Genomic DNA, 142,753 nt, shown 5'->3' with positions numbered 1-142,753 from the left:
ATTTGAGGTGGGGCAAATGCCCCTCTTAAGTGCTTAATAGATCAGTCACACAGTTCTAATGGATTCAGTTAGGGTGAGATGTGGAACGATCGCACGAGCCATAATACAATTGTCTCTACACGAGCCATCCGACAATTCGCTACTGGGCAAACGGCCGACATCTTCGACGAGTATTTGCATATCGGTGAGTCCACTAGAATCCTTAGTCTAAAGAATTTTTGCGAGGGCGTTCGTTCAGCTTTCGGGGATGAATTCCTTCGGGCACCCAGCACCGATGATTGCCAACGGTTGCTTCATCTTCACGAATCAGTCCATGGCTTCCCCGGAATGCTTGGCAGCATTGACTGCATGCATTGGAGGTGGAAGAATTGCCCGAATGCTTGGAGGGGGCAACACTTAAGCGGTCACAAAGGCGGCGGCCCAACACTTATCCTTGAGGCGGTCGCCGACTACCGCCTATGGATTTGGCATGCATATTTTCGCGTTGCCGGAGCCAACAACGACTTGAACGTGCTCTATTCTTCATCACTCTTCAATGATGTGATGAATGGTGTAGCACCGGCGATCGACTTTATCATCAACGGAAATACATACCACATGGGTTACTATCTCGCCGATGGTATCTACCCAAGGTGGTCGACGTTCGTGAAGACGCTCCACAACTAGCACGACCCGAGACGGGTTCCTTTTGCGCAGCGTCAAGAGTCTGCGCGGAAAGACGTCGAAAGAGCCTTCGGGGTCCTTCAAGCCCGATTCAACATAGTGAAGGCCCCGGCTCGGCTGTGGTATGTGAATAATATCGCCGACATCATGTTCACGTGTATTATCTTACACAACATGATTATAGCCGACGAAGGGCCGAGGGCGGCTAGCTTCTACGACGAGGATGAAGCCGGAAGCTCAACAGCGAGGTCTCCCCCACACCGAGGTGAGCATACGACGGTTGGCCAAAGGATCGAGACAAGGCACACAATGCGCGATACCCGAACCCACATTCAGTTACAAGAAGACCTAATCAACCACATGTGGGCGAAATTCGGCAACGAGTAGTGTTTTTTTAATTTTTAGTATTTTAATTGTGTATTTTTTAATTTTTAGGATTTTAATTATGTCGTTTTTATTTTATTTGTCATTTGTAATTTTATTTAGGTTTTTTTAATGAATTTTATTATTATGGAAATGTTATTGTTTAATTGAATTTTAAATTAATTGTGCTCGTCCTTGCGGAAGAGCACAGCTGTGGGTGTTGTGCTCTTACCAGAGAGCAGGCAGAAAAAATGGGGCCGGGCCCACAACCGTGCCAGGCAAGAGCACGGTTGTGGATGCTCAAATTCGCTGATATATCTATTTCATCGAATCAAAAAGCTAATGATTTAGGTCTTTTTATAAGAACACGTGTGCATTGTAACTCGATAGCAAAAGTGGCCTAGCACAGTCTATGACTATAGGCTAAGATACAGAAACTATCACTCATGAACACGTTATATTATGGAACCCCATTAAAAGAAAATCACCAAATCATCTTGGTAACATTCACCTTTGAAAATGTAGCTTACTTTTGTTTCCTTATGTTAGATTTCTTTTCGTTTTCTTTTAAACTTTTAACTTATTGTTTTATATTTTGTTATTTAATTATTTAATATATATTACTACTTTTAAATCAGAATATGTATACATATATCTTTAGAGCATCCACAGCGGTTGGAATCCGCCTTCCGTGCCAGTGGCCCGGCAACCGTTGCTCGTCGCTGCGCTCTTCATAACACTAAAATATTTTATATATTAATTTTATATATTTTAATTATTATGTTATTAATTGAATTTTAAATCTCTTCATAACACTAAAATATTTTAGTAGTGCTATTTTCTTCAACAATCTATGATAGTACAGTATAAAATAAGTTGGTAATATGGAGTACTACAACATGAACTGTGAAATTGATAAACCGTTGAAGAAGAAAATCAATGTTACTTGCGATGAAAATAATATTATTATTATTATTATTATTATTTTATTTTTAAGTGTTTTCCCACAAATATATGCACTTTCTAATTTTGAAAAGTCTTTTCTCTCTAATGAGGCGAGACTCATTTTCCACTAACAATATTTTAATTAATTTTTTCTGTCTATCTCTCACTTACTTCACCAATTTTGTACTCCCTCCGTCCCGGACTACTTGCACTTATTTCCTTTCTGGGCGTCCCAAGTTATTTGCACTCTTTCCATTTTTAGTAAAAATTATCACCTACAGCCGCAATTGTTGACTTTGTTATACACTCATTCCTTAATCTCCGTGCCGAAAAGGAAATGTGCGAGTAGTCCGGGACGGAGGGAGTATTAAAATTCGCGCTGAATCCAAAGTGCATATTTCTTGGGAATAGAGTGAGTATTTCCATATATAAACCATTTAATTTGATATTCACTTTCAAATTTAATAAAAAGGTAATTAAGTAAAGGAATAATAGTTCATAAAAATCAATTTAAAATTTAAGGATATTTTGTCAATATATCTTTACATCCCACTCCAAAAACAAAACAAAACAAGAAGGGCCTAATCTAGCAAGTTCTCGTACTACACTAATAATTAGTAATATTCGATTATCAGATTATCAGTGGTTATCATGGCTTTAAGTTAAGGATCCGATAATAATTAGTTTTGGGAAATAGAGTTGTAATTATTATAGAGAGATTGTTATAATGACTTTAAGTTAAGTATCCAATAATAATTGGTTTTCTCCAAAGTTGATAGGAAAAGGGCAATTATGTAAAAGTATTTGAGCACTATCTACAAATATTATTTTATTATATTATTGTGTACAACTATTTACAAAAACGCCTCTGTATGGCCAGCCATATTATGGCCGCATAGCATTATCCTTAAAAGAAACTTAATAATTAATGGACAATTAAATATTCCATTTTATTGATATTTGACCTCTTTATGCAAAAATTGTACATCTTGAAGGTGGTAACCAAAATAAGGAGTATAACCTAAAGAGGACAAATTTTATAAATTGGTAAATTGGTCAATGACCGGAGCAGTTGGTTTATGAGGTGAACATAGAATTGTCCCTATTTGTATATATGATCTTAATAATAACTACCATCATTGTCACAATTATCTAAATTAACATAGTGAACTGGGATCCATCTAATTTATTGCTAAATTTCCAACTTCTAACTAAACTTCAATTTTATTAAATGCATCGGCGTCCCATTCTCCTTATAGTTTCCACATTTAATTTATTAATCTTTTAAATAAACTATGCTACGCCGTTCTGTCCCCACCAGACCCTAGGTTTCAAAGGTTAGTTTTTCTGGGATTTATTTTCTTCAAATTAAAGCATTTCCATCTCAAAATAATTAACCGACAATATTAATAATACAAATTTAAAATTATTAGGAAAAAAGATTCACATAAATGGAGTTTATAAAACTTTTATTTTTTAACATGGAAACTTGTCTTCGATAAAAATATTCTTGAATAACTTAAAATTCAGTTATTTTACTTATATACGTTTATCACCTCATAATAAAACACATCGGTATGTTTAAAGTATTCAAATCCGAGAAGCCATTGATTTGAAGTTTTGATCCTTTGCCTGGGCAATGCCACATAGCAATAAACAATATTAATTATGACAGAATCATATCAACAAAACTAAATTAAAAGTATTGACATTCAATTTATTTCTGCAAAATGGTTGAACGATAGCGCTTATTTTAGAGCATCAGCAGTGCAGCGGAATTCCCAGCGACGGAATTCCCAAAAACACCTCATGCCACGTCATACGGATTTCCCACTGCACTGCCACGTCATAAGGAATTCTCACTGCACAGTGGCGGACATCCCGAAGGACTCCCCACAATTAAAAAAAATTCACAAATTAAACAATTTCCGGAAGTAAGAAATTACGGAATTAAATAGTCGACACGAATACGGAGAAAATGCAACCACTTTATTTAACAAAAAACATACTTCATTATAAAAAAAATACATAATTACTAAAAAACATACATCACATTATTTTAAAAAAACATTTAATGCAATAAACGGGAATTCCGCGCGGACATCCGTGGGAGTCAACGCAATAGCGGACGTCCGCGCAGCGTCGCGATGGAATTCCGCGCGGACATCCGTGGGAGTCAGCGCAATGGCGGACGTCCGCGCAGCGTCGCGATGGAATTCCGCGTAAACGCCGCGTAACTGCGGTGTCCTCGGCGGAATTCCGTATCCGTGCCTACCATGCACAATGTCAGACGTCCAGCGCAGAATTCCGGCACGCCGGTTGAAATTTCACCGGGACGGGCGCCATTGCTGATCTTAGCAGCTTTGGTCAATAGTGGGCAAAACATACGTCTCATTTTTTTTTTTTTTTTTTTTTTTTTTTTTTTTTTTTTTAACATACGTCTCATTTTGACATTACTGCGTTTCAGAAAATTGCAACTCTTTATTAACCAATCGTTCACACACATCTATACACACCCACATAAAGAACAAGAAAACGTATGTACATAATCTAATAATAGAGTGATTAATATCAAATACTAACAGTCGCAGATTTAATTTGAGTCTATTGTGACATAACCTTTAAATTTTACTCATATGTTGTAAGGGTTAAATTGTTATATACCGAAATTAACAATAAAACATATATAATGCGGAAAAAATCATGGGGCGGCTGTTAGCTTTTAGTACTACATTTTTCCTGTGTCGGCTTTTATTTTATTCCACTTTGAATCCTAGTTAAACATTTTTCCTGTGTCGGCTGAATATATTCAAAAACCATCTAAACACGATTTTTATTTCAACATGAGCTGGGCAATTTCTACCTTTTCAACCCATGCATTCAATATTTTCTGAACGCTAGCTGTCGTATTTTAATTCCCACCTTTTTTCTAATTAGGGCATCTGCAGTGGGACGCCCTAAGGCGTGCCCAAAAGCCCGCCCTATGCACCGCCACGTCAGCATTTTATCCTCCTATCATTTCACCTGCAGTGGGGCACCTTATAGATTTTACTATTGTTTTGTTAATTAGTTTAAATATTTTCAAATATATAAATACAAGCTAATTAAAAAACACAACGATTAACTAAAAAACGGTAAATACTACATTGATTAAAAAAATTACACGAGTTAGAAATAAAAAAAAGTTGACTACTCTACAAAAGCCCCAACTTCCAGCGCAACTCATCGATCAACCCTGGAGGTATTCGGCTCTGGCCAGGTTCGTACACTTCATGAGGGCGTTATGCGTGTCCAACAACGTCCGCGCCATTGAGGCGTTACCAACTCCGCGTAGGCAAGTACCGACGGGGTCAGGATCGGCAATGGGGGGCGGCCGCGGCTTGCGAGGAGGATGCCGCCTTCGTCTTCGCCTTCCCCTTGTTCTTCGCAGCCTTGACGCCTACGGGACGCCGGGAGGACATCGGTGTGCCGGAACTCTCATCCTCTGTGTACGTCCGGATGAGGTCCACCGGATATGCGCCGCTTTCGCTCCTCGTGTAACCACCAGTGTCGGTGGTCTTCGTCCTCTTTGTCGCACCGGTGTGCAGAATCTCGCCTTGGAACTTCTGTTTGTCCTTCAAGAGCGCCCAGACATTGAAATGCTTGAAGTTGCCGTACATGGACTGGTACGACAACAGCGCTCTATCGCGCACATCGCTCGGGCTCTCGCCGCTTCTCTGCTCCCTCGAGCACTTCTCGTACTCCGCCGCGAACAGGTTGACTTGCTTCTTAACCTGATCCCAGTGCTTACGGAGCTGCTCCCTATGACGCTTGTACGCGCTCGGCGGCTTCGCCTCATTGTAGCGCTCGGCGATGCGCTCCCAGTACGCAAGCTGCTTTTGGTTGTTCGCGAATACCGGGTCCTCCGAGATATCCACCCAACACCTAGCCAAGACGAGGGTTTCATCCGGTTGGTAGTTCATCCTCCCGGGGGCGTACTCTTCATTCATTGTCGGAGGTGGGAACTTGTACGCCCGGTACTTGATCCGCTTCTTTCTGGCGGCAGCGGCAGAGGGGGCGGCGGGGCGAGTTGGAGACGGCTCCATGTCAGACAGACCGTACGAATCCGTACTGAATTTGGGATCGTATTGCGTGTCGGGGTCGAACGACCGATATTCGTCAGGTTGTGTACCCGGCCAACGTGCACCACCTCCAAACATCGGACTATTGGGACTTGAGTAATCACTGGAATCTATTTTCTAGTGTAAATTGAGAGTGAAAATGTGAATGAAAATGCTACAAATGAAGGTGGGGTAGGGGGTATTTATATAAATGAATTTTTCGAATTAAAAAAAATAAAAATAAAAACGCGTTGCATCGTCCGCGCCATCGTCCGCGTCGCCCACAGTGGGCGGACGATGGCGCGGACGATGGCCTATCTTCCGCGCTTCCTCCGCGGACTATCTGTCGGGCGAGGACGACGCATCGTCCATCGTCCGCACACCCATAGTGGCGGAGGATAGCGCGCCCGAGGCATCGGGCGGCCTATCGTCCGCCCCACTGTGGGTGCCATTAGTGAACTTATATTTTTGACTAACTAAAATTCTAACTAGTATTACTGTTAGAAGATGTTGAATGTGGAACTAATGCCCTCCATGAAATGAATATATTCTTAAGTGATCAATAAAAAGAATTTGATTTAATAAGTGAAAAGGAGAATGTAATGGTTGTTCCGGATCAAAGATAGGCTACAGCGATTGACCCCCTTTTTCACTACAAAAGCAACTCTTACCTTTTCGTCTTTTCTCCCCATCTTCTTGCTTACACACACATATTGTTTTGTTATTTTTGAATAAATATATAATCCATAGGAAGGGCAAGCAAGAAAGTCGTGGAAAGAGTCCCACGATATCCGAATCTCGGGGAAAGTTTTATAAAGGGTCATCTTTTGAGTAGATTCAATCCTCATACTTTACAAATTAAATCAATGTCTTCAAAGGCTGTAATGCACCAGTACTATTTTGTTAGAGTTATCTGCCAGCAATTTTTAATGTTATCACTCAAATATATATGGACTAAAAATATTAAATTTTAATTATTAATTAGTGCAGATAAAAAGAAGACGAGCTCATTCATGGGTGATATGACTTGTGGAGCTATTAATATTTATGGTAAATAAAAAGAATCATGGTGTTCAGAACTTGAAAATGTGAAAACAAAATACCCCATAAATTTCTTAGATTTTTGCTGTAAATAAAAGGAATCAGATGTTCAGAACTTAAAAATTATCCATCGTATTAACTGTGGTCTATGGAGTAGGGGCGGACACACGTGAGAAGAGGGTGGGGCTTAAGCCCTTACCCAATAGTTTTTTTTTTTTTTTCTGTTTTTAGTTTGTAATTTTTTTGAAATTTTTGAAATTCATCTACTTAGCCCTTACAAAACCAATATGTTTGAAGACTAAATCATTGGAAATTGATTGATGAGCGGGACTGAATTTGAAATTCTGAAATAGTTAAAGAAGAACAACAATGGTGGTAATGGTTTGAGGAAGAAGAAGACAATTAAATAGTAGTATTAAATAATATACTATAAATAAAAGATACGGACTTGATTCGTGCCTCTTTTAATGTGCATTTGCTGTTTCAAATATTCAGAATTTATTGTGAAATGCCTTCAACAGATATTGCATAGGTGTAGGAGAATTAGCTTTTAAATATTACTATAAAAAATGATTTACTAGAGCTATAATCCAGACGAATTCTTCTTTAATTTAAATTTTTCCTACACTAGAATTATGCAAATACTCCAGAATTGGTTATTCTGGCTTATTTTGCTTGGTAAGTTTAGTTTTTTTCTTGTTTATATTTTAAATTTAATTATAAATAAGTTTGTATTTCTAAAACTATTACTAATATTCACATAAGTTTGTATTTCTAAAACTATCGATACCTAACAAATTCAAAGTGTGTAGTTGTTGTAATTCAACAGATGGAATATTTTTTTAGGTTGCGAACTTTGCCAAACTATCATATCATTTTTGTCTGTAAACTTTGAAAATATCTTTTAAAGTCCGACAACTTTGATTTAATATTATTTAAGCTACTTTTTCACTATTTCAAATATTTTTAACGAAAAAAACACGCTCAACACCATGAAGAACAGAGTGGGTATCGTTTACAAGTTAGCCCCTACTAAACAAAATTTTTGCGTCCGCCCCTGCTGTGGAGTATACAACTAGTTGTGGATTTATCACATGATTTAATTAATTGGTTTTAAAATATCACCCAACAAATATATTCTTTTTGTTAGAATATTAACTAAACAACATACAAATTCAATTGCAACTCTAGATCCTATTCTTGTACTACTACATTTTCAATATTTTGTCGGTCCTCTAAGAGCATCCGCAACGGTGGCGACGGTCGCCACCGCCGTCCGCGCCGCTGGCAAGGCGAAGCACCGCCGCCGCTGCGCTCGCGCCGCTGGCGCGGCGCTGCTCGATCCGCAACGGTGGCGACGGTCGCCACCGCCGTCCGCGCCGCTGGCAAGGCGAAGCACCGCCGCCGCGCCAGCGAGCAGCTGACGTGGCCCCACGGGATTGGGCAACGGCATAGCCGTTGCCTTCAAAATTTTTATTTTATTTTTATTTAAAATCGGTTTTTAATTAAAAAAATCGATAAAAAAAAATTCACTTCCCAAAAAAATTATAACCGTTTATTACCGTTTTTACACTTTTTTTTATTTTTTCCCCCCAAAAATACACACTTTTATCTATAAATACCCCCACTTTCACACCCAAAAATTCACATCAAACTACACAATTCTCATCTTCATTCTCCAATATCCATTCTCATCTTCATTCTCCCATATCCATTTTCATCTTCATTCTCCCATACCCTAACAATGTCCGGCAAACCGGCCGCCGGGAACGATCGAGCGCAACGAGAGTATGGTGCGCAACTGCATCGGCCGATCACTTTTAGGAGTTTAATTATGTAATTTTTAATTTTTAGGATTTTAATTATGTAATTTTTAATTTTTAGAATTTTAATTATGTCTTTTTTATTTTATTTGTAATTTGTAATATTTATTGTGGTTTTTTAATGAATTTTAGTATTATGGAAATGTTTTTGTGTAATTGAATTTTAAATTAATTGTGCTCGTCCTTGCGGAAGAGCACAGCTGTGGGTGTTGTGCTCTTGCCAGAGAGCAGGCATAAAAAGTGGGGTCGGGCCCACAACCGTGCCGCTGGAAAAAGCACGGTTGTGGATGCTCTAATGTTGATCAAATGGAACCAATAAATTCACAGTTTCAACCATCACAATTGGAATAAAAATAATGACACGTTTATACCAATTTGATAAATCGGTATATCATATTACTATTCTTCATTCCAATTTAGTTGAATCATCTATTTTGGACTATTCTAAGTTAGCTTAGTCATTTCTGTAATTAAAGTATTACTTTAATTTCTTATATTTCACTCTCTGTTTTTTCTCCTATTTTTTTTCTCTCTCAATACATATTTTATATTCATTTAATCCATTAAAATACAATCTTCTTAATCTTTGTGTTAAAAGGAAACGATCTAACTTAGATACTAATTAAGAAGGATGTAGTTTTATTTGTAAGTACTCCCTTTGCTCTAACCTTTTCTTATGGGCACGAAAAATTAAGAATTGTATAAAATAGGAGAAAAATAAAATAAAAGAGATAAAAGAGAGTAAGTAGGAGATGAAATAAAGTAAGAGTGCTTAGATCTTTTGTTTTTTATGAAAAATGAAATGATCCAATTTAGTTAGGAGACGCAAAAATGAATACTCAATTTGTCTCTTATTAGGTGATTCGTACCCCTTTATGGGACATCCTAACGTAAATGTGTCATTTCTTTTTTTGACACTCTATTTTGATTTTTTATTTTACTTTATTTTCTCTTCACACTAACAAAAAAATTTATTAGTCAGAAAAAATGATTTTCATAACAAAGAAAGAAGAAAATACAGCTTAAATTAGTTGAGACTAAATTACTCCATCTGTCCATAAAAGATGTCCTACTTCCTTTTTTTTACTTGATTCCACTAAAGATGTCATATTTTTATTTTTAGAAAAAGTTTCCTCTTATAATAATATAAATATTATATTTTCTTTTTAAACATAGATAAAATAAAACTTATTAAAACATCATATCATCCCACATGTGTGATATCTTTTATAGGACTGGGGATTAGTAAAATGTCTCGTTTAGCCACTATTGTAATGAGAAAAGTTGGAATAATATATTGGTTGTTATTGTATATAGGGATCTGTATTCTGTAACAACAAATGAAAATGAAAATGTCAGCAAAACGGCGGTAATGTCAAATCAAAATAAAGAATGAACTAACTTTAACGAAATCTCTTGTTGAGAGTTGACTGAGATTTTGGTTTGACCATAACCAACCCCACGTGGCTTACCAATGACGTAGAAAATTTTGGCATGGGTTAGGTAGAATTGGACTACTAGTCTATTAACTCCCATTTTAACCGGCGTCATCACCGCCACGCCGATTTTTCGCCCACGCCGGTTTGACGCCGAACCATTGGAACCGGCGTGGGCGAAATCGGCGTCAAAATCGGCGTCGCCATGCCGATTCCCGCGCTGACGCCGGTTCCGACGCCGATCCTCACGGGCGCCATTGTGCGTCCCGGATCGGCGCCAAACCGGCGTCGGATTAAAATTTTTTTTTTCGAACACACTATATATACGCGCGTTGAACCTAATTTTCATTCGCACCACTTGTTTTAACGAGTACTCTCTCTCTACCTTACTTTCTGTACAAGATCAATAACGAGCAATGGAGAACAACTACGAAGGTACTCCAGTTAATCCCGGAGGATGGTCTCAGACTCCCCCGCCTCCCGGTGTAGGGTCTCAGACGCCCCCGACTCCCGGGGCAGGGTCCCATACTTCCCCGGCTCCTGGGGGAGGTGGTTGGCCTCCGATGAGCGGGTACTACAACATGTACCCGTGGCAGCATATGATTCCGGGGTGGGCACCCGGCATGCAGCACCCTATGCAGATGATGCCGGGGTGGGCACCCGGCATGCAGACACCGGCGCAGCAGATGATGCCACCGGCGCAACAGATTATTCCCCCGGCGCAGGGGACGCACGAGGGGGACAACGCCTGTCGGCCGACTTTTGATTTTTCCACCGGTTCTTCGCACACATCGACCCCAACGGATGCACAGTATACGGAGACCTTCTCCTTAGCGGACTTGGGTTTTGATATTAACGAGGTTTCGGAAACTCTCATTGAAAGCCAGGGAGTAGGGCGGGGTAAGAAGAAGGGCAAGGCGAAGAAGGTCGGCGAGTCGTCGCAGCCCCAAGCCGAAATCCGGGGCCGGAGGAAGTGGACAGACGCGGAGAACGTTGCGGTTGCCAAGGCGTGGGTGAGTGTCTGCGACGATCCTCTGGTTTCGAACAACCAGAGGATCGTCAACTTGTGGGCCAAGATAGCCGCAGCCTACAGGGCATTTTGCCCTGAAGGGCGACCGTGCACCGGGGAGGAGGTCCGGAAGTGCTGGGACCGAATCAGGGCTGGCGTCTCTCGATTTTCGGGTTTGTACGCCAACGCCCTCCGCATGCAGACCAGTGGCCAAACAGAGGAAGACTGCAGGAGGATTGCGGAGAGAGCCTACCCCGATCCGGATAAGAAGTACTATGAGTTCACCTACTGGAACTGCTACGTTGTGCTCAACGAGTCGGAGAAATTCCGGGCAGGCGTCGACGCTGGCTGGCCGAAGAGGCAGAGACTGAACTATACCGGAGATTATAGCGGCAGCAGCGGTGGTTCGTCAGACCTCCCTGAGACGGCCCAGGAGGTCCTGACTCCTCGGTCGTTCGGTCGCCGACCTCGCCCGGTTGGGCAAAGGCGGGCGCAGCAGGTTGCGAGGGGGGGCACCCCGAGTTCCCAGGACGTCCATTCGGCATCCCCCCTCGGCAGGTCTACCGAGGAGCTCAAATTCTTCGCGCGCCAACAAACGCGCGCTCAAATGGTGAAGACCTTAGCCGACTTCCAAGCGGCGGTGGACCCCGAGGTGAAGGATTTTCTTCGTGTATTGCTCCAGAGCCAGCGTGAAGAATTGGAGGCGATGAGGAGGGACACCGGCGGGAATAGCCGCGGCGTAGGTGGTGACGGCGGCGGCGGCGACGACGGTGAAGAAGCGCTGGGCGACGACGGAGACGAGGACGGCGGCGATGAGTGATTTTGTTTTACTTTTTTAAATTAATGTACTTTTTAATTTTTGTACTTTTTTTTATATTATTGTACTTTTTTTTATAATTAATGTACTTTTTAAATTTTAATATTATTATTCGAATTTTCCGTATTTGTCTCGTAAATTAAATTCCGTATGTTGATACAAGTGTAAATTAAATTATATAAATTGTTATTAGTGATGTGGAAAGGTAGTGTGAAGGCTATGTGAGGGCTATTTGATGTCCAGTTGATGTGGCAAGCTGATATGGCAGGAGAATTGTAGTGCTGATGATGTGGTAGTGTGAAGGCTATTTGATGGCTATTTGACGTCCAGTGCTATTGGAGATGCTCTTATTAGGAGCCCGAACACATTGAAATTTATGAATCTAAACATAAGGCATCCATAATAAGAATCAAATAATTAGTCCAATTAAAAATATAAAAATAAAAACAATTAGTCCAATTAAAAATATAAAAATAAAAACAATTAGTCCATTTAAGTCACAATTAAGCTCTATTTATCAGCTGCTACATACAAGCAATTCTAATTTCAATCATAATACTACCACATCACCAATTTTATTTCCGTTGTACTTTCTCCATCCATAAAATATAGTCTTATTTATAGACGAAATGAGTTTTTAATTAAATTTTAATTTGTTTAATAATTTATTAAAATAATAATTATTTTTGTATTTGTCTATATTACAATATTTGTAAAATCAATTTTTAAAAATTTTAAAATTAAAAGGTACGTACTTAGTTAAAATTCAAAAAAATAAACTAATTAAAATTAAAAATCAAACGTATTTTTTTTTATTTAAAATCAAACGTATTTAATTGACAATCGTCACACTTAATTCAACCGTCCAAATTAAAATCCCTATGTGGATTTCAGTTACAATAAAATGGTGTTGCCGGAATAGTTATCAATTACTACAATAATAATACTCAGGATATACTCCATTTGTCCATAAAAAATAGATCTATTTATGGACTACTTAAATTTTAATACGTAGTATTACCTAATATGTACAGTAGAGGAGAAAGAATGAAAAACAGTGAACAGAATTAGCAAATTGTAAGAGAAAAGTGATAGACAAAGTTTTCATAATTAAACTAACTAATATTAATAAAAATAGACTATTTTTCATGGATGGACAAAGCGTGAAAAATAAATAAAAAAGCTGCTTACTATCATCAATGATCATACTTAAAAATGTCTTGATTCGGCGCAGGAATAAAAGCATTGAAGAACTTCATTGATCTAGTTGTGGGTTATAGTTTTTTCTGCTGGCATTTGAGAAAGCACTGAAAAACATGGTAAACGTATTTTATAAAAGGAAATTTTCAGAAAATGCACTTTTATGGATACAACTTTTATAAAAAATTTGATATATTGTGGATACTCTAAGTATTTACTAGTATCATGTCTCCGAGTTTATAGGCATAATTGAATTTAAACAAATCGGCATATATTGCAACTTTCAAAAAAATTAAGTGAACGTATATAATACCAAACCAATTAACAAAAAATAAAACAATACTATAAAACAATTGGTCGGGGTTATTTTTTTCAATATGCTATTTTATCCGAAAACGAATACTAATGTTAAGTATTCTTTCATTACAGATTCACTTTTAAATTTTCAAAGACAAATTAAGACCACCACAAAGTACGTAAACATATTTTCAAACCTCATGATTATAATATATAGTGCTAGTATTATACAAATTTAAAACCTAGTGATTATAATATAACATATTTTCAAAATCTGTGGTTTTGAGCTGAAAAAAGCAGAATCACTAGAAATTTTACTACTATTAGCTTCTTTTTGCAAACATCACATTATATTATAACTTCATAAGGTTGCGTACCGTCAAAAAAGCTTGGCAATATAATATAATTAAATAGTAGTAATTACTTGTAATTTTAAGTCAAGACAATTAAAGGGCATTGAATAATGATTATGCTATGTTTGGAGTCGTTCAGGAAGAGATATATACTAATTTCTTCAATAAAATAACGTGGATGGTCCCTCAGCCATAACATATTATCGTTTTGTCAAATAATATACGCTGTGACTTTGCCTAATAATTCTACAAACATTTCTACCTATTTCAAATCCATCCAAGACCCTAGATCGATTTCGTTGATTTTAACTTTTCTTTGAGGAGAGGATATATTGATTCAACATTTGATTGGCCCATGCAATTTGGAAGTACGTGGAAAGAAATACAAAATGTTCTATCAATCATTTTCATTTTCAACCTATTTTATTACTCCATGATGCATGGTCATGGTATGTTATATGTAAGTCGTTGTTGGCGTTTAATTGTGATTTTTGACAATGTATATATAATTGAATTAATAAATTGATTGTACAAGTGTAAATTTTATCTAGTAAATTGGGGATTTCCCGACTCACGCGATCAAAGTATTAAATTATTAATTAATACTAGCATGCATCTCAGTTTGCGATCAAATTATATATTGAGTCTTGATTGGATTTGCCCTGCAAGTGTTCACCATAAATGGTTCAATGAAATAGTACACAATTACGTAAATAAATCATCATTATAGTATCATCAATTATCCGTATTGTTTAATTATTGAAATATAAAATGTCTTGGCGTTATCATTATATGAAGACATTGCCACTAATATACATATGGTTGCATTACAGCTAGACTATCTCTTTAATATAAATATCAAATAGGAGTATGATTTATTAGATTAGAATGTATAGATTACACACGGTGGTCATCATTATATTAGTATATTAGTCATGGTTACATTAATTAGGCAGAAATTTCAATCAAACGATTTTGTTATGGGAAACCGCAATTTAGGGAGAACATGCTAATCAGATTTGTACTTTGCTATGTAACCATTGCCAAATAATAAAAGAGAACATATTAGATTTAATAGTTTAGTGGTTAAGTTGTTAGTTAATTATTTTGTGTGTATGTGCAGTGACCTAGTAATAATGTGGTTAAATTATGAGGTTAAAGGTCCTGGTTCGACTTCATCGTAACACACTTTTTAAATATATACTCATTTAACAATAAAAAAAATGTCTACCAGATTTTTAGTTAATTTTCTATATCCCAATTTTTATTCTCAATTTTGTTATCTACATAGTACTCCATATATAAATACCTGATGGATATTTAGTATTATTAGTCTAATTTCAATAATAGAATGATGGGACTTTTTTTATGCTTTGATAAGGCTAATTTCATGCATAGGTCTAGGGCTTTAATTCGTGAAATTTCTGGGTCTAACGCATTTTTTAAGCTAGGTGTGTGAAGATTTTTCGCCAGGTCCAGGAAAGGAGAAGGACAGTTGCGTGGACCTAGGAAATAGGTGCATGAGTGGACATTATGCGGAAAATTACTTGACGGAGGAAACCTCGGAGTTGAAGGGTAGAATAGAGATTTCTACGAAGACTCTAGAAGGCTATGTCTGCATCTATAAAAGGGAGAAGCATGCACGTTGGAGGGACCTTCTCGGTTGGAGGCCTCGCTAACAACCTGTAGCTTAGTTCACTTTTCACACACTTGGGTTCTTTTCGTGGGGAGATTCAGGGTTCGCACCGGGGTTCATGTTTAGTTTTCTTTGAAGCTATTGTGGGTTGTAAACACCGTCCTTCTGTGGGCGAAGAAATAATTTAATTTCTGTGTTCATACTTTCCTGATTTCGCCGAGCTTCGCTGTTCGAAGCTCGGAGCTCTATTTGTTTGTTTTACCAAATATTCTCTAATTTCAATGCAAGTTTGATTTTCTATTACGTTGATTTTCGGAATTTTGGAGTTGGATGCGTTTCGCAGTTATTTTCTGAATTTATGCAGGTTTGCAGTTGGATCTGGGTGATCGGAGTCTGTTTGTGGATAAATCGGAGGGTTGAGTTCGCTGGAGTTGTGGAGTTGTTTGTGGTTGTTTGAATTCGGAGTTGATCGGAGCAGATCTGTGAAAACCGGAGTTATGGAGTCGGTTGTGTCTGTTGTTGGGTTCGGATCGCTTAGATCCGGAGTGGATTAAGCATCCGACGAGAATCTGAGCAAGATTGATTTAATTTCATGCCTAGTTTACGTGTTTTCATTTCATTTCGCCTAGTTTACGTAGATCTGATGTATTTCCGGTTCATAGCAAGTTTCCGGCATCCAAATCTTTATATTCTGTTCGAATCTAGATATATGCTCTGTTTTCTCTATTTGCGTATTTGAATCGGTAAGGAAATTGCATGTCGTTGTTAGTTGGAGCATGAGTTTGTTATTTGCAGCTTTAGCCGTACTTGCTATAATTAGAGGCATGGTCCCCGCTGTTTTATTCTTCATGTCTAGTCTTAATTAGTTAGTCGTCTACTCCATCCAGGAAGCAAAATGTGTCTCTCAGTATTGAAGTCTGATTCTATTACATGTTCTGTGTCCTAGGTCTAGCATTTACATTTCGTGTCTAGGTCTAGAAGTAGTTAAAATTCTCAACCCTTTTGCGTGGCAGCAGCTGCTTGTTTCCAGAGTCTCTAAGCACTTCTTCACGAATCCATCTTCGTGGGATTGACCCCGCTTTCCTATACTAATTTATAGTATTCGGGTTGAGGGATTTAATATTTTGTTGAAGGGGAGTCGAGTGTGTCCAACGACAAAAATACTCCGTGTTCTCTTGAGTTCCTGGACCTGGAGATCCAGTCGATTTAAGGAGCGTGGTGTCTTGACCAAGCACTTGCATTAGTTTTCTCTGTGCACACTTGCTTACTCCGTAATACACAAACACACAACGTGTTATGTGCACCTTCATGCTTATAAATAGAATGGTGAAATGATAGTACAATGTATATGGTGGCATTGGGCGTGTTATATTGCTAACTTTTTAAGTTGCTAACTCTGCTAATTCATCAACGCAATGCATTAAAAATGTCAACATAATGACATTTAAATGTCAACGCATAATGTCAACACAATATATTTAAATATTAACAAAATTATCTATTGACGTATTAATGTCATCGTGTTGATATTTTTAATACACTACGTTGATGAATTAACAGAGTTAATAACTTCATAAAATTAGCGATTAATCGCACCCCTGGTCGCATTGTAAAATTGTTTTTAATATATAACCAAAACATATTACCCCTATTAATCATAGTATTGGAAATTGATTAAATGTTAATAATATCATCGATCATATCAAATATCGAAAATCATCACATGGGCAATATTATCAAAGCCGAATAAAATTAGGCGGTTAATTATGCAGCAAATTTAGCTAATCACTTTCTCTCTTCTAAATATATCTCAAAAATTTTAATTTTAACAAAACTTTCTCGATTTAAATTATTTTTTCTCTAAACATATATATCAAATTCACTAAAAATAAGATGATTTTATGAATAATCTAATAATATACTAATTACATATCTTTTTTTTTTATTTTAAAAATTTTAAAATTCACTAAAAATAAGATGATTTTATGAATAATCTAATAATATACTAATCTAATAATATACTAATTACATATCTTTACATAAAGAAACTTTAAAAATTTATTAATTACAACAGCTATACAATGTCATCACACAATAAGAGCATCCACACCGGAGAGTACACCGCAGTCCGTCCGTCCGTGCCAGCGGCACGGCACCGCTGTCCGCCGCTGCGCTCTTACCGCTGGCACGGCGCTGCTCTTAGATAAGAGCACGTCCGTGCCAGCGAGCAGGGCGACGTGGCGCGTTTCTATTGGCCGTTGACATTTTCTTTTTTTAAAAAAAATTGGATTCCCAAAAATATACAGACTTTATTACCATTTTTTTGAAATTTTTTTAAAAAAAATTAATCTAAAAATCATCTATAAATACACACATTCATCATCCATTTGGGCGAAATTCGGCGACGAGTAGTGGGTTTTTTTAATTTTATGAATTTAATTATGTAATTTTTAATTTTTAGGATGTAAATTATGTAATTTTTAATTTTTAAGACTTTAATGAAGAAAATTTTAAGTTTTAGGATTTTAATTATGTAAATTTTAATTTTTTTGTAATTTGTAATATTATTCCGGTTATTTTTAATGCATTTTAATATTGTGGAAATGTTGTTATTTAAATTGAATAATAGAATGGTGGGATCCCTTGAGCATGTCCTTGCGGAAGAGCACGGATGTGGGTGTTGTGCTTTTGCCTAAGAGCAGGGAGTAAAAGTGGGTCCGTGCCCACATCCGTGCTCGTTGGCAAGAGCACGGATGTGGATGATCTAAGTTATCGGTTATACAATATCGATCATCACCCCATTTATTTATATTCATTTAAAGTATATTTAATGGTATAATCTAGTGTTTGATATGTTGTTAAAATTTTCTATGTGGCCCATTCAATGGGCAAGGGCCCGTTGAATTAAGGCTAAAAATGGTGTTTTATTATCATGGAAAATTGAGTGATAATAATATGTGCAACACTATATCAATCTTAAATTACGTGTAATTTACTAATATATGCCTCAGCCTTGGAAATATAGAAAAAGACAGAGGATAGTTGATAAGTCGTATTCTAGACCTTGGTTACTGGTCAGTATGATGAGATTAACATGCATTATCTGCAAGAAAGTTGCCTAGGTGTGAAGGAAAAAGGGTACAAGCCAGTAGGAGAAAGATCAGACAGTTCAAGTGGAAAGGGTATCAGAAGGGCAATAGTGGCCAGGATGCATGCCAAAAAGGCTAGAGATGGAGAAGGAAGGATTGCTAGGAATGACCAACTACACGTGGGGGGCAAAAGAGACATTTCATGAGGAAAGTCAACCCTAAAAGTAAGAGCAAGCCACTCTATAAATAGAAGGTCACTTGGACAGAGAAGGAGACCATCATCTCACTACACACTAGTTCGAAAAGCTCTTTCTTGGATATCCTTAGTTCCAGCAGCAGTCTAGCTCCTGCACTTCTCATTCCTCGCCACAGCCATGGTCACCTGAAGATTCCGGCCACCGCCGGAGAAAGTTCACAGCCGTTCCATCTAGTCAGCATCGTAGCAGCAACACCGTTTCATTGACCATGGGGCAAAACAATCTTTAATCGTTTTTCTTAGCTTAACTTTAGTTGTTTCATCTTTCGAATATTTCATAATTTGAGGCAGAGGAAAGCAAGAAGGAAGGAGAATCGATTGCGAAGACTTCTGCGAGGAATGAGGCGGAAGAGAGTGCTACCAAGATGGCTGAAGGTCCGAACCTCGCATCTGAGGCAGTAAGAAGTGAAAGCCAAACGGAACCAGCGAAGCTACCAGAAGAAGCACCTCCCGAGCCAATGGGTGAGACAGAACCGCAATTTCCAACTGCCCAATCTGTGGCTAAAGCTTCACCCGTGATGAGACCAGAACCGGTGAAGAGGAAATTAGTATTAAAGGATGAACCGAAGGAAACAAGGAAGCCAAAGCGTGTGTCGCAAAGGTGCCTTAGGCGGGGGATGACCAAGCAAAAAGGGGCAGCCACTGCATCTGAGGCAATAGAGATTTCAAGTTACGAGGATATGGACAATCCTACAAAACCTGGGGAGAATCCTGAATCGACCATTACCAAAATGGAAAGCCACCCGATAAATGAACCAGAGACACCTGCCCCTACTGGCCAGGAGGAAGGGATTCCCACAAGACCTGGGGAGAACCCAACAACAACTCCATCTAACCTAGAGGATGAGGTGATCGTTGAAACCCATGAGAGTCAGCCTACTGCCCAGAAAGGACCTTCAGCACCCAAAAGCCTGAAAGAAGAGTTAGAAGAAGAGAGGTATGAGTTAGGACGGAAAAGGAAGGAAAAGCATAAGTGCAGAAGAAACAGAGCAGCAAGAAGGCCCGCACAACCACCACTGGGGTCGTAATCCGGGAACCAGAACAGAGGAGCCGTACAGCCAATGAGGAAGACAGTGATGAGGAGTATTGCTCAAGTGAGGAGCCCGATTCCGAGGACGATGTCTCTTTGGAAGACGAAGACTACCATGAACGACAGCTGGCAGGAGATCACCGCGAACTCATCCACCCTCCTCTGGAAAGAATGGAGTACTGGCGTTGGCAAGTGGAGCTCGATGATGAACTAATGGAAGACATGAAACACTATAATACGAAGAAGCTCCAAGACGCCTTTGACGATAAGGAAGATAGCAGCAAGCAGATTAAGTGCGGCAAGGTACTCCATCTCCCTTCTCTGGATGAATTAGCTGTTTGTGAGTCGCTTCTGTCGTATGTGAGAGAATTGGGTTTTGAATGGTTGTTGGAGAATAGAGACACAGATATACTTGTTAGGTTAGCAATGGAATTCTTTACCACATTCAGGTTCCAGGTCACAACGAACCTGGATGAGGTTTCAATTTCCTTTAGAGTGTTCGGGAGGAAGTTGTCGATGAGTTTGATCGAGTGGACCGTGAGGCTAGGGATATGTAGCCTGTAAGAGGCCATAGGGCCTGAATGGAGAAGTAGGGAAAGAGGGATACCCAGATGGCATGTGGGATTCAAACTCCAAGCGGCTTGGGAAGAATTGACACACCCAACCGTGGTCAGTTCGCCTCAACGCTATCCAGGTCGATACATTTCAACAATCCCACCCTCCTACTTGTCCAGCTGTATTTGGATTATAACCTACTGGGCCAGACTAATTCAGCCGTGAGAACGTCGATGACAGAACTATACCTGTATTTGGATTATAACCTACTGGGCCAGACAGGAACTTTTCACTCTGCCACATCTTGGGATCATTCGTGCGCAACAACATCGCAAAGGTCGAAACAAGGAACCTATCCCCGATGTTCATGGTAGATCCCCCTAGTTTGTTCGACGTCCCGTTCTTCACTCGCACCAACACAGTCTATATCAGGGAAGGAGCTCCCCACTTCTATGATATGGGTGAAGCTGCTCTTCCTGCTGGCAGAGCACAAATAGGCCAGACAGAACAGGACGGACAAGCACATGAGAGGAGGCACGTTGAGCTGGAGCAGGCGGTAGCGAACTTGGCAGCAGAGAATAGAGAGACCATGGCCGAGTCGACAAGGATGGCGGATATGCTTGAGGAAATGTTTAAAGTGTTCGGGAAGAAGAAGCAAGGAGATGAAGCTGGAACGAGCGGCCATGGAGGCCAGGGCAGTGAACCACAAGTACTGGAGGAAGAAGCTGACGAACCACAGGAGTCCGAGGAGGACGTGTCTGAATCACCTGAGGATGTACCCAAAGAATCACCTGCACCGAGCCCTGCACCAAGAAGGAGTAGGAGGAACATATGACCACCCAACCGACCAGTTAGTTTTCTTTTTAGTTTTTAGTTTTTCTTTTATTTTATTTCTGTCTCGTTGTAGGTAGAATTAATTGTGTTTCAGTTTCTGTGTATACAAACCCCCATTCACATCACTCAGCCTATTCAATAGTCTAAGTGTGAGAAGTAAAGAGTTTGCAACTTTGACGCATATGTGCATGATTTCTGTGTTTTTGTCGTATCCATGTTATTCTCCCACTTAGCCTATTGCATACGCTAAGTGTGAGAAGTTTTAGTTATATAGTATATGTTTTGTTATGTGTTTTCTTGTATTTCGTCTAATACTCTCCCACTTAGCCTATTGTATAGTCTAAGTGTGAGAAGTTTTTAGACGTAGCATGTTTTGTCCATATTTTGTTGTTTTTTGTCTGTGTGTCTGTCATACTAGCCATTCCATTTTTCCACTTCACAGCCCCGTACCTGAGGGCAGGCACTAGTGAAGTGGGAGGGGGAGATAATGGCCAGTACGACTTGTATATATGTGTTAGTTTGTTTTTAGGTTTTTTGTTCTAGGTACTTTTAGGATAGTTTTTTTAGGATATGTATTTAATGAGCGGGCTTAAAACTCAACTGTTTCAAACCAACGGCTAGGGGAATTGATGGAAATAAAGCATGCTAAACAATGGAAACCACCTCTCCCAATAGATCCTAGTCAGTATAGATGATGCAAGTATGGGAGAAAAGCCTAACCTAAGAGCCATACACAAAAGCCCTCTTAAATGGTAAGTTAAAGGCCTAAAGTGGAACCACTTTCCACTAAACATATAAAAAAAGAAGAGTGGCTGCCACATGATGTCTAGGGTGAAGTGACTGTGTGTAGCAAGATCCTAAGGGCATTAGGAAACCCCACACACAAAAAAAAACCTTCCCTTAGAACCCCTTTTCTAGCCCCTTTTTAACCCCTATATAACCCACTAGCCACTGGGACTGTGTGTATGGAAGGCATGAGGTAGGGAGGCAACTGACCAAGAAGGCGGAATTAAAGAGCCAACTGGAGAAGAAAGGCAAGAAGAAAGAAAAGAGAAAATAGACCAAGTGAAACACTTGGTTCCCAAAAAAAAAGAGAAAGATGAAAGAAGAAAAAGGCCAGAAAGACATCCGGCCCCAAAAAGAAGAAGGAAGAAGAAAACCAAATAAGTGGCAAAGCCACCAAGAGGCCTACTGACTAGTTGAAGAAATCCAATCGAAGAAGATCAAGCCAAAGAAGGTCACCCAGCCAAGCGCCCAAGTACACACAACTCCCCTACATCAGAATAAAGTAGTTTAGTTTTGAACCTTAGAGCCTTAGGAACATCCACCCCAAACGTTACAAGCCCAACGCCCTGTTACAAACCTCTAAAGACTCTTAGGAGCTACTCGTGATAGAAGCAGTTCTAACATCCCTGGTGAGGAATGAGTGACTGAGTGAATCTAGTGTTTGGCCGAGAGTTTGGGTAATCTTGACGAGCGGATATACTGGCTAGGAAGGAACCGGGGGCGGCAGAAGTTCAAGGCTGCTTAAAGCCGGATTGCACTCGACCCTAAGGGGAGGGATGGTTGAAAATATAGCATGTTCAATGTGTTTTTACGTGTTTTACTTTTTGTGTTTTTCTTTCTACGTGTGTCCGTTTATTTTCTATGTTTGTTTTCTTTGCGCCAAATTTTTAGAGTGCTTGTTTTCTTTGCGCCAAATTTTTAGAGTGTTTGTGTGTCTTATTTTAGTTAGGGTCGGTCAGGGGAGTAACCAGGCTAGAGTTCGACTTATTTCTTTTTATTTGTTCCTTCTCGCTTGAGGACACGCATGTGTTAAGTGTGAGCTATTTGACAAGTCGTATTCTAGGCCTTGGTTACTGGTTGGTATGATGAGATTAACATGCATTATCTGCAAGAAAGTTGTCTAAGTGTACAGGAAAAAGGGTACAAGCCAGTAGGAGAAAGATTAGACAGTTCAAGTGGAAAGGGTGCCAGAAGGGTGCAATACTGGCTAGGATGCATACCAAAAAGGCTCGAGATGGAGAAGGATTGCTAGGAATGACCAACTACACGCGGGGAAAAAGAGACATTTCACGAGGAAAGTCAACCCTAAAAGTGAGGGCAATCCACTCAATAAATAGAAGGTCACTTGGAGAGAGAGGGAGATCATCATCTCACTACACACTTAACACTAGTTCGAAAAACTCTTTCTCGGATATCCTTAGTTCCAGCAGTAGTCTAGCTCCTGCACTTCTCATTCCTCGCCACAACCATGGTCACATGAAGATTCCGGCCACCGCCGGAGAAAGTTCACAATCGTTCCATCTAGTCAGCATCGTAGCAGAAACACCGTTTCATCGCCCGTGGGGCAAAACAATCTTTAATCGCTTTTCTTAGCTTAACTTTAGTTGTTTCATCTTTCGAATATTTCCTAATTTCAGTTGTCTTTTGGATCCTGAAGCATTCTAATCTGGATCTATCTTTAATGAAGTTTGATTCACTTTTTGTTTATCTTATGGGTCACAATGCGTTCATTCTGGCTTGCTTAGATAGATCTGGAAGTTTAGTGTAGAAACTGTATGTCTAAGTAAGATTTTCTTGTGATTAAGTTAGATTTGGTTTCTGTGTGATTTTCATAATTGTTGATCGGTTAAATCTGAAGTAAAATCCATGAAGTCGTAGTCATAACTTTTCTGTCGTCTTGCATGACGCGTTAGTCAGCGTAAGTAAGGATTAGCCGCTTAATCGTCTGATTTAGGATTTAATTTCAGTTTAAATTGTTGAATAATTTATGTGAATCGTTAATGGAGTTGATGAAGTTGCTGAGTTTCTGTGTTACTTGGTAGTGAAGACAACGCCATTTTCTGCTTTTTGGACCACCTCTTACTTTTAGTTGCGTTTTGCTTTTTGTCTTTACTTTTTTATAGATCCTGCAGACCTGACAGTGGCAGCCCTTAACCCACCAAATATCTTCTGTTATTCTGTTTAGCCACTTATAGTAATCTTCCACTTTTCACATGCCCCAGAACTACTTTGTTTTACATATTCACGTACACAATCACATGTCGATGATTCTCTTGCCCACTAGTCAGTAGAGTAGAGGTCTTAAATTCCCTGCCTAGATAAAAACTCAACCCAAGAGTGGTAGCTAACCAACCCCTTCCAGATTATCACCACAATCACAAGAAGCAAACATACATCTCTGTTGTATTCGACCCTTACATCCCCTATACTAGCCATTAGAAGTGGGTTGAGGAATTTTTGTTGATACCAGGGTTAGGCTATCGTGACAATGACTCAGCTAGGTTGGGATTTCCTCCTGATCAGTTGACCACACCACTACCTAAAATACATGCTCTTTCAATAGTTTTGAAATTTCCTACTATATTGTGGTTTTATATAACAATCCAGACATGTGATATTAATGATTATAGATAACATACCATCAATTCAAACACCACAAATAAAAATGGAAAACCAAGAAAAACATTTCTACAAAATAATTTTATTCTTATCTAAATGAAAGATAAACTTTAATTTAAACACACCCTTAGTCATTATCTAAAATGGTAATCTCATAAAACTACAATCACATAAGGAGCCCTTATGTGAGCACTACTCTCGTTTGAAACACGTTCAGTGTTGTTCGTTCCGATTTATCTATTTAGTTTGATTCTAATACATTAAAATATGTTATTGCAATTTTTAATTTCACAAAATTCATAAAAATCAAAGCTTGATTTATTATTTTATTCATTTATTTGAAATTATAGAGAAAACGAGCAAATCGATCTTTGATTTTTATGAATTTTATGAAATTTAAAATTTTAATAACCTTTTTTAATATATTAGAGTCAAACTAAATAGAGAAATCGAAACGAACAACGCTAAACGTGTGTCAAACAAGAGTGATGCTTAGGGCTGGCAATTTTCGACACGACACGATAATCTGACACGAATCCGCATGAAATTATTGGGTTGGGGTCAAGTCTTATTGGATCTGTGTCCTTATCGGGTTGACCCATTAAGAATCCGATAATTTCGGGTTGGGTTCGGGTCGGATGCGGGTCGGATACGGGTAACCCATTAAGAAATAATATTATTATTTTTGTTATTATTTAAAAAAATATATATTACTTTAATTTTTAAATTCTTATAAATTAAGTTTAAATAGTATAAAACGAATTTTAATTGTGTAAATTAGGTTAAAAATTAAGGTTTAATCGTGTAATATCAGGTTCGGGTTGTTATCGTGTCGTGTCAACCCATATTATATCGTGTCGATAACGAGTTCGTGTCGGGTGCGGGTCGTGTTCGGATTTGAAGGTAGCAGGTCGGGTTCGTGTTCGGATTTACAGTTTCCTTAACAGGTCGGGTTCAGGTTAGACCTTATTGGGTTGGGTCATTATCAGGTTGACCCGATAACGACCCAATCTGCACGATTTGTCAGCCCTAGTGATGCTCACATAAGGAGTCCACATAAAGTATGTAGCATATTATTCCTCTACGTATATAATATAAGCTCGGGCTAGCGAAAAATATCATGTAATCTCTATATGCATACTGTCCTATTCAACATCGAAGGTTAAATAATGAAAATGATGGTTATTGAACTCGAAACTATATTCTTGCTGAAGTTAATTTTTATATATTGAATTAGTAACTTAATTCCAATCAGGTTACTATCACTATTGACAACGCAACCCACGAAAATTTATATACTCCCCCTCCCGGAAAATTTGTCATGTATTTCTATTTTCGTCCATCCCTAAAATTTATCACCCTTCATTTTTACCATTTTTTTTATAGTGGATTTTACATTCCACTAACTCATTCACACTCACATTTTATTATAAAACCATTATATAAAAGTAGGACCCACTTACCACCAACTTTTTCAACCCACTTTCTATTACATTTCTTAAAACCCGTGTTAAATCAAACTGCGACGAATTATTAGGACGGAGGGAGTATTACATTTGACTCCAAGAAAATTTATATATTACGGTACGTTGTCATGGTATTCAAGTTTATAAAGTTCAACTATACATTATACTATCATTTCACCAATACTAAACGTCGTATGATATCTTGAATAATAGCGTACCCATTCATTACCTTATAACAATCACAAATTTAATGGTGTCGAAGTGTAGTTCTCGTATATATATGCCCCTATCGGGTACTGATAAAATGTAAATTACATCTTTTCTACAAACTCCAAACTATAATCTGCACTGTTAGATTTCAAGATTTGATGTCAACAGACGACAAATAACGTCAAAAGAAAATGAAAATGTCAATACAACGTCAACATTGTCAATTGATTGATGTTGTGTTGACATTTTCTATTAACGTTATTTGTCATCTGTTGACATCAAATATTGAAATTTAACAGTCCAGATTGTAGTATATAATATAGAATTTGCATTTATTACATTCCTCCCCTATGTATATATGCATTTATTTCCAATTAAATATCACATTTTACATTTTATAGGAAATTTCTTAGGAGAAGAAAGTCACAGGTTTGGGAGTAGTCAAACTAAACAATTTTCAACTTGGCCCGTCTTCTTCTCAACACATGAAATATAGAGCACGTACTACTTTTAAGCATAAAATACTAGTTGTACGTCAAAAAAGTTGTGAAAAAAGGGAAGAATAATCTACAATTTTATTAATCTGCTTTCGCTACCAGTGAAGTATAATTTTTTCTTTGTTTCCATCTTAATGACTATTACTATATTACTAATAATAGTAGTATATATTTGGAAGATGCCTATATAAGTCAAATTATTTGACAATATTATTATGTAGAGCAGTAGAGCTATAATTCAAACATTACTTCCTCCATCTAACTCAAGAGATCCATATTTTTGAGTGACATGAAATTTTAGAAGAAGTTGCCTGTAGGTAAGTAGATAAAAAATGTATTTAAATATTTTAATGATAAGAGAGAAAAGAGAGGCAAATTTATTTTTCAAATATAAAAAGTGAACATCTTGAGTAGATGAATTGAAAAGGAAAGGTGAACATCTTGAATGAGATGAAGGGAATATATTCTGAGTAGATAAACTGAAAAGGAAAATAAACATCTTGGATAAGATGTTAGGAATATATGATTATATTTATTGATAGAAGGGAAGAAAGTTACAAATACGTGGTGCCGTTGTGGTCGTTTTGTTCTAACTTGATAATTTTGGTAGTCCACTTGATATGTGAATACAATTTTGGTAGTCCATTTCATAATAAATGAAATAGAGAAAATTGGTGGAGGTTTATTTTATTTTATTTTTTAAAGAAAATTGGTGGAGGTTTGTTGCACATACTTTGTGGATAGAGATTAGAGAGTGTACAAGGTACAGCCACTTATATCAAAATACATCAAGCTTCAAATAGTAAGAAAAGGCCCAATAATAAATTTAGAAATATGGCCCACAGCTATATGGGCTTCGACAAACTGTCGGAATCAAGGGAGCATTTAATTATTGGTGTTAGTGGCTGAGTTCCATTACTTTTCTAAAATAATATACTACTATAGCATAAACCCAATAATGAAAGAACCACCCCCACGAATGAAATCTTGACATTCTGATTCCACAACTCACAACTTACAAGCGTATAAAACAAAAAAGTTATATTATTATTTGGTTGAATATATTATATCCTAGATAATTTTAGTAATATGTTTAATTGATAATATTAAAAATAAGAGTACTAAGAATTTAAGCTTATAAATTAATTTTAATTAATTAACTAACTGACTAACTAAATAGTTAACTATAATCAAATAAAAAATAAGACAGCCATCGAAAATAATTGGCCAACACCCCTTTTAAGCAATACACATCCATAATTCCATTAACCCCCATTAATCCGAAATAATTGATTAATATCAATCGAACAACACTTTCCCATTAAACATAACTAGTATCACGCCGGTGCAATGCACAGATTAATAGTATATGTTTAAAACATTAATTTTCAATTTTAAAATAATTAAATAAAATTAGAATCAATATTAACAATAAACAATATGAGTAACAGTTTTAGTTATATGAGAATAAAAAATCTATACAAATCAACATTGAAGTATAATAAATTTGAAACAAATCACATAATGTAATTAAGAAAATGTTAAGAAAAGAAAAATATAATTCATAAAATGAAAAGGAACGAAAACATAATTAAAAAGAACAAAACTAGCCAACCAAAGAAATTGAGGAAGTCTCGAGCTCACTAAGCATGGTGTGGAATGGTTCCATGGGGTCAAGCTTTCCTCCTATGGTAAGAGCAAAAATGATATGCTTGAGTTTTATAAGGTAAGTAGGTATGTGTGGATATCCAGCCTTTAAGAGCATCTCCAATGGTGGAGGACATCCAATAACCCTCACATAGCCTTCCCACTGCCACATCATCAGCACTAAAATCCTCCTGCCACATCATCTGGACATGCAACTGGACATCCAATAGCCCTCACATAGCCTTCCCATAGCCTATCCACATTACTAATAACAATTATATAATTTAATTTACAATCGTAGCAACATACGGAATTTAATTTACGAGACAAATACGGGAAAATTGAATAATACTATTAAAATTTTAAAAAGTACAATAATTTTAAAAAAAGTATATTAATTTAAAGAAAAAAGTACAAAAATTAAAAAGTACCATAAAAAAATTAAGATAGAGAGAGTAATCGTTAAAACAAGCGGTGCGAATGAAAATGACGTCCAAAGCGCGTATATATAGTGTTTCGGAAAATTTAAAAAAAAAATTAAAAATCTGACGCCGGTCTGATGCCGATCCGGGGCCTACAATGGCGCCGTGAGGATCGGCGTTAGCCCAAGAATCGGCGTGGGTACGCCGATTTTGATGCAGATTTCGACGACGCCGCTCGCAATGGTTCGGTGTCAGCACCGGCGTCCGCGAAAAATCGGCGTGCCGGTGCCGACGCCGCCATTGGAGATGCTCTAAATGACATATTTATAGACTAAAATATTATTCACGTAACCCTTGTAAAACCCCCCACTCACTTCACTTAATTTAGAGGTATTTTTGTATAAAAATAAAGTTATGGAGATTCTCTATATTTTTACTTGGAATTCTAATCAAACGTTTAAATAGCATAGTAATTATACACTTTGAATTTAATATAATTAATCTTGCTTAATTTCTCCAAATTTAAATGGCATAGTAAAACCCCCACTCACTTAATCACACATTTTAGGCCTTTAATTATATATTTTTAATTTAATATAATTTTTAAACTAAAATACCATTAAAAGTTTTAACCTCCCACTCACTCCACTTAATCACACGTTTTTAAGCCTTTAATTATACATTTTAAATTTAATATAATTTTTAAAATTAAATAACAATCTTATAAATTTCTCCAAAACTCCCCTTTTATAGATGTATAGATAATAATAATAATAATAATAATAATAATAATAATAATAATAATAATAATAATAATAATAATAATAATAATAATAATAATAATAATAATAATAATAATAATAATAATAATAATTTTATAAGATGGACGGCTCAAGCACGAGCAATCCGAGTGATTAATGTAATCCGTATAGGGAAATCACAACCAAATCCAATAATTAGTCACTAAAATAATGAAATATCTTAATTAATCACGCGTTTGCAGGAAGAGGAAAACACGTCAATATTATAGCACCGGAAATCGCGGACACAAACCTAATTAGATTGCCACCTCATAATAATATCTAATAACCAAAAGAAAATACCTACCTTCTTTATTAATTGCATGAAACAGAATAAAATCAGCTTGAAAATTGAATCTCATCGTATCATGAAAATGTATTTGCTCGAGATACATTGTGTATAACTGTATAGGTATAAATAAGATCGAGAAACGAATCAAACATTATTTGCAAGGGTGTATCATGACATAACAGCCTTAAATAAGAATAGTTGGCATATAATATCCCTAATTTGGTCGGCATAATTTTGATTCAATTTTCATATTTCTACTCTTGAAACTTGAAAGAGTGACTTATCAAATTGCTACTCATATATTAACCTAAATACCATCAACCATCAATGGAATTGAAAATATGCCTAAGTAGATTTGATTATAAAAGGTCAGAGTGTACGATAATAGAAAATTAAATCGCATACTACGAAAAAGAAGTGGTACGCAACTTGGTTTTATTTTCCTTTTAGCCAAAAATATTATACACCCTTTCGTCAACGAAAAATAGTTTCATTTTTCTGTAAATGCAATTACTATTTTGTAAGTTCTATCCCGTAAGTATAATTTAAGCGTTTACCATTCTATAACCATCTGAATTATTTCCAAAACTCTAATGAATGTATGATTGATTATGGCTCGAAAATACAAACGAAGTCACAATTTTCAATTTGGGATGTCAGCCTACTTTTACATCCGGCCGGAGGCGTTTCTATGATTTTGTAGAGTGAAATAGATAAAAGAATTCGATTCCAACAAAACTATTCAAACTTCTCATGTTTATATTTTAGGTTTCAATCCATCACATGAAAAAGAATATTCCGATATTTTATGAAGTAGTTAAGTTTCCAACAACTCTAAATTTTAAATTTCAAAACTAACCTAAATTTTTAATCAGACACGAATGACCAAAATATAGAAATTGTTCATTCAGTGAACATTTAAGCATCCACTATAGGCGAGGCGGGCGGAGGACTCGGAGGGGGCGACGACGGGGCGGACTAGAGTGGGAGGGTCGTCCGCCACGGGGCGGACGAAAAAATGGGGGCGAGGACGGGGTGGACGCACCTTCGGCGACTAGGGGGCGAGGACGGGGCGATGCGGGGCGGCGGACCGGCGGTCGATTTTTTTCGGCGATCGGAGCTGAGTTGAGTTCCGGGAGGATTCCGGCGAGCTTGTTGAATTGGAGCGACAATTGCTGGATGAGGGGAATGCGGAGGCGGAGAGCAGCCACGAGGCGGCGGAGTCGCCGGAGATGTTGTTGTGGGAGAGATCGAGGGTTTTGAGGGAGGAAAACGCGGCGGCGCGTGGGGGAGAGTGGGGGGATTGGTTGATTGTGTTGGCGGAGAGGTTGAGGAGGGAGAGGGAGGAACAGGCGGCGAGGCTGGCCAGGTCGGAGAGCTCGCCGGAGATGGAGTTTTGAGAGAGATCTAACGAAATCAGGGAGGCGGAGCAGGGGGATTCGGCGGAAATGGAGCCGGATATGTTTGAGTTTTGTAAATTGAGGGATTATGTACATGTATTTTGTTTTAAAATTAAAATAAAAATTGGTTATAAAATTGTGGGACTATTGGAAGTGTCCGCCTATAATGACGGAAACAAAAATTTGGAGTTGTGGACAAAAAATTTGAAGCTATAGACAAAAAAACGGGGCGGGCTATTTGGACGTCCGCCTATAGTGGATTCTCAATTAAACCAATTTTAAAGATGACGTCACATTTCTAACTATTCTCAAATATCACGAACTCTTTATTTTGGAAATGACGTCATTCCATTTATTGGGATGTATGACGTCAAACTCGAACTGTTGGCAGGGAAAATAAAAATCATACAAACCGTAAATCAATGTGTCATTATCACATCAAATTTGCAATAGTACTGATGTGAATCAAATTTACATTGTTATTTCCATAACTTTACATGATTTATATAGTTTGATGCTTGCAAAAGTGTGTTTTATGGTGTAGGAAGAGGAGTAAATGGTGAAACAAAGAAGGAAACTCGGAGGGTGAAAAGCTGTGCAGAAAGCTCTCAAAAGTGGCCACCCGGCCGGGTTAATTTTATGCCCAAAAATACCACCCGGCCGGGTGATTTAATTATAACTGCAAATGCAGTTTCTTTCGGCAGTTTGAGAGAGAGGAGAGAGGAGTTTTTGGCGAGAAAGGGGGAGAAAAGAAAGAAAAAGGTGTCAGGGAAAAGAAAGGGAGGACGTGAAGGAGTGGATGTGACATTTTTGGAAAAGGAAAAAGAAGAGGTTGACGTTGGGCAGAGGGCAATTAATTTTTGAACAAAAATTGAGGAAAAGTGGTTGACTAGGATTGTGACGAATTCAGAGAAGTTTCGACCATTATTCCGACGATCCGTCTCCATATCCCAATTCCACTCAACGAGAGCATGCTTCCTACGGTTTTTGTTGCATATTTCACCATGTTTTTAGGCTAAGCTCTCTATGTTGCTCCAAGTTGTAATCTAGGCTTGTATGAATGTTTTCGCACCATCGAATCATGTGTTTTGATACCAACAATGTTTGCTTTGATTAAACTCTACGTTTTCTTGCTAAAGATGTAGTGTTGTTAATTCCTTAACTATTGTCTCTTTAACATAGTTTAGGATTGATTGATTGTTGGTGTGCTATCGAATTAGAACTGTTCAGGGGATAAATTGATAGTGGATTAGGTAAGTAATTATAGTAGACGACGTTTGTTCCCGCGCATCCGCAGGAATTAAATGTCGTTGAAAGTTGGTTCATGGAACAAGTGTTCAGCTGACTGTGAACTATACGTCGTAGACATGTTCAGTGCACACGATTAGGTTGATAATTATAATCCCGTCGTATGTTTCGTTGTAAATGGTGTAAAACAACGCAAGCTTAGAGAGCAAATTGGAGTGACTTCTTTTTCTCGTGTTAAAAATCTCATTTTAGTAGCTTAAGTTAGTTAACCATCTCAAAATCAAAACAAAATCTTTATATGCTTTGTGTAGTCATATTAAGTGTAAGCAATCTCGCCTCCCTGTGGATCGACACTTGAAATACTACTACGATACTGTATTCTTGCAGTAGTGTAGTATTATTAGAGTTAAAATAATTGAACTTGATAATCTTTATACATTGATTAAGAACTCTAAAATATCACATCAAGTTTTGGCGCCGCTGCCGGGGAGGCAATAGCTTGTTTATGCTTAATTGTTTTAGTTTATATTTTATTTTGTTTGATTTTTCTTTTTGAGTTTTATAGGTACTTTGTTCGTGTTCTACGGTGTGATAGCCATCTACCACGTCCGGACTTGAAGACGAAGGAGTGTTTTGTGTTAGGTAATATTTAGCTAACTCTTAGTTTAGTTTTTAGGTAGTTTTGTTTGCACACTAGCACACACGATTTATAGGACTTACCCCGAAGTTGTCGAGAGGTCTCGCTTTCGGTAGTCTTGGGATATATGTTGTGTTGTGTTGGTTTCTTTGCTGTTGTGTAGGTTAAAATTAAAAAAAAAAAAAAGTCGTGAATGCACACGAGATCTCAGGGTACACCACCTTTCGGATTACTCTGTTATCAAAGAAGGAAAGGGTCAGGAAGTTCAACCGGGTTTGAAATTCAACAGGATTCGCCGAGTCCAATCAGAGATAACCCATTATTTGAGAGTAGTGACAGTGATCTAGAAGCTGAATCAATGGCTGAGAACAATGAGATTCCACCACCCGCGGTGAGGTTTGGTGACACTCTCAGGTCGGGAGTCGACTTTCTAGGAGAATTCGCCTACGCGAATGACAACGTGAACATTCCACCTCACTATATTAGTTTGGTGAATGGGGGGAATCTTTTCCATGGACGGGATGATGAGGACCCGGTGAGCCACCTCAATGTCTTCTACGAGTTGACGAACTCTCACAGACCCCCGAATGTGGAACACAATCTGATCAAGAGGGTCTTATTCCCATTCTCTCTGGGGGGATAAAGCACGGGCATGGTATGATTCTATTCCGGGATACAACATAGCCACATTCCAAGAGTTGAAGATGTTGTTCCTCCTGGAATATAACTCTCCGATGAAGATTGAGAAGTTGAGAGAGGAGATCACTACCTTCCGACAGAAATATGATGAGTCTTTTGCGGAAGCGTGGAAGAGGTTCACTGAATTGCTTAGGAAATGCCCGAGCCATGGTCTTGCTCCAGGGCATGAGCTACTCAAGTTCTACAAGGGACTCAATAATGAAGGCACGGGCTTGGTGACTGCAGGCTCTAATGGGAACTTGGACGACTTAACTCACGAGGAAGTGAGAGCCCTGTTCCAAAGGTTGGCGAACAACCAAAGGAATTGGCATAATCCGAGAAGAGCGACCGATAAGATGGGAGATACATTTGGTGCTACAAAGGATGCGGAAAGAGTGACTGCAATTGAGGCTCAACTGGCGGACATTAGCACCCAGATGTTGTCGATGACGAAGGCAGTTAAATCCCTTCAACTGACTCCTCAACCCCAAGCTGTGACGGTGATGAGATGTGGGTTGTGCCAAGGTGGGCACCATACTGATCAGTGCCCAAGTCTTCAAGGACCACCTGCGGAAGATGTGAACTATATTGGCAACAATCGCCAAGGGTTCAATCAAGGCAACCAATACAACAATCAGCAAAATTGGAGGCCTCAACAAACGGGATGGAATCAGGCTGGTCCTAGCAACAACTCGGGAAATCAATGGAGGAACAACACTCAACCGCCGGGTTATGAGAAGAAGCCAACCGTCGAGGATCAGTTGGGGCAGATTCTCTCTTTCATGACTAAGAGTCAAAAGGAGAACGAAAATTTCAAGAAAAGGACGGTGGAAAAGTTTGGGCAGATGGATGCGACAATGAGGAATCTTGAGACGCAGATAGGGCAGCTTGCCACGGCATCACACACGAGGATTCCTAACACCATCCCGAGCAATACCGTACCTAATCCGAGAGGCAATGAACAGTGTAAGGCAGTGGTCTTGAGAAGTGGTCGTGAGTTGGATTCGACACCATCAATGGACGGCCAAGGTACTTCCGGCATCTCACACGCAGGGGCGGATGAGATGTTAGGCTTGCATTCCTCGCACGCAGGGGCGGACGAGGCATGTAAGGGAAGTCCCGCGTTGGTGCAGGGTGCCCAACATGGTCAAGGACAGGCTGCATCCGGCAGCAAGGAAAATGGTGTAGAATCCGAGTTAAGCGAGAAGTTTTTGGCAGAAAAGAAGGGAAAGCAGAAAGTAGAGATGGGATCAAATGGACAGCTGATGACAAGTCCGGCATTAGACCCGAAAAGCAAGTTCAACTTCCCTGATCACATTCCTCCTCCACCATATCCACCGAAGAGGAAGAAGAGAGCTCCAAAGGAGAAAAGCTTCGAGTGGATGATGAACGTGATTCGAAAAGTGAATGTGGATGTATCGTTGGTGGACCTCTTCACTAATTTCCCCAAGTTCTCCAAGTTCTTTAAGGACATGATGGCAAACAAGGAGAAACTTCAAGACGAGGGAATAGTGGCATTGAGCATGAATTGCTCACAATTGATTTCGGGAATGATGCCCATGAAGAAGAGGGATCCGGGAAGTTGTGTGATTCCTTGTGAGATAGGCAACACAATTTTCACCAAATGTCTATTGGATCAAGGATCGGGGATCTCACTGATGGCATTGAAAACAGCACGTGCCATTGGACTGGAGAACAGAATGGAGCCCATCGACATTGCTCTACAACTGGCTGATCATTCCATTGTGAAGCCCACTGGAATAGTAGAGGATGTCTTGGTCAAGGTAGACAAGTTCGTCATCCCCGTTGATTTCATAGTATTGGATATGCCCGAGGACAAAGAGGTGCCAATTCTGTTTGGCAGACCGTTTCTTGCCACAGGGGACGTGTTGCTAGGAGCAAAGGATAACTCGGTCACGTTTAGAATTAATGGTGAGCAAGTGACCATTAATGTGGAGAAAGCGATGAAGCATCCTAGTGATGCAAAAGCGTGCTTTAGAGTTGATGTCCTCGACAAGTGTATCTTTGACAAGATGCGTTGCTCGGCAAGTATAGAAGGAAGCGTTTATGATAAGGGGAGCTTGGAAAGAGACTTTGGTTCGACAATTAAAGTTGATTTTGATTTTGATGAAAGTGAGGATGCTCAAATTGATCAACCAAGTCTAGAGAATGAATGTGTGGTGGATACTTTCGTGGCGGATGTGCAGCCCTCAATTGAAGTACCACCAAAGCTAGAATTGAAGCCACTCCCGACAAATCTGAAATACGCATTCCTTGGTGAGGATGAATCTTTACCGGTTGTGATATCGGCGATGTTGAATGATGAAGAGGAATTGAAGTTGATAGAGCTACTGAAGTCACATAAGAAAGCTCTAGGTTGGTCCATTGCCGACATCAAAGGAATTAGCCCCGCAATATGCATGCATAAAATCTTGATGGAAGATGGAGCTAAGCCGGTAAGAGAGAGACAAAGGAGGTTGAACCCACTTATGCAGGAAGTGGTTGAAAAAGAAGTGAAGAAATTGCTGAAATATGGGATGATCTATCCCATTTCCGATAGTGAGTGGGTTAGCCCGGTACAATGTGTACCAAAGAAAGGGGGAATAACCGTGACCGTCAATGAGAAGAATGAGGTTTTGGCAACTCGATTGGTGAACTCATGGAGAGTGTGCATGGATTATAGAAAGTTGAATACGGCGACGAGAAAAGATCACTTCCCGTTGCCATTTCTGGATCAGTTGCTCGATAGGATTGCGGGTTATTCCCATTATTGCTTTCTAGATGGATATTCGGGGTACAATCAGATTGCAATTGCCCCGGAAGATCAAGAAAAGACGACATTCACATGTCCTATTGGAACTTATGCCTTCCGCCGGATGCCTTTTGGTTTGTGTAATGCACCGGCTACATTCCAACGTTGCATGATGGCAATTTTTTCCGATATGAATGAAGACATCATGGAGATCTTCATGGATGATTTCTCCGTCTTTGGATCCTCATTTGACTTTTGCTTAGAAAACTTGAGACGGGTCCTACAAAGATGTGAAGAATCAAATCTTGTGCTCAATTGGGAAAAGTGTCAGTTCATGGTCAAGGAAGGCATAGTGTTGGGACACAAGGTGTCAGAGTTGGGGTTGGAGATGGATAAGGCGAAGATTGATGTGATCTCAAAGTTACCTCCCCCAACGAATGTGAAGGGCATCCGTAGTTTCCTTGGACATGCGGGATTCTACCGACGTTTTATAAAGGATTTTTCAAAGATTGCAAAGCCACTTTGCAACTTGCTTGAAAAGGATGCCAAGTTCGTCTTTGATGGGAAATGCCTTGAGGCATTTGAATTGCTGAAGAAGAAGCTAGTCGAAGCTCCTATTATTATCACACCCGACTGGTCAAAGCCGTTTGAGCTGATGTGTGATGCTTCGGACTATGCTGTGGGGGCCGTTCTAGGCCAAAGGAGAGACAAGGTTCTACACGCTGTCTACTATGCTAGCAAAGTACTCAACGAAGCTCAACTGAATTACACCACGACAGAGAAGGAAATGCTAGCAGTAGTGTATGCTTTCGAGAAGTTTCGTGCTTACTTACTTGGCACGAAGGTGGTAGTGTTTACGGATCATTCGGCTATCAAGTACTTGATGAACAAGAAAGATGCAAAGCCTCGGTTGGTGAGGTGGATCCTTTTACTACAAGAGTTTGATGTGGAAATCAAAGACAAAAATGGGACCGAGAATTTGGTAGCCGATCATCTGTCTAGATTAGAGGGATTGGAAGAGACGGAAGATGAAAGAAAGAAAAGGATAAATGAGAAATTTCCCGACGAGCAAGTGTTGCAAGTAGAGGCTCGGGAAACATATGTGCCGTGGTTTGCCAATTTGGCAAACTACCTTGTCACGGGCATTATACCAGAAGGGTTGTCATCTAACCAAAAGAAGAAGTTTTTGAGTGACACCCGCACATATGTTTGGGAAGATCCGTTTCTCTTCCGGATTTGTAGTGATGGAGTGATTCGAAGGTGCGTTGGAGAGCATGAGCACCTTCAGATTTTGTCTGCATGCCATGATTCGTTGTATGGCGGCCACTTTGGAGCACGACGAACTGCTTTTAAAGTGCTTCAGTCCGGATTCTTTTGGCCATCGATCTTCAAGGATGCAAAAGCCTATGTAGAACGATGTGACAGTTGCCAAAGAGCCGGTAATATCTCGTGGAGGAATGAAATGCCGATGAATAATATTCACGAGGTAGAACTTTTCGATGTTTGGGGAATAGACTTCATGGGACCGTTTCCCAAGTCTAATGGGCAGCAATACATTCTCGTTGCTGTCGACTACGTATCTAAGTGGGTAGAGGCTGTGGCCTCGGCAACCAATGATGCCAAAGTGGTGTTGAAATTTATCAAGAATCACATCTTTAACCGCTTTGGGACACCACGAGCCATTATCAGTGATGGAGGAACTCATTTTTGCAACAAGTTGTTTGAAAACCTCCTAGGAAAGTATGGTGTCCAACACAAGGTTGCTACCCCTTATCATCCCCAAACGAGTGGTCAAGTTGAAGTCTACAATCGTGAGATAAAGCGGGTGCTTGAGAAAGTTGTAAGGCCGTCTCGGAAGGATTGGGCTCAAAAGCTAGATGATGCTTTGTGGGCCTATCGAACGACGTATAAGACCCCGATTGGAACTTCACCATACAAATTGGTATTTGGGAAGGCTTGCCATTTGCCGGTAGAGCTTGAGCATAAAGCTTTTTGGGCTTTGCAAAAGCTTAATTTGGATTATGATGCTGCAGCCGAGAAGAGGATGTGCGATATGAATGAGATGGATGAGTTTAGGCTTCATGCATATGAGAGCGTTGATCTCTACAAAGAGCGTGCTAAGAGGGTACATGATGCAGCCATTAAGCCTCGTCAATTCCATGAGGGACAACTGGTCCTTTTGTACAACTCTCGGCTTAGACTGTTTCCGGGCAAGCTCAAGTCAAGATGGTGGGGTCCCTATGTGGTGCACAAGGTATACCCCTATGGTGCTGTGGATGTTCGGGATCAGAAGAATGGTAGCATTTGGAAGGTGAATGGCCAACGCTTGAAGGCCTATGTTGGAGTTGAAAGTGGCACGGAGACAGAAGAGGTGGTCACACTAGAGAATCCGAAAGTGTAGACCAAGGATGAAGAAGGTCGAGCCAACGACTATAAACAAAGGCGCTGATTGGGAGGCAACCCAAGTTTTTATCTTTCTTTTATCTTTTGGTTTCATATGTTGGAGGTTTTGTTTGCTCAATTCTTTCCTCCAACATTTATTTTGAATTGAGTGTTCTTTTTGTGTGTTTTGTTTTTGTTTGTTGTTTGTGTAGGAGCAACATGGAGAAAGGGCTTACATTGGAGCTTATGAGAGAGTACACCTACAATTGGAGATACACCCGCCCTCCCACCCGAATGCACTATGGACATCATGCCAAGTTTTGGGGAGTATTTTATCCCTTTACTTTTAATGTTCTTCTTTGCATGCATTGAGGACAATGATGCATTCAAGTTTGGGGGGGTTGATTTATGCATGATGCATGTTTTTGGGTGTATTCTTTGCTAAAGTGTGTGAATCAAGTAATTGACGGGTGCATGCTAGATCTTCGGCTTTCTGGTTGGGAATTTTGCTTGATTTACTTGATCTTTGAAGCCTAGGATGAATGGAATTCGTGCATGAATTTATTTGAAAGAGCATGTTGTGATTACAATCGATTTCTTGAGTTGAGGAGAGTATGAAAATCGCTTGTCTTGTGGAAATTATTTTGGATTGATTTGTTTTATCGAGTTGCGTGCTTGTATTCATTTGTGTCAACGATTTGGGAGGATAAGGCACTAGGATGAACTCCATGGCCAAATGATCACATGCCTAGTCCTACACATGATCCCCTAGAAGCCACTTTGAGCTTAATTTCCTATTATTTGTGTAAACACTTAGCCTATCACTTAGCCAATTAAATAAGCCTCATTTTAGTCTCATCGAAAGACCTTGCTACTATTTGGGTGCTAAATACTAGTTTGAGCTTGGTGGTTGAATGTTGAGTGTTGGGTGGTGTATTGGAAAAGTGTAGACATTTTTAGACTTGATGTAATGTATAAGTGAAAAGAATGAAGTTCTTAGAGAAGAGAAGAAAAAAAAAACAAAAAGAAAGAAAAAGACGACCTCCAAATTTGCAAGAGTCGGGGTCTTGTTTAGAAAAAAAAAAGAGAGAGAGAAGTGAAATAAAGTAGAGCTTCTATTTGTGTAATATGTAATCTTGTCTAGATTTGATCTCAAGTTTGGGGGAGTGAGAATATGGTTGTAATATTTTGTTGTTTGATATTTGGAAGGAAGTTGTAGGAGGGAAGAATTTGGCACTCAAATGTGTAGCCTTTGAGCTCACTATCCATATTTATCCTACCTCATCCCTAGCCCCATTACAACCTTGAATTAAGACCTTGGACCTTATCGTTGATGCGTGTGGATGTTTTGTAAACACCTTGGTAGAGTTAAAGAAGTTTGATTTGAAATCCGCGAGTCTATGTGATAAGTAATGCTTGACGAGTCAATGATGACGGTTTGAGTTGTATGATCACATGTTTGGACTTACTTTGAAATGCACCTTGACTTGAAGTTCTAAGTTGATAAGTGATGGTTCATGAGAGTGGGAAATCTTGATTGAAATTGTTGGGGGTTTAGACTTTGTCATTCATGTCTCTACGTGATTCATTCTTTTGAAAACTTTTGAAAAAACTTTTGTGAGTTGAGCTTCAAAGTGTTGTGTTTTATATGATTTTGCCCGAGGACGAGCAAGTAAATAAGTTGGGGGGTATTTGATGTGAATCAAATTTACATTGTTATTTCCATAACTTTACATGATTTATATAGTTTGATGCTTGCAAAAGTGTGTTTTATGGTGTAGGAAGAGGAGTAAATGGTGAAACAAAGAAGGAAACTCGGAGGGTGAAAAGCTGTGCAGAAAGCTCTCAAAAGTGGCCACCCGGCCGGGTTAATTTTATGCCCAAAAATACCACCCGGCCGGGTGATTTAATTATAACTGCAAATGCAGTTTCTTTCGGCAGTTTGAGAGAGAGGAGAGAGGAGTTTTTGGCGAGAAAGGGGGAGAAAAGAAAGAAAAAGGTGTCAGGGAAAAGAAAGGGAGGACGTGAAGGAGTGGATGTGACATTTTTGGAAAAGGAAAAAGAAGAGGTTGACGTTGGGCAGAGGGCAATTAATTTTTGAACAAAAATTGAGGAAAAGTGGTTGACTAGGATTGTGACGAATTCAGAGAAGTTTCGACCATTATTCCGACGATCCGTCTCCATATCCCAATTCCACTCAACGAGAGCATGCTTCCTACGGTTTTTGTTGCATATTTCACCATGTTTTTAGGCTAAGCTCTCTATGTTGCTCCAAGTTGTAATCTAGGCTTGTATGGATGTTTTCGCACCATCGAATCATGTGTTTTGATACCAACAATGTTTGCTTTGATTAAACTCTACGTTTTCTTGCTAAAGATGTAGTGTTGTTAATTCCTTAACTATTGTCTCTTTAACATAGTTTAGGATTGATTGATTGTTGGTGTGCTATCGAATTAGAACTGTTCAGGGGATAAATTGATAGTGGATTAGGTAAGTAATTATAGTAGACGACGTTTGTTCCCGCGCATCCGCAGGAATTAAATGTCGTTGAAAGTTGGTTCATGGAACAAGTGTTCAGCTGACTGTGAACTATACGTCGTAGACATGTTCAGTGCACACGATTAGGTTGATAATTATAATCCCGTCGTATGTTTCGTTGTAAATGGTGTAAAACAACGCAAGCTTAGAGAGCAAATTGGAGTGACTTCTTTTTCTCGTGTTAAAAATCTCATTTTAGTAGCTTAAGTTAGTTAACCATCTCAAAATCAAAACAAAATCTTTATATGCTTTGTGTAGTCATATTAAGTGTAAGCAATCTCGCCTCCCTGTGGATCGACACTTGAAATACTACTACGATATTGTATTCTTGCAGTAGTGTAGTATTATTAGAGTTAAAATAATTGAACTTGATAATCTTTATACATTGATTAAGAACTCTAAAATATCACATCAAGTACGTACTCAAAGAGTAGCAATTTAAAACAAGAGGAACGTATAATTACAATTCTCCTATCTCCTTGTTATCTATAATTTGCATATTTGACCATAATACTCTCACCGATTCTCCATTCTCTGTTTTATTACTATTTGACCATACCGCACATAAACTCACACAACCAATGCCATACCATTTCCTATTCTGTTGTTGAATTGCCTATTCTCTGTGTACTCAATATTTGAACATTAGGCACACTCCAGTGCATCCAACCTAATTAAATTTTATTGAGGATGGAAAAAAGTAGATGTCAACAACCATAATATTAATAACTTATCTCACCATTTTTCTTTTTTAAAGTTTTACATGGATAATGTTTATGATATAAACTTGTTTTACCCATTTACATTAATCAAATTAAATGTTGGGATTAAATTCAATAGACTGGTGGGAGCAAATAAAGAAAGAACCGGATCATGTATAATTTTTCTGATTAATTCATCAATTTGACTGTTATTAAGTGACTACATCAAGTCCCACATAAATCTTATTTTGACATAAATGGCTAGGTACAAAACGAATCAAATAGTGAATCAATTAGCATAGCTGCATAATCCGAAGGTGCATTTGGTCCCTTGATCGCACTTGTTGCCGCAGCCTCCACAGTGCTTCTTGTGCGTGAAAGGGTTGACGCATTTCCCCTTGCAACATATCTCTGAAAACTTACACTTATGCCCGCATCTCCCACAGTTCACTCTATCCGTGCCAACATTCACGCATCTTTTCTTGCAGCAGTCCGGCCCAGAGCTGCCCCTGGCTCGGCATATTTTGGGGTACTTGTTGCACTTGATGCTCCTTTCTGCCAGGAAACGGCTCACTCCACCGAGCGACGCTGCCTCCGCCTCTGCTGCTTCCACTTCCGCCAACATGAGAATTATCATTGCCAACAACATTATCAACTTAAGCCACCTCATTTCTAACACTTAATTTGTGCAAGATAAAAGAATTAATTATGACTTGTGTTACAGAGAGGCGCTTTATATAGGGGTCTGGTTTGGTGTATGGTTTTAACTCTTACTATTAGTGGAGTGGTCTTTAATCAACAGCCGCATATGGTCTTTAATCTAATGTCAAATATTGATACTAGCTACTAGATTTATTTTTTATATGCTTCACATTTTTTAAGCAATTTTTGGATTTCCTTGTTTCTGTACTTGCTTGTGTAATTTTTTTGTACGGGACCTTTTGTCCTTTTTGCACTTTCCTTTGATGTTGATACTCTTGTTCTGGATTTTCAACCATTGTAGAAGCCTATTATATGTATAGATATTGAGTTGAAATTTATGGTTTGGACCACATTTACATTTGAGTTTCTTCCTCTGCTGCTCCTGTCCCTTCACTTATTTTTCATGTCTTTATTAGAACGTTGTAATTCATGCTGCTATTGAGGATGACAACTCTGGTTACAACATTAGAATTATACATTGAATTTAGTTTCTAATTGTGGTAGTACTAGTACTAGTTTATCCTCTGTATTATTTCAAAAATTCCAAAAGAACTTTCTTTGCTACAAAATTGGTTAAAATTTAGTCTTCATAAAAAAAAATCCAACTTTCATTTAAAGAATAAATGAAGAATGACAAAGAGAAACTCTGGACGAACCAACAATCATTTTCAGAATACAAATAATAATTAAATAAATTAATTATAAGAAGAATAAATTAATGATACAAAGAATATGTAATAATTTAAACATTCTGTAAAATACCATAACAAAAATTCACTAGTTTACAAATAAGCGTTGACGAAAGTTGTCTAGTTACGTGTGTAATGGAGAATTCGAATTTGGAAAGTGGAGTTGACATTAATCGCAAAGATTTGGTATAAATCCACATACAGTGTTCGATCGAAAGGTCAAACTTTGACAAATCTATAAAGCCAATCCTAATTAATTATCTTATAGATTAATTCGAATCAGTTCCAAATGTGTTAGTCTTCACAGTTGACCATAACTAATTTTAGGGATATGAACGAAAATATTAGTGGATACTCGATATATATGAAGGTGATGTTCGGTTACCATGACTAATATCATGAGACTATTTATCTAGGATTAAGTTGTGAGATTATTTTAGTTGGAGGGGGAGGCTATGACTAATTATCATGAGACTATCCATCTAGGATTAAGTTGAAGGGTTCAATCTTATGAACCAAACATGATACATATTTAATCATGAGATTTAATCTTGCCAACCGAACACCCCCGAAGTATATAAATTGCATGTTTGGTAGGTATGTTAAATTAGCACAAGATAATTAATTAAGATGGGCTTTAAGATAAGGATATATTATCTCATTCTTTTGGGCTGTTAAATAATCCATCATTTTAAACTAATTTGATCCGGGCCTCAACGGGCCGAGATGGGCTAACATGGACCTTATTTATCTGCCAAATAACTCATATAATTCATATATATTGGTCTTATTTAGGCTACCAAACAAGCACTAAGTTAATTTATATCACCAAATTAAATTTATACCAATTTATTCCAAAGAGGATGGAATAATAAAACTTCTTTTATCATCCATACTAAATTAAAACTTTTTATAAATAATACTATAAATTAAAGATAAAATATTTTGTATGAGTATAAACACTTAGCTTGAACAAATTGGCGTCATTTACCCAAAATTTTATGTATTATTATGGGATAAGGTCGTATTAAGATAACAACTAGCTTAATGTTATGACTTTGATAACTAATCAATACATTATATCAATAACATGAGTATGTCGACATAAATTTAGATTAACAATATTTTATGTTGACCCACTCATATTAGTATACTGATATTTTTAATATAGTGTGGTAGATTAATTAGCAAAATTATTATGTTAAAGTTAGTTATCATTTGAATTAAGGATGTCAATTGGGCTAACCCGCCCAGGTTTAGGCCAACTCACTCGGGTTTTCGGGTTATATATGGGTGCGGGTTATTCGGGCTGTGAATTTTTCGGGTTATAAATTTTCGACCCTAATCCTAAATTTTCGGGTTTCGAGCTAACCCACGGGCTATTCGGGTCAAAAGTGATCTTACGTGTTACTTTCTAACCAATCCAATATTTTAACTTATAAAAAAACAGATTGTCACAAATAGTAAAGTATTACCAAATGTTGGGGTTCCGATTTTCAGGCCCTAACCTTATAATTTTACTAGGTTATTCGGATCGACCCGCGGTAGATTGACATCCCTAATTTGAATATAGCTCTTATTCGATTTATGCTGAAATAAATAATCTAGAAGCTGTGTTAAAATTGTTAAACCGACTTATTTTACATAAGTACCAACCATTTGGAAAATTGATTGACTGATATTTCAAGAAAAATAACCTTAAATAGTTGGTATCACACAAAGTTCCATCGCATGATTATTAACTCGTTTCGGCCTAATTAATCGTTATACAATGGTATTGGGAACCTGATACTGAAGATTGTTCTTCCTCAACATGATCAATAAATTAGCTTCCAAACTCCTGAAAGAAAATTTTAATTTCTGATAACAAAAATGTTGTCTATCAGTCTCTGAGATAAGAGAAGATTCATGCATGTGCTATAGAAAACTGCAGTTGGAGAATATAAAAACTTGATGCATTAACCAACTCAACAACCTTCATGACCCATGTTTTGCTCCTCAAAAAAGGCAGCAACATTTCTGCACATTTAAAAAAAACACAAGAAAAACCAATATTCATACATAGTGTCACAAAGATGAACTTGATTCCTTATTTTCTTGATCTTTCTTTTTTTTTTCTTTTTGGGTGTTGATGCAAAGAAAAGCATACCTTTGTGGTCTCCTTTTCGCGGCTAGGCTGATAATTGTTGGTAATATGTAGTGGAACAGGAGGAAACTTAGCTGCAGCTATGTGTTTTTCCTCCTTCACTTTGTTGAAAATTACAGTAAATCCTTCCCCTGATCTCGGATCATTTTCATCCCATTGCCCGAATTTTGGAACCGACACTGATCTGTGCGACTGCAGTGGTTATATCAACACTTACCAGTATTAAACAGATAGTTCATTTCTGTTAATTTATGCTACCAAACTGGGATTATCTATGTTCCTTCTATTAAATGTGTATGACTATATTGAATAAACAAAGAAATATGTGCAATAGTACTTACAAAGTCATCAGCATAGTTACTGTCTGATTTTTTGTGGTGATGGTTGGGCTTAAGGACTGGATTGGCAGAACTACCATTACTGCTTGATCCCGAGGACATTGTGGTGCGGCTACCATCCTGCTGTTCGTAAGTGGTTCTGTGTCTACCAAACCTTGGCAAAACCGGTGATGGCTCATTATCCGGGCTTATACTGAGAGAGGGTGCAACTGGAAGGAAGGCCTCCGGGTTCTGCTGTGGATCGTTTGGATTGATTCTTATCCCGCTTGCTTTTTCTTTGCGCGCATTCTCAAAGAAGGCGGTGTAGGGCACGTTGTCACCATCCCAGTTTCCGAACTTAGGCACATGAAGATGCGATTGCTGCTGCATTACCATTAAATATACATGCTTTAATTTCTACACATTTCTACTGTATGAAGAGATTGTATTGTACTCCTATACGTGCAATAGAATGATGCATCTGCTTATTATTATGATTGATACAGATCACTTAAACACTAAATTGTAGAAAGAAAAAAAATACTTACAGCCATGAATCCTTTAAAAAATGTCCTCTTGTTTCTGAGTTTGGAGAGTCTTGTGACAACTCTAATGAGTATCAAATCCCCCAAGATAAAGAGAAAAGAATAATAAATAAAAAAGAGTGGAGTTTGCGCGTGGGTCCATTCCATTACTCAGACTCAGGTGAGACGCTTTCGGAGATCACAATGGATTGCAGACGTTGGTTCGATGTTTTCAAGGTAACAATACCAGTCATGCAAGAATGTTCTCTCCTCTACTCTGCATGCGTTAATCGATAGGTTAAATTAGAGAAACTGTCATTTTCGTGAGGTTGAAATCAAATCAATACCAATCCAAGTCGAACGACACACACATATGTACGATGTATACGACGCAGATTATTAAAGAAACCAGGTTTTTGTATATACAATTAAAAAATACTCCATTCATTTTACATTACCGTAAGTAACCGGCTAATTTCGTATTTATTGAGTAGACAATAAGTAAAGAAGAAATCAAAATCCTGCACAAATATGCAATTAATTCACTCAAAGATAATTGATGATGTGTGTATGTAATAACTGTAAAAGAGTAATTAATCAAGTACTGAATATCATACTCTCTCGGTCCACGAAAAATAGACCACATTTGTCATTTTTTTCCACAAAAAATAGACCAAGTTTGAAAAAAGACCCCACATTTGCTACCTGACACAATTAAACACTACTAATAATATGGACCCCACATTTCACTAACACTACTTTTACTTTTTTTTCTCTTATCTCTTACTTTACCAATTCCACGTTAAAATCCGTGTCATTCACAATGTGGTCTATTTTTCGTTGACGGAGGGAGTATGAGATATATGACCTATATATTAATATTACTATTTCCTATCACGAGCCAAACTAACTGTTGTGTTTTTCACTCCGAGCTCCTCTATCTAACCCATTTTTTGATGTCTCTAACTTGTCTCCCACCATTAATATTTTATTATTATTGTGTTTTAGTTTTATATATAATCTCTTTGTCTACTATTAGGAGTCTCGATTATCATTTTAGTCTGTCTATGATTAGAAGTCACAATTCATTTTTACTATAAATAATAAATAAACCTCACATTCCACTAAATCAATTCTCACACATTTTATTACTCCATGTAGTATTATACAAAAATGCATATTTTTTCTACCCATTTTCCTTTATAAGTATTTGCTTAATTAAATTCATGTTTAGGAGTTTTTCAGTCTATAGCTTTTCCGTGGGTTCGACTAGTATTTTGTGGAGTATGTTTTCTCTTTACAGTAATTTAGAATTGTTTATAGCAGACATGCATCAAATTTATACTCTAAAAACATCTGTTTTCGTTTTTGTTTTGTACGTATACTACTTCACAGAATTTCTTGAAATGTATATTTTCAAATTGCAGCATCGATCAGAGAACAAAATCAGTTTTCTTATCTCTATCGCTTTCATATTATCAATTATTTTCCTCATTATTTGGGAAGATAAGATATGCATCTGAGATCATCGATCTCTCGTCTCCCACCTCACCAAATTTGACCGACTCAAGATGGCTAAATTTTTGCTATTTTAGCTCAATTAATAAATAAATAAAATTGAAAACCTTAATTCCCAGACTCACGCCTTAATTCACTTCAATTTGCATGATTTATAAGATTGTTAAAATATTATAGTAGTATTAATTTTTTCGATTCCAGCATACTCAACTTTTTTTCGAATTAATTAGTACCCTCCCCAAAATTTTCGGCAAAATATTTCGGATACGTCACACAATAATGACCACATTTAGCCTTACTACTGAAACGTTGAACCGTTCTTCCGATACCAAATATATATTAATATGATATTGTAATTTTAATATCTCAAAAGTGATAAATTATCTTTTCATTCTCAAATCAATTGATTAATGTGTTATATAACAAAACCCAAATTTTCTAAAGGCTTTTTGTTCGTAATTCACATATCACGGCATTTGGGCTATGAGTTATTCGCCGCACATAATATGGTCTAAAAGCCCACAAAGTCCTCGGATATTTTCACAACTAAACTATTTCTTTGTCCTATTCGAATCAAAAGATTAAACATAAAACTTCATGCAATAATATTTGGTGTGCCAAGTAAAAGAAGAATAAAAGGATATAAAATAACATAAAATAATTAATATTTAATGTGGCAAGTCAATAGAAAATTAGAGTAACATATTTTCAAAAATATGGCACTTTAAGAGACATATTTCAAAAAGAAATATAAATCATTTTGGGACTGCACAAAACTTTGGATTAAGTTGTTGCTTGCCAATATTTAATTTTAAGTTGTATTTCTTTTTTTGAAAAATTTATGACAATTTTGTTTATATTTCTTTAAAAAGTTATTCCCTCCATAATATTTAGTCTCGTTTTGACTTGATGTAACTTTGTAAGTTTTCAAAAATATGAAGAAAAGTAAGTAAAAGAATAAATTAATAAAATATGCATCTTATATTTATATAGTATTGAAATTTTATAATAAAAAGTATACTAATATAGTGGAATATGGGTCAATTTACCTGAAATAGAAGACTGTAAATTAGGCTTTTAATTACGAATCAGTAATATACTAATTTCGCAAAAACCGTAATTACACATCAATTCCCACCCGCCAAATTCAGACCAAAATCCGCTCCAATTACAAAAATCAAATCGAATTGAAATCACAATCCACAATCAATGCTTCAATCGCATTTACAACCTTCCAATAATAGAAAATAGAACTCAATACTCAAGCACCAACTTTACGGTATAAATAAACAGCATACACCACACCAAAACACAGAGTCAAAAAACATCCCAAGTTAAACATAGGTAAAGTTATGGCAACGTTGGTAACATTGTTGGTTGCATTAGCGGTGACGGCGAATTCTGCGGCGGCGGTGGACTACATAAGTGCGGCTTCCACCATACTCCAATGCGCAGACTTCCTGCGCAATCCTAATCCGACGGCGCCCGGAGGCAAATGCTGCACTGCAGCCAAACAGCTGCTTGCTTTAGGCGACGCCAAGACTTTGTGCGACGCTCTTAAACCCCTCACCTCCACCTTTCTCCCTACCAAGGCCAAACTGCTTCCCGACATCTGCAATCTCCCCGTCTTCTCCCCCCTCGTCACTTGCCTGTATGTTAAAATTATCAACACAAAGATATTAATATATCAATACACGACTGTTATACTTATGTCCTTGTGTTGATATTCAAATTTATATGTTGTATTGATAAAGTTATGTCTTTGTGTTGATAATATTAATACACTATACTGATGTTCGTAGTTCTGGATTGAGAATTAGTTAGCATTTGATCATAGCTCTATGTGTGTGTGTGATGTCTGTTTTGTTGGAATGCAGTGCTCCGTCGTCGAGTGCCAAGGCTGACTCTCTTCTGCCGCCGCTGGGTCCTCTACCGCATCTGCCTCTGCCTCTGCCTCTGCCGCCCATTTTTCAATTGCCTCCGTTGGGTCCTCTGCCTCATCTGCCACCGCTGGGTCCTCTTCCTCCCATTTTTCAATTGCCACCGATTATTTCTCTTCCTCCGTTCCTTCCAACTCCTCCTTCGACGGCGTAGATCCTCTGCGGCGGCGCGTGTAGGAGTAGGCGTGTCTCTGGATTTTGTTTCTTTTAGTAGTAATAATTTTGTGGTGTTGTGCTAAGAATTGAATTTTGTATTACTGGCAGTTACTGGAAATTTCCAATGCACAACTTTTACATTTAATTGTGTCGATTTTACTTATTCAGTGCATAGAGGATCAAGAGATGTTATACTAAAAAATTACTAGTGCTGCTTTCAGTTTCGGATGTTTCGATTTAAATGGAGTGTTAATTGGATATACTTTTGTTAATGGTTATTGCATATCTTTTGCAATCTCCGCTTTAATCCAGCTGATTATATGGTTAACTGGGCCTTGTCAAAATGTAATCTGGAAAGTTGTTTGTGTAACAGAGGGAGCATGATAGGTTAGGTGATGAAACTCAAAAAAGTTCGATCACTAATTCAGAAAAATCTTTGCGTGTGTGAGTTAGAACTCAATTTTTAATCAGTAATTCCGTAAATTAGGCCATTCAACAGCTAATAAACAAGAATCAAGATCCATCCCTAATAAAGAGGATGATAGGTTTCATTTAATACAGAATCAAAGGTAATCAAGTAGACAAAGTGGAAAAGGTAATCTATTATACCTAAAAAGGCGAAATTTACATTGATATTAGGAGCAATTTAATTATGTAACGTACTTCACTACAAACAAAATCCCAAGCATAATGTATCTCAAAACATCTACTACTACCAACCCTAAACAAGTTATTGATTAGGTAATTGTTACAGAAATCAGTAAAATCACCAAAACTGAACCTCACCAATAACCATTTATGTAAATACCAAAATTAGGAAATCCCAATAGTCTTGTTCAAGATCCAGAGTGTGAGTGAAAGTTGTATGGCAAATATAGTGTGCAGCCAAGTTCTGTCCAGCATAAATCCATACACCGTGATCCCAGCTCTGTTGTGCTCAAAATATGTCACTGCATCAAAACACACTTATTTTCTATATATGTAGTAGAATTAAATTTTAAAAATTGGCATTTTTCCACCACGGAAACTGACCTAGAGCTTGCCTCTTCTGGTAAGAAACAGTATTGGCATAAATAGGAACTAAGTTGGTGTTATCCAACTCATCATCTCCATCTCCTTCTTCATTATCCGTATCCCAATCCACAACAGCCGCCGCTGCTGAAGCAACCTGAGCCGGAGGAGTCACGTCGTCTAATTCATCGAACGAGCTAATCGTGGCACAGGCATGCCACTTAGCAGCTAAGCACGTAACTGCTTGCGCCTTGTGCGTGATCTTCGCAGCACTTCGCAAGCAGATAAACAGCCCTGTCACCAATGTCATGGAACATAGCTGCAATAACCAAATCCTCTATTAGATCCATATTTTACTCACATACATATAAAAAAACGATCACAGATTTTTTTAATTACCGCGAGTTCGCCTGCGGTGGCTATGTTAACGTTTGATCTAGGCTCGGTGGTGACGAGCAAGGAAGCGAATTGGCTTATGGTGACTAGGATCAGAGTAGACAAGATGAAGAGCCTAAACCGGTGGCTAATGACACGGAGATTTCTTCTGATGCTGAGATGGTCTACCAAGATGGTGGCCACCTCAGATTCTCTTTCGAAGACCTTAGCAAACTCGTCTAGTCTGAGGAGCTGGAGGTAGCAGGTGAGGCGGAAGAGGACGCAGACGAGGAAGCAGATTGATACGCGGTAGAGCCACGAGCACATGAGGAGGATGCAGACGATGGATTTGCTCAAGTAGATGTTGTATACATATGGAATCTGGTCTCCTCCTGTGCTAAACCACCATATTTTGTACACGCTGTCTGCTAAGAAACAGGGGAGCACGAACGCCCACAGCAGCTTCATCGATCTCTGCATACATACATACTGCCAATTTAGCATAGAAGATGATACAGACCAAACAGGAGAACTCAGTCCAAAAAACTAGTCCGTTAGGAGAAAGAGCTCATTAAGTCTATATACCCCACATTAGAAGAGAAGAAACTTACATGAAGCTGGTGAGTGTAGCCTTGCTGAACCTTTTCAGTTTCTTCAGACAGCCTATTGAGGAAGAGAAACCTGCGGAGGCCGTATTTCTGTGCGAAGGAAGAGATGCTGAGGAAGGAGATGGCGGCGAAGAGGGAGAGGGAGAGCTGAGTGATTGCATCGAAGGGCCTCTGGTGGCTGGGGTCGCAGTCGGAGCAAGAGAATACGAAGTGGGAGACGAGGGGAACGCCGATGTTCAGCACAAAGAATACGGACCACGAGAGCCCAGCTCTCCAGAGACTAGAATAATCTAGAAACACCCATTTCAGACCTGATCCGTAGCTCTTCACCTCTAGATTCGCTTCGTTCCAAGAATCTCGCCGCGATAGATTCGGTTTGTTCTTCGGCAACAGAATCTCTACCACTTCCGCCTCCATCTGATCTCCCCAGTTATGGAAATTGCCTGAATTTGAAACCGATCAAAAACACTTTTTTTTCTGGAAATAAATAGTACTAAACGCGATGACTTGTGGATTAGTGGTTGGCCATTTCCCACGCCACGATCTGTGTATTTATGCGAATCATATCATATTTAAGTAATAGTATTACCTAAAACAAGGCGAAGAATGAATTTCTTCAAGCTGTAGTTTGATCGTCAAATGATGGAGTAAAGAGAAATCCAGGTGGCAAATTGATATTTTATGGCGAATAGTCAAATATTGATAGAACTATAAAGATTAATTTATTGATATATGTTGGGAGGGGGTGGGGTTTATGTTTATCTAGATCACTCTTTTGCTGGTTTGAAAAGCCAATTTTTATTAAAAAAGATGCAATGAAAATGATGTTCCGTTTGTCTGAAACCAAGATGAAAAAGGATGCAAAAGTTCACAGATTGCAGCTGCAGGGTGGGAGGATCGTGAAGATAGGTGATAAAAGTGAGAGTGAAAAGGAGGTGACACGTGCTCAAATATTTGAGGTTTAGATTACTGACATTGTTGACTTAACAAGTGTAGTGCCTCCGTACCTATCAAATATGAGCAACGGGTATGTGTATATGTCAGGTACTTACGTATCAAAATGTACCTACTATTGGATCTAAGCATAAGTTTCACATATCAATTCAAGATGATTGGAGCTTGGAAGTAATTATTAGAGCATCTGTCCGTGCTCTTGCAAACGAGCACGGATGTGGGTCCGGACCCACTTTTACTCTGTTGGAAGGAAATCACACAAATTAGGAAATTGATATATTCCTTGATTTTGTATATTTACTGATTCCATGTTTAGGGAAAATCTTGCCATCTATAGGGATTCCGTAGCCTATTTAAAGGCATGTATATTGTGTCAAAATAATCAAGTTGCATGAATACAATACTGATTTTCAACATAGTACCAGAGCAAAGGCTCAGAAAAATATCATCATAGTCTAGAAACCTTTCCCGGCCAAGAAGGGAAACCTGCAATCTTTACCAAAAATGTCAGACAGCGAGGAGGAACGAAAACCAGACAACATTGAGGATGGACGATTAAAGATGAGCAAGAATGTTACTCTAGCCGTTAAACTTAACGGGACGAATTACTCCCTGTGGAAACGGTTGATGAGAGTAGCAATTGTAGGGAGGCGGGCAAACCGATATATCACCGGTACACCGCCTCCACCGGAACCAGGAATGCGAGGCTACTCAAGTTGGGAGGAAGCCGATATGATCGTATTCTCATGGATCATTGACAACGTTGAGGCCGAAATTGTTTTCGATTTCGCACACCACCAGACTGCACAGGCTCTATGGCAGAGCCTACAAACCATTTTTGAAAGCACGGCAGATTCATATTTGCTGTATGATTTGGAGGAGAAGGCAGGCAAGGTCGTCCAAGGAGAACAGGGGCTCAAGACATACTGGCGACAACTTCACGGAGTATGGATCGAGATCGACCGGTGTCAATATCAACCGGTCGACTGCTGCGACAAGGGAATCAGCCAACTCCGAACATATGTAGAAACCAGACGCCTATTCAAATTTCTGACAGGACTCAACCCGGTATACGACGGAATCCGGAGGGACATTCTCAAGAGATCCCATTGCCCTCTGCCGAGACCGCGTACGGGATGGTGAAAAGAAAAGCCGCCCGGCGCAAGATGATGCCGAAAACAGACCCTGACCACCAGACCGACGCAATCAACGGCGACTCATCATCGGGCCAAATTGGACTCGGGTTCGCTGTCCGAAACCAACCTCAACAAAGGCCAAACCAGCCACCACTGCGAGCAGCCGCACAACCACCCAACCGCCGAGGATTCAAACCCGATAAATCAAAGATGTGGTGCTCACACTGTGGAAAGAACAAACATACCAGAGAAACATGTTTTCTCCTCGTCGGATTCCCGGAGTGGTGGGATGAGAATCAAAAGGTAAAGGCACGGTTGGCAATCGGGATGGAGGATGGAGGCGATGGACTATTTCCGCAAGGGGCGGGCAACCGGGATGTCACCGTCGCCCGTGGGAAAGCAGGGTACACCGGCCAGCAGCAGGGCGGAGGCGGCAGAGCCGGTGAGGCAGCCGGAATTGGGGAGGCGCCTTTTGCCGAGAGAAAAGGAGGCGGCTCAATTGGAGGTATGGGATTAGGGTTGACAAATCCTAATCCCCAATTTAATTTGCTATTTAGTCCTTCAAGTTCGATTGATGCTAAAAAAACACCCCACTGCATGAGTCATTTTTATTCTAGCCCCTATAGTTCTAAGAGTATTCAATTTGAGCCCTGAAAATTGCATATGAGATCCCAGAATAATGAAGTTCGAGATAAAACCCCTAAAAAGCTGAAAATACTTTCCTTAGCCCGAATCGTTTTGCACCTTTGGAGAATATCCCGATTGCCTGTATTGCCCAAAGTAGAACCGATTCTAAGGAAAGTGGATGGATTTTTTATTGTGGGGCGACTGATACTATGTCCTATGATAGAAATGATTTTCTGAATTTGATGGAGCGAAAAATAGCCATATACAAACTGCTGATGGGGAATTAACTGTTGTGAATGGGAGTGGAACCATCGAAATTTCTCCGACCTTAAAACTAAAAAATTGTCTATATGTGCCCAAATTATCCCATAAACTCATGTCTATCAGCCATGTAACGAAAGAATTAAACTGTACATTACTGATGCATCAAAATTTCTGCGTATTACAGGATATCAGGACGAGAAGGATAATTGAGCGTGGCACTGAGTGTCAAGGTCTCTATTATGTAGATGAGATTGCTCAACAAGGTGGCACCTCAATGCTTGCTCACGGATCTGCAAACCGGGAAGCTTGGTTGTGGCACCGCAGACTAGGGCATCCATCCTCGGGTTATTTAAAATTGTTTTTTCCAAGGTTTTCTCATTTTAAGGATATTACTTGTGAGTCTTGCATTTTGGCGAAAAGCCACAGAAAGATCACGCGATACTCGTGTTGAGACTATTTTTTCTTTAGTACATGCGGATGTTTGGGGTCCCGCTCCTATTATTGGTGATCATGGAACTAACAGAGCAAGCTAGTGTCGCAGCCGAGCTAGTCATGTCTGCTGTAGAGCCTCCTCAAACGCCTACGCCCAAATCTTCTCCTCCAGTGATATCTGAGGTAATTCCTGAAACTAGCTCAGATAATACCGTTATTACCCCTGACGAGTCTGGTATAGATGAAAGTGAGAATGCAGCAATTGATGGTGATACTAGCCGTTTTTTGCTCCCTCCAAGAAGCACTCACGGCATCCCGGCTAAGAGATACAGTCCTGAAAGGATTCGCAAAAGCAGATATTCTATGGCAAACCTGGCCAAAGACAATCTAACTGAAATGGTTAGGGCATATGAAGCAGCTCTTTATGAGGAGGAGGAAATCCCATATACAGCCGAGGAGGCCATGAAAATTCCTCATTGGAAGGAAGCAATGCTAGTAGAGATGCGGGCCCTACTGAAGAGTAATACATGGGAGGTTTGTCTGAAACCTGATGGAGTTCGAACAATGGGGTGTAGATGGGTCTTCACCATCAAACGGAGGCCGGATGGGTCGATTGAAAGGTATAAGGCGAGACTGGTGGCCAAAGGGTACACTCAGACCTATGGGGTTGATTATGCCGAGACATTATCACCGGTGGCAAAAATGAGCACTATTTGAGTACTTTTTTCGATAGCAGCAACCAAGGAGTGGCCATTGCATCAGTTCGACGTGACGAACGCCTTTTTACTTGGCGAACTAAAAAAGTCCATCTATATGGAAGCACCTCCCGGATTTACTGGGGAATTCGAATGAGGGAAGGTCTGCAAATTAAAACGGACATTGTACGGGCTAAAGCAGTCACCTAGAGCATGGTTTGGGAGATTTACAGATGTGATGAAAAAATATGGGTACAAGCAAAGCAACTCTGATCATACCTTGTTCTTGAAGAAAAGAGAAAGAAAGATCACTTGTCTGATCATCTATGTAGATGATATGATTATCACTGGCGATGACGAAGAAGTGATAGCCCAACTAAGAAAGAATTTATTCGCAGAATTTAAGATGAAGGACTTGGGACTTCTGAAATACTTCCTGGGTATAGAAGTTCTAAGATCAAAAAGGGGAATCTTCATCAGTCAGAAGAAGTATGTTTTAGATCTTCTAACTGAAACATGATTACTGGATTGTAAGCCGACAGACACTCCTATGGTTCAGAATCACGGTTTACGGATAGTTGAAGGAGCTGAAACTACTCACCGCACCAGATACCAGCGTCTAGTTGGGAAACTGATACCATACTAGACCCACACCGCACCAGATACCATACTAGACCCGATATAGCCTACGCAGTTGGGGTGGTCAGTCAGTTCATGCATGCACCTCAAGTAGCTCACTGGGAAGCAGCTCTGAGGATCGTTCGGTACTTAAAGGGGACAGTAGGTCATGGAATTCTGTTTGAGAATCATGGACATCTGGAAATTCATGGGTTTACAGATGCTGACTGGGCATGAAACCCAAATGACAGAAAATCAACTGCTGGTTACTTCACCTTTGTGGGAGGGAACCTTGTCACATGGCGAAGCAAGAAACAAAAAATAGTAGCTTTGTCGAGTGCTGAAGCTGAGTTTCGAGGTATTAAAAGTGGATTGACGGAAATTCTATGGTTGAAGAAATTGTTGACTGAGTTGGATTTGAACTCTAAAAATTCGTGCAAGTTGTTCTGTGACAATAAAGCAGCAATCAGTATATCCGAGAATCCAGTCCAGCATGACCGCATGAAACATGTCGAGGTGGATCGACATCCAATTGACAGATATACTCACAAAAGCCGTCGATGCAAGGAACTTCCGTGAAGTATTGGGCAAGTTAAGAATGGATGATCACATTACTTAACTTGAGGGGGAGTATTGGAAGGAAATCACACAAATTAGGAAATTGATATATTCCTTGATTTTGTATATTTACTGATTCCATGTTTAGGGAAAATCTTGCCATCTATAGGGATTCCTTAGCCTATTTAAAGGCATGTATATTGTGCCAAAATAATCAAGTTGAATGAATACAATACTGATTTTCAACATACTCCATGCTCTTAGGCGAGAGCACAACACCCAAATCCATGCTCTTCCGCAAGGACAAGCTCAAGGGTCCCACAATTTTATTATTCAATTTAAATAAAAACATTTCCACAAAATTAAAATGCATTAAAAATATCCGGAATACTATTACAAATTATAAAAAATTAAAAATTGCATAATTAAAATCCTAAAAATTAAAAAACACATAATTAAAATCCTAAAAATTAAAAATTACATAATTAAATTTATAAAATTAAAAAAACCCACTACTCGTGGCCGAAATTGATCTAGCTGGCTTCCTCCCGGTCACGATGGATGTAGCGGTGAGTTGATCTAGTTGGTCGAGGAGGAGGGGCGGGGGTGTTCGTGGTAATATAGGCTTCATAGGCGGCACGATATTGTTCATAGTATTCTTGTTCTTTGAGCTCCGCTTCTGCAATGAGATTGGTGGAATCCATTTGAGAGGGTTTGAGTGAGAGATGAAGATGTAGATAAGTTGTATGAGTGATGAATGGGAGATGATTTGATGTGAAAAATGGATGATAAATGTGTGTATTTATAGATGATTTTGGGAATAAAAAAATCAAAAAAAATCAAAAAAATTCCAGAAAAACGGTAAAGAAAAGGCCATATTTTTGGGAATCTGAAAATATATATATATTTTAATTTTTGGTATTATTTTCGATTTTAAAAAAATGAATTTCCAACGGAAATGTCGTTGGCCAATCAGAACGTGCCACGTCAGCTGCTCGCTGGCACGGACGTGCTCGATGCATCGAGCAGCGCCGCGCCAACGGCGAACAGGCGGTGCCACGCCGCTGGCACGGACGGACGGGTGTCCACTCACCGCTGCGGATGCTCTTATATTTCAATTTTATGATTTGGATATTTTCATTTTAAATAATTATTTTGCTCTCATCATCAGTCATGTATGCAATTATTAAGAAACAAAAAATATTTGTTTTATTTTTATTATGAAGTTATTTTATATGGTTTGTTGCGATGATGAAACTTGCATCTATTATGTGGATGTGCTTGTTGGCGTGGAAGATTTTAATAACATTTGACATAGAAAAAATTGAGAGATTATTGAAATACTTAAGACATACTAATATTTAATTTATGAAATACAAATCATGCGTATATGAAATATAAATCATGCTTATTTAAAATAACAATAGTCAATGTATGATAAATGGAGTATCAAATTATCAATCATCCTTATCTTCTTTGTGAAAGTACCTTGTAGGCCATTAGACTAGAAAGTGTAAGGCCCATTAATTTCCGAGCTACGGGCTAACTGAAAATAAGGCCTATTAATTAAAGGCCGAATTTGGGGTTTGAAAAGCTCACTAACATACATTTCATGTTATGGGCTAAAAAAATACCAAATGTATCCAGTCAGTGACGAAGCCAGGATTTCGACGGTGGGGGGCTCAAATCACCGTTAACAATTGTAGGGTATTCATCGTTAACAGATATGAGATATTTTCTTGTGAGTGCATAGTGATTATCGTTAAAAGAGACGTCGACGTTGATAGATCATACTATGACAAAAAATTGAATCAATGTAAAATGAACTTGCACAATAAGATATTCTATCCGTCCCATAAAAGATGTCACACTTTTTTATGCACTCGTTTTGAAAAAAATGATACTTAATAAATAGTTAAAGTGGAAATGGAAAGAAAATTACGTAACAAAGGTTTCTCTACATTATTCTCTTACTTTACCCTCTCTTTACTTTAACTAATTATATATATTTTTTAAAACGAGTGTAAAAAAAGAAGGGTGATATTTTGTATGGGATGGAGGGAGTATTTAGTAATGTTGTATAATAATAGAATAGATTTTTGTGAGCGGTTGTGTGGAAAAACTAAATTAAAGTGACATAGAAAATTAATAAAAAGATTAAACGTATATTTTTTGGAGTGAGATCATTTGTAATAGGAAACATTTATGAAATAACTAAAAAGTACTACTAAACTTAACTACATAAATTAAATTGAAATGAAGGAAATCGCATGATTTTTGAACTAAGAGAATTTGTAATTAGCAATTAAAACAGATAAAGAACAAGGACATATTTTTAAAGTAAGATCATTTTTTATTAAGGAAATAATTTTGAAATAATTATTAAGAACTACACTATCGATCCTGGAGTCTATTATATTGAAGACAATTGCTCCAACCATCTAAGCAACACAACAGACAGAATAAATGCAGCTTCGGTTCTAAAAGTGATGATTTCGGTTCCATTTAAATCTTACGGCTTCGGTTCGGAATCGTAACCGCTTGTTACGGTTTCGTGGTTAACCATCCGAACCGTAAACTTTGGGCATCTCTAAATAGGGGATATATGCAGTATATAAGAAATAAATACTTCCTCCGTCCACGATTTAAAGAGCCTTTTTGCCATTTTGGTTTGTCCACGATTTATAGAACCATTTACTTTTTTGCACTTTTAGTATGTCAACCCCACAATCCACCAACTTCTTGCACTCATAATCCAATATAAAACTAATACTTTAAATGGGTCTCACATTTCACTCATTTTCTCATTTTACTTTTTCTACACACAGTCAAACAATTTCTTAAAACCTGTGCCGAGTCAAAAGGGTTCTTTAAATGGTGGACGAAGGGAGTAAGTAGTAGTACCACATTTGTAATACCCCGACTTTTTCTACCTTTTATTTCAGCTCAAAAGAATGTCGATTTTCAAGTAGAAGTTTTTTTTTATCGTACAATCTATGCTCCTTTTCGAGGCTTGAAGGAGTTTGGACTTTCGCGGTCAATCAAGAAGAATTCTAATTCTTTGTTTGAGCTGATTTATTTGAGAAACCTTTCTTCATCAAATGAATTCCTTCACACGTGCGGGTTGAGCGTGACGGGTGCGGTGGGTGTTGAGCAAGACCGTTGAAGAAATTTAAGTGTTTAGAATGTGTCATGTCTTCACACATGGCATATTCATTTTCTCAAATGCTTCCGCTGAGTAGTTGTCCTTCATTTGAGATCTTGTATCGCTGAGATAATATTTATTCTTGAATTGTTGATTGTTCAGATACTCTGATTTTTTTCGAGCTATTCCTATTTGTTTCGAGCTATGGTCGATTTGTGTTATTTCACCCTTTCTTCCACGCTTCTTTAACCCTCCCCTAGTCGCGATCAACCGTGTTTTCTATCTTTAAAAAATTCAGGCGTGACAACATCTTCATAGAAAAAAGAAATAAGTGATGTTGTGACTTTGTAAATCAGAATTTTAGCGCATCCAAAATCATCATCTTCATTGATAGAAGGATGTTTTTTATTCATGTGGTTCGATCATTACAGTAGAGGAAGTGGCTGTCTAAATACACAAGAATACACAAAGAAATCTTCTATACATGGTAAGGATTTGCCCTAGTATCAATTATCATTAATGTGCATATCAATTCTTTGGTGCTTGATTGATCCTTGATTGATCCTTGATTGATTTCTTTCCAACACTCCCCCTCAAGTTAAGTGATGGGATCACCCATTCTTAACTTGTCCAATATTCCACGAAAGCTCCTCGAGTCTACTGTCTTTGTGAGGATGTCTGCCAGTTGGTCTTCGGATCTAACAAACGGGATTTCCACCACCTTAGCTTCAATGTTATCCTTGATGAAGTGTCGATCAACCTCGACATGCTTCGTTCGATCATGCTGGACTGGGTTCTCTGATATACTGATTGCTGCCTTGTTATCACAGAACAGTTTACACGACTCTCGTGAGATCAGATCCAGTTCCGTCATCAACTTCTTTAGCCATAGGATTTCAGTCAGACCACTTCTAATCCCTCGAAACTCAGCTTCAGCGCTTGATAGAGCCACTACCTTTTGCTTCTTGCTCCTCCAAGTAACAAGATTTCCCCCAACAAAAGTAAAGTAGCCGGCAGTCGATTTTCTATCGTTAGGATTTCCAGCCCAATCAGCATCGGTGAAACCATGGATTTCAAGGTGTCCATGTTTTTCGAACATAATCCCATGTCCCGGTGTTCCCTTTAGGTAACGAACGATCCTCAATGCCGCTTCCCAGTGAGCAGTTTGGGGTGCATGCATGAACTGGCTGACCACCCCTACTGCATATGCAATGTCAGGTCTGGTGTGGGATAAGTAGATCAACTTCCCAACTAAGCGCTGGTACCTTGTGCGGGGGGTCGATTCTGCCTCTTCAATTATCTGCAGCCCATGATTCTGTACCATAGGAGTGCCACAACTTTTTGCTTCTTACTTCTCCACGTGACCAGGTTACCTCCAACAAAGGTAAAGTATCCTGCAGTCGACTTCCTGTCGTTCGGATTCCCTGCCCAATCTGCATCAGTAAATCCATGTATCTCCATGTGCCCGTGTTTTTCAAATATGAGCCCGTGATCAGCCGTCCCCTTCAAGTATCGAACAATTCTCAAAACTGCTTCCCAGTGTTCTTCTTGGGGAGAATGCATAAACTGACTCACTACTCCAACAGCATAGGCAATGTCTGGCCTTGTGTGGGAAAGGTAGATCAGCTTCCCGACTAGTCTCTGATATCTCCCTCTATCTGTTGGCTTGGCTCCTTCCTTCATCTGTAGTCCGTGATTCTGGACCATCGGAGTGTCTGCTGGTTTGCAATCTATCATCCCAACTTCGGCCAGCAAATCCAATACATATTTCCTCTGATTGATAAATATTCCTCTTTTTGATCGTAGAACTTCTATTCCCAAGAAATACTTCAACAATCCCAAGTTTTTCATCTCAAATTCTTGAAACAAGTTTTTCTTTAGCTCCGCTATCTCATCTGTATCATCTCATGTAATGATCATATCATCGACATATATAATGAGGCACGTGATCTTACCATCTTTCTTTTTTAGGAACAGAGTGTGGTCGGAGATGCTTTGCTTGTACCCATATTTTTTCATCACTTCGGTGAATCTTCCGAACCATGCACGTGGAGACTGTTTCAGTCCGTATAATGTCTTCTTTAGGTGGCAGATCTCTCCATCTTGAAATTCTCCCGTGAAGCCAGGTGGAGGTTCCATATATACTGGCTTTGGCAACTCTCCATGAAGAAAGGCATTGGTCACATCAAACTGATGAAGTGGCCAATCCTTGTTTGCGGCAATCGAGAATAGGACTCTAACGGTGTTGATCTTTGCCACTGGGGAGAAGGTTTCATCATAGTCTATGCCATACGTCTGGGTGTACCCCTTTGCAACAAGTCGGGCTTTGTATCTTTCTATCGTGCCATCTGGCCTTCGTTTAATGGTGAACACCCATCTGCACCCAACAGTCCTCACTCCTTCGGGTAGCTTCCCTTTCACCCACGTATTATTCTTCATTAATGCCTTCATTTCAGTAAACATTGCTTCTCTCCAGTGTTTAATTTTCATAGCTTCCTCGGCTGACTGTGGAACCTCTTCCTCTTCCCAAATCTTTCATCTGGAATTCGGTAAACAAATTCTTCCTCAACTGGTTGATCTCATCTTCATCATCTCCTGTGAGTATCATATCGTCTACATAGATGATTAAGCATGTGATTTTACCTTCTCTTTTCTTCAAAAAAAGTGTGTGGTCTGAATTACTTTGCTTGTACCCGTACTTCTTCATCACCTCCGTGAACCTCCCGAACCAAGCTCGAGGTGACTGTTTGAGTCCGTACAGGGTCTTCTTCAGCTTACAGACCCTGCCTCCTTCAAAATCTCCTGAAAAACCCGGCGGTGCCTCCATGTAAATTGGTTTCGACAGTTCACCATGTAGGAATGCATTGGTTACGTCAAACTGATGCAGTGGCCAATCTCTGTTTGCCGCTATAGAGAATAACACCCGAATAGTGCTCATCTTCGCAACTGGTGAGAATGTTTCAGCATAGTCGACTCCGTATGTCTGAGTGTACCCTTTTGCCACCAGTCTTGCCTTATACCGTTCAATAGATCCATCTGGCCTTCTTTTTATGGTGAAGACCCATCAACACCCTACCGTGCGGACTCCATCTGGCTTTAGACATACCTCCCATGTTTTGTTCTTCATCAGGGCTCTCATTTCAACTAGCATCGCCTCTCTCCAATGGGCAATCCCCATGGCTTCCTCTGCTGTTCCTGGTAGTTCTTCTTCTTCATAGAGGGTTGCTGCAAACGCCCTTGCCATCTCACTCAAATTTGCCTTTGCCAGATTTGCCACAGAATACCGACTTTTTGAGCTAGTCCTCTCTGGGCTATAGCGCTTTGCTGGTACACCTTGAGTACTCCGTGGTGGGAGTACATATCTTCCTGTATCACCGTCAATTGCTGCATTTTCCTCTACACCGGACTCATTAGTCGTGACAACTGTACTGTCTGAGCTAGTTTCAGGAATTACCTTAGATATCACTGGAGGAGGATCTGATTGAGACGTAGGCGACGGAGGAGGCTCCATAGTAGATGGGATCGGCTCGGCGGTGACACTAGCCGACTCTGTTGGTTCTGCCAGTGAGTCGTCTGATTGTGGCAACACAGCCCAACTAAGGGGTCTAATGTTATCACTCGAATTCTCCCCCTGACTACTACAACTCTCCCCCTGACCCCGAGTTTGGGCTTGGAAAAAATACTCGCACTCCAGAAAATTACAGTTCATAGTTGTTATTATTTTCCTAGAGGTGGGGTCATAGCAACGGTACCCTTTCTGATTTGTCTCATATCCCAAGAAAACACACTTAAGAGCACAATCAGAAAATTTACTTCTTTCATGTTTGGGAATATGTACATAAACAGAGCATCCAAAAACTCGAAGGGAAAGAGTAAGGGGTTCTGGAATTTTAGCAAGGGCCGAAAGTACCTGTAGGGGGGTTCGCATACCCAAAATTTTTGTAGGAAGGCGATTGATTAAGTACACAGCGGTAGCAACAGCTTCGGGCCACAAAAAATTAGGAACATTTGAGTCAAAAAACAGGGCTCGGGTGACTTCCAAAATTAACCTATTTTTTCGTTCCGCTACTCCATTCTATTCCGGGGTATAAGGGCAAGTAGTTTGATGAACAAGACCTTTACTTTGAAAAAATCCGGTCATTTCCTTATTAACAAATTCCCTACCATTGTCAGATCGAAGAACCTTAATAGAAGTTTGGAATTGAGTTTGAATTAATGTGAAGAATTTGACGAATTTTTCGAAAACTTCCAACTTATTTTTCAAAAAATATACCCAAGTTAATCTTGTGCAATCATCCACAAATATGAGAAAATATCTAAAACCATGATCACCAACAACAGGCGCTGGGCCCCACACATCAGCATGTACCAAGGAAAAAATACTCTCAACTCGAGTCTCCCTAGATTTGAACGATTGTCTGTGGCTTTTCGCCAAAACACAAGATTCACACGAAATGTCTTTAAATTTAGAAAACTTAGGAAACAGAATTTTAAGATAACCCGAGGATGGATGTCCCAATCTGCGGTGCCACAACCAAGCTTCTCGATTAGTAGATCCGTGAGCAAGCATCGCGGTGCCACCTTGTTGAGTAATCTCATCCACGTAGTAGAGACCTTGACGCTCAGTGCCACGCCCAATTATCCTCCTCGTCCTGATATCCTGTAAAACACAGAAATTGGGATGCATCAGTAACGTACAATTGAGCTCTTTAGTCACGTGACTAATAGACATGAGTTTATGGGACAATTTGGGCACATAAAGGCAGTTGGTCAATTTTAACGTTGGTGAAATTTGAATGGTCCCACTCCCACTAACGGCTGTCAGTTCCTCATCGGCAGTCTGAATTGAACTTTTCATAGCCTCATTTATCACAGAAAAATCATTCTTATCATATGTCATTGTATCTGTGGCCCCGCAATCAAATATCCATCCACTCTCCTTAGAATTAGTTATATTCCGGGCCATAAATGCAGTAGAAATTTTTTCTAGGGGTGCAAAGGGATTTGGGGTCAGATATGATATTTTTGACAAAGTTTGGGCTGTTTTTCGGTTTTTAATAGGCTGGGGGCTAATTTGAACATGACAATTTATGGAAGGGTCAGATTCTAAATTGTGGGGTACTTTACTTAATTTAGGCAGACTAGAGGGACTCAATTGAAAAAATTGTGGATTAGGGTTAAACAACCCTAATCCGGTACCTCCAACTCTTGCGCCTCCCTTCCTTTCCGCGAACGCTGCCGCTCCGATCATCCCGTCCGCGTCTCCACGTCTGCCGCCCCCGCCTGCTCGGGAGTCTCCATCTCCGGTCCTCCCCCGAGGGTTGGTAGCCTTGCGGTTGCCCCCTCCGGTTGGGAATAGTCCGCCGCTTCCACTCTCTTCCATCCCAATCGCCAATCGGGCCTTTGCCTTCTGGTTTTCGTCCCACCAGTCGGGAAATACGACCAGGAGGAAGCAAGACTCTCTGGTATGCTTCTGTTTTCCGCAATGGGAACACCACATCTTTGACTTGTCTGGTTTGAAACCTGTTCGTCGGTTGGGTCCGGTGGCGCGTGGCGGTGGGGGGTGATTGGGGCGTTGCTGAGGTAGATTCCGGGCCGCGAAACTGAGCCTACTCCGCCCGATGATGAGTCGTCATTCGTCGCGCCGGTCGGAGGGTCCGAGTTTGCTGCCGGCGGCATGATTTTGAGCCGAGTAGCTTCTCGTTTCACCCGTCCGTACGCGACTTCGGCTGAGGGCAGTGGTTGCTCTTTGAGGATGTCTCGTCGGATTCCGTCGTACTTCTCATTCAACCCGGTGAGGAACTTGAATAATCGTCTCGTTCCGATGTAGGTTCGGAACTGTCCGACTCCTTTGTCGCAACAATCGATCGGGCGATTCTCGCATCGATCTATCTCTATCCAAATCCCATGGAGACGTCGCCAGTAAGTCTCGAGCCCTTGTTCTCCTTGCACTATTTTACTCGCTTTTTCCTCCAAATCGTATAGTAGGTACGGATCGGCGGTGCTAGCGAACGTAACAAACAAGCTGTCCCACAGAGCTTGCGCGGTTTGGTGGTGCGCGAAGTCCACGACAATATCAGTTTCGATATTGTCGACTATCCACGAGAACACGATCATGTCGGTTTCTTCCCATTCGGCATAGCCCTTCGCTCCTGGTTCTGGGGGTTGTGGTACGCCTGTGATGTGCCGATTCGCACGTCTTCCTCCAATGGCAATTCTCATCAGCTTTTGCCACAGAGGATAGTTATTTCCATTAAGTTTGACTGCTAGAGTAACTTGTTTACTCATACTCAATCTTGGATCTTCTGCATATGGTTTCTCTTCTTTGTTGTCTGACATTTTGTGTAGGTAAGGATTGACTTCTGCCTTGGTTTTTGGTTAGGGGTTGGAGAAAGGTATCGAACTATGATGAATCAGTTTCTGAGTCCATCAATTTGGATCGAAAAGCATGCTCTGATGCCATGATAGAAGGCTGTTTTTTATTCATGTGGTTCGATCATTACAGTAGAGGAAGTGGCTGTCTAAATACACAAGAATACACAAAGAAATCTTCTATACATGGTAAGGATTTGCCCTAGTATCAATTATCATTAATGTGCATATCAATTCTTTGGTGCTTGATTGATCCTTGATTGATCCTTGATTGATCCTTGATTGATTTCTTTTCAACATTCATTTATTGTTTTCGTTGATCGTATCCTTATATTTTGCAATTCGGAGTATTAAATTTCTCCTTGTTTTAAATACATAGGAGTAGTTTTCAACTGTTTGATCTTTTGTGTAACTACTAAGTTATTTTGAAACATCAATCGTAAGAGTATAGAATTATTAACAATATACAAACAGTAATTTGTAACTTCGGTGTTGATAATAGAACTAATAAAATATTGGATAGTCAAAAATCAGATGATTGAATAGAAACATACTTATAAATATTAATTTATAAATTTGGTGATGAAAAAATGAGTATTAAAATGTTGAATGATTGAGATATGAAGTAGGTAATATAGTATCCAAAGAAACCATATGCTACTATTTAAAGCATTGGCGACGTAGCACGTTATCAGCCGTGACCGAGACGATTCTGCCTACTAGGATAATATTTGCAGTTTAGGGTAACCATGCTCATTATTATTTTAATTATTTACCTTGATTGCCTGATATTATTATGACTGAACTTTCATGCCCATTTACTCTACACGTTGCTGCAACATATCCTATTTACTTCTTTTAATAATATTCACAACAATGGAAATGGATTGCTCACAATCTTTCCTTGCTCATAAATACTCATTTGCTTAAATTATAGTATTCCACAATCACCGTGATTTTAATTGCAAATTAGCAATCACCCACCGCCTACTATATCGGGCAATAAAATAAAATTACACACGCTCATTTTGTTAGTATTAAAAAATAAATAAAATTACAAAATTGATTTCTGCTTTCATTTCTAAGTCATAATTATATTACCTTGCACTACAAAGACATGTAACTAATAGAATGAAAATGATAATTGACAAACATTCAAAATATGCCCACACTTATTACGTTCATTTAAAGAATTTATAAGCACAGGCTATGAGGAGACCACATCCCTTTGAATTAGCCTGACAATGTTTTAACTTTCGAAACAGTTGAGGAGCATTAATGCTATAACATATTTTATTTATGAGAAATGATTTTTAGACATAATGTTAATGACATAATGAGGTTTAAATAGTAAGTGTACACAATAATTTGTTTTTAATTAAATTCATATTTTGTATGTTTACTTTGTTACCCTTTACATTAAATTGTGCATATTAATTAGATCTATTTAAGGGTATAGCTTAAGCGTGGAGTTATGTATGAGAGTAATTTGCTTTCATGAGATCCACATTGTTTATGATCTACATTTTTAATTTTGTTTCTTCCTGATATTGTATTTATTTATGAATATACATTTAAATAAAATATTATAATGTCGTTGTATTTATATATTTTATTGTACATTTTGTTTACGAATAATTAATGATGTACTATCATCTAGCAAATGAATAATGATGATCAAACTAGTCTTCATAATTTTAGTATAAATTAATATTTAATAGAAAAAAATATAGTTTTTAGTTTGCTCTAGTTTTTCACTTCCAATTTGATTTCATTAATTTGTTACTCTACTATTTACGGAAGAATTTGATTCTTCTGTCAAGTTTTATATACCAGAAAATTGTTAATTTCTTATTAATTAATAAATCATGGAAATTTAAATTTATATTGACCTATTTAAACAATTTTATTATATTTATAAAAACAACAACTTTTATGTGTAATACGGAGTAATTAAAATTATTATCTACTATAAGAAAATAAACTTTTATTTTCATAAATTCGTAACTTTTATTTTAAAAAAATATTTTATTCGAAATAGCAATAAATTTATTCTGAATAACAATAATTTTAAATTACAAAACTAACTCTTTAGCAAGAAAAATATTTTTATTCTTAAGATCAATGACTTTCATTTATTACAGCAAAATTTTATGCATAAAAATAATAATTTTTATTCAAAAAAAATAGTAGTAATTTTTATTCACATAAACTTTAGTTTACAATAATTGTAACTTTTTTATTAATTTGAACGAATAACTTTTTTTTATTAAAACACCAACTTTATTCACGAGAAGAGAACGTTTTTAGAAAAAAAAAAAGTAACTTTCGTTAACATCTTTTATTCACAAAATTAATACTAACATTTTATTCATTAGATAAAAATTATTTATCCATAAGAATAATAACTATTATTTACAAAATAGTAGTAGCTTTTATTTGCAATAACAATAACTTTTATTCACAAAATCTTAACTTTTATTTACAATTATAATAAATTTTACTTATAAGAATAATAACTTTATTTATTGGAGAAATAATTTTATTTTACTAGAATTATAACTTTTGTTTGTTACAATAATAACGCTTTTTTGATAATAAAAATAGTAACATTTTATTAATCAAAACGATTAATTTTTCACAATTATAATAACTCTTGTAACATAGCAAAAATAAATAACTTTACCCGCAATAAAAAATAACTTTCGGTTGCAACAAACTATATTAGAGTAATAAATTTTATATATCAAACACTATGATTATTCATAATAAATGTAAATTTTATCCCAAAAAACAATACTCCTGATTCGATGATGAAGTACAGTTGAGTAAGTAACAAACTCCCTATCCATCCAATAGATTAAATTGTTTGAGTCATCACATGTTTAATACAAAACCATTATCGATCCTCTAAAAACAATAATTTTTATTCAAAATAATAATAACAATACATTTTATTTATTACATTGATAAATTTTATTTATAAAAGAATTCAGTAACTTTTATTAGTTAAAATAATATTATAATTTTATTCACAAGATTTATAAATCTTATTAATAAATTAGTAAATTTTATTTATAAGAACAATCATTTTTAATTTTATATTTTTTAATCATATGAGTATTATCTCATAAAATTAAATAATATGTACAAAAATACTCTAATTAAGACTTTAAGTACTTTAATTAAAACCATGAATATAATAAATATGTGCATAATAAGCATGCTTTAATTTAATTATCATAACTAAGATATATCTTTCCAAAATAATACTATAAGGGTATATTAGTCCCTACCTAAATTAAGTGTATGGCAAAGTGACATAGGAGTATTATGGAATAGAAACATTACCTTTTTTATTTATAACTTGGTAAAAATATCTTATACTACTACTTGCATACTCATAAGTCCACTTCATTTGACTGTGTGCATTAATGCTCTAACCATATTCTATGCTTCAATAGTGTTTTGTTGCCACATATTAACATCATACTCAATAAATGCACATTATATACGACATCTAACTAACTATTTTCGGAAAATGAAAGCTAACGCATTTTGGACTGCATTCAACTAAATTTATTTTGTCAGATTTCAACTCTATGCGAATTTCTTATTCCTCACGCTTTAAATATTTTGATTTTTTTTTCAAACAGAAATGATGGATATATATCAAGCATATTGTCCCATTTTCATTTCTTAGCACTATAGAGATGTCAGTTAATCCACTTGAACAATCACTACTTCCTTGATCCAAATCTAGAGATGCCCGATAGTTCTCAAATCTTTGATGGCACCGTTAGCCTCGGCATTCCGCTTGCAAATTTGGTACGATGATATCAATTTGTCAAATTTATAGCACTCCGTACCAAATCTGTGTGAGTCGTCTTTGGCATTGTGATTGCAACATTGGTACGATGGTATGAATTGACTGAATTGATGCCATTCAAATCAAACCGGTACGTGCCTATCGATCCCAGTACCGTCGCTTTTCCGAAAGTGTTAGATTCTTTCGATATTGCTTTTATTCATTATCTATATCTCCTTCGCAACTTTATGTTTCCAACTAAGCTGACAGTGACCTACCATTATTGATCGTGAGTTAGACTGAAAATATAGAAAATAGCTAGAGAAAAAATCTGTATTTTTGGAAGTTCCTACGGTGGCAAGTTGGCATAAGAATAAGAAGGAGAAATGACGTAAAAAACATGACTGTCTTCTGACTGTTAATTGACTCCAATATCCAATGATCATACATTTACACTTAAATAACCGAATTCCATAATTGGGATTGAATTTGTGGAAATATCTTCTTATACTATGTATGATCTATCCAAAGTATTATTACTACTATTACTAATGCTAAAATAAAATAAAAATTGAAAATATACTTACCGCAGTTTTTGTACTAAGCTAAATGAATCTCTAATCGTAAATGCACGTTTTTCATTTGTCAAGCTCCAATTGTTACAAGATTTTTAAAGAATTTGTCAGCACACGGCAATATTAGTAGTAAAATTCGGTTTTGAGTGTAGAGAGAATGCATTGAGTATTTGGAGTATATAACATAAACTTAATAATAAATTGTTGGATAATAATTTGATCTCATAAAATTCAAGTAATTTAAATTTATATATATATATAGTTATTTATTTAATAAAAATGTGGAAAGAGTTGGCAAATGAATTGAAAGAAGAGGATTGTAGGAGTAGTAGCTTATTCGGATGGTTGGACTGTAGCTTAATCGAATTAAAAAAGATGAAGGTTTAACAATCTAAATATAGTAAAAACGTGGGATCGGTGGCGAGAATTTGAAGTGAAAAAGTCGTGTTGTGTGTATTGACCTCAAGAGTTGGTGGGAATCGAAAGTAACGTGGTCAGTTGTAGCCCATTCAAATATCTCTTCCCTTCTCTTCTCTTCTCTTCTCTTCTAACCGTTTCCGCCTCTCCTTCCTTCTCCTATACAAACACCCACAACTCTCATACCTCATGTAGACCCATTCTGCTCAAAATGGGAGCCCAGACCACTTCAATTGGCGGCCCTCTCGTGCCTACCGTCAAATCAGAGCCGGTGGATTCCTCCGCCGGTGCGCCGGCGCCGTCGCCGTCGCCGCCGCACTCGGAGATGGAGCACGACTCTGATAAGGACATCCTCTGCCCTATTTGCATGCAGATCATCAAGGACGCTTTCCTCACTGCCTGTGGCCATAGCTTTTGCTACATGTGTATCGTCACTCATCTTCAGAACAAGAGTGATTGCCCCTGCTGCTCTCATTTCCTCACTGCTAATCACCTCTACCCTAATTTCCTCCTCAACAAGGTTTGTTTTGTTTTATTTCTGCATAATCAACTCATCATCTGTCTGTTTCAAGTTGACTCCTCTTTTTGGATAGCTGCAATTTTCTAATTCTCGTCTTAATTACTAATTTGTCAAGGAATTTTGATTATATTGCTCTCTCTGGCAATGTAATTTCTGTTAGTAATGTTAATGATAAGTTATCTCTATGTGTAGTTTTCCCTAACTGCAAACCGCAGCCTTTTCCCCTTGTTTTGTAGCCCAAAGGCAGAAGTGGCTTGCTAAAATCTATTTTCACTTATCTGCAGTGTTACTGTTATAGTCTTATTTATGCTACAACTTGTGAATTATCCTCATTGCGATTGCACTAAGTCATGCTGTCATCCTTTGTGTATGCTTGCATGTGCCTGACTCTGTGTAAGTGATGGTATATTATAAGTATACTGCACACTCACTCATCCTTATGTATGTGTTTGTTTGTCTTGATATGGACTTTATGTATACGGTATACCATCTATTTTTATCAAATAGAGTATATACTATCTATGAGACCTTGGTCTACTTGCTAGCAATCCGATAAGATGATTTTGAAAATAATGTGTTAACTGGAGATCATGATTCAAACATGGACAGTTTACATTGGGTTGTCCTATTCTTTCTCATTATGGTTGACAAGTGATCCTGGACGCCATCAGTTGGTGGTTGAAGTCTGAAGCACAAGCACAATCATTATTAAAACATGAAGATTTCTTGAAGAAAAGTGCCAAGTCAGCAGACTGCTCACCTTTCTGTCTTTTCCATTTGTTCGAACAAAAAACTTTATAATATGATGCAAAGTTATGCCACCTTCCCTGTCAGAAATAAAAAGAAGTTTGGCCAATAGCAATGTTAATTCATTAAAGACACATCAATGAAAAGAAAGAACTGTAATGTCAGAATGATAAAGCATGTCTCCGGACACCTGCTTTCAAAATGGTGACTCAAAGAAAAAATTTAAATTAACAAGTGATATAACTTTTTGTAGTTAAGTCTTGAAACTGTAAGTTCCTATCACATACTTCTGAGTATTCTTACTCCAGAAGCTGCATGTGTTTGTGCTGTGAGATTAGTTACTCTTCCCTTGATGTTAGATGTGAGATGTCTCCATGAATTTAGCTAATGATGTGGTGCCTGTATTCTTGCAGTTATTGATGAAGACTTCTGCTCGTCAAACAGCTAAAACTGCTACTCCTTTGGAACAACTTCGCCAGGCACTCGAACGGGCCAGTTATTTGCTGAAAGAGTTATTTCTAATAGCAATGTGTTTTTACAGCATGGTAGTGTGTCTGTCTAAGCACACAAAATCTACTATTGGAGCTAATAATTACCATTTGGTAGTCATCTACATGCCTGTTACTGTACATGCTGTTCATGCTTCCTTAAATCCACCTATGCCATTTGTTTGTAGTAGTAGTACAAACCTTCTAGTAAACAAAACTCTAATTGTTTAAAACAGTTCAAAAATCAGTGCTTGATTATATTTTTCAAGATACCCCTTTGTACATCATGATTGTCCATCCATTTCTGGCATATATTAGACTTCCATTTTTCATCCATTTCTGGCATATGTACTACATTAATATGATATATAGATAGGGATGTGAAGCTTCAGTGACCCTAATATGATATATAGACAGGGATGTGAAGCTTCAGTGAAGGATCTCGAGAGCCTCATGTCTCTTCTTTCAGAGAAAAAAAGTAAAATGGAGCAAGAAGAAGCCGAAACAAATCTACAGATCCTGCTTGATTTTATGCTTTGTCTGAGAAAGAAGAAGCTTGATGAGCTCAATGAGGTGAATGGAGTGGACTCTTTTGTTTCATCTATTAGTTCGTATTTTTTAGTATTAGAAGCTTCTTCTGCAATGTAGATCATTTGAAGATCTTTATCTGCTATAATTAGCGCCATTAGGCTACTAAACTTTCAACATAAGATAAGGTGGTTTGTAAAATCAGTCAAAAGAATCAGGAATTCCCCAATCGTAGAGTTTTGTGTTAGGCTACCATCAGTACCAATGCAATAATTTGGATCTTTGGATATTATTATTTGAAATCCCAAACATAAGAGTCCAAGACTGCTTCCTGGTTAATGGAATAATTATCTTGATATTATGATGTCTCAAACTTTCATGTTGTGAGGATGATACCCTCCTTCTGAGCATGATTATACCTTATTAACATAAACTTGAATATTTTTCATGTTAAACTGAGGGTTATCTCTCTCAAGCACAGATAGCTCAAAGAGAAACCCAGAGAAAGAGAGAGAGAGAAGAGATATCTGATTTTTAGCGTTTCATTTTATCTTTTCCTGCAGGTACAATCTGACCTAAAGTATATTAAAGAAGATATTCATGCAGTGGAGAGACGCCGAATAGAGTTATACCGTCGAAGGGATAGATATTCAGCTAAACTAAGAATGCTTGGTGATGATCCTTTTTCCAAATCAGCATGGCCGTCGGTGGTTGAAAAACATGGTGGTGCTACAGCCAGCAGACCTTCTCTCACACCTGGCCAATCCCGCCTGACGTCAGGTGATCTTCATAACAAGAAAGCTGATGTGAGATCTTCTGCTAGTCATTTGGTACTAGGGAAGGATAGTTATGGTGGGTCAGACATCCAGAATCCTTCTCAATCAGGACAGGCATTAGCAAGGAAGAAAAGGGTTCATGCTCAGGTGGGTGATGTGATTCCTTGCTAGTAACATCTTAATCTGACTTGTACATTATCGTTGTGTGTAGCTTTCCAGTAACACCTTAAACCTGGTCACGTTCTAGAGGAAAATAATCATTTATAGATAGTGTTCGCAGAAAATATTATTTTCAGAAGCTAATATAACCAACATCTGTAATTTTGTTGAACTGCTTTAGCATATCGTCTTTTTATTTCTTCATTCTTGCTTGACTATGCAAAGCATGTAGTCAATCATCTGGCCGTCTTCTGTTGTTGCAGTCATCAATGCAGTTATAGGAGTTTCCTCAGCTATTAGGTTGTGTCATAACATAAAATGTTAGATACTGTCTGCTTCTTTGTATAAGTGTTTCTTATCCTTTTATATGTCTATTGTATCAGTTCAATGACCTGCAAGATTGTTACTTGCAAAAAAGGCGGTATTGGGCGAAACAAATGCCAGAGCAGCAAGGACGTGACTCACTGAGTTCAAAGAGAGAAGTATACTCTGTAGGTCTTGAGGATTTTCAGTCTGTTCTATCAACTTTCACAAGATACAGGTATGAGATTCTTGTAGATAGCTTTAGGTCTTTTTAAAATGCATAATTGCATATGCAGTGTCTAATAGAGTTTAGTTCTTCAGTCGGTTGCGGGTTGTTGCCGAACTCAGACATGGAGATCTTTTTCACGCGGCTAACATTGTATCAAGGTCAGTGGAGTTTGCTGCATATGGTGTGGAATTTGATTCTTACTGCCTTCACCCAGTCATTCATCTAGAAGCAAGCATTGTGATTTAATAAAAAAATTGAAGATGTTACTTCACAGTTGCAGTTCTACTAATTTTATTAGATAATGTGGACTCGTTAAATTTGCAAGTTTTGTTATAACGAAATGGAGATAGACCAGATTCTGTTTTGACGAGTCCATTTCATGTGGTGGATAGGTAATGTGCACTTGCTACAATTTCGTGAATGAATTTTAGTGTTGAACATATAGCTTTCTTTTTCTCAATCATAATTCTGGACAAAACTATCTGTGATCTTTTCTCTTCTGTTGGTCTCGGGGATATTAAAGAAGCTTAATTTGGGTGATTGCATTAATGCAAAAACTCTGGTAGCTTGTAAGTCACTTAAACCCGCATTTAGTATTTTAATTCTTATATGAATATTGATTATTGAGTTGTAAGTTAGGGTGTTAATTCTTACGCAACCAGTGAAATACAATTATAATCGAGGCAAAAGGCTCTGGCATGCAATAAAAGTTGTGGTCCCTCACATTCATGCACTAGACCTCTGTGATTTTAATCTTCTGCATACTATCTAGAGTCTTAAATGACTATTTATTCCTTGCAGCATAGAATTTGATCGAGATGATGAATTATTTGCTACGGCTGGAGTATCACGACAGATCAAGATTTTTGAGTTTTCATCAGTAAGTTGTTGCTTCAAGTTTTGCATCAGGTGATGCATTTAGTATATATCTGGACATGATTAGATGTAATGCCGTGTAATCATGTGCCTGAAGTTTCTATGCAGGACTTCAACTGTTCTTTATGTTTTGCAGTCTTATTTTATTTTACTTTGTCATTTTTCAAATTGATTTATGATACACTCTGGTCTCACCCCTTAAATGGTGGATGAAAATTACTCACCAGGTGGTTAATGAACCAGCCGACTCTCAATGTCCTGTAGCAGAAATGTCTACTAGAGCGAAGCTAAGCTGTTTAAGCTGGAACAAGTATGCAAAAAATCATATTGCCAGCAGCGACTATGAAGGCATAGTAACTGTTTGGGATGTGACTACTAGACAGGTATTACTAATGTCAGTAAATCCATTTATTCACCATCTTATTACTGTAAAAGAATGTCATGCTTAAATCTTGAACTACGTACATTGCAGAGTGTGATGGAGTATGAGGAGCATGAGAAACGTGCCTGGAGTGTAGATTTTTCATGCACAGATCCTTCAATGCTTGTATCTGGTAGTGATGATTGCAAGGTATGTGAAGTGCACATTCATAATTTTGTTGTGACGCACTAAAGCTACATTTTAAGCGAAATTACACCCTTCTGTCTAAGTTGAGGGGGCAGTTCATTGTAGAGCCCATATTACCAGAAGTCTTGCTTTATGTATTTTCATGTGTAGATCTCTCTGCTTGCCTTTCTGAGATCAATGTACCAACTTGAATTATAGAATATTAACTCCCACTTTAAGGCGGACACACATGTCAAATTAGTCTTTGAATCAACGTTTTCTTGTTTTCCGCATCCTTAAAAATCCCGGTGAACTGCTAGCAAGGTGGAGTGCAAAGTGAACCATCTACAGCATTATAGCTATATTCAGCAATATTGATCCTGTACCAGGCACAATCTATCTATTAAGTATATAACTGTCCTAAATAGGATTTTGGGTCCATGAAACATTAAAAGTGTATTCTGTTCGACTCAGGGGACCAATAATTTGCCTAGCTGTTATTAGGCCGTGAGTGGTTATTAAGTTATTTAGTTATGTTTATATCTGAACATATACTCTTTATGCATAGACTGACTTAATGGACTCCACAGGTCAAAGTATGGTGTACAAACCAGGAGGCGAGTGTCCTAAACATTGACATGAAGGCAAATATATGTTCAGTCAAATATAACCCTGGATCCAGCATCCATGTCGCTGTATGTACTGATTCTTTGTGGGAGTTCATACTTTTCTGTTCTGCCTCTACAGCTGTATGAAACTGGTTCCTGAATTTTATGCTGCTGTTCCCTTGCAGGTTGGCTCCGCAGATCATCACATTCATTACTATGACTTAAGAAAAGTTAGCCAGCCACTGTATATATTCAGCGGACACAGGAAGGCTGTGTCATATGTGAAATTTCTGTCCAGTGATGAGCTTGCTTCTGCTTCAACAGACAGTACTTTGCGCCTATGGGATGTTAAGGAAAATGTTCCTGTAAGTTATTATGTCATCCTGTTAGATCTTTTTTCATTTGCAATACATGACTTAGTAGCTTTTCATCAGCATTTACATTTACAGACTACTAGAGATTTTAACTTTGAAACAAAAAATGTGTGAATGGAATATTTCCTTTTTACTTTTTCCTTTTTCCTTTTTCTAACATGGTAAATTGCCTGAAATGTTGACTAAAGCCAATGTTGCAAATGAATTAGATGGTGTGAGTTTCTACATGATTTTTCATCTAAGGTGTCAACCAAAAAATGCTAACAGACCTTTGATATTCTTGTGATTCATTACATAAGTGATCCGATGATATGGTTGGTGACAGTTTCATAACCTTTATGTGTGCACACATCCAAACTTGCTTGTCTGTTCTCTCTTAATGTTTTCTGATTAATTCTTGAGTAACCATTATATTGGTTTGTCAAGTAATTGATGATATCATTCTTGCTGTGATATTTTCTTCAGCTGCGCACTTTTAGAGGCCATGCAAATGAGAAGAACTTTGTGGGGCTAACAGCAAACAGCGAATACATAGCATGTGGCAGCGAAACAAATGAAGCATTCGTCTATCACAAGGTATCCACATGGTTGTTGAAATATTATCGGTTAGTTGATCTGATGCAGTGCATATATTTTCAACTAAAAGGTGAGTTTTTTGTAGGCAATATCTAAGCCGGCAGCATGGCATAAATTCAATAATTCTGAAACAGAAGAAGGCGAAGAAGATGCGGGGTCCTACTTCATAAGTGCTGTGTGCTGGAAAAGTGATAGCCCAACTATGGTTACAGCAAACAGCCAAGGGACTATAAAAGTCCTCGTTCTCGCTCCCTGAAACTGCAAGCATATGAAAGAAGAAGTGCAGGGCGAAGTTCTTTACTAACTCTTTCTGTTGTTGGTGTTGTGGTATCATGGGTAAGTTTATTATTTGCTTGTAAATGAAAATCATATTCTTTTTGGGAGATGTGTTTTCATAAGCAGAAGTAGTAGTTTGGTTTGTTTTTTTTTTATGTTATTCGATTTTGTTTTTAGATTAGCCTCTGTTTATATAAAATGTTTAGAGATAAGCTTCCTTGCTGTGTAGAATTACAGTTCAGCTCTAAAGATATGAAGCTCTTCGTGTTTTCATTTTAGCCTCTGGTGTTGCATTGCTTTCAACATTTAAATACTCCTATATTGTAAGCAGTAACAATCAATATAAACAACAATGTGTTAAAAGTTTGATGTCCTGCAGTTACAAATCAAGAAAGCTTTTGATGTAGCTATATTTTTTAGTTAATAATAACATATGCACAAAAATAGAATTGTTTGAATGCATAGCATAAGAATTTTGTAGAAGGGAACCCAAAACATTCTAATTCCATCCAAGTAACGATATTGATTGACCCTTTCATATCCCCATAAGTGGATTGATATGTTTATTTTTATATTGACAAAGTTATATTTTTTGTCTGTACTTCAAAATTTCAATCAAATCCATAATTGGTCCAATCAAGTTTGTTTGTGCCTGTATTTTATCGTATCCTTGTGTTTTACAGTAAATCCAGTTGGTTTATACTATTTCGAAATACAGTTAAGCTGACAAATTTAAACATAGATACCAACGGATGTTGGTTTATACAATTTGTTTACTTTCAAATAGTTCAACAATTTTAATTTATATTTAAAACTCTAAAATATGATTTTCAAAGTCACGTTTGCCATATAAGTCGAAATTAGTTGGATGAGTCCAATATTTACAAATTAAATTGCTATAATTCAAATTCAAATCTATAAATAGTGTACATATCTACAAATAAATAAAAGAAATTATTGATGGATTAACATGGTCGTTAACGGATAAAATTGGTTATAAAAGAAAAAGGCCGCAGCCGTGATTGAACATTCAGTCATCTGCTTTTTGACGATTGGATCTCTTATAGATTCCCTAAAATTCCCCAAATCCTATTCCTGCTCAAAATATTATCTCATTTTGATTCACAGATTCATACTCTCACTTCGCCGGATTCTCCACGATCCGATCATGCGCTTTTGCGCATGAATGATATGAGCATCCACAATTGTCGCGCTCCAATGTGCCTCAAAACAGTCCAACCGTCTCCTGCCGCCGCCGATATGTCGCCGGAAAAATTCGTTGCTGCCGATGTTAAGGCGGAGGACCATCTATTCGTGCCGCCGCTCAACTTTTCTATGGTGGATTACGGAATATACCGCTCCGGATTTCCCAACTCTGCCAATTTTCCGTTCTTGAAAACCCTAGGCCTCCAATCGATCATGTTAGCTCAATATTGACATCTCTCTCTTTTCCAGGATGCTCCCCTACCGACCGTAGACACGAATTAACACGAATTAACGCGCCGACCTCTTGAGTATCGGCGATGCCTCGTGATCGGTAACTCAATTTGTCTAACCATTATATTTAACTTCAATTTCAATTATGCTAAACTTCGCAATATAATTTTTTTCCTAATTAAATGTAAAATTTCTTTTGCTTTATTAGGTTGTAGTTAACCACTCTCATATTAGTCATTAACGAATAGATTCCTTAACTATTTTTTGCTTCCATGATTTATTGTTGTTTTGTTTTATGATTTCATTTATTGAAAATTTACAGTAATGAAGTATATCTTTGTTTATAACTAGATTGTAGGAGTATATAAAATGCAAGAATGTAGCAGTATATCTTTTGTTTATTACTGGTATTCAAAGCAAGGATGTTCATCTGAATTAAAACCATTGTGTTTTTTGTTAACATAGATAATAAAGAATAATAAATCATGGAAACAAAATTTTCTTAAATGTTACTACTATTGTATAGTTCTATAAGAGTCGTTCGTTGTTTAAGTTTAACTAAACAAATTTACAACGTAGTATACAAATATAAATATTGTTCTTAAGTTACATTCATTCATGTGATAAGATAAATAAACAAATTTTAGATATAACATTTTTTCACTGTTGCCTAGTTAGGCATATCTAATTATATTTAATTAGTTTAACATAGCAAAAAAAATCATATATTTGGAAGTTTAACTTACTTGAAAATGTAGTCAAATATAGTTGCTTGATAAATTGATTCTCCTATGAATGAGGCTTTGCTACCAAATGTCGCTTTGCCGGGCGTGTTAATTCGTGTCTATGGTGGGTAAGTGAGGGTTCTCCTTGCGTTAATATGTTTATTTGAAGATATTGAAGTAAAACTTTTGTGATATTGAAGATACTTGTGTCCAGAGCCTTATCCTGAAGATAATATGCAGTTTCTCAATGCAAATGGAATTCGCCTTTTTCAGTTCGGCCTTGAAGGTTCTAAGGTAGTGTTTGTTCAATTATGCATAATTTATGTTTGTGGGGCATTGTTGGAGCGAATAGTTTGGTTTGAGCCTTTGAGGAGAGAAATATCAAAGATTATTTGTGAGTTTGTTTCCTTTCCCAAAAAATTCATGCTAAAGCAGGGATTTTATTCGAATACGATAATTGTCAATCAGATGTTGCCTTGGATAGTCTTGGAAATTAAATCTACTTTCTTAATGGTGCAGTTGCACTGTAGAGTATTCACTGTGTTTTTGGTGATCTTTGAGATTTGAGTCAATATAAGAACAATTTAGTGTTACGGTAAATATTACACATTTTGATCTTTGTGCAATAAGTCTTCTGCATTGCTGTTTATTCTTAAAGTTTGGAGAAATTTCTGTCGGATGTAATAGGGTTATTAAGGATGGGATTTGATCTCCTAGGTTGGTTTATTTTGGCTTTGTCCATTCATATTTGGTTGTGTTCTCCTTTGCAAAATCTAGCCTTTTAGGATTCTCTAGAGTTGGTACCCAATGTAAAGCTTTGTTAGTTGTTTAAAACTCTTTGAAAAGGATCAAGTGGTTGAATACTGAAGGAAGAAAGTTTATTTCACAAAATGTTGCGAGTAAGGAGTAAGAATTGCCTTAGATCTGTTATTTATTCTTACATGCAACTAATATTTGGCAGGAGCTATCTATAAAGATACCTGAGGATGTAATTGTTTGTGCATTGAGAGTGCTATTAGGTATTTCTATATACCTCAGAACCTTCATCAGATGTATATTTCTCATGCTTTGGGGAAACCCTTTAATCAATGAAACATCCTATGCAGATGAAAGAAACCATCCGCTCCTAATTCACTGCAAGCGAGGAAAGGTACTTGTATATCTGCTCTGTCTCTAACTATTCATGGTGTCTCGGTTTTCTAATGTATATGTATCCACCTTTGTGGAATGCAGCACCGGACTGGTTGTCTTGTGGGATGTCTTAGGAAGTGGCAAAATTGGTGTCTGGCTTCAGTTTTGGATGAGTATCAGAGGTTTGCAGCAGATAAGGCTAGAGTTACTGATCAGAGATTCATTGAATTGTTCGACGTTTCAAGAATAAACAAGTTGGCATCCCTGCCTCACTATATTTGACGATACTCAAGGGTGTGTGATTCTTACTGATGTGGAGATCAATGGAATGGGAGTCGGCTGGGATGCGCTACTTTTAATTTTTTTTTTTCTGTTTTCCATTTTTTGAGTGATATTATTCCTTAATAGAGGCGAGGCTATATAGCTCATTACGTTCGATATTGTCGCCCACATTTTTCAGGTGTGCTGCAATGAGGAAGAACACTCTATTACTGTGGATTGAAAATATTAAATCAATTCTTTTTTGTGAAACTTTAGATGTGATGAGTTCAATGAATGTTGACGAATGCAGTGAATGTGAATCTGTTACATGTTCATTGTGAACTAACTTCCAGCTTATGATTGGATTACTATTCACATGATTCACATCCGTGCCGTGCCTCACAAATTTCTTGCCGTCTTGGTGAAAAATCTAATTCAAATAATGTTCACCGATTTAATGTTTTATACCAAAAATCTAGGTTAGACACTTTTATGTGCAAAAAAACAGATTCCACCGTATAATGTTGCTCTTGATTTTGTTCTCTTCAAGTCTTCATGTTTAATTATTGCAATGGCGCTTCTTAATTTAATCATATCTAAAATTTATTTCACGTTCAACGAAATCATTAACACAGACACTACTTATTTCTGCTATCTGCTCTCACATTTTCTTTCTCAAACGGAGTGTTATGGATGCATTCAGTTATAGATTGAAGTAGTTTTTTTCCGGAGAGGCAGAATCTATATCTTTCGAAAACAAACGAAATTATATCCTACAAATTGCAGCAAATAACAATCGAATCGTCAACGGATCTAAATGACGAATGAAACGATATCTCACCACCATTGTTATACCTCTTGCTCACCCACGAGACGGAAGTAAAACACCGTCCCGCTCATAGATTACGAGTAGAGGCGATTCTACCAAAAATCAAAACATAAAATTCAAAATAAAACTCTGTATCGTGAAAGTGGTGGAGTATGTTTTGAAATCAGGGAAGAAACCTAATGGTTATATAGTATTTTCTGCACAATAAGTGACGAAGAGAACCCTAACATACCCATTTACGATAATGCCCCTCCCCTCACGAAACCACTTTCTCTTTAGCGACAATAAGATCTAATTTTACTCCAATTTTATTTTTTATTCCCCATATTAAATTTTAAATATCAATATAATGCATGTAAAATCTCTGTGTTGATATTTTCGTGTACTTGTGTTGAAATACTCATGTACTTGTGTTGAAATACTCATGTTATTGTGTTGATATTTGTAATACACTATGTTGATATAAAAAAACACGAAAATTATGATATGATAATAGAATGACGATCTACCCTTTGTTGATATTTTGTCTACTAATTATTAAAATTCGTAAGATTTAATCTCATCCACTCATATTAAAATCTAATGAAAAGATTTAGTCTTGATTTTAGATTATGATGTTATAAGCAACAGAAGAAGATCCTCCTATTTAATAATCATTGACTAGGAATTGTGATATGTTTTGGAAAAATATTGGTTCAAAAATCTAAAGAGTTTCAGAACAATTCTATTAAAAGATCCATCACACATATGCTATACTTGACTTACTATTATTCAATAAAATGAGTTCATTTAGATTAAATCAATCACAAATATTGTTTTGATTTTGTTCGCCATACATATTACAGCATTTTACCATAAAATTTTGGAAGATACACATTTTGAATCGTTAATTTTTTTTAAATTTTAGATAACTTTGCAACTTGAGCTCATTGCATTTTTGCGACCATGTATGTTGGTAAGACAAAGAGTAAAGGCCCAAAACAGATTGATAATTCTTACTGCTCATACTGAGTAAATGCCCAAATCAGATTGATAATTCTTACTGCTCATACTGAAATAATCTATCGTCTAAGTTTATTTTGTCAAATTGTTCTAGGGCCCAATTATAGCTCTCTTTTAAAACATACTCCCTCGATCCGTAAAAACATGTGCACTTTCTATTTTTGTCATTCACACAAAAATAGGTGCATTCCATATTTAGAAAGTTATATCAATTTAATAATGTAAGTCTCACTATCTACTAACACTACTTTAACTTTCATTCTCTTCATCTCTCTTACTTTACCATACCATTCTCATCCTCTTTCTTACTTTATCAATTTTATCTTAATTCCCGTTACATACCTATTGCCCATATTTTTATGGGATGGAGGGAGTATAACTCCATGTGCCTTATTTAAAATAATAACTTTCTTAAATGGCACATGTAGGCTGTCAAATCGGGCACCTGATACCCAATCCAAAAAATGGGTTCTCACTTCTCAATCCCGAAACTAGATAAATATGCTACCTGATATCAGACCTGAAATATTTTTCGAGTATCTAATTATCTAATTCGGTAACCGATCCTTATCAAACGGGTACAAATTTTTTTTTCAATACTATGTGTAATCCTTCTAATTTAGTAGGAGGGTGATTATATTTCCTTCTAATTTTCAATACTATGGTAATGCATGAGGCCAAAAATCTCGTGTTCAATTTCACCGTGATGCAACCTTTAAATTTAGGTTTATTTGCCAATCAAGAAAAGAAAAGAGTAAAAGGAAGTTCCCCGCTCAGCCAAGGTTGAAGAGGCACTTCCAAGCAAGATTATGATTTATGTCCTTTTCAGGCGCATCAAGTCTATTTCTTTAATGTTGTCTTTTGTTTTTTCATTTTTTGTTAGTTACGAACATGTTGGACTAGGTTATTTGTGGAATTCTTGGTAAATATGCAATGTTTCTTGTGTAAAATTGATATATTTTAGTTACATGTTTATGCTTTCTTTTAATTGACAATCTTATGAATTGATGCTTTATGTTGCTTGGAATAATTGAGAAATGATAATTACACATGAATTGGGGTCTGGAGATGACTAACACTTGATCTTCATTGTTGAGAAACTTGAGACTATTTGTGAAGGCTTGAATCATTATGTGCTATTTGGAGTTGCTTGCCAATTACTTTGAAGAAGACTTTGATGTTAATAGATAATACTGTATTTTTGAACCAATATTTTTCCTCTTTGTAATTGATTTCACCCGCCTTGTACTAAAAAAGGTGAAATCCTCATCCAAGGCCCCACATTCTCATGTTATTTAGATTGCTAATGAAGTGATTATTGTGGGGTTAATTATATTCACCCCTATAATCTGCCTTTTTACACTTTCACGGAAGCCAAATATATTTACATCATGCTTTTATCATGTAAATGATATTGTTGTTCCCAAACAATGAGGCAAATTGGAAACAAACCTCCCCTTTAAATGCAGCATGACTCTGTCTTACACTTGATGTATATTCCATTCAATATAAACATTTTACTTAATGTTGCGGCGATATCTACTTTAACACTGTTGGTTTTCAAAAGTAAGCCCTTTTTTTGCATCTGCTCCTGATCTTCTATTACCATATGTCTGCTTTATAAAATTCAAACCATGCGAGAACAGTAGCGTAGAAATGAAAACAGAGTAGTACATTATCATGCATCACTATTGGACTACTAAAAAAATCCATCTCCACTTAACACAAGAATTCATAGAAACAATAATTAATAGTACTTAGTATTTGATGAAGAAGCTGGTCACAATCAGACCTCTTCAAAGCTGAATCATCCCATTCCACACACTAATCTAGCAGGCACACATACTGATACAACATGATCTAAACACTACACAGCCGTAGTAACATAATAATAATAATAATAATAATAATAATAATAATAGTAAGACAATAAGAAATGCAGCAGCGATCAAGCAGAGCCGACAGTTGAAGCAGCTTCGAGGCTCTTGAACGCCTCGAACCGGGGCACCTTAGCCTGGAACTTGAGGCCGGCATAGAGCTTCATGTATTCCTCGAACACGAATTTGGGGTAGAGCTTGTCCGCCTTGTCAACAAGCGCCGGCGCAGGATAGATGACGGCGTCGCTCCCGGGGTTGTAGAAGGAGGCGAGCGACATCCGCGTGCCGTCCGTCTGCGCTATGACCCTGTGCATGACGCTCTTGTACTTCCCGTTGGTGATGACCTCGAGCTGGTCCCCGAGGTTGATGACGATGGAGTGGCGCATCGGCGGCACGTCCACCCACTCCCCGTCCTTGAGCAGCTGGAGGCCGCTCACCTTGTCGTCCTGGAAGAGGAGGATGATGCCGCCTGCGTCCGTGTGGGCCCGGAGCCCCTTGATCAGGTCCGGCTTCGGGCAGGGCGGGTAGTTGCTCACCTTGGTGCCGAAAGTCGGCCCATTGGAGCCGTGGAAGGCCTTCTTCAGGTAGCCCTTTTCCAGGCCCAGATTCTCGCACAGCATATCTAGAAGCTTCTCCGCCAGGTTTTCCATCTTGGCAGCGAATTCTCTCATCACATCCCTGTTGGTGATTTTAATTTAATTGCGTGTTTTATTTGTGAAATTAATGATAATTATGCTATATGACTGACTTGTATTCGTGATCGAGGTCGGGGATTTCGGAGATGTTGGAGACGGGGAGGTGGCGGAGGAAGAAGGTGCTCTCCCAGTCGAGATCGTCGATCTCGGACTGGACAGTCTCGAGGCCTTTGCTGGCGACCATTTCGTTGAAGCGCTGCTCCATACATTTGCGGTAGTGCGCCTTCGTCAGCCTCTCCACTTTGTCCATGAACTCCGGCTCGATTCCATGCTCCACCACCTGCAAATTTCAATCGATAAATTATAAAATACAGAGTCTGCATTAGAAGGGAGAAATCCACCTCGAAGAAGCCCCAGTTTTCGCATGCGTCTTTGATTTGCTCCATCATTGCGCCCCTTCCATCTCCATTCATCTCCGCCAAGCTGATCACTGGAAAATTTGCCATTTCTTTTCTTACGTTTCGCTGCTCTCTCCTGTTGTGTATGAGTATTACTACAAAGTAGGCTTGGCTTGTTTGACGATGAGTTGATTTGGTGTATATGTTTGAGAGGTTGGATTGGATATTTATAGGCGTGGATCTAAGAAATTAACCTCATCCTCATCTAAAAATTACTACTACTACTACTCATCCACAACCGTTCATTCACTTAATCCTCTAAAAATTTACTAGTATGTTGTTATGGTAATTCATATACTAGTATGTTGTTAAAGTCATCCACAATTTGCGTCATTTTAACCTTATATTCCGCTAATCTCATCTAAAAAACTAATACTACTATTATCGTAAGGAATTTTCCCATTCCACGGCCTTCCTAGAACTAGCCATATGAGTCAATGCGGTCTATGTTCCATTCTCTTTTTCCATGTCGTCTTTGAATTCTATTTTTACTTTGATAATTCGGTTTGAGAAATTGAAAAAATATTAGGCATCATTTATATAGAATATAAATATAAATGTAGTCCGAGATGGGCCAATTATTTGAGGATGTAGTCCGAGATGGGCCAGTTATTTAAAAAAATGCAATCTAAAATTGTCACTTTTGACTACCTTACTATTATAGCACCAAGTGATCGTCTAGTTATATGTAAACAAGAAAGTGGAGTGCTTTCCTTTTCTAATCGGAAATCAAGTTACCTCTCTTAATTAATTTTCTTAAAGAAATGTTAGATTTGTTTTATAATAGTAGTAATAAATAATGAAACTTGTATATGGCTCGTTTTATGGATATTTTTAGCAACACTAACTTCATTATGCACGCACGTGGTGCAACAAATTATGGAGATATAATTTCCACTTTATTATAAGTCCTTACCGATTCCAAATATACAAAAGAAATTTTCAGTCAAATCTGACAAACCTTAGGAAATAGTAGTAATTAATTGTTGAAACTTGAAAGCATGTTACTCCCTCCGTTCCCCAAAATTCGTCACCATTTGACCCGGCACGGGTTTTAAGAAATATAATAGAAAGTGGGTTGAAAAAGTTGGTGACATGTGGGTCCTACTTTTATATATTAGTTTTATATAAAATTTGAGTGTGAATGAGTTAGTGGAATATAGAGTCCACTATCAAAAATGATAAAAGTGAAAGGTGACAAATTTTTAAGGACGGACGAAAAAGGAAATAGGTGACAAATTTTCAGGGATGGAGAGAGTATAATACTACTACTATTATTGAGGGATGAGACAATGATATGGCTAAATTTTAAAAAAAGAATATATGTGGAGAAATGAGTGAGTGGGAGTGGGAACAGTGTATGTGGATCACATCTAATGGACCCCTACCAACCACCTTGGATCGACTCTGTTTTCACTTTATGGCTTTTCACTTTAATTTTGCCTAATTCTTTTCTCATTTTTTATTCAATTTGCATGAACAACAACTTTTACTTCAATTTTCCATGTTTTAATATTCAAATTGAATCCAAGAATTTTAGACTTAGCCATCAAGCCTAAAATTCTCATGTTTTGACTATTTTATATGGGAACTTCATCGTAATATAGAGATAATTGACTGAAGTGAAATTACATTCACAAAAATAGCTAATAGTCATAAATTATTTATCTTACAATGGTCCAAGGCAATTGATGGCTTCAACGTTACTAGTGAGATTATACATTTCTATTTCCCCTCATGTATGTATTTTCAAGGAATGGAAAGAATTTGATCATTGGCCAGCCACGCATAGAAAGGAAAGAAAGAATTTGATCATTGGCCAACTATCCAAACTTCTTTTCTCTCAAATAAAATTCTTTACTCGTACTCTCTTTTGTTCTATGTTACTAGTTGATAAGTTTCTTTCAAACATAAAATTTAAGATAATTGTGTTTAATGGATTAAATAAAATAAAATAGGAGAACCAATAATAAAGTAACAACAAGACAGAAAAGAGAGTAATGTAAAAAAGGAACAAAATAAAAATGACTGAATGCTTTTTTTTAATAAAAAAAATAACTCAAATAATTTTAAAAAATAAAATGAAATATGACTCAACTAACTTGAGATAAAGGGAAGGGAGTAATTATTATTTTTCACATGGTTTAATGAACTTATTGAACTTATGCTATTTTACCTCTCATCAGTCATTCTGCCAATGAACATAATCAACTATAATAAGGTGTACGATTTCAAGTAGTGATTACAGGTTTTATTGTACTTGTAGGATTGAAAATGATACTACAAGAAATAATTTCCAATTATGAACGACAGTGACATTATGAAGGAAATACCGATTCTATAATAATAATAATAATAATAATAATAATAATAATAATAATAATAATAATAATAATAATAATAATAATAATAATAATTTCCATCTGAAAGCTAGGTTTGCAATGGCATTCGTTGGACAGAATATACTGAATTATTCATAGAAATTACTTATTGACTTTTTTTATTATTGCTGTCATTAATTTATTAATGCGATTTTATTCTGTCACCTTTCATCAACTTGTTTTATGGCTCAATAATTGCAATGCTAAACGTGCAGGCAGCGATAACCTGGCATACGTCATTGGGATTAATAATAGTACTAGTTAATTAGGACCTTAAACATGATTAGCTAATTACGCGATTTGCTTTCAAAAAGGGTAAATGTCGGTGGAGCACCATTGAAATATTAATGTAATGTAAGTTAGACACCCATTCAGAGTGTTTAGTTAAATGTCAAATTCAAAGTTTGAATACTCGCCATTATCTTTTATTCTATATATGTAGTATTTAGTTTAATTTTTATTTTGTTAACCTCTCTTATTGTGTAAGTTTGTTGGACAATGCGTGTGTGGAATGGATTTATGGTAGTTTGGGAATAATTAGATACTAAACCAACTTTACCTAAGATGGCCCCAACGTAGATAAAAATAAAATGTTGTTTCTCATCACATTTTAGTATTTATTGCAATTTATTTATTTCGTGTACCCTTTTTATTGTGTAATTTTCCTAAGTTGGACTCACATTTTTGTAATTATTTAAACAAGTAAAAATGTAATTATTCTTTAAAATTGTTGCAATAATATATTCATAATTATTTGACGACTATAAAGTTAGACAAAACACATCTAGAGGTCCTTATAATAATAACATTTTATTTCATTAGGTCATTTTACAAATTCTTTGATTCATTAGGTCTTGTACTAACACATTTTGTTTCATTAGATCTTTTGACATTTTTTTGTGTCTTTAGATCCTTATACTATTGCATTTTTATTTAAGAAGTTTTTATACTTATAATTTTAATTTGGTTGGATCTTTATTTAACAGAGTTCATAACTTAATTAAAATTTTCTTGTTCCACTTACTATTTATTTTGAAATTAATTCAGTTGCAATACTAACACAATAATAATTTTAAAATGCTAAATTTATTTTGAAATTATTTATATCTCAATAATTCTTGAGCTTATATTGCAGCTGAATTATTTCTAAAATAAATACAGAAAAAAAAGAAAAATAGATAAATGTAACTAATACAAGAAAAGTTTATTAAATTTTAAAAGCCGTTAAAATTCAATTCATGGGTGAGGAGAAGCGAAGGCTCTGGAAAGATGATTAAGAAATCTCAATTGCGGAAGAAGATGAACAATGCTTGCTTCTTAAATTCGGTTAACTTTGTAATTAAATAGGCTCCATTCCCATAGTGAAACCTAATTTTGTTCTTAACTAAGGAAGAAACTTAACACCAACTGCGAGCTAATATAGGTATGTGTTTTATCATGATCCATCTACTATGGGGGTGTTCGGTTTGCAAGATTGTATGCGAGATTAAATTTGTATTGTGTTTGGTTCATGAGATTTAAACCTACAACTCAATCCTAGATGGATAATCATGGGATAATTAGTCATACCTAATCCCCTATGACTAAAATAATCTCACAATTCAATCCTAAATTACATCTTGGTATTATTTTATATTGGCAACTGAACATCACCTACATGTATCAAATGTATATATAAATTTATAGAAAAACACGTCTATAAGTCCTTATACTATAGAGATTTCTTTAAGGGTCTCTTCATTTCAATTGATCTTTCTTGTTTATGTGTAAATTCTTAAAAATCTCTTTAACTCTATTGATTATTCTTATTATTCCTCAATTAATCAGCATTAATTGTACAATGAAATTGAAGATTAATCGAAAACATTTATTCTATTGTTATTCATTTTTATCTTATTTTATTTTATCATAATATTCACTAGAGTGTTTCTGTTATTTATCATAAAACTTCCATGTATATAGATATAGATGTCATGTTTTCATCTCATCGACCTATATATACTTGTGCGTGTGAGAGAGACATATATAGGTGTAACAAAAATATTTTGTGATAATTTAAGGTGTATCAATATCAAAATTTAGTTACACGTATAGATGTCAAATTTGTTAAATGTAACAAGTTTACTTGCATTTAACGTGTGACAAAGAGTTCTAAATAGATGTGTGGATGTAGAAATTTTGTAACAAGTTTACTTGCATTAAAATGATGGAGTATCACTACTAGAGTTTGTTGCGGCGCGTGTATGGTGCGGATTTACGGTAGTTTGAGATTAAATAGATATTAAGCCAAAAAATTCTAAGTGGTACCTACATATATAAAGAAAATATCGTTTCTCATCATTATAAAATAATAAAAAAACCAAATCAAATAGTAGCAACCAACAAATACTTATGTTTGTCAAAATTTAGAATAAGTTAGTATTTTTTATGGACGTGGTATATTTTTATCTAAAATTACTAGAAATGTTACAGCAATAAAATAATTTGTGCAAATTTAATGGTAATTACGTGCTTCTCTCGCCTCTTGGTTTTGTTAAATTTTTTTTATTGGATAAAAGGGTTTTGTTCATAATTTGATCATGGATTTGTATTTGTTAGAACGTGTAGAATCTTATTAGTTGTTATGTTATGAATCGAGGAAGGTTACCTTTTAACAATATGCAACTCTTGATACTTTCCAGATATAGTTAAAATTTCAAAATACCGAAAACTGGAACCTTCTTTGACCAACTATAACGATATTATAAATCAGTCCTAATGGTTCATAAAAACATATCCTATCTAACAAACATGATATAAAATTATAAGTACCATATTTTTTAAGATTCGAGAGATCGATTTCTCCAAGTGACTCGAGCGGACATGAATTAAAAGCTTATTGAAATTAGAAATAAATGTTATAATTTCGTTTGATACATAAAAATATTATAGAATAATAAGAATGAGATAGCATTAGTTTGATAATTGTTGGTCATATTTAATTTAAGCTCATACGTATAAATTCCTAAAAGTACATATTGTCAAATGATTCAACGCTAATTTTGGGCAAATCCTTTATTGTCAAATGTCAATCTAACCATATTTTTGGCGAATAGTGAAATTACAATAAAATTATTATCTTTGGTCAAAAGTAGGTTATATTAGGTCACATATATAATTTTTTACAATTTATTGAAGTTTACCAACTCGAACTTTATAATCTAGCTTTTGGATCCTATTTTGGAGATTGTTATTGTTAAGGTGTTTGCTACTTTTGTCAAACTTTCATACTTGTCTCTTTTTTAGGGACCAGACCAGAGGCTTAACATATTTTTGTTCTCAATTTATTAAATTAGAAAAGTGATTACATTTTTTATTCATTCGACTCATATAGTATGATATGCGCCGAAACAAGCACGCCACAAGTTTGATAATACGACTATGAGAACACGAATTGAATTACGATGGGTTGATGAAACTACTCAAATAAACAAATGAAAACGAAACCGCAAACGTCTTTCTCTTGCGAGACTGCAGAAAGACTTTTGTCCAAAGCTACAACTCTCGTAATACTCCATTTCTCCATAACTAATAAGCATGTTTTTTTCATTTTGGGTTATCCATAAAAATAGTTTCTTTATATTTTTGTAAGTTTCTAACTCTAATTAGTTTGGCCTTTGATAGGGTCCTCGATTTAGTGAATCTCGCTGAAGATCATCTCCAGTATCTTTTATTTTATTTAATTTAGTATCTTTTATTTTAGTTAGTTATCTTATTTATTGTAATCTTTTTATTTAATTATCTTGCTTGAGGGTTTAGAATTCTATAAATAATAGAATTCTTTAGTATTTTGATTCATTGAGAAATAAAGTATAAACTTATTCTCATTCTCGGTTCTGGCGGAAATCGCCCTCTAGCACCTCAACTAGGGTTTATTTGTTCTTCGTCTTGCTACAAATTGTTGGTGATTCAATGAAAGCACCAGTTGATAAACCCTTGATCTATCGGACTAGAGCACCAACAATTACCAACGATTTTTAGTGAGACGAAGCAAAAGATAAACCCTAGTTGAGGTGCTAGGGGGCGATTTCCGCCAGAACCGTGAATGAGAATAAGTTTATACTTTATTTCTCAATGAATCAAAATACTAAAGAATTCTAAACCCTAAACCCATCTTGCTAATCAAGCAAGATAATTAATTAAAAAAGATTACAATAAATAAGGATAACTAACTAAAATAAAAGATACTAAATCAAATAAAATAAAAGAGACTGGAGATGATCTTCAGCGAGATTCACTAAATCGAGGACCCTATCAGCCTCATTCTCCATTAATGATATTACAATTATTTTATCTCTATTTTTCTCATGTGTTACCAATTTTACTTTAAAATTTGTATAGTCTACTACCAAGATTGTTGATAGTGAATGGAGGGGGTACTTTTCAGACATACACAAGACTATTGACTAGGAGTACTAACTAAAATGGATTTTAAAAGTAAACCTAATCCAAAAAGATCATGAATCAAATCTAAATGATAATAACAACTAAATGAAATAAAGCGAAATACTCCTAACTACTCATGCCGTCTACGCGTCTCTTGCATACTTGGCTGGCTCGCGTGTTGATTGTACGCCACCACCACATAGTTTACACATCGATAAGTATGGCATGGGTGGCGTTTGACATGAATACACTCACTGGTTGTCTGCAAGGCTAAAATAAGGGAAATGGCCCCCACATGTGAACCATATATATAAGAAGTCAAGCTTTGCTACATAGAAGGCCAAATATTACCCCTTACTTATTCTTTATAGATTCATTTTATGAATTACTACCTTTGTCCTTGGTAATTAATCTAAAATAAACAAGATTGTAATAAAAATGACCAACTGGGACGGCATGATTATTTGCCAGAGACAACCCAACTAGAAATGGACTGTTAATTAAGGTAAAATCACATGAAATGGAGTTCTCATGTCGTAAATGTTTTCTGACACTGATTCTTTTTCTTGTTTTATTTTCAACATGTTTGATGTATCATGACTTCATGAGTCGGTGTTGGACTGTAGACAATTCTTTGTATTTGAATCGTCTTTTTGAAAGCAAACTGAAAAGTTGATAGATGAATACGATCAATTATGTACATATAATAACGTTTGGAAAAGGAAAAAATAAAATAAAAAATTTGTGGTCGTGAACTCGAATCGTGCATGAACTTCATGTCGCTATGTTGGATTTGGATTTGGTATGAGGAGATTCTTTGAATTTCTCTACATTATATTGAGTACTCAGCTACATCGCCTTTGTTATCTTTTTGGAGTGGTATCCAATTTTGGCCTTTCTTCACTTGAAAAGTATAGGCTCCACCCTTGTATGTAATGGACCAATCAAGACTTTAAAGTGATTTGATCATTCATCTTATGCAACAAGCCGGTTACACCACTCAAGCTGTCTCAATTCAGTTCCAATTTAAAATAGGCTGTATATTTTGTGGACTATAACTTTTTATATCAAATTTGGAAGAAAAAAACATTGTATTGTTGTAGATTTTTTTTATGTTATGGCAATTCTGTAATTGCTATCTTCTGTCTATTGGAGAAAAACAAAATTGTCAAATACTAACATGATTTTAGTGACATCAAGAGATGGTGTCAGAAAATTTGTTACATATCTACACATATGTAACAAAATATTTAGTCATATCGATCCAACATGTATATACATACTTTTATCGCATATAAAACTGTCAGTGGTTCATACTGCCTTTGTATTGTGTGACACAAATTAATGCACACTTATTTCTGTTCTCTTTTCAACATAATTTTCTTATCCTTTATCCTCATTATATGTACATATTTACAAATTTATTGAAGATTATCTAATACTCCCTCCACCATAATAAGAGTAATATTTTGTCATTTTGGTTCATCCCACAATAAGAGTCATATTTCACTTTACCATAAATGGTAAGCAGACCTCACATTCAACCAACTTATGCAACCCACTTTTCTTTACATTTCTTAAACTCGTATCATGACCAAATAGGACTCCTATTATGAGACCGAGAGAGTATTTCTTATGTACAATGAAGTCTACCTAATAATATAGGATTATAGGTACTTCTCCACTAAAAATGTAGTATATACTTAGTAATCCGTATTTGTTAAATCTCGTCTCAGCAGTCTAGTATGGAGTATTTAATTTATGGGACAAAGGGATAATTTAACTAAATTTCATTTACTTAAAAATTAATACACCTTTAACTATCACTAAAGTTGATAACATACTTTTACTTCTATGATATGTATAATAATTACTAATGACATGATGTCACAATTTTTATTTTTTAGAGTCGATGTTATTGGAAAAATGAAAAATCATTGTATTTGGAACATTTCGTTGTAATGGCAATAGCCTAGCAAGGTAAATTCCTATTCATATGCAATCATTTGACAACTATACAAATAACACTATATATAAGATGTAAATCACACTTTAAAAATCAAATATAATTGAATTGTAATTACAATTCTACATAATTGAATTTGAAGGAATTGAATTATAATTTCATTCCAAATATTTTGTTCGGTAAAAATATATATAAAATCGAATTTGAAGAAATTGATATAAAGTGTGTGGGCAGTGCGTGTAGTTTGTGAATGTGCCTAATTTTATAGCTATTTGGAATTTCAATGATATATTTTTTATATGGAATTCAAATTGTGAAATTGAGATCAATTTCAAATCCAAATATTTTGTGATATCAAACATTGAATTTGGAATTAATAAAGATTCAAGGCTCTAGTTCCAATTCCAATTCCACATACCTGATTTCATGATACCGAACCGAGCCTGAAATTCAAAATCAAAATCTTGGATCTAAAAAATGCTCGGTTCACCCCCAGCTATCCAGGAGCAATTGATGCTTGAGAGAGATCCACATGGAAATGTCCAGGTACATTTATTGCTTAATGCTTAAGCCGTAAGGTACCATATTATGGCAGTGGTGCAAATGTATGTTATACTTTCTTGTACACATCTAGGTTGCCAAAATTGAAACTGAAAAGATGCTTATTCAAATGGTTGAAACTGAGTTGGAGGTGAAGAAGCAAGCTTCTGCAGACAAAGGTCAATTTAAAGGGCAGTCACATTTTTTGGGGTACCTCCCATTGCTTTGTCACTATCTGGATTAAATGATTAAATTGTTACTACATTCGATGATGATACTTAAATCTCTTCTCTGATTCTGACCTCCCAGGTATGAAGGAAGATGTGGTTTACCATCTAATTTTGATGCCACATACTGCAACGCCGGGTGTACTGCTTCATAGTGGGAAAACTGGATTGATATCATCTTATCTGTATGTGCTACTGTTCTGTTTTTCATTGGTTCACAGGTTGGAAACTTGGCCGCCCCTGTGGCTGAATGGGCTGTTAGTGGGACAGCGCTGACCTCCCGTTGAAAGAAGACAAGGTTTGCCGTTTATTAACAGCACACAATTTTCTGCTGGTCATTTTTTTCTAGTATTTAACTTTGAATTAGTAACTCAAAACTTGATTCCTCCTATTTTCGTGTTGCAGGTAAGTTCAAGCCAGTAATAAAGAAGGCAATGGTTGAGCTTGAAGGTCAGAATCTTTGTACTCTCTCTTTAGAATGCTTTTTGATAGAATATGGACTCGGAGTTGGACCTGTCAGGTGCCCCATTCAAGAAATATGTGTCTATGCGGGAAGCGTGGGCTCTTAACAACCTATACATTAATCCTGGTACGCTTGTCTGAATTAGTTTTCTGCTTACCACCTTCTTAGCCCGAATTAAACATTAACATTTGTAGTTTGATGAAAAATAACTCTTATTATTGGATCACATTCCCCTTCATCTTTCTTCCTAATAATTTGTCACCTAAAATGACACAGGTCCCATCCAATTTGTGGGCCCAACAGCCGATAAAGTGAATCATGCCTTAGAGCATCTCCAATGGTAATAGGCCAGCCATATGCTAGCCACAAACTCCTCATGTCACATCATCAGCACTAAAAACTCCTCATGCCACATCATCAGGACAAGCAATAGGCTAGTCACAATAAACAAAATTATAAAAAATAAATAATTAACAATCACACAAAATACGGAATTAAATTTACGACACAAATACGGGGAAATTCAATAATAATATTTAAATTTTAAAAAATACATTAATTAAAAAAAATCTAACGACGTGCAGTCCTCCGCGGCCACAACTCTTCAATTAAATCATTTTGGAGTCGAATATGAGCATTCACTTGGCGCATGTCGGCATGTGCCTTGAGGCGGCCGACTTCATCGTGAGGTACCCCCTTTGTATCAACCGGTTTATCTCGCGGGACGTATAGGTCTCCAACTCTTCGTTCATTTGCCGTTTGTACTCCTCAGCATCACCACCACTACTACCACCCGCGTTACTCATTTCACGTTGTTGCTCCTTTACAGAAATTAAGATGAAGAGAAAACTCGTTAAAACAAGTGGTGCGAATGAAAAAGACGTGCAAATCGCGTATATATAGTGTTTCGAAAAATTAAAAAAAAATTGAGCTGGCCGATCTCTCGCCGATCGGGAGCCTGCAATGGCGGCCAACCGACCAGCGAGCGAATCGTCCAGCGCCCGAAAATCGGCGTCGGATCGCTGATTTTTTCGCCGAAATGGCGCTCGCCGGTTCCAATGGTTCGGCGAGCTGACCGGCCAGCGCCGGGAATCGGCTAGCCTGTCCGCTCGCCGCCATTGGAGATGCTCTTATTGCTCGAACTCGGATATCAAGTATAAATGTGAGTGTTGTGGCACTCTCACAAAGTTTGAAGTTTTTGTGACCTCAGCTAGTTTACCTCAATTCCCTCCACTGAATTAGTTTTGTTATAGTGTAGAGTCTAATTTTTTTTTTCTGAGACAAGTACATGAATAATTTATCTTCAACATTTACTGTACGAAAATTGTTGGGATGAAATAGAATTTTATGAATAGTTTTGGTTGTTTGGAATTATCTCGCATGTCCCTACATAGGGACACATGTATCAAACAAGTTACTTAAAGAAACAAGATGGTACCAAAACAAATCCAAATGGACTTGTTTATTGGAGGAAGTCAAAATCGAGTAAGAGCCTTTACATCATCCTATTTAATTTTTTGATCCTATTTCCAAGTGAATAATATGCCAAAGATAGAGAAACGGCGTTTCGCTAATTCCTCGAAAGTATAGTACTCCTGGTATCTGATTGCGTTTTCATAATCTTCTTCTATTAATTGTAGCTAGTATAGGAGTAAAAGACTTAAAACAATTTCAATTGCCAACTACAGAAACTTAAAAGATTCATTATTTCATGACTGCGTTGACAAATTTCTAGTTTAGTATTCCTTCCGTCCCACTTAAGATGACACACTTTGTTTGTCCCGAATAAGATGACACATTTCTGTTTTTGAAAACTTTCCCTTCAATTAATGCATTCAACCACTTTTTCTCTTCTCAATTAAATAGAGTATCAATTCTCTTTCTCTTTCCATTTAATACCTTAATCCGCCTTTTTTTCTCTTTAACTAAACACATTAACTAATCACTCCTAAAATCTCTTGTCAATTAAGAAATATGTCATTTTAGTTGGGATGGAGAGAGTACTAGTATCATAAAATGAGTAAACTTCAAATTAGGTATTCGAAAAATAAGCTTTGCAAAATTTAGAGTCTTGAATCCTTAAAAATATCAATGCAATTCTCTAGAAAATCATTAATTACATTTCAATTTTTATAGTCATTCTCGTATTGGGTTACAAAAAATTCATCCATCGTTAAACGTTAAATTCAATTTGATAACAAGTTGTTTTCCTTCCACAAAATCTTTTATAGATATTTTAAAAATATCACCCTGTACCACTTTAAATATCCCAATTCTTTTGGATTCAAATCATTTTGAAAAGAATGTTAATTGAATTATAAGGGCATCCAACAAATATACTGTTAGAAAGTTGATATGACCAACGTAATTTTATTCTAAAATGAAATGAAGATTCGCCCCAAAGTTGACAAATGGAACATTTAAAAACAAGATGGAGGTGTTATACACAGATACATGGTCACAAAAATTATCAAGTTCATTAAATTTAACGTCTAATAGAAATATAGAATCAAGAAACTGGGACCAACCTATTGTTCTAAGCAGTGGCGGAGCCAGGAATTTTGCGGTGGGGATTCTAGAAGTAGAAAAAATTTAGCTCTGCCACTGTTAATACTTAATAGTTATAGGTATCTTTCATCAAAAATAGTCGTAGGAAGACCCTTTTATGTTTTGTCTTTTTTTCATCATTTAGATTTTAGAAATAAATGAGAATCGAACTAAGCACCTCCATGCAACTAACACTAACTATGGAGTTTGATCTTATAACCGAGACGCTTGCCAATTGCGCGCTATAAAGCATTGTGATTAATATTTCTGAATATATATATTATACTTAAAATTAAAATGGTTGGGGGGCCAAGGACCCCCATGCCCCACCGTAGCTCCGCCCCTGGTTCTAAGTTCCGTTGCATAGGATCCATCAGACCTATTCTTGGCTTCCACACAACTCTCTACTATCCACCTTCTTTTGTTAATCTGATTGTGACTGTTCATTCTTTTATCATTTAACCACAATTGTTATTTCAGGTAATACATCATGTCATTTCTCATATGCATGTATGTTTGAATCCAAGGTGATGCCCGGGACTTGCAAGTCTTTCCCAAAATTAGAGTGCATTATATTATATACACTCCATATAATATAAGATGTAAGAGCATCTCCAATGGCGGACGTCCGGTCGGACGTCGCGACGGGCGACCGGGACGTCCGCCATTGTGGCGTTTAGGGTCGGATACGGACGTCCCGTGAGGACGTCGGGTGTCCTCGGACGTCGGCGCGACGGGCGGGCGGACGTCCGCCATTGTGGCGTCCAGTCGGACGTCCTGTTTTTAAATTTTTTTTTTTAAACTCTATATATACGGCTCGTCGAATTTTATTTCATTCGCACCACTTGTGTTAACATGTATGCAATTTTTTTTTTCGAATCATGTATGTTTTTTCCGACGAAGTTGTTAATTTTTCCGATGAAGTTGTTAATTTTTCCCGTAATTTTTTCGAATAATGTATGAGGTTTGGACTCGGAGGGGTTGACGTCAAATTTTATTTCCGTAAATGTAAATTGTTTTATTTGTAAATGTATGCTTTTTTTTATTGTGGGATGTCCTAGTGGGAAGGGCGGACATAGGAGGGGATGTCCTAGTGACGTGGCAGTGGGATGGGAAGTCCTAGTGACGTGGCATGAGGTGTTTTTGGGATGTCCGCCCACTGGAGATGCTCTAACAAAACCTTTACTAGCTTTTTATTATTGCGTCACACGGGGCCACCATTTACATATTATTCCTTGAACAATAAGGAAATGAATTAATGCGCGACAGATAATTCAGAATTGAACCAAAATCCCGCTTCCCTTCGCTCTAATAAATAACCCATAATCACATATCCCCTCCCTCCCCTTTATTTATTTCCATTTCGCAATCTCATTCACCTTTCCGATTTCTGGAAATGGAGGATCCTCCGCCGCTGCCTCCAATTCTAGCGCCACGCGGCAGCGGAAGAAGAAGCTGTGGCGATTCGAACTCACCGGAATTCGAATTTTGGATGGTCAGAAACCCGTCACTCCCGCCGCCGAATCTTCTATCCGCCGACGAACTCTTCTCCGGCGGCGTACTCCTCCCCCTCCACCATCTCAACCTCTCCAATGAGGCAGAGTCCGACGCATCCCAATCGGATCGAGGCCCCGACCCCGAATCCTCCGCTGTCGAATCGGCGGAATTGTCGGCCAATTCGGCGTTGACTTCGTCAAAGCGGTGGAGAGATATTTTCAGAAAAAACGATAAGAGAATTGGGGAAGATCGCATCATTAAGGAGAGGAGAGGAGATAAGAAGAGCGGTAGCGTGAGTGCATGCTCGGCAGAGCTGAACATAAACATATGGCCATTCGCGAGGAGTGGATCCGCCGGTAACGCCTCAACTCGACCGCGCGCCCCCTGCTCTCGGAGCAACTCGAAGTCGAGGAAGTGGGCAGGCAGCCCCGGTAGAGGTGGGGTCCACTTGGGAAGAAGCAGGCAGGTCCGACGGAGAGTGCCGGTTGCCGGTACCTCCAAAGCTAGGGTTCTGAATTTCAAAGTCCCCGTGTGTATGGGCTACCGGCAGCGTTTTAGCTGTAGAAGCGATGCCGCCGGTGGTAAAGGCCTACGTGGAGCTAATTTGTTTAATATCAGAAGCCTCTTCACCAAGAAACTGTATTGATCGCTTTAAAATTACTACATTTAGATTTGGCGTTTATATATCTTATTAGAGGGAATCATTTTCCCTTTATGAACTAAAGAATATTTCTTCACGCTTATTTTTCCTTCATCGTATAGTTAATTACTACTCCACTAATGTAATTTAAATTTATAGAAATAGAGTAATTCTCTCAACTTATAAGATCTGTGTGTGGGGAATTTGAGTGTGGAGTATAAATTACTCTCAAAGTGTTTGAATGACGTGAGTTGGAAAGAGAAAATATTTGACAGTTATATGTTGAAATGATAATTTATAACTGTTTTTTTTGTAAATTGATAATTGATTATAAATATCGGAGTTGGGGAATTAATATAGCGGATAGTTCTAGTGAAGTTTCTTTGTACAACTTTCTATAAATAGAAATGCTCATATTTTTTTAGAACGGATGAAAATAGAAAGTGCACATAATTTTCTTGGGACAGATCGAACAGAAGTAGTATGTTTTTATTTTTCTAAAATCAGCACATAACTTTATTATACGACCAAGATCTGTAATGGCATTTCAGCTTGTAAATGCAAAAACTATACTATATTTTAGCAAGTAAAAACATAAATTGAATTTGAATGTCACTTGAGTGAGTGGGAATTGTAAATGTTCGCAAATATTAAATGATCGAACAAATGAAGGCCCCCATATTATATTTTAAATTTAAAACTTGACTCGGGTTCTCCCTCATTCCCGTTTGAAATAGATATTCAAAATTAGTAGCACTAAGTTTTACGTGGTTTCCGACATTTATTTCATGTACACATTTGAATTCGAATAAGTCCAATTTCAAATTCATTCTCCCCATTGATATATTCAAACATGTGCATTTAAAATACCCAAGCATATTATACTAGATATATTTCATGAGTTTTTAAAAGTAGAATCGTAGTATATCGATAGCAAAATTGTGTTAAGTAAATAGTCATTACGAACTATATAAGAGTGTCCACAATAGGGGAGCCGCGGCTCCCGGCACAGGGGTGGCTGGCCGCGGCTCCATATTGCTAGCTCCACACAAAGCCGGGGGGGGGGGGGTGTCGCCCAATGGAGCGCCACACAGGTGGCCTGGCCGGGGCGTTTGGGCGCGGGGCCGCAGCGCGCTATTGTGGTGGCCGAGAGCCGATGCGCCCGCCCAACTCCAAATTTTTATTTATTTATTTATTTTAATATTTTTTGAAAATTCTTATTTATACTCCATTCCACCCATTTTTCATTTCACACAAATAACAACCCTAATTTTCACTCTCTACAATTTTTATAGTCTCAAAAACACAAGGTGGAGATGATGATTCCCCTGGCTATGGAGACTCAGGATACGACAACTTTCCACCTTCCCCTATCTATAATACAACGAAGATTTGCTTTGAATTGGTTTCTATTAAATTATGCAGTTTTTTTATTTATTTATTATAGTCCGATAATTTTTATGCTAGTTAAATTAAAATATAAGTAAAAATGAAAAAAAAAATAATTTGTGGCTTGGGCTTGTCCACTATTGTGTGAACAAGTTTTTTTGTGGCCCGGTCAAGTTTCTTGGCCTTGGCCAAGTTTGATGGCTTGGCCTTGGACTTGGGCTCCACTATTGTGGATGCTCTAAGCACTGATCAGTATAAAAATAATGATTTGAGTAAATTAATATTTTCACTCAACGGTCGAGTTTCAAATTCTGATTGGCTCCAAAGGCGCATTCTATATGGGAACGGAGGAATAATGAGTTTTATATCAACGCTTACTACTTTTAACTTAATTAATTAATTTTTGGGTTTATTCTGATTTTGTGTGTGAAATCAATGGGTTAAGATTTGAACCATTTATTTGCGATCGACTAGTACATATCAAATCTTTAGGGTGTTTGTTTTGGTCTTGTGATGATTTTGAGTTTATAAATAATAATGTTTGTCTTATCTTGAACTATATAATGGGAAATAGCTTTATGGTTGAACCTCCGAAAGTATTGAACGTCCTCATAGCTGAATATATAGTACTCGAATCTTCAGAAACATTTAATTTAGTTAGTTATATTAATTAAATTGAAACTTAAGGATAATGTTGTTGTTGGTTATTGTGATTGAATCTAGTTAATAAAAGAAGTTGCGATTGCATGGATCTATCACATCTCACAAGGCCCCCCTAACTTAAAAATGCGTATATATACAGCAATCATGCATATTACTATAAGTGTAAAGATTATAAGTATACAAATTGTTGATTGAAAATATTGTAGTGTATGAATAGGTTCAATATATAGCAGCATGAGGGTAGTATCTCTTGTCCAAATTCGGAACAACAATTTGGTGAGAAATTGAATTTAAAGAAATGGGTAGTTAATGAAAATGAAGTGTAACAGGAGCGTTGTTGGAAGATGCAGGTTTCCAGTGGCGCTTCCTTTGGTTGATGAACCAGTTGTTGATCTGCTTCTGCTCCAAACCTGTGGATTCAGCCAGTGCCATCTTCTCCGCCTCCGATGGATAAGGCCATTTGTAGTGCCTGTTCCACCAGTTGAGCAGCTGCTGCCGCCCTTGTTTAGGCAGCTTTCCGTTCTTCTTTTTCTTGGAGAATTCCTCCTTGAGATTTCCCAAACATCCTCTGTATTTTTCCAGTAGCTCCTCTTTCAATTTCTCATCTTCACCCTCTATCATAATCATCTCCCCTTCACACCAACATATACACACATTATATATCACCAATTAAGATACAAGTCCATCCATATTCCATACACATTTCTTTTCCCAACAACGCATACACATAAGCATTCTACGCCACCAAAAATTAGGTTATACTACTAATATCCTTAACAACACTTTTATTATCGTAAGTTACAAAGATAATGACTGAGGGTGAAACAGGATTAATTAATTAATTAACCTCCTATATACATAATCATTAGTGTACTTGTTTATGCATAATCATTTTAGTAATCACTTCATTTATAAATTATATCCTAGGGTTTAAACCTTGTTTGGTGACAATCTTTTTTCATGGTTTGTACAATAATGAGTAGTTGATGTATTATGAAGTGGGGTATAATTATATATATGCACTAATTTCTACACATGCTATCTTCTGACCAATAGATATTTTTGAGTACCCGGAAAATAGGAAAATAGTAACTAAAAGGGATTATAGTGGGTCAAAATATGTGAGTTGAAGTCCGCAGGGGCAGCGTAGTTGGTTCCGGATGGACAGATTTGTATGAAAATGTAGGAGTTAAACTAACGATTCCCTATATAGACACAAATTAGCTTAGAGCTTATTTCTAACTAGAAACGCATCAAAAGGCTTTGCTCAGATTAAATAAATGAAAATTGATTTAAATTAAGGCCGTGACACAAATATAATATGAAAGTTTAAAACAGGAGAGAGAGAGAGGTGTTACTGGTAGTGGTATGAGCAGAAGAATCGGAGAAGCAGAAAGTGAGGGCTTGAAAGTGGCGCTGAATTGTTGCAAAGAAAAGCTTGGCTTCTGCCAATGACTTAGAGAGTTCTTGCTCGTACTTGATCAGCATTTCACAGTAAGCCTCCATGAATTGGTCAAGCGCCGGATCTTCACTCTCCGCGCACCCACCCTGACCCCTCCTCGCCCCCGCACACGCTTCCGCTTCCTCCAGCCTCGCCGCCATTTCAGCCGGAGCTCCTACCTGCCATCAAAACGATGTCTCAATCTTGTTTTTTTTATTTCATTTTAACTAGTAGTGAAAATGATGAAAATAGAGCACCTTTTGACAGTTAACATAAGCAGTCAAGAGGCGGTGAAAGTAAGGGTGAGACATGATCTTCTCTCTTTCCATGGAAGAAGAATTGCTTCCACCGCCTTCCAGAGATTTCGGATTGGAGGAAGGAGGTGTATTGGAAACAGGTGCAGGCAACATTAGGGCAGAATATGACAAACCTAGCTACAAATAGTGACATGATCTTCTCTCTCTCTCTCTTTTGTAAAATCGTTTTCTGTACATACGCATTGGCTTAACTTATTGTTGTTATGAAGGAAGGGGCCTCCCGATTTTTATGCTGCTGCTTTTTACAGAAAATCCTAAACAAGCTCCTATGGAATTCTTACTGCTCCGTTGCTTCATTTTCTTCTTTTTACTTTTTCTGACTCCGACAAACACAACTCTGCTTCAGGTGTGCTCCATTTCTCTTCCAAGTGCTTTGCATCTGTCTCTATCACTATCTACCTAAAGGCTAAAACTCATTTTGTATTTACTACTACAATTTCATTTACTCCTATTTACTAAAGAATTCTAATCAAAATTATAGTACTAGTTGTTAGAAAGAGACCCGGAATATTCTACAAAATCAAGGAGAAGATCACGTATTGAATGAGAAGATTGCGGAGCATCTTTACCACATTATTAGAAAGATTTGATTGAGATAATATCTTACCATGTATAGTGATTATCTAGCCTATATATGATGTACTATGCCTTTGTGAATATTAAGCAATAAAATTACCCAATTCTACATGGCATCCGAGCAGGTTTGGCTCAGAAAAATATCATCATAGCCCTAGCCCCAAATACACAATTCTCGACCGAAATGGCGAGAAACCAACCACAATCAATATGACCGATGAAAATAAGGATGGAATTGAACCAATTGCCGAAAAGATCAGATCGAGCATGAGCGTTACCGTGGCCTTCAAGTTAAATTGATCAAATTACTCACTGTGGGCACGCCTAATGAAGGTGGCCATTGGCGGTAGGGGAGTCTACCGTCACATCACTGGTATCCCGACTCCACCAAGACCAGGAGAGAAGAGATACACCGATTGGGAGGAGATAAACTTGATAGTCTTCTCATGGATCATCGACAACATGGAGACGTGTATCATAGCCGATTTCGCGCATCATCAGACGGCGAAGTCCCTATGGGATACGCTCGCCGTGACCTTCGCGAGCTCAGCCGATTCGTACCTAATCAACGACCTGCGAGAGAAAGCAAGCAGAGTCATTCAGGGAGACTCAAGTTTAGAAGCCTATTGGAGTAAACTCCATGGATTATGGATGGATAGGGATGTCAATCGGGCCAACCCGTTCGGGTTCGGGCCAACCCGTTCGGGTTGTCGGGCCATCCGGGTACGGGCTATTCGGGTTATGATTTTTTCGGGTTATAAAAGTTCGACCATAACCCTAACCCTTCGGGGTTTCGGGCTAACCCACCGGGTTATTCAGGCCAATGCGTATTTTTAATTCTTTTAATATTTTCAAAAATAATACGTGTTTTAAATTTTCTTTAATTATATACATATTTTTAATTAATCATTCAACAATGAAATACATATTTTTAATTTTCTTTAATATTTTTAAAAAAGATTAAGTTATTTAAATTTAAATAACTTATTCATTACATAATTATTTACAGAATATCTATCAATAGTATGTTTATGTTTATGTATTTAAAACATAAATCAACACTTTGTTTCAAAATTCAAACATAAATCAATTCGTAGAAAATTAAATAAAATCGTGAGAGGTGCATCGTAGATGTAACAAAAATATTTTGAATTGTTAAAGAGTGAATTATCAAGATGCTAGCTAATTGGAGTAACTCTATGTTTTCTTGAATTATGATTGGTCAAATTTAATTTATTCCAGCTGTAAATAAGTCAAATAATAATTTATCTTTGTTTTAAGAATCATCAAAGTACGCATAATTCAATGACGAAGCGGCGTCAAAACACTTTGCACTATTATATTGGAAATATACTAAAAGAAAGCTTTTATATACGAGTATTTATGAATCCATGAACCACATGGTGATTTTTTTCGTGATCTTATATAGTCGGTTGGCGTATTTGGATTTTACATGGTTTTAGAGGGTTGTCTTGGATGATTTTGATTATATTTCTATATTTTGGTATGTTTATATGTTTGTTGAGAAATGATAGAAAATTGATTAGAAAATGTACACAAAATATGTGGATGTGCAGCAGCCTTGTTTGAGTCAATGTTTCTCTCGATTTTGAAGTCTGATAAACCTATAATACATATCATTATCTTCGTCTTTGAAAGTGCTTCGTGTGGATATATTGCACGCCTCAATCGAAGCTTTGTAGAGAAAGTTATGGCCGTTACAAAAACTGCTCGCTGTGCAGAAGCCTTCAACCCGACGGGCCGACCCGTAACCCGAACGGGTCAGCCCGCCTAACCCGACAACCCGAACGGGTCAGCCCGAATGGCCCGATTTTAAATTCGGGCTGCGAAATTACAACCCTAACCCTGTATTTTTATCGGGTTATTCGGGCCGGCCCGCTGGTTTGGGTTACATTGACATCCCTATGGATGGATATCGACCGACGCCCACACAAAACAGTCGACTGCTGCGATAAAGGAGTCTCACAGTATCGAAGCATCAAATCTGAATTGAGGTTATTCAAATTCCTCACCGGACTAAACGAGAGATACGATTGGGTCAGACGTGAAATCCTCAAGGAGGATCCATATCCCTCAGTTGATGAAGCGTACGAATGGGTGAAACGGGAGGCAGCTTGATTGAAAATCATGTCACCGGCGTCCAAATCACCCACCGCCGCTGCTGGAAATGACTCATCATCGGGAGTAGGGTTCGGCTTTGGAGTCAGAGAACACCGCCAGTCACAACCCCAACACCGCAGCCAACCACCGCCACCGCGCCAGAGCACCGTCCGCCGGGGAAGCACCAAACCGAATAAATCAAAACTTTGGTGCTCCCACTGTGGAATGCACAAACACACCAAAGATGCATGCTTCCAATTAATCGGATATCCCTACTGGTGGGAGGAGGAGAAGGCGGCGAAGGCGAAAATGGCGATTGGAACAGACCGTGGACGGAATCGGGACGGAACAGGGGTGGAAGGGAACCGAGAAACGGTGCAGGTCCAGGAACGGAAGCCCGAAGACGGTGGCCTCCAGACCGGCGGAGGGCGGCGTGGCGACGGCGGAGGAGGGAAGACGGCCGAGGCGATGGTGGCATCGCTCAAAATGGAAGGCGGCTCGGACGAAGGAGGTAAAGGGTTGGGGAAGACTAAACCCAACCCTAATACTACTCATTTGCTATTAAATCCTCACAAGTTTCATAAATTTCAATTGAGTCCCCGAATTATGCATGTTCACAAAATTAAACCCAGACTAAGAAAGCCTTCAAAAATGACGCCAGACTAGGAGATTTCTCGAATTTGACCCCATTTTGTGTAAAAATTCGTTTGCTCCCCTAGAAACCTCGTCATATGCATTTAAGGCCCGAGATTGTGATCAATTTGACGATACATGCTGGATTTTTTACTGTGGGGCCACTGATACCATGACGTATGATAAAAGGGATTTTGTGAAATTTTATAAAACCCATAAGTCACATATCCAAACAGCCAATGGGGGGTTAACTCCAGTTGAAGGAGCAGAGACTATAGAAATATCCCTTAATGTGCAGATTACGAATTGTCTCTATGTGCCGAACTTATCTCAGAAATTAATGTCGATTAGTCATGTGACTAAGGAATTGAACTGTACCCTGCTGATGCAACCAAAATTTTGTCTCTTACAGGATATCCGAACGGGGAGGATTATTGGACGTGGCACTGAACGCCGTGGACTCTATTTGGTAGATGAGATCGCTCGACACTATGGTACGGCGATGCTTGCTCACGAACCCACTACCCAGGAGACTTGGCTCTGGCACCGAAGAATGGGTCATACTTCTTCGGGTTATCTAAAATCTTTATTTCCCAAACTTTTTGTTCCTAAAGACTTTTCTTGTGAATCGTGTGTTTTGGCCAAGAGCCACCATAATTCTTTTTAACCCAATGATACACGTGTAGAGACTGTTTTCTCTTTAATACATTCTGATGTGTGGGGCCCAACACCTATTGGTAATAGTTCAGGGTTTAAATACTTTGTGATATTTGTTGATGATTGCAGTAGGGCTACATGGGTATATTTTAAGAAACATAAGTCAGAGGTTGTTGAAAAATTTATTTTGTTCTATAAAATGGTCCAAACCCAATTTCAAACAACCATTAAAATCCTACGGTCGGACAACGGGGGGGAATTCGTGAATAATTCTCTGTCTCAGTTTTTTAAGGATAACGGGTTAATCCACCAAACTTCATGCCCTCACACACCAGAACAAAATGGGGTAGCAGAGAGGAAGAATAGGATCATCCTTGAAATGACTCGAGCACTTCTTTTTTATTCCAAAGTCCCACCAATGTATTGGCCTGAAGCTGTAGCTACTTCTGTTTACCTCCTCAACCGCCTTCCCACAAAAACACTACATCGAAAAACCCCTTTGGACCACCTGGCTACCTTAACACAAATCTCTGCGGTCTTATCTCTTCCCCCCAAAATTTTCGGTTGCACTGTCTACGTACACGTTCCAAAACAAGAGAGAACCAAATTTTCTCCGTGTGCAATTAAGTGTGTATTTATGGGGTATGGGATCACTCAGAAGGGCTATAGATGTTATGACCCTAAAACTAAGAGAATTACCACTACCATGAATTGCAACTTCCTCGAAACAGAATTCTATTACCACCTTGGGACTCAGGGGGAGAGTAAGAGACAGGGGGAGACCCAAGAAAGCGACTCCCTTCGGTGGCATGTGCCAAGTCACTTCGATATGGGACCACCAGAGCAAGTTGGTACCATCCAAGAGTCGAATTTGTCTACAGAAACGAGCCTTTCAGCGCTTCCGCCGCGATCCTCTGATCCAACCGTACCGGAATCCGAGGTAATCTCTGGCACACTTTCTGAGGATACGATTAGTACTTCTAACCCCCCTGATACAGAGGAAGACACCACTATTGACCAAGACACAGGAAAATACGTACTTCCGCTGCGCAGTACAAGAGGAATCTCTCCCAAGAGATATTCACCAGAGAGGATAGGAAGAAGAAGTAGATACTCAATAGCAAGCTTTGCTGAAGCTAATATCTCCAAAATGGCAAGGGCATTCCAACTGCACTATACGAGGAGGAGATGCCTCGAACATTTGAAGAAGCCATAAAAATCAAACATTGGAAGGAAGCAATGCTGGTTGAGATGAAAGCCTTGCAGAGAAATCACACATGGGAGATCAGTTCGCTACCCGAAGGGAAGCATACCGTAGGGTGCAGACGGGTCTTCACTATCAAAAAGGAGACCAGATGGAAGTATTGAACGATATAAAGCTCGACTGGTGGCGAAAGGATACACTCAAACTCAAGGTATCGACTATTCTGAAACTTTCTCTCCAGTTGCCAAAATGAATGCTGTAAGAGTACTTCTATCTATATTGGCAAATAAAGACTGGCCTCTCCATCAGTATGATGTCACTAACGCTTTCCTTCATGGAGAATTGAAAGACCTGATTTACATGGAAGCTCCACCAGGTTTTTCTGAAGAGTTCGGGCGAGAGAAGGTGTGTAAGTTGAAGAAAACCCTATACGGGTTAAAACAATCTCCAAGAGCATGGTTTGGCAGATTCACAGAGGTGATGAAGAAATATGGGTATCAACAAAGCAGTTCTGATCACACACTATTCATCAAACGAGAAGGTGAGAAAATTACTTGCTTGATAATTTATGTGGATGATATGATTATCACTGGAGATAATGACGCCGAGATAGAGCGACTAAAGGGGCATCTTGCTGCGGAATTTGAAATGAAGAATCTGGGTGACCTCAAGTACTTCCTCGGGATTGAAGTACTTAGATCTGGAAAAGGGATTTTTATTAGCCAACGCAAGTATATACTGGATCTCTTGGCAGAGATAGGAATGTTGGACTGTAGGCCAGGAGACACTCCTATAGTTCAGAATCATGGGCTCCAAATCATAAAAGGAGCAAACCCTACTGATCGGGGAAGATACCAGAGACTCGTTGGGAAACTCATCTACTTATCCCATACTAGGCCAGACATTGCCTATGTTGTAGGAGTCCTCAGCCAATTTATGCACAGTCCTCAAGAAGAACATTGGGAGGCAGCGCTTAGAGTGACACGATACTTGAAAGGAACTGCGGGACATGGAGTACTGTTTCGGAATAATGGGCACCTAGACATCCACGGATATACTGATGCAGACTGGGCAGGGAACTTGATGGACAGACGATCCACCGGAGGATACTTCACCTTCGTTGGTGGAAACTTGGTAACTTGGAGAAGTAAAAAGCAGAAGGTAGTGGCACTCTCAAGTGCCGAGGCTGAATTCCGAGGTATTAGAAGTGGCTTAACCGAAATACTGTGGCTTAGAAGATTGATGAGAGAGTTGGGCTTGGAGTCACAGAAGACTTGCAAGCTGTTATGCGATAATAAAGCTGCAATCAGCATTTCAGAGAATCCAGTGCAACATGACAGAACGAAACACGTCGAGATTGATCGACATTTCATAAAGGAAAATCTTGAGGAGAAGATAGTGGAGATCCCCTATGTAAAATCAGAAGATCAACTAGCAGACATCTTGACTAAGGCCGTCTCCGCAAAGAATTTCCAAGAAGTGTTGGGCAAGTTAGGTTTTGGAGACCCCGTCACTTAACTTGAGGGGGAGTATTAGAAAGAGACCCGGAATATTCTACAAAATCAAGGAGAAGATCACGTATTGAATGAGAATATTGCGGAGCATCTTTACCACATTATTAGGAATATTTGATTGAGATAATATTTTACCATGTATAGTGATTATCTAGCCTATATATGATGTACTATGCCTTTGTGAATATTAAGCAATAAAATTACCCAATTCTACACTAGTATATGTAAAAGATTAAAATAATTAAGTAAGGGCATATATCAAAATTATAGTAATGGTAGATACGTTTATGGCCATGCATGGTCATTGATATTTACAAATTATAGATAAAAACGAAAGCTTTATTTATTTTGTTCTTCTTAATGAAATTGAAGGGAAAAACTACGTTAAGCAATTTGATTGATGATTTGATTAGTACTAGTGTATTTATGGATCGATATTAGAGGGAAGAAAGCATATTAATATGGACGACAAGTGAAGGAGTTACTGACTATGATCTAATGACCTAATAAGTTATAATGCTCAATTAAAAAGAAAAAAAAAAACGATCCTAGCTTTGTTTATCCAAATGATTTTTTGAGCAGAAATGTCGACCATTGGTTTAATGTTGTCGTTGGATTCACGTGGCAACACAATGGTATTGAGTGGTCGCACTCGAACCGAAAATTCTATACAGCATACAACTGCAAATGTGCAATACTTCACTTCATCTTAGAAATTTGGAAAAATTTACTACTAGGATTACAACTGAAGTAAATTACAGAAATAGAAAGAAGTCGAAAATTGCATTCAAAGATAAATTAATGCTTTGACTAGTACTCTTAGATTGACGTGTTGTCAGCAAAGATAAATTAACTCCCTCTTAGTGTTTAGAAGCACTTTAAATCCGCTAGCCAGCGACAAATTTGACGAAATTTACATACTGAGGTATTTACAGAAGAACCATGATTTATGCTCTACTTGCATTTGTAAAATCTTATTTTTCATAATTTATAAGAAAGTAATTTATTTATTGCATAGTTTTTCGTTTATTATTATTTATTAATTAAAATTATAGAAAATAATAAATAATAGAACAAGCGAGTCCTTATCAAACCTTTTGATCATCCACAACCCCAATTGGAATGATTCCTTCTACTCAATTTATAGGTGTAGTATTTGATGTAGTCTAGCCCTCTCTCGATACTCATTTATAGTCTATACACACATCTGTACAAAATACAAGAGTTGAACTCTATTTGAATCAGCTATAACTAATTCTATTAGCTACCATGAATGAGGTTTTCTTTAGTTGAAGTATTTTTTTATGTTTCTTCTATCATGGCCACACCAGAATCTATGCGCTTTGACATTTTTTGAGTCTGTAACTGATGATCTTGAGGCAGGGTTTGAAGATTACCTTACTTTTTTGTGCACTCTTCCAAATACTGATCAAGAGAGAATCAGAATTGTCACTGGAGGAACATGTAACTGCACTTTCTGGAACACGGTAACACACAAAATAGTGAAGAAAGTAGCGAGCAAACCAGAGATATACCTGCAAATGGTGCTGCCACCCAAGGAAGTGACAGTCAGTATGAATCCACTTTGGTTCAACATAGCTCCTGAGGCAACACAAATCTTGGAATTCAGACTTGCAGTAACACATGCCCTCAACGACTTCACCTTTGGCGAAATTGTTCTGAGAGGGAGTCTGAATCACGTTATAAGGATGCTCTTGTCAGTCTTGCACATTTTAGTCTAAGACAGAAATGAGCTTCTCCATCTTCACACAAGGTAAACAATGACAAAAATCACAACTGAGGCAAAATATGGAATTATAGGGAAAGATGATGTATAAAAGCCTCTGCTTTACATCAAATTTGCAACATCAACAGTTACATGTGTTTCTTAGAACAGAAAATTACTTCTAACAGGTCCAGCTAATATCCTGTTCCTTATCAACAGTATAACAGGAATCATCGTTGATCTACTGAGGCAAAGTGTATTCAACTAGTCAAAAATCATCTCGAGCATATACATTTACAACCATAGGAGTTCTCATCGCTGATGTCTAGCAAGTCAGGTCTAAGAAACAAAAAAAAGGGAACTTTTAAGTGTGGTGAAAAGTACATTAATGCAACCAAGGAACTACGTGAACAATGATTTTGATCGGAGAGTGAACTTAAAAGTCAAGATGGTTATCATACAAAAGTACAATGGATGGATGATGCTGGTATTCACAGCAAGCTTAATCATTATAGCACATACAATCCTTGCATCGTGGATATCTATATACGCTCCTTCCAACAGGCCGTGAAAATACTCTTTTGTTTTGTCTTACTGCCTTCCTCACTCTTGTCTCAAAAACCTTCCATTCTATGGTGTTGTTTTTTACAAAGATGTCAGCAAGCCGCCGTTTGTTTGGCCGTATTGTTGGCATTTTGCCTCCACCATAATAGATTCGGTAGCCAGCTACTAAAGAAGAAAATTGACTTCCTGAGTCTGTCATGGCAAATACATCAGCAGCAGTGCATGCTATGAAGTCAAGTGCCGCCAACTGCAAAAAAAATATATCATCGTAATGTACACTGTTCAATCTAGCCTAACTTAAAACTGGATGGAATAACTGGAATATTTACTGCTGCACTTGAAACAGCACAAACCTTTATGTGAAAAACAAAAGCAAAACATATACATGCAAAAGATATGTTGATTCGCTTTGTAAATAGAGCATGATTACCTGAGAAGAGAAATCCCTAAATGGTTCGATTTCAGTTGAAGAAAGCAAGTTTTCTTTGGTAACTAAATTAGGAAACAAGGTAGTCAAGGCTGACAGTCTTGAGTTCCCCCCATAAATATGTGCACCAGCTAGGTATATATGGGTTCGCCGGTTGAAACCAAGACCAGCAAGCATAAGCACTGTCTCCTCTGGCATCAATGGACATAATCCTTCAGATTTTAATTCTGTTGGGGAGGGAAACCTACACAAGATTCATTTACATGGTCAAATCTTCCGATACTGCAACTATCCAAGAATCAGAAAACAGACTCATGTCATATGACCATAAAATCAGATCCTAGAAAAGTCAGGAAAGATCCATGTTTGAGGCAGGGAGAAGGATACAGTTCTATCTGCCACGGGATATAGAAGAACAAACCAAATATTGTATGATGAGGATACTCAGAGAGCAATTAGGGAAAATGTAAGTTTTCATATAAAAGTTTTATTCTTATCATCAAATAATGATACTGTGTCAAAGAATTCTGCAGAGTCAAATAACAATTTTCCCCTTTATCCCGTAAAAACCACGATTGCCTAAAGACAAACCCATAATTGCAGTAAAAATCCAACCCTGGCCAGCACAAACTTAAATAATTATGCTTTGAAACTACAAGAATACTGCAGAAACATACTTTCCCTTTTTTTCCAGTTCCACCAATGCAGGGAAATGTATTCCTCGGTAAGCCTCCAATTCACGTTTTTCCTCTTCACCTCCACCAAATTCACATAAAGAATGAGCTACCATGTCAATTTCAAACCTCAGATGTAAGGCTAGGTATCTTGATTTTTTAGCAGCAGCAGTTTTTTGCCCCTTTACCGTTGTCTGTGCAAATGGACCTACAAGATAATGGTCCAAATCCAAATGCCCCAAACCTGTATCATTTTGACGCATCCTCTGAATAAGCAAAGCACCGGCTTCTTGTATTTTAGGGACAAATCTTAGTGCATGAAAGTTGCATCTGCATCGAAGACTCTAGATGAAGTTCTTTAATTAGGAAGCAAAGTGGGGAAATTTTTATATGAACATTCAAGAGTGAGGTCTTTGAAGAACTTGAAGCAAAGACAATCATAACTGAACTGTTTAACAAACCAAAGCCTGAAGTTACCTGTAACTTATGAGGGATTGGATCAGATGCCAATCTGTTCCCAAATCCGACAAAATGAACTACTCTGTTGAGATGCAAAATGGGCAAAATGTACTTCATGTAAAAACTTGGCTTAGCCTCTTTCATAATATCTGAGTCAGTTACCTGATAGAAAAGTCCAGGAAACACCCTAACGATTAGCAGCTCTCATAGAAAATGCAGTGGAGATAGGTATCCGTAGTAGACAGTTATCAATCTCACCATGCTACCCATTGCCTCCAGATCTAATGACTGCAACTCCAATGGAAGTTCCTTGACAACCCGAATATCAGGCTTCAAGTAGTCGATGAAATAATCCTCCTGGTAAATATCGCCGAACTGGCTACGATATAACAGAGTTTGACCATAGTTTTCAATCAGAACATGTTAGATATTTCTTAAGATGGAAAAAGATTTCGGCAATCATAGAAATGAATATTAGATTGTTAAGCTAAAAACTAGGTTGAAAATAATAACATGACAGACATAAGAAATCATCAAGTTCACCCAATCATCCCAAGACCCCATTGATAACAGATAATCTTATTTTTTGATAATCTCAATATGTATGTTGATAGAAATTTCATGCATTCGTCTTTATTTTATATCCACTGGCAATATGTCTACTTTAAATAAAAAAAATTAACAATGCAAAACCTAGCTGGATATGTAATACTTGTAAAGTTGTAATCTATTATTGGATGGACTTCTCTGCATAATGAGATGAAAGAATAAGGAAATGTTACAGGAAACACACATTACATGCATTAAGAAAGCTAGAAATCATCAAAATTAAAATGTATTTCACCTAGCATCTCTCCAAACACTGCTAAACATAAATCTGGGAAGAACAAGTGTTGCATTAAGCATTCTAGCAATAGCAACGGCATTGCATACCTGTTAGAAACACAAAAAATAATCAAGTCATTGCCAAAATAAAATCAAATTCAGAATATTCTAAAAACTGAAATTTCCTATCACGATATAAAAAATAGACATACAGCTACTCTCTGCTGATTTATTCCACCGTTAGCTGTGACCATTATAAAACCACTTGTACCCTCTGAAATAAACATGACAACATTAGTCTTGGAAGCATATCGTCAGCCTATACTTAGGCACATCATCTGAGCATGCATAGGCACAAATATGCAAACGCTAATTATAAAACACACCGAGCTTTCTCAGACACATGCAAATGCACATATATAGAGAGAGAGATGTCAGACCACTAGGTTCCCAATTGCGTGTATGAGAACAAGGGATCCATGAAGAAGCGCGAGTGTAAGGTTCCATCCACAAGTCCTTAGGCTCCTTGGTCTCTCCCTGATGTGTAAGCAACTAAGTATCAGTGGAAGAAAGAAAAAAATGGACGGAATGCAAACAGAAAATCAACAGTTCCCTAGAAGATGACAAAAAACAATTGTTTTACTTGAGAAAGTGAACAAACCTCAGCTAGTGCATGAGAAGCCTTAGCCAAAAGCCTTGCGTATATGGTTTTCTGAGGTTTTTTCCCTCTGCCGAGTTTTTGCAGTTCTTCCTGCATTAAGATAAAGAAGCATACACATATAGCTGTTTGTTATGGGACTTAGAAGATAGTAAGAGATAGTCAGTATGTACTCTTTTTCCACCTAATAATTGTCAGCCACTCTCATGAACATACCGATTTTGGCAGATTAAAATGCATCTAATATCATTGCATGGGAGAGCACAAGCATTAACATCCACACTAAAATATTCAAAACGATAACAAGGAATTAAATCTGGGCAACATCGAATCATCCCAGCCAGCAGAGGAGTAAAGCTGTTATTTTAAGGACTGGTTTTGACTGATATATGCATCCTTTACATGATCCATACCCACTCTTTAATGAGAAACTCCATATTTAGGCATTGACTGAAACCAAAACTATGGTTGGTAGTAAACATACATCAAGGTCATTTTTTGTTAGATTAGTACAAATAAATTGATTAAATCCCTTAATCCAAAAGAAACCACTGCAAAGTTAGAAATCGAACTCTTCCACTTGCCCTTTTCACTTCCCTGTCATACTTTTGTACATAGCGTTAAGGAACCAATACATGTAAGTATGTAACCTCTTGATATAGCCAGCTGAGCAACCACATCATTTCTTTTTCCACAGAATTCCCAATGATATATGCATCCTTTGCAGACCTGACTACTGTTTTCATTTAAGTGGCAGATAAATCTCCAGTATCCATTAAAATCTTCCCTATTTACTAATCATAGCATATATTTATAAAGAACAGTTAACATAGTAAGTGTCCTAAACGACAACAGACATCCAACTTTAAGGAATGCTAGTAACATTATATAAATGTCATTTTCTTAGGTTAGTGTTCAGCTACATCATATGAAACTTTAACACGATGTGTATTTTGTCCAAAAGAAACCACATTAACAATAAGATTTTGAACTCTTCCGCTTGCCCTTTTCAACTCCCCCTGTCGTACCGCTGAAAGACACGCCTCACGAGCAAGCAACACATTTCCATTTCCGCGAAAATTCCTAATGATAATCTTGTACAGACATAACTACTATTTCAATTTAAGTAACATGGAAAATCTCCAGTATAAGTCCAACTTTTAACTAATCATAGCAATGCATTAGTCTCGAGTATCCATCAAACTCTTTATCAATCATTTCATAATGTACAACTAAAATAAGCAATGTTCCAAACTCCTGTGAACATCCAACTTTATGGAATTGATGGCGCCTAATTCAAACACACAGAGATGAAATAATAAATGAAGAAACAAACATGAGGAAAGATCAAGTCCTACCCGGATGAACACAGTGGTAGCGTTCGATTTCAAAGGCTTAAGCTTGATGTTCCCATGTGCCTGACCCGGTTCTTGGATCCGTCTAAGCATCCACAAATTCATCAGGAAGAAGAGACCGACCAATAGCCACAATCCAATCGTCGTCTTATTCATGTACCACGCCTTTCTCTTAGATATCTTCGTTTTCTTGGAATCGAAATAGCCGTTTGCCGAGGACGAGGGCGATGCGGAATGATGCGATAATTGTGGGGGCGATCCCGACGAATCTCTGGGCGAAGATTGGCTCATTCTCGAGCTGATCGAATTCCGGTCGAAAATCCATTGGCCGAATCCAAAATCATTTCCTCTATCTTCGTCGCCGACGTCAACTATGTTGATTTCGGTGGAATTGGAATAAGGCATGATGTAGATCGAAATTCAGAAAATTGGTTGTGCGTGAGCTCGACAAACTAGAATGCAGACGTCCAACAGTTATATAGGTGAGAATCATATTAAGAGCATGCCATTCCATTCAATCAAACGCACATTGAAAATCAAACAGATTTGAACAACCAGGATTTCAGATGCGAGAGAGAAAGAATCTTCTTTGGATGAATTTCTCTTTTGTCTGTCTTAGCTCCTAATTTCCACCTAAAGGCACCCGCACGTCTCGCGGGTGTCCCTTATCTCGTCCCTCCGAGACGAGACGAGCGCAGGACGCGTTGCAACGTCCCGTCTCGGCCCCAGCCGGCTGAGACGCCCATCCCTCCGAGACGGCGCACGAGCTGTCTCGCCACGCGCTTGCGCGACGTGGCACGCTCCGGCGCCATGCGTGGCGCCCACTCGCCGACCCGCAAGTGGACTTAGTCACGCTGACGCAATAAATCATTTTTTAAAAAAAATTAAAAATGGTCATTTTCCCTTTTTATTATTTTTATTTTTTTACTCTATAAATACTCTTATTTCATACTCATTACACACAAACACGTATCTATTCTTCTCAAATTATCTTCATTTCCTCTCCAATTTTCATCTCAAATCATCTCTTTTATTCTTCTATCAAAGTTAATACATTCATGGATCCATTTGAGCAAATACGTCGAATAATGGAAGAATCACTTGAAGAAGATCGACGTAGGAAGGCAGAGGAAACCGTGCCGCCCCAAAGACGATCCCGGACTTACATCCATCGTAACCGGGAGGAAGCCGCCGCAAGGTTAGTACGCGACTACTTCTGTGATAACCCGGTATGGGGAGATACCTACTTCTGTCGCCGTTTTCGCATGCGGCGACCGCTATTTCTCCACATCGCAAATACATTGGCAGCCCGAGAAGAGTTCTTCCAAGAAGGGTTCGACGCCGTTGGCCGTCCCGACCACACGACGCTACAGAAATGTACTGCAGCAATCCGTCAACTTGCGACTTGACAAACGACGGATTTGTTCGACGAATACATCCACATTGGAGAAAGCACTGGGAGAATGTGCTTGATGCAATTCTGCAAAGGCATCCGTGCAGCCTTTATAGACGAATTTCTCCGGAAGCCAAGCACGGCAGATTGTCAGTTTCTACTCCACCTTCACGAAGAAGTGCACGGATTCCCCGGGATGCTTGGCAGCGTCGATTGCATGCATTGGCAATGGAAGAATTGCCATGTGGCGTGGAGGGGGTCATACACGAGCGGCCACAAAGGCACCCACCCCATCGTTATACTCGAGGCCGTTGCCGACTACCGGCTATGGATTTGGCATGCGTACTTCGGGGTCCCCGGATCGAACAATGACGTCAACGTGCTCAACCAATCCAACCTCTACGTCGAAGTTTTGGATGGTAAAGCGACGGCCATCAACTTCATCGCTAACAACCGGCGGTATAAAATGGGGTACTATCTTGCCGACGGCATCTACCCAAAGTGGCCAACTTTCGTGAAGACGTTCAACAGGCCGGTAAACGAAAAACATGCTCTATTTGCGCATAAGCAGGAGGCTGCTCGCAAGGATGTGGAGAGGGCGTTTGGGGTTCTCCAAGCGCACTTCAACATTATCAAAGCCCCGGCTCGTACGTGATTCATGGAGAGTATGGTCGACATCATGTATACGTGCATAATCTTGCACAACATGATTGTCGCCGACGAAGGACCTGAGGCGGGAAATTGGTTCGACCCTGAAACCCCCGGAAGCTCTACCGCAAGTAGTCCGCCTCGCAGTGGAGTGCATCCGTCTTTGCAAGATCGTTTGTCTATTCGGGCAAGGACACGTGATTCTACCGCCCACGGCCAACTCTAAGATGATCTAATGGAGCACATTTGAGCAAAATTTGGTGGAAGAAATTAAATTGTGTATTTTTTATTTTTTTTAGGATTTTTAATTATATATTTTTAAAATTTTTTAAGAATTTTAAGTTGTAATTTATTTTATTTAATGAAATGTGTTTTTATTAATTGAATTTGTTGGAAATAAAAATAAAAAATGAAATTGAATGAATAGTAAGTTAAGAGATGGAGGGTTGCAAGTTCTGTCTCTTAGTTAAGAGATGGAGTGAAAAGTACAGTAAGACTCATGAATAGTTAAGGGATGAGACGGATAAGAGACAGCGTTGCGGATGACCTAAGTCTATGTCGAGTCCAGTAACTTAAGTACTTATTAATGTAGCGGGTTAATTCCTATTTTTATTTTTTGACTCTTTTATCTAATTGAGTAATTGGTAATTTTAATTTTAAACTTTTTTTGTAGTGACATTTAATCTCCTAACTCTCTCTATAGTTTTTATGCAATGGATTGTTTGCTTTAGATTCTTTCTCAATAACTTTTCTCAACTAAAAGTTGTTTTTTAGTCTGCGAATCATCAAACATTATTTATAATACTTCCTTCGTCCTTAAAAACTAAATTAATTTTATTATTCTTAATCTTCTCATAAAATTAGATCAAGTATAAATATAAAAAGTGTTTAACTAATTAAATATTACTTCTTTTAATGTGGATCTTATAATCGACTAACACTATTTTCACTATATTTTTTCTCTATTTTTTATTTTTTTATTTCTCTATTATTTTACTAATTACTCGTGTTATTTATAAGTTTGGATGGAATTTTTTCCTTTGGACGCATGTGTTTGAACAAGATCTTTGATTTGTTTAGATTAAGAATTTCATTATTTTATTTCCTTTTGTATGGATAAATGGTACTCCCTCTATCCAACTCAAGATTTTCAACTTATCTTTTTTATTTGTCATATTTAAGATATCAACTTTTTATATTTAAAAATAAATTTATCTTTCGTCTTTTCTTATTAAAATGTTCATCTACTATCTCTATCCATGTTAATTGTCCACTGTTGTCATTTTTGTTCGTCCCTCATTAATTGTCCATTTTCATTTTTTACTATAAATGGTAATAGGTCTTACATTCTACTAACGCATTCCATTAACTCATTCCATTCATATTTTATTATAAAACTAATATTATAAAAGTTATACGCATATTTCATTAACTTTTTAAATCCACTTTTCTTTACATTTCTTAAAAACCGTGCTGGAATCAAAGTGAACAATTATTAAGGGACGGCGAGAGTATCTTGTTCTCTATACTATGTCGCCCGAGAACACTTCCTAAAATCCTTTATCAATTGAGTAGAACAGAGGGAGAGGGAGTACTTTAATTGTGGCTAAACAAAACACTCGCTGTCCAAAATAGTATTGTGGGCTTGAGGCAAATATTGAAGAATTCTCGAACCTCTTATAGATGTATAGTCAAATCAAATGGTGAAAAGAGTTAGAGCATCTCCAATGCCGGCGTCAAAATCGCGACGCCGATTTTTCGCCGACGCCGGTTCTGACGCCGAACCATTGGAACCGGCGTCGGCGAAATCGGCGTCAAAATCGGCGTGGCCATGCCGATTCGCGCGATGACGCCGGTTCCGACGCCGATCCTCACGGCGCCATTGTGGGTCCCGGATCGGCGTCAAACCGGCGTCAGATTTTATTTTTTATTTTTTTGTTTCTTTTGATTGTCGAAGATGAAGGTGTACAACTGACTGATTGGGCCAACGACGATAATGAGGCCGGTCCAAGCCACGGCGTCGCCACCGCCAACGTACGAGGTGGGGTACCTCACGATGAAAAAGCACTCCTCCAAGCACATGCCGACATGCGTCAGACGGAGGCTCATATTCGACTCCAAAAGGATTTAGTTGAAGAGTTGTGGGCGCGGAGGATTGCAAGGCGTTAGTTTTTATGTAAATTTATGTAATTTTTTTAAATGTAATTTTTTTAAATGTATTTTTTTAAATTATTGTACTTTTTGAAATTTTAATAGTATTATTCAATTTAAATGTATTTGTCTCGTAAATTACATTCCGTATGTTGATACGAGTGTAAATTAAATTATATAATTATTATTAGTGATGTGGATAGGTAGTGTGAAGGCTATGTGAGATCTATTTGATGTCCAGTTGATGTGGCAAGCTGATGTGGCAGGAGAATTGTAGTGCTGATGATGTGGCAGTGTGAATGCTATGTGAGGGCTATTTGACGTCCAGTCTTACTGGAGATGCTCTTACTATCATACTTCTAATCTTCTTCTAATCTTCATCCGCAAGACATGCACCACACACGTGATACAGACTGGACTCTAAATCTCTAATACAACTAGTGAAAATCTGGAGTTAGACGATTTCGCCGTAGGCCGTAGCAACATTTTCTATAGTTCAAAATTTTGACTGTCATGTCAAAAACGATTACCAAAAAAATTCTTGTGGAACATTTTCAACTCAAAAATGATAGTCCTACGTAAGATACTTTTATTCAATTAAGTACGATGGGATAAATTCGATAATTTATCTTTAATTTTATTATTAAATACGCGAAGGGGCATTTTTTTGGTTTTAATGGGTTGTTTAGTTGATAATGCAAGCTGCTATTGAAACCAAGTGGATTGCATATTAGGCTTATTTATTTATTTTAATTGCTTTATTATGATTTTAGATTTAGTATTGGGCCGTTCAAACAAGCAAACTAAGTTCCAGAGGATACCAATAAATTATCCAATCTTAACACATGGCGAAGCATCTCCATTTGTTAATAACCAATCTTTCATTTCAGTAATTATACTTATTCTACACGAGAAGGTCAAATTGGCAACTTGAAGAACTATTATTACGTTACATTTTTCACGAACATTGATGGTATGAACTTGTAATATTTTCAGTTTTTAAACTATCAAATTTATATTCCATAATCCGAATAGAATTGAATAAGCAGCAGCCTAATTGGTTCCCAGTTCACACATTCATTGATGCACATCACACAGAAACAAAGATATACAAAAACATTCTATCTAATTGGATCTCACTTATTAGTTCTCACTTTTCATTGTCGTCTCCGATAAATAATCCCTCATCACTTTTGTATTGCGATCTTCCACCATCTGCACCCACACACAATCAGATTTGCTATTTTAGGGGCAAAAATTAGTATTAGCTAATTAATCATTTTTTGTTCACCTTTTGTGACAATCGGTGTAAATTGTCCCATTCGAAATCACCTTTACAAACACAGGCGCAATCATAATCAGTCGACAAATCACAGAAAACTATAATCTCAATTAAGTTTGAGATTTGTGAGTGACCTCTAATATCCGCAAAGCTGCAAAGTAGAAACGAACAGAAATCATCAACATGAAAAAGAAAAAAAGAAAAAAAAGGTAGATTGATGGATTGGATTTGGAAAAGTACTAGTAGTAGTATTAACTAATTAATTAACGATGGATAAAATGTACGTAGAGCTTTGTGATTTGATGATTCCCGCATCAAATCAGCACAAAACTTGTCCCCGTCGTCGACCGAGTGATTTTTCATGAATTTCATCATATCTGCATACGCCTCTTCGTTATAGCTCTGTGCCGTCGACCGATTTAATAATGTCAATATATATCTCGCCCAAATCCTACTTAATTACTACAATATGTATATATAGAGAGAGAGAGAGATGGAGAAAACCTCAAGCTGCGCAATCACAATTCTGACGGCGACGTAGGTGAAGAAGTCGTGAAGGTGTTTCGCTGCTTTGGCTTCCGGCGAGGCTTCCCCAAAGCCTAGGGCGTTAACGGAGGAATTTAAAATACGAAATTGAAACACAATTTCATCGGAGATTGATGGAAATTCACCGACCTGGGACGTACATCTTGTGACATTGGAGAGTCGTGGAGGCGGCGCGAGTAGTTGAGGTCCACCATGGCCGCAGGGAAAGAGGCATGCTTGCGCCGCCGTGGGGTTTTGGTGGGAAAACGGACGGTGACGGTGGAATTGTGTGGGATGCCATCTTTCCGGCTTTGGGCTAGATTCGATTTTCGATCTGGGATGCAGCTGCTACTATGAATTTTTTTAATTTTATTTTATTTTATTTTATTTTATTTTATTTTATTTTATTTTATTTTATTTTATTTATTTGAATTTGTATTATTATTGTGATGTCGAACACGACGTCGCCCTTGACGAGCTCAGACTCCGTGTATTGTTTCCTAACTATGGGAATCTTGTTGAGCTCGCCATCGAGCTCGTCCAACGGTTCAGGCCGAGGATGACGGATAACGGACTTCGGCCCTCTCCAGGGAAAACTAGGAGCCGCGGTCCTATCATAGTAGAAGAAGCGGTTTTGCCACTTCGGCCACTTCGTTTTACAAAAGGCCCTAAAGGGCTGTACAGGGATCAAGTAAAACCAAGACCCCTTCCTCTTAAATTGAAAGAATTTAAGGATCGCCTTCAAAGACAAATCCCTTCCTAACTTACGGAGTTCGGCAGCGAAGGCCGACAAGTGCCTCCAAGAGTTCGGAGTCACCTGGCCTAAAGGAAGCTGAAAAAAATCTAGTAAATCTATAAAGGCAGAAGGGAGGGGGAAACGAAGCCCGCATTCTAAGCAGGCCTCGTACACGGTGGCGTAACCCTCCGGCGGGGAGTCAGCCCTATGATCACCGTCAGGTACCACCGCCTTTCCCCCAGGAAAAAAGTATTTTTCGGGTAGGGATATCACAGTATCCTTACTCAAAATACTATGGAAATACTCTACGGTCTTCTCCCCGGACTCTTTCCGGCCAGAAGACCCCTTACCGCCTCTCCTACCGCTACCCGACTCCGAAGAAGAAGAAGAAGACATTTTTCTTACTTTTTGAAGGTGAAGAAAGTCTGAAGAAATTCTTGAAAGCGGAGAGAGAATTTTCGCAAAAAAGAGAGAGTGCAGAAGAAGCAGTCGCAAAAGTGCTTCAATGATGAAGAAAGGAGGTATTTATCAGATTCGGCGAAGATTTCAAAATCGTCGCACCGTTTCGAATCCCACCTTTTCAGGAGTCAACGGCCGGATTTTACTGTCGCATTTAATGCAGTCACGTGCAAGGCACGTCCCCTGACATCAGCCTCCCCCTTGCCTTTATCCAGAATGCCGAAGTGACTCACTTCGCCGAAGTGATTCACTTCGCCCTTCGGGGGGGGGTAGTGATGGGGTGCGTACTAAACAAGCCCAACAGCAATGACGGCCCATCAGCCCAAAGCCCAAGGAAGAGTATGAGTTCGGCATTACCAAAGAGTTCGGCCTCAGCCTACAGCTCGGTAAAAGCCAACCAATCAAGCTCTGCTCTCAGGTCGGCATCAAGCTCTACTCTCAGATCGGCAACCAAAGCAGTTCGGTCTCAGTATTCGACCGAACAAGGAGTTAGTGGACCCATACAGGATTTCCACAACTTCCAACACACCCACTACCACGTGGTGTCAACTCAGGCCACGATCGTAGGCCATGACCTACGCTACATCCACGATCTTAGGCCATGACCTACACGACATCCACGACTTAGGGTGGTGATGCAAGCCACGATCTTAGTTCAATATATAAATAGAACTTAGATCTGATAGAGAAGGGTTAAGCTCTCTAGAGAAAAAATATCATATAGCAAGTCTGTGTTGTTAGCTGTAATCCCAGATCAAGCAATACAATCTTGCCCTCCCTTCTTCCCGTGGACGTAGATTTACTTCAGTAAATCGAACCACGTAAATTCTTTGTGTCGTAGTCTTTATTCTCTACCAGCATTTACTAACATCAGAAATTCGCGGATTCATCACTGGCGCCGTCTGTGGGAAACAGAGAACAAAATTTGTGATAAAACGAATTTTTGACCCTTTTCCACCCCAAAAATGCGTACCAGATCACGTAACACCCGTAACACCGTTCGCGATAACCAGGAGGAAGCTAGTCCAGCCCGCAGCTCTGGGAAACAGCCTCGGGAGACTACCTCCTGTTCTCACGGTGAAGGAACTAGCCGCTCCAAAAGCCGTCACACCGAGTCTTCCCAGCAGCCCGATTTGAACGAGGCTGTCAAGCTGTTTTTGGCTGAAAAGCAGGAGGAATTCTTAACCTTCCTGCAAAAAAGCCAAAAGCAGCCGGAGACGAAAACGGCGGATTCTCCCTCTCCCTCCATACGAGACAGTCACTACCGCAGTAGTGTCATGTCTTCCAGGAGAAAGAATCCTCGGTACCGGAATCACAGGAGAACTCCATCTCCTCCATACCGAAGAAATGTCGGGTTCGCCATGTACGGAGCATTGAGGACTCCGTTCTCGGACGATATTACCCGAACTCCCCTACCACAGAACTACCGAACTCCGTCGATAACCTATGACGGACTCGTGGATCCTCATGATTTCTTGGGACGCTATCAATATAACATGGCGAACCAGGGTCTCAACGAGGTCCACATGTGCAAGCTGTTTCCCGAGCTGCTCATCGGGAACGCAAGAAGGTGGTTCGATAGCCTCCCCCAAGGCAGCATTAGATCTTACCGAGATCTAATGGATGCATTCCATAGGAGGTTCTTTCAGAAAGCGGAAGTCCGAATCACTTCGGCTCAGCTGCTTTCCATTCGTCAAGGTCGCGACGAAAAAATCAACGACTTTATGACAAGATTCCACAAGGAATGCCTGCAAGTAGACGATCTCAACGATCTGCTTGTCATCTCGGCATTCCAAAATGGAATCCTGCCCGGAGCTCTCTACAGGAAGCTCGTTGAGTGCGGTCCGCAGACAGCTCAGGAAATGTGGGACATTGCGGACCAGTACTCCCGGGCCGATGAGGCAGACCGTCGCAAACGGTCGTTAGACAGCTCATCGTCCCGAGGAGACAGAAGGAAGCCCGATCATAGCGATCAGGGGCATCCTCGCCGGACTCCATTTGAAAGAATTCAAAGGGCTCCGGTGCAAGACAGATTGGGACCCCGTCTCAATCCCGAGAAGCCGCCCGCTCAGTTCGTACCGCTGAACAAGCCGAGAGCGGAAATTTTCGAACTGCACTCTGACCTGTTCGAAAAGCCAAAGCGGATGACGAAATCAGCCGCGCGCCGACCCCAGGATAACTACTGCTCCTACCATCAAGACCACGGTCACGATACCGAGGATTGCAAAAACTTGGCTGCAGGTATCGATGTTCTTGTGAAGGCAGGGACATTGAAAAAATACCAAAGCAAGCAGTCAAAGAAGAATAAGAAGCAGAGAGGTGCGAACTGCGCTCCTCAGGATCCGAAAAGGCAGCCGGATCCCGAAGACGATGACGAGCCGCAATATGATGGAGTAATCCAGACTATTGACGCTCTCCCTGCCGGGAAGACCAAGTCGTCCCTGAAGTCAGAGCGCAGAGGCTCCAATCGAGAGGAGCCAACGCATAAAAGGCTGAAGCAGGACGAAGTGATTACGTTCTCGGATGCTGATCCCGTCCCGACCATCTCTCCTCACCAAGACGCCATTGTCATCCAAGCCGGAGTGGCAAACAAACTGATCCACAGGGTGTTTGTGGATACAGGAGCGTCAGTCAGCATTCTTTTTAAAGAGTGCTTCGACAAACTAGAAGTGGACCCAGCTCGGCTCAGTCCGGCTCCGCTTCCCCTGAAGAGCTTCGCCCAGGAGGACACCCGCCCTGAAGGTATTATCAGCCTTCCGATCACGGTGGGGAAAGCGCCTACTAGCTCCAGTACGATGATTGAGTTTTTCGTGGTGAAAGCTCGGTCCCCGTACAACGTCATCCTGGGAAGAGACTGGCTCAACACAGTTCGGGCCGTTTGCTCTACTTATCACCTCACCATCAAGATTCCCACTAAAGGTGGGATAGCGGTCATCCGAGGTGATCAAAAGAGAGCAAAAGAGTGTCTGCAGATTGCGCTTAAAAGTGCCGAGCAATCAGATCGGCACCACCAAGCATAGCAATCACAGCAGCCGGAGTCAGAGGCAATGACCGAAGTCATACCGGAGCCGAATTCGATGACAGTTCAGCTGTACGAAGACGATCCATCCAGAACGGTTAAGATCGGCTTCGCGGGAACGCCTCTACTTCGGGAAAAAACCATCCAGCTCCTCAAGGAGTATAAAGACGTCTTTGCATGGTCTCCGTTGGACATGACCGGAGTGCCCCCCGAGGTAATCACTCATCGGTTAAATATTGATCCTTCGGTCCGGCCGATAAAACAGAAGCAAAGACTCTTTGCGGCAGAACGAAGTCAAGTCATCCATGACGAAGTCCGTCAATTATTGAAGGCGGATGTGTTATTCGAAGTGAAGTATCCTTCGTGGGTGGCCAATCCTGTCATGATCAAGAAAAAGGAAGGAGGATGGCGGATGTACATAGATTTCACCGATCTAAATAAGCACTGTCCCAAAGATTGCTATCCCCTTCCGAACATAGATAAAAAAGTAGAAGCTTTGATAGGCTTTGAAATTTTTTGTTTTCTTGATCTGTACAAAGGATACCATCAAGTTTTAATGGATGAGATTGACGCTTCAAAAACGGCCTTCATTACTGATTTCGGCATTTTCGCTTATAAAAAGATGCCATTCGGTTTAAAGAATGCCGGAGCCACTTATCAAAGGATGGTAGACAAGCTTTTTCGGCACCTGATTGGAAAGGAGGTCGAAGTGTATGTTGACGATATAGTCGTCAAAAGCAAAAGCACTTCGGAGTACGAGCACAACCTCAAGTCCACTCTCAATGTGCTCAAGAAAGCCAACCTCAAACTTAATCCCCAAAAGTGTACCTTTTTGGTAGATTCGGGAAAGTTTCTGGGTTGTTGGGTTTCAAAGGACGGACTCAAGGCAAACCCCTCAAAAGTTCAAGTCGTTCAGAACATGGCAATGCCGAAGTCCATACATGACGTGCAAAGGCTAACCGGATGTCTAGCCGCACTGAATCGATTCCTTTCCCAAGCAGCCGAAAAGCAACTGCCGTTCTTCAAGGTGTTGAAAAAGGCACCAAAGTTCGAGTGGGGAGCCGAGCAGAAAAAGGCCTTTGACGAGCTCAAAAGTTATCTAGCCGAGCTTCCTATTCTCTCTGCTCCAACCGAAGCCGAAGTAATATTCTTATACTTAGCGGCATCGGATCAAACCATCAGCGCGGTGCTTGTACGAGAAGAAGGCCTAAAGCAGCTTCCCATCTATTTTACAAGCCGAGCATTAAGAGGTCCAGAAACCAGGTATCAACCTCTGGAAAAGATTGCTCTGGCATTAGTAAATGCAGCAAGGAGACTGCGGCCATACTTCTATGCTCACAAGGTATGCGTCTTAACTGATCTGCCACTTCGGCAAGTGTTGACCAAACCAGAAGCATCAGGCAGAATCGCCAAGTGGGCTATAGAGTTGGGAGAGCACACAATTGAATATCTACCTCGGAAAGCCATCAAGGGACAAGCCTTGGCAGATTTTCTTGCAGAAGCAAAGTTCGATCAAGCAATTCCTGTTATTGCCGAACAGAAGAATTCTGCCAATGCCGAACTAGCACAGCCCTTGGAATCCGAAGTAGAGCCGCCGGACTGCTGGAGCGGATTCGTAGATGGAGCTTCAAACAAGATGGGAAGTGGAGCTGGTATTTTACTTGTCGCTCCCGACGGACACGAGGTAACCTACTCACTTCGGTTCCTATTCCCCACTACTAATAATGAAGCCGAGTACGAAGCCCTCCTGGCCGGACTCCAGTTAGCGCAAAGTCTGCTCGTCAAATCTCTCAAAGTCCATTGTGATTCACAAGTCATAGTAAATCACATGTTGGGTACAAGTGAAGCTCGTGACGAAAGAATGAAGAAGTATTTGGACAAAGCGCAAAGCATCAGCCGAAGTTTCTCCTATTTTCGGGTAATCCGCATTCCCAGAGCGGAAAATAGCCGAGCAGATACCTTAAGTAAGTTGGCCTCAGATCCGAGCTCAAAGGCGGAAGAATTAACGCATCGAAGCATTGATGAAGCCGAGGTACATTCAGTATCCAGCTCGCCGAACTGGATGACGCCGATCTTGCAGTATCTGGATCAAGGACAATTGCCCGAGGATAAGAGAGAAGCTCGGAAGATCACGTGCCGAGCACTTCGGTACGAACTTCATGAAGGAGTCCTCTTTAGAAAGTCTTACCTCCAGCCGTTATTGCGGTGCGTAGGACCAGAAGAGACGGACTACATCCTCAGAGAAGTTCATGAAGGATCGTGCGGTAGCCACATCGGAGCCAGAGCTTTAGCTAAAAAAGTTCTGAGATGGGGATATTATTGGCCAACCATGGTACAAGAGGCAGTGCAGCTCGTCAAGAAGTGTACGAAGTGCCAAATTCATGCAAATGTCCCAAGGATGCCGCAGACCGATCTATACACTATGCAAAGCCCTTGGCCTTTCATGCAATGGGGCATAGACATAGTGGGACCACTTCCTCAAGCTCCTCGGCAAATGAAATTCCTTATCGTTGCCGTGGACTACTTCACGAAGTGGGTGGAGGCTGAACCATTAGCTACGATAACGAGCTCAAAGGCATTGGACTTCGTCTGGAAGAACATAGTGTGCCGATTTGGCATACCCCACATCCTCATCTCGGATAATGGGACTCAGTTCACCGACAAGACGTTCAAGAATTGGTGCCAAGAGCTGAACATTCAACAGCGGTTCACTTCGGTCTCCCATCCCCAAGCAAACGGACAAACGGAAGTAACGAACCGGATTCTGGTGAAAGGGTTAAAAGCTCGGTTAGAACAAGCCAAAGGACAATGGGTAGAAAATCTCCCTCAAGTCCTATGGTCCTACCGAACTACACCCAAAACCTCCAACGGTGAAACTCCGTATAGTCTGGTGTACGGCACTGAAGCCGTAATTCCGGTGGAGATCGGCGTACCCAGTCCCCGAACTCTAAATTTCTCCTCAGAAATGAATGACGACGGACTGAGAGCAGAACTAGATCTCGCCGAAGAAAGAAGAGAATTGGCGTGCATAAAAGCAGCCAAGTATAAGGAGCAAGTAGCCCGGTATTATAACCAAAGGGTGAAAAAGCTTCAATTTCAAGTGGGAGATCTCGTCTTGAGAAACAACGAAGTAAGCCGAGCAGAAAAGCTGGGCAAACTCGAACCCACATGGGAGGGTCCATATCGGGTGTCAGAAGTCCTCGGCAAAGGGTCTTATAAATTGACTCACATGTCAGGAGAACAAGTACCCCGAACATGGCACGTCTCCAACCTCAAGAAGTTCCACTTGTAAGAGACAAAAGTCCGGTCAGTCCGTCTCGTGTCTAGTTCGGTCATAGGGGTATATGTTTTTATTTGTTTGTTTCTTACTTGTACCTTTTACTTGTCGTTTTTAAAAAAAAAAAAAAAAGTTTAAAGTTTTTTTTCTTTCATCTTTTTCATTTTTTCTCTATGTGTTTTGTCTCTATGTGCTTGTCGTCTCTTACAAATGGTACCAAGGTATATCGTTCTTTAAAGACTGATCCCCTTTTTAGATCGATTATTAAAGACTATTGTGAGTCCAAGCTTCTAAGGAGGATACAAGACCACAATTCAGCTTAACAAGCAGTCCGTCTGAAACGAACTGCAACAAGCCAACGACTGTGAGTCCAAGCTTCCAAGGAGGATACAAGACCACAATTCAGCTTAACAAGCACTTCGTCTGAAACGAACTGCAATAAGCCAACGATTGTGAGTCCAAGCTTCTCAGGAAGATACAAGACCACAATTCGGCTTAAGAAATAAGCACTTCGTCTGAAACGAACTGCAATAAGGGAAAGTCCGATCCACGTGATAAACCTCGCCGAATTAGGACGACCAAGTTCGGTCAAAGAAGTTTACCTCATAAGACCGAGGACGACCATGTCTAGTCAAAGAGGTTTACTGCATAAGACCACTTCGGTTAACTGGGAAAGTCCGATCCACGCGATAAAACTCGCCGAATTAGGACAAGGGAAAGTTCGATCCCGGCGACAAAAATCGCCAAATTAGAACACAAACCAAGTCCGGTCAAAGAAGTTTCCTTCATAAGATCAAAGACGAGTCCGGTCAAAGAAGCTTACTTCAAAGTCCAAATACGAGTCCGATCAAAGAAGCTCACTTCATAAGACCGATGACGAGCACGATGAAATTGTTTCGCAGAGCTGTAAGTAAGCAGTGATAAAAGCGAAAGGAAAAAATTTCATTTATTAAATCTCGTTCGGCTGACAATTCAGCTCCCCTACGAGAAGGCATTACGCCATTACAAAGGACTATTCTACTGTCCTCGGTTGCTAAAGTTAAGCCACCTATCTGCAAAATCCTCTGGAAGCCGAGCTCGGTTGTTCCGAGCAGATGAAGAATAAGCAGGTCGACGAGATGCTATCCTCGACCCAACACCTCTTCCGCGAGCCCCAGAAGCTCTAACCCCTCGGCGATGAAGAGTCTCTGCAATAAGCATCTGCTGATCTTGCTCGCTCATAGTCACAACTCCTCGGCGAATTTCAGTCCGTCCCTGTCTTGACGATTCCGGTTGCTCCTGAGCCCGTTCTCGTCTTGACGTTTCCGGCTGTTCCGGAGTTCGTTGTTGACTTGGAGTAGGATTTTGAACAAGGGAACCAGAGGCTTGATCTGGAGTGCGAGCATCTGTTGGCGGGAAATGCCTAAGGAATCTCTCGATTGAGGGACGCCGGGAAAGAATGATGTCGTACCGAGAAGCCCAGCGCCGTAATGATTTCACAACTTGTTGGCAAGCCGAGCTCTCCAGCGCATTGTTCCTCCGGAGTACATGATATTCCTCCCACAGTTCGTCAACTCGACTCTGAACATCTGATATGGTCACTCCCCCGCGCACACGGATGTAATCCTCGTACGCAGTCCTCTCAGCAATGGTCGTATTCAGCTCGGCCTCCAGATCCTTCTTATCGGACTCTAAGTCCTTATTATCGGCCTCCAGCTTCACTAAACGAGCCAGAAGCTCGTCATTCTTCGTCTGATCGGCTATAGCTCTTTTCTCAGCTTCGTCTAAAGCCGAAGAGTACAGCCGTTTCCAGTGAAGTATCTCCATCTCCTTGAGTACAAAGCAGCTATATTAGTTCGGCAGCTGTACCGAGCAGATAGTAAAATACAACAGGAATAAAGGCGAGTACGAAAAGCTATACGAAGACAAGTGTAGAGAATTTTTCATTCACAAGGAAAATTTTTTACACTAGGAGGGCTTCAAGGCCATTTTACAAGGAAGAAACTAGACTAAGAGAAGGGAGACGAAATCATACTCCGCCAGCTTCGTCTCCGGCTCCTCGGTCTGGTTCAGCTTCTTTCTCCTGAGCTACCTCAGCCTCGGCCACGCATCCTGCCGGCCTCGCCTCCGCCTCCTGATCGGCTTCCTTCTCCGGATGCCCGGCCCGCTCGACTTCGGCCTCCTGCTCCAGCGGCTCGGCCTCACCCTCTCCGTTGTAAGTCGAAGCGGGTGAAACGGGTCCCACGGAGGCAAAGATAGCCTCCAGGTTCTCGTCCCGATCAGCTCGACAACTCCGGACTCGGTCTGCAGAAAGCAGGACCGAGGATGAAGCGAGCTCCTCAAGGAGCGGCAGATTCTGAAGCCGAGCTGCTATCTCTCGGCTGTACAGAGGCAGCACGACGTCGGCCCCCTGCTCGCCCTTATCGGTAATTAGCCTTACCAGACTACCGACAAAGGCCGAGAACTGGCCGCTCAAAAAGAGTTTCTCCGTGTAAACACGGAGAGCCTCCCCCTGGGCAGCCACGGCGGCAGCCTCCTTCTGAGCCTCCCGGTGCTTCGTCTGCTCTTGCAGGATGATGAGCTGGTTTTTGGCTGACCGGGCTTCATCCTGAGCCGAGATCCTAGCAGCTCGGGCCCTCTCAAATTTGGCCTCAGCCTGTTCGGCCAGACTACGAGCAAGATGCAACTTCTTCTGCATCTCCTCGTAGTCGTGGGATGCTTTGGAGAGCTCCACGGAGACGAGCTTGGCTCTCTGAAGATGAACAAGGAAAAAACTCAACAGAATGGCCATCAAAAAATGTGGAAAAGAAGCCAAGTCAGAAAGCTTACCTCCACAAAATTCGTCGGCCATTGAAAAGGCTCAGGGACGTGTTCCGGGATGTCTGCAACCACCTCGGAGATGACCAGGTCTTTCCCCGGCACTCTTGGGGACTCATGAAATTTCCCCTTCCCTTTAGCCGAACACGGCTCCGGCTCTTTCGGATCCGAAGAAGAGGTTTTTTGCCTCTTCGGATTCTTCTCGGCTTCAGACGCCGAGCGAGGGGCTCTCTGCCTCTCCTGCTCCACAAGCTCGGAGGACTTTCGGATAGCCTTATTCAGCAAGTTCACTGTCAAAAAACAAAAAAAAAAAAAAACAACAAAGTCAGATTTTCTTCGTTAAAGCAGTAGAGCATAAAGATAAAGAGAAATCCTCACCCTCGGCCTCTTCGTCCGAAGACGAGATGTCGAACACGACGTCGCCCTTGACGAGCTCAGACTCCGTGTATTGTTTCCTAACTATGGGAATCTTGTTGAGCTCGCCATCGAGCTCGTCCAACGGTTCAGGCCGAGGATGACGGATAACGGACTTCGGCCCTCTCCAGGGAAAACTAGGAGCCGCGGTCCTATCATAGTAGAAGAAGCGGTTTTTGCCACTTCGGCCACTTCGTTTTACAAAAGGCCCTAAAGGGCTGTACAGGGATCAAGTAAAACCAAGACCCCTTCCTCTTAAATTGAAAGAATTTAAGGATCGCCTTCAAAGACAAATCCCTTCCTAACTTACGGAGTTCGGCAGCGAAGGCCGACAAGTGCCTCCAAGAGTTCGGAGTCACCTGGCCTAAAGGAAGCTGAAAAAAATCTAGTAAATCTATAAAGGCAGAAGGGAGGGGGAAACGAAGCCCGCATTCTAAGCAGGCCTCGTACACGGTGGCGTAACCCTCCGGCGGGGAGTCAGCCCTATGATCACCGTCAGGTACCACCGCCTTCCCCCCAGGAAAAAAGTATTTTTCGGGTAGGGATATCACAGTATCCTTACTCAAAATACTATGGAAATACTCTACGGTCTTCTCCCCGGACTCTTTCCGGCCAGAAGACCCCTTACCGCCTCTCCTACCGCTACCCGACTCCGAAGAAGAAGAAGAAGACATTTTTCTTACTTTTTGAAGGTGAAGAAAGTCTGAAGAAATTCTTGAAAGCGGAGAGAGAATTTTCGCAAAAAAGAGAGAGTGCAGAAGAAGCAGTCGCAAAAGTGCTTCAATGATGAAGAAAGGAGGTATTTATCAGATTCGGCGAAGATTTCAAAATCGTCGCACCGTTTCGAATCCCACCTTTTCAGGAGTCAACGGCCGGATTTTACTGTCGCATTTAATGCAGTCACGTGCAAGGCACGTCCCCTGACATCAGCCTCCCCCTTGCCTTTATCCAGAATGCCGAAGTGACTCACTTCGCCGAAGTGATTCACTTCGCCCTTCGGGGGGGGGTAGTGATGGGGTGCGTACTAAACAAGCCCAACAGCAATGACGGCCCATCAGCCCAAAGCCCAAGGAAGAGTATGAGTTCGGCATTACCAAAGAGTTCGGCCTCAGCCTACAGCTCGGTAAAAGCCAACCAATCAAGCTCTGCTCTCAGGTCGGCATCAAGCTCTGCTCTCAGATCGGCAACCAAAGCAGTTCGGTCTCAGTATTCGACCGAACAAGGAGTTAGTGGACCCATACAGGATTTCCACAACTTCCAACACACCCACTACCACGTGGTGTCAACTCAGGCCACGATCGTAGGCCATGACCTACGCTACATCCACGATCTTAGGCCATGACCTACACGACATCCACGACTTAGGGTGGTGATGCAAGCCACGATCTTAGTTCAATATATAAATAGAACTTAGATCTGATAGAGAAGGGTTAAGCTCTCTAGAGAAAAAATATCATATAGCAAGTCTGTGTTGTAAGCTGTAATCCCAGATCAAGCAATACAATCTTGCCCTCCCTTCTTCCCGTGGACGTAGATTTACTTCAGTAAATCGAACCACGTAAATTCTTTGTGTCGTAGTCTTTATTCTCTACCAGCATTTACTAACATCAGAAATTCGCGGATTCATCACTGGCGCCGTCTGTGGGAAACAGAGAACAAAATTTGTGATAAAACGAATTTTTGACCCTTTTCCACCCCAAAAATGCGTACCAGATCACGTAACACCCGTAACACCGTTCGCGATAACCAGGAGGAAGCTAGTCCAGCCCGCAGCTCTGGGAAACAGCCTCGGGAGACTACCTCCTGTTCTCACGGTGAAGGAACTAGCCGCTCCAAAAGCCGTCACACCGAGTCTTCCCAGCAGCCCGATTTGAACGAGGCTGTCAAGCTGTTTTTGGCTGAAAAGCAGGAGGAATTCTTAACCTTCCTGCAAAAAAGCCAAAAGCAGCCGGAGACGAAAACGGCGGATTCTCCCTCTCCCTCCATACGAGACAGTCACTACCGCAGTAGTGTCATGTCTTCCAGGAGAAAGAATCCTCGGTACCGGAATCACAGGAGAACTCCATCTCCTCCATACCGAAGAAATGTCGGGTTCGCCATGTACGGAGCATTGAGGACTCCGTTCTCGGACGATATTACCCGAACTCCCCTACCACAGAACTACCGAACTCCGTCGATAACCTATGACGGACTCGTGGATCCTCATGATTTCTTGGGACGCTATCAATATAACATGGCGAACCAGGGTCTCAACGAGGTCCACATGTGCAAGCTGTTTCCCGAGCTGCTCATCGGGAACGCAAGAAGGTGGTTCGATAGCCTCCCCCAAGGCAGCATTAGATCTTACCGAGATCTAATGGATGCATTCCATAGGAGGTTCTTTCAGAAAGCGGAAGTCCGAATCACTTCGGCTCAGCTGCTTTCCATTCGTCAAGGTCGCGACGAAAAAATCAACGACTTTATGACAAGATTCCACAAGGAATGCCTGCAAGTAGACGATCTCAACGATCTGCTTGTCATCTCGGCATTCCAAAATGGAATCCTGCCCGGAGCTCTCTACAGGAAGCTCGTTGAGTGCGGTCCGCAGACAGCTCAGGAAATGTGGGACATTGCGGACCAGTACTCCCGGGCCGATGAGGCAGACCGTCGCAAACGGTCGTTAGACAGCTCATCGTCCCGAGGAGACAGAAGGAAGCCCGATCATAGCGATCAGGGGCATCCTCGCCGGACTCCATTTGAAAGAATTCAAAGGGCTCCGGTGCAAGACAGATTGGGACCCCGTCTCAATCCCGAGAAGCCGCCCGCTCAGTTCGTACCGCTGAACAAGCCGAGAGCGGAAATTTTCGAACTGCACTCTGACCTGTTCGAAAAGCCAAAGCGGATGACGAAATCAGCCGCGCGCCGACCCCAGGATAACTACTGCTCCTACCATCAAGACCACGGTCACGATACCGAGGATTGCAGAAACTTGGCTGCAGGTATCGATGTTCTTGTGAAGGCAGGGACATTGAAAAAATACCAAAGCAAGCAGTCAAAGAAGAATAAGAAGCAGAGAGGTGCGAACTGCGCTCCTCAGGATCCGAAAAGGCAGCCGGATCCCGAAGACGATGACGAGCCGCAATATGATGGAGTAATCCAGACTATTGACGCTCTCCCTGCCGGGAAGACCAAGTCGTCCCTGAAGTCAGAGCGCAGAGGCTCCAATCGAGAGGAGCCAACGCATAAAAGGCTGAAGCAGGACGAAGTGATTACGTTCTCGGATGCTGATCCCGTCCCGGCCATCTCTCCTCACCAAGACGCCATTGTCATCCAAGCCGGAGTGGCAAACAAACTGATCCACAGGGTGTTTGTGGATACAGGAGCGTCAGTCAGCATTCTTTTTAAAGAGTGCTTCGACAAACTAGAAGTGGACCCAGCTCGGCTCAGTCCGGCTCCGCTTCCCCTGAAGAGCTTCGCCCAGGAGGACACCCGCCCTGAAGGTATTATCAGCCTTCCGATCACGGTGGGGAAAGCGCCTACTAGCTCCAGTACGATGATTGAGTTTTTCGTGGTGAAAGCTCGGTCCCCGTACAACGTCATCCTGGGAAGAGACTGGCTCAACACAGTTCGGGCCGTTTGCTCTACTTATCACCTCACCATCAAGATTCCCACTAAAGGTGGGATAGCGGTCATCCGAGGTGATCAAAAGAGAGCAAAAGAGTGTCTGCAGATTGCGCTTAAAAGTGCCGAGCAATCAGATCGGCACCACCAAGCATAGCAATCACAGCAGCCGGAGTCAGAGGCAATGACCGAAGTCATACCGGAGCCGAATTCGATGACAGTTCAGCTGTACGAAGACGATCCATCCAGAACGGTTAAGATCGGCTTCGCGGGAACGCCTCTACTTCGGGAAAAAAACCATCCAGCTCCTCAAGGAGTATAAAGACGTCTTTGCATGGTCTCCGTTGGACATGACCAGAGTGCCCCCCGAGGTAATCACTCATCGGTTAAATATTGATCCTTCGGTCCGGCCGATAAAACAGAAGCAAAGACTCTTTGCGGCAGAACGAAGTCAAGTCATCCATGACGAAGTCCGTCAATTATTGAAGGCGGATGTGTTATTCGAAGTGAAGTATCCTTCGTGGGTGGCCAATCCTGTCATGATCAAGAAAAAGGAAGGAGGATGGCGGATGTGCATAGATTTCACCGATCTAAATAAGCACTGTCCCAAAGATTGCTATCCCCTTCCGAACATAGATAAAAAAGTAGAAGCTTTGATAGGCTTTGAAATTTTTTGTTTTCTTGATCTGTACAAAGGATACCATCAAGTTTTAATGGATGAGATTGACGCTTCAAAAACGGCCTTCATTACTGATTTCGGCATTTTCGCTTATAAAAAGATGCCATTCGGTTTAAAGAATGCCGGAGCCACTTATCAAAGGATGGTAGACAAGCTTTTTCGGCACCTGATTGGAAAGGAGGTCGAAGTGTATGTTGACGATATAGTCGTCAAAAGCAAAAGCACTTCGGAGTACGAGCACAACCTCAAGTCCACTCTCAATGTGCTCAAGAAAGCCAACCTCAAACTTAATCCCCAAAAGTGTACCTTTTTGGTAGATTCGGGAAAGTTTCTGGGTTGTTGGGTTTCAAAGGACGGACTCAAGGCAAACCCCTCAAAAGTGATGACTTATAACAATTTATTAAAATTTTCTTGCTAAAGTGATGACTTATAACAATTTATTAAAATTTTCTTCCAAAAGGAATTATCCACCTTAAAAACATTATTACTTCCATTATACATAACACTGGATTCGAAATGACTTTATTAAAATAATATAAGAACCATGGGTAATTTTTTGATAAATAGAGAGTATTTTGTAAAAGTAAAATATAAGGATATAATGTTTTATACAAAAATAACTACTAAAAGAATGAAAGCATAACTAGTAAGTAGTCTAGTACTATTATGAAATAAGTAGAGCATAATTCATTTAGACGATTGAAAGAACATGCACAGCCGTTGAAACGTGGTGGGTATGTATGAAACTTGATATTGCCATAGCCCATCACGAGCTAAGAGCATCCGCAATGGGCGGACGATGGCACGCCCGATGGCGCGCATCGTCCGCGCCATCCATCGTCCGCACTCATTGCGGGTACGTGCCATGGGGCGCGGACGATAGCCGCACCCTATACTTCAGTCGCGGAGGATAGCGCGGACGATGGCCATCGTCCGCCCCATTGCGGCTGCCGCGGACGATGGCCGCGGACGATGGTCACCGTCCGCCCCATTGTGGAGGTCGCGAACGATCAACGCGGACGATGACACGCGGTTTTGATTTTCTATTTAAATCTCGTTTCTCATTCAGTTGTGCATACGAACATATCGACTATTTCTTTACATATTCTCTCTCTACATCCAACCAAAATGAATCTCGGCGACACCAATAGTTCTAGTTCGTCTGAATCCGGTGGTTCGCTTGACGAAGCATTAGATGCAGGCGTTGAAGAGGCCATGGCGGCATGCTATGAATGCAGCGCGAGAAGGAGGCGGAGGCCGCGGCGGCAGCTGAGCAAGTCCATTGGCCTATTCGACATAGGTCGTATGTCCGACGCGACCACCAGGAAGCTCACAGACGTCTGGTTGAAGGCTATTTTGCCGATCAACCGCGATGGGGCCCGACTGTTTTCCGCTGCCGGTTTAGAATGTCGAGGTACCTTTTTCTCAGCATTGTTCGTACATTGTCTTCACGTGATGAATACTTCACGTTTCGGGAGGACGGCATCGGGAAACCCGACCTTACATCATTGCAAAAGTGCACGACTGCTATTCGTCAGTTGGCATACGGCACCACGGCGGACCTTTTTGACGAGTACCTCCACTGTGGGGAGACTACAGGCCGCGAGTGTCTGAAGAGCTTTTGTCGGGGGATAGTAGAGGCCTATGGCGACACATATTTGCGCAAGCCGACAGCCACTGATTGCCAGGGTCTGATGCAGATGCACGAGAGGGCGTACGGGTTTCCCGGGATGCTCGGGAGCATCGACTGTATGCACTGGGAGTGGAAGAATTGTCCGACGGCGTGGAGAGGCCAATTCACAAGTGGATACAAGGGCAGCCACCCGACGATGATCCTCGAAGTCGTCGCTGACCATCGGCTCTGGATCTGGCATGCTTACTTCGGCGTAGCCGAGTCGAACAACGACATCAATGTCCTCAACTCGTCCACCCTCTTCACCGACCAATGTAACGGCAACGGCCCGGCCATCGAGTTCACTGCCAATAGACGCCAATACCATATGGGTACTACTTGGCCGATGACATCTACCCACGGTGGCCAGTTTTCCTAAAGACGGTCAGCTGCCCAATTGGTGAGAAGAGAGTTTTATTTGCGCAAAAGCAGGAGGCGGCGCGGAAGGATGTCGAGCGGGCATTTGGGGTGCTCCAATCACGGTGGGCAATTGTGAAAGGGCAGGCTCGTTTCTGGTACAAGGAAGTCATCGCCGATGTCATATATGCGTGCATAATCATGCACAACATGATAGTCGAGAGTGAAGGCGGAAGCATCACCGACTGGAATGAAGACGACCGTGCATCTAGCTCTTCCGGCACATCGACCGACACACCCGATAGAGGGTTACCGTTAGGCTTCGAAGAGGTTCTATCTAGACATGCCTCAATGCGCAACCAACAGGAGCATGCGCAGCTCATGA

The 142,753-nt window shown here is 38.9% G+C and overlaps 11 protein-coding genes and 2 non-coding genes across 20 annotated transcripts; 4 read left to right on the top strand and 9 right to left on the bottom strand.

Moving 5' to 3' along the window:
• Positions 1-34,217: 34,217 nt before the first annotated feature.
• On the bottom strand, positions 34,218-34,324 carry LOC121746311. The gene has a single exon (XR_006039011.1). It is a non-coding gene; the product is annotated as a small nucleolar RNA R71 (small nucleolar RNA).
• Positions 34,325-42,811: 8,487 nt separating this feature from the next.
• LOC121746035 (stigma-specific STIG1-like protein 1) lies at positions 42,812-43,192 on the bottom strand. The gene has a single exon (XM_042139971.1). It carries the CDS (start codon positions 43,190-43,192, stop codon positions 42,812-42,814), a length of 381 nt encoding a protein of 126 aa, XP_041995905.1.
• Positions 43,193-45,888: 2,696 nt separating this feature from the next.
• Positions 45,889-46,766, bottom strand: LOC121746034 (RPM1-interacting protein 4-like). Its single transcript, XM_042139970.1, has 3 exons — positions 46,401-46,766; positions 46,063-46,251; positions 45,889-45,932 (listed from the first exon to the last, which is right to left on the bottom strand). Exons 1-3 carry the CDS (start codon positions 46,764-46,766, stop codon positions 45,912-45,914), a joined length of 576 nt encoding a protein of 191 aa, XP_041995904.1. The 3' UTR covers positions 45,889-45,911.
• Positions 46,767-49,746: 2,980 nt separating this feature from the next.
• LOC121744281 (protein diaphanous homolog 1-like) lies at positions 49,747-50,653 on the top strand. Its single transcript, XM_042137765.1, has 2 exons — positions 49,747-50,069; positions 50,296-50,653. Exons 1-2 carry the CDS (start codon positions 49,771-49,773, stop codon positions 50,510-50,512), a joined length of 516 nt encoding a protein of 171 aa, XP_041993699.1. The 5' UTR covers positions 49,747-49,770; the 3' UTR covers positions 50,513-50,653.
• Positions 50,654-51,094: 441 nt separating this feature from the next.
• Positions 51,095-53,318, bottom strand: LOC121742909. 2 transcript variants are annotated; one of them, XM_042136037.1, is made up of 5 exons: positions 53,098-53,318; positions 52,512-52,951; positions 51,925-52,374; positions 51,547-51,844; positions 51,095-51,464 (listed from the first exon to the last, which is right to left on the bottom strand). In XM_042136037.1, the coding sequence occupies exons 2-5, from the start codon at positions 52,923-52,925 to the stop codon at positions 51,328-51,330; spliced, it is 1,299 nt and encodes a 432-aa protein (XP_041991971.1). In that variant the 5' UTR covers positions 52,926-52,951; positions 53,098-53,318; the 3' UTR covers positions 51,095-51,327. The 2 variants fall into 2 exon arrangements, with proteins under 2 accessions (XP_041991971.1, XP_041991972.1); XM_042136038.1 differs by lacking the exon at positions 53,098-53,318 and having other exon boundaries at positions 52,512-53,089.
• An 18,866-nt stretch (positions 53,319-72,184) lies between these two features.
• On the top strand, positions 72,185-79,394 carry LOC121744429 (E3 ubiquitin-protein ligase COP1-like). 5 transcript variants are annotated; one of them, XM_042137962.1, is made up of 14 exons: positions 72,494-72,629; positions 73,239-73,372; positions 73,790-73,867; positions 74,282-74,437; positions 74,956-75,315; positions 75,711-75,868; positions 75,952-76,017; positions 76,661-76,739; positions 76,963-77,118; positions 77,208-77,306; positions 77,873-77,977; positions 78,076-78,255; positions 78,730-78,840; positions 78,926-79,394. In XM_042137962.1, the coding sequence occupies exons 3-14, from the start codon at positions 73,796-73,798 to the stop codon at positions 79,094-79,096; spliced, it is 1,713 nt and encodes a 570-aa protein (XP_041993896.1). In that variant the 5' UTR covers positions 72,494-72,629; positions 73,239-73,372; positions 73,790-73,795; the 3' UTR covers positions 79,097-79,394. The 5 variants fall into 5 exon arrangements, with proteins under 5 accessions (XP_041993893.1, XP_041993892.1, XP_041993891.1 ...); XM_042137960.1 differs by having other exon boundaries at positions 73,790-73,978; XM_042137959.1 differs by lacking the exon at positions 73,239-73,372 and having other exon boundaries at positions 72,185-72,629.
• A 692-nt stretch (positions 79,395-80,086) lies between these two features.
• LOC121744430 (tyrosine-protein phosphatase DSP1-like) lies at positions 80,087-82,990 on the top strand. The gene is made up of 5 exons (XM_042137963.1): positions 80,087-80,537; positions 81,479-81,572; positions 82,240-82,297; positions 82,385-82,428; positions 82,512-82,990. The coding sequence occupies exons 1-5, from the start codon at positions 80,299-80,301 to the stop codon at positions 82,689-82,691; spliced, it is 615 nt and encodes a 204-aa protein (XP_041993897.1). The 5' UTR covers positions 80,087-80,298; the 3' UTR covers positions 82,692-82,990.
• A 460-nt stretch (positions 82,991-83,450) lies between these two features.
• LOC121746265 lies at positions 83,451-83,576 on the bottom strand. The gene has a single exon (XR_006038968.1). It is a non-coding gene; the product is annotated as a small nucleolar RNA snoR111 (small nucleolar RNA).
• A 2,639-nt stretch (positions 83,577-86,215) lies between these two features.
• Positions 86,216-87,620, bottom strand: LOC121746222 (1-aminocyclopropane-1-carboxylate oxidase 3-like). The gene is made up of 3 exons (XM_042140157.1): positions 87,415-87,620; positions 87,127-87,353; positions 86,216-87,056 (listed from the first exon to the last, which is right to left on the bottom strand). Exons 1-3 carry the CDS (start codon positions 87,517-87,519, stop codon positions 86,450-86,452), a joined length of 939 nt encoding a protein of 312 aa, XP_041996091.1. The 5' UTR covers positions 87,520-87,620; the 3' UTR covers positions 86,216-86,449.
• Positions 87,621-101,416: 13,796 nt separating this feature from the next.
• On the top strand, positions 101,417-102,163 carry LOC121746033. Its single transcript, XM_042139969.1, has one exon. The coding sequence runs from the start codon at positions 101,417-101,419 to the stop codon at positions 102,161-102,163; it is 747 nt and encodes a 248-aa protein (XP_041995903.1).
• Positions 102,164-104,401: 2,238 nt separating this feature from the next.
• LOC121743576 (homeobox protein SBH1-like) lies at positions 104,402-106,187 on the bottom strand. The gene is made up of 3 exons (XM_042136900.1): positions 105,908-106,187; positions 105,568-105,829; positions 104,402-104,841 (listed from the first exon to the last, which is right to left on the bottom strand). The coding sequence occupies exons 1-3, from the start codon at positions 106,058-106,060 to the stop codon at positions 104,516-104,518; spliced, it is 741 nt and encodes a 246-aa protein (XP_041992834.1). The 5' UTR covers positions 106,061-106,187; the 3' UTR covers positions 104,402-104,515.
• Positions 106,188-114,634: 8,447 nt separating this feature from the next.
• On the bottom strand, positions 114,635-119,973 carry LOC121745587 (O-fucosyltransferase 15-like). Its single transcript, XM_042139543.1, has 10 exons — positions 119,364-119,973; positions 118,009-118,098; positions 117,788-117,884; positions 117,560-117,621; positions 117,367-117,455; positions 116,781-116,901; positions 116,541-116,684; positions 116,067-116,407; positions 115,393-115,633; positions 114,635-115,209 (listed from the first exon to the last, which is right to left on the bottom strand). Exons 1-10 carry the CDS (start codon positions 119,763-119,765, stop codon positions 114,901-114,903), a joined length of 1,896 nt encoding a protein of 631 aa, XP_041995477.1. The 5' UTR covers positions 119,766-119,973; the 3' UTR covers positions 114,635-114,900.
• A 4,575-nt stretch (positions 119,974-124,548) lies between these two features.
• LOC121744007 (chaperonin-like RBCX protein 1, chloroplastic) lies at positions 124,549-125,692 on the bottom strand. 3 transcript variants are annotated; one of them, XM_042137441.1, is made up of 6 exons: positions 125,510-125,692; positions 125,339-125,433; positions 125,091-125,236; positions 124,969-124,985; positions 124,844-124,884; positions 124,549-124,767 (listed from the first exon to the last, which is right to left on the bottom strand). In XM_042137441.1, the coding sequence occupies exons 1-6, from the start codon at positions 125,658-125,660 to the stop codon at positions 124,696-124,698; spliced, it is 522 nt and encodes a 173-aa protein (XP_041993375.1). In that variant the 5' UTR covers positions 125,661-125,692; the 3' UTR covers positions 124,549-124,695. The 3 variants fall into 3 exon arrangements, with proteins under 3 accessions (XP_041993375.1, XP_041993376.1, XP_041993374.1); XM_042137442.1 differs by having other exon boundaries at positions 125,119-125,236; XM_042137440.1 differs by having other exon boundaries at positions 124,549-124,792; positions 124,844-124,985.
• Between the last annotated feature and the right edge of the window lie 17,061 nt (positions 125,693-142,753).

Source organism: Salvia splendens, chromosome 8 (genome assembly GCF_004379255.2).
Source record: "Salvia splendens isolate huo1 chromosome 8, SspV2, whole genome shotgun sequence".
Lineage (NCBI taxonomy): Eukaryota > Viridiplantae > Streptophyta > Magnoliopsida > Lamiales > Lamiaceae > Salvia > Salvia splendens.
The sequence above is the reverse complement of the archived record's forward strand: the minus strand, read 5'-3'. Positions and strand labels throughout refer to the sequence as shown.

What these genes read in the sequence shown, in the direction of transcription:
- LOC121744430 (XM_042137963.1), top strand. Translation starts at nt 80,299, where the DNA reads ATGAATGATATGAGCATCCACAATTGTCGCGCTCCAATGTGCCTCAAA. An exon ending in CTAGGCCTCCAATCGATCAT is followed by an intron (nt 80,538 to 81,478) that starts GTTAGCTCAATA and finishes GTGATATTGAAG; the next exon opens with ATACTTGTGTCCAGAGCCTT. An exon ending in TGCATTGAGAGTGCTATTAG is followed by an intron (nt 82,298 to 82,384) that starts GTATTTCTATAT and finishes CATCCTATGCAG; the next exon opens with ATGAAAGAAACCATCCGCTC.
- LOC121746035 (XM_042139971.1), bottom strand. Translation starts at nt 43,192, where the DNA reads ATGAGGTGGCTTAAGTTGATAATGTTGTTGGCAATGATAATTCTCATG.
- LOC121746033 (XM_042139969.1), top strand. Translation starts at nt 101,417, where the DNA reads ATGGAGGATCCTCCGCCGCTGCCTCCAATTCTAGCGCCACGCGGCAGC.
- LOC121746034 (XM_042139970.1), bottom strand. Translation starts at nt 46,766, where the DNA reads ATGCAGCAGCAATCGCATCTTCATGTGCCTAAGTTCGGAAACTGGGAT. An exon ending in GTAACTATGCTGATGACTTT is followed by an intron (nt 46,252 to 46,400) that starts GTAAGTACTATT and finishes TAACCACTGCAG; the next exon opens with TCGCACAGATCAGTGTCGGT. An exon ending in GCGAAAAGGAGACCACAAAG is followed by an intron (nt 45,933 to 46,062) that starts GTATGCTTTTCT and finishes TTAAATGTGCAG; the next exon opens with AAATGTTGCTGCCTTTTTTG.
- LOC121746222 (XM_042140157.1), bottom strand. Translation starts at nt 87,519, where the DNA reads ATGGCAAATTTTCCAGTGATCAGCTTGGCGGAGATGAATGGAGATGGA. An exon ending in AAAACTGGGGCTTCTTCGAG is followed by an intron (nt 87,354 to 87,414) that starts GTGGATTTCTCC and finishes TGAAATTTGCAG; the next exon opens with GTGGTGGAGCATGGAATCGA. An exon ending in GACCTCGATCACGAATACAA is followed by an intron (nt 87,057 to 87,126) that starts GTCAGTCATATA and finishes AATCACCAACAG; the next exon opens with GGATGTGATGAGAGAATTCG.
- LOC121744007 (XM_042137440.1), bottom strand. Translation starts at nt 125,660, where the DNA reads ATGGCATCCCACACAATTCCACCGTCACCGTCCGTTTTCCCACCAAAA. An exon ending in TTGTGATTGCGCAGCTTGAG is followed by an intron (nt 125,237 to 125,338) that starts GTTTTCTCCATC and finishes TCGACGGCACAG; the next exon opens with AGCTATAACGAAGAGGCGTA. An exon ending in TATCCATCGTTAATTAATTA is followed by an intron (nt 124,986 to 125,090) that starts GTTAATACTACT and finishes TCTACTTTGCAG; the next exon opens with CTTTGCGGATATTAGAGGTC.
- LOC121745587 (XM_042139543.1), bottom strand. Translation starts at nt 119,765, where the DNA reads ATGCCTTATTCCAATTCCACCGAAATCAACATAGTTGACGTCGGCGAC. An exon ending in ACGCAATTGGGAACCTAGTG is followed by an intron (nt 117,622 to 117,787) that starts GTCTGACATCTC and finishes TGTTTATTTCAG; the next exon opens with AGGGTACAAGTGGTTTTATA. An exon ending in TTAGGGATTTCTCTTCTCAG is followed by an intron (nt 115,210 to 115,392) that starts GTAATCATGCTC and finishes TTTTTTTTGCAG; the next exon opens with TTGGCGGCACTTGACTTCAT.
- LOC121744281 (XM_042137765.1), top strand. Translation starts at nt 49,771, where the DNA reads ATGGCAACGTTGGTAACATTGTTGGTTGCATTAGCGGTGACGGCGAAT. An exon ending in TCCCCCCTCGTCACTTGCCT is followed by an intron (nt 50,070 to 50,295) that starts GTATGTTAAAAT and finishes GTTGGAATGCAG; the next exon opens with TGCTCCGTCGTCGAGTGCCA.
- LOC121744429 (XM_042137957.1), top strand. Translation starts at nt 72,321, where the DNA reads ATGGGAGCCCAGACCACTTCAATTGGCGGCCCTCTCGTGCCTACCGTC. An exon ending in AGCTTGATGAGCTCAATGAG is followed by an intron (nt 74,438 to 74,955) that starts GTGAATGGAGTG and finishes CTTTTCCTGCAG; the next exon opens with GTACAATCTGACCTAAAGTA. An exon ending in GGGATGTGACTACTAGACAG is followed by an intron (nt 77,119 to 77,207) that starts GTATTACTAATG and finishes CGTACATTGCAG; the next exon opens with AGTGTGATGGAGTATGAGGA.
- LOC121742909 (XM_042136037.1), bottom strand. Translation starts at nt 52,925, where the DNA reads ATGGAGGCGGAAGTGGTAGAGATTCTGTTGCCGAAGAACAAACCGAAT. An exon ending in GCTACACTCACCAGCTTCAT is followed by an intron (nt 52,375 to 52,511) that starts GTAAGTTTCTTC and finishes GTATGTATGCAG; the next exon opens with AGATCGATGAAGCTGCTGTG. An exon ending in CCACCGCAGGCGAACTCGCG is followed by an intron (nt 51,845 to 51,924) that starts GTAATTAAAAAA and finishes TGGTTATTGCAG; the next exon opens with CTATGTTCCATGACATTGGT.
- LOC121743576 (XM_042136900.1), bottom strand. Translation starts at nt 106,060, where the DNA reads ATGTTGCCTGCACCTGTTTCCAATACACCTCCTTCCTCCAATCCGAAA. An exon ending in CTTATGTTAACTGTCAAAAG is followed by an intron (nt 105,830 to 105,907) that starts GTGCTCTATTTT and finishes TTTTGATGGCAG; the next exon opens with GTAGGAGCTCCGGCTGAAAT. An exon ending in TTCTGCTCATACCACTACCA is followed by an intron (nt 104,842 to 105,567) that starts GTAACACCTCTC and finishes GTTGGTGTGAAG; the next exon opens with GGGAGATGATTATGATAGAG.